The sequence below is a fragment of the Rhinoderma darwinii genome, chromosome 6, assembly GCF_050947455.1.
Source record: "Rhinoderma darwinii isolate aRhiDar2 chromosome 6, aRhiDar2.hap1, whole genome shotgun sequence".
NCBI lineage: Eukaryota > Metazoa > Chordata > Amphibia > Anura > Rhinodermatidae > Rhinoderma > Rhinoderma darwinii.
The window spans coordinates 57,158,782-57,302,960 of NC_134692.1; the positions used below are offsets into that span (position 1 = coordinate 57,158,782).

The 144,179-nt window shown below is 41.9% G+C and overlaps 2 protein-coding genes across 2 annotated transcripts in view; both read left to right on the plus strand.

The window, feature by feature from the left end:
• Window positions 1-1,964: 1,964 nt before the first annotated feature.
• CD28 (CD28 molecule) lies at window positions 1,965-63,451 on the plus strand. The gene is made up of 6 exons (XM_075831520.1): window positions 1,965-2,069; window positions 38,724-38,811; window positions 50,481-50,558; window positions 58,700-59,035; window positions 62,159-62,277; window positions 63,329-63,451. The coding sequence occupies exons 1-6, from the start codon at window positions 1,965-1,967 to the stop codon at window positions 63,449-63,451; spliced, it is 849 nt and encodes a 282-aa protein (XP_075687635.1).
• Window positions 63,452-143,762: 80,311 nt separating this feature from the next.
• CTLA4 (cytotoxic T-lymphocyte associated protein 4) overlaps window positions 143,763-144,179 on the plus strand; it is a 2,592-nt gene continuing 2,175 nt past the window's right edge. The window contains exon 1 of the mRNA XM_075831218.1: window positions 143,763-143,829. Within this exon, the coding sequence (XP_075687333.1) occupies window positions 143,775-143,829 (55 nt within the window). The 5' untranslated portion in view covers window positions 143,763-143,774. The remainder of the gene's footprint in view (window positions 143,830-144,179) is intronic.

Here is a 144,179-nt window from a genome sequence, read left to right on the forward strand (position 1 = left end):
TTTACAACAGAACTAATAATCGTGGTGTCTGACTGACACCTCTCACATTAGATGGGCCACTCCTGATAGTCGTCAGCTCTTCCCAGTACCCCTGGTGCTTTGGGTACTGGAGTAATAGATTGGAGGGGTCAGCCAAAAGTGGACATAGCACACCTCTGGCTGACGCCAAGCCCTAGCAATTGTAATGGAGAGGTGTCAGTCAGACACCTCGATTACTAGTTCTGTTATACAGTGGAAAAATGTATTAAAAATACTTTATTGAAATAAACTGCCCCCTACAGCCCGCTTTGACCATTTTATTGGTAAAAATTCGATCCTACGACGATCTGCCGTGGTCCAAGATACTGAGACTTGTAAAAAAAAACACAGACAATAAAAAATATATGACCATTATAAACATACAATGATATACTTACATACAGAAGATAATTCATTACAACCCTGGCGCTGTCTTCCTCTGTCCTCCACTGATGCGCTGTCAGTGAGGATGTTGCTTCAGCCGGAACCCCTGTCAAGAACCCAGCAGGAGAAGTGTCAGAAGAGGTGGACTCAGCGCTTACATTTCATTCAAAGTGTATGGGAATGACGGAAACACCAGAGTACATGTTTGACCGCCGCTCCGTACAAGCTCCGCCTGCATGGGAGTGCAAGTTTTATTTTACTCAAAATGGCCAAAATGTAAGGCTGGGTTCACACCTGCGTTCAGCTTTCCGTTATTCTCCTCCGTCAGAGCAGAACAACGGAAAAATAAGACGCCCCTGTTCCGTTGCACAACGGACAACACCTGACGACAAATAAAGCCATTGACTTTAATGGGTATTGTCGGATTTCCGTTGGGGTGTCCGTGGTTTTAACGAGCATGCAGCGCTTTTGTATCCGGTATTCTTGGTCAGATCTGCAACGGAGCCTCCAATGCAGATATGAACAAGGCCTAACACAAAAGTTTTGTATTTTTTGAAGCTGGTTCACAAAAAAATAAATAAATAAAATAAAATACAAATTCTACAGGACCAACTGCCTATTTAGAGACAGGCAGCAGCTTCAGGAGCACATCATAAGGGTAGGAACACACTAGTCTAATACGCTGAGTAAAGCTACACAGCTTATCCGCCCCGGTAGCCGCAGGGAATTCCGCCAGCAAAACCGCACCAAATAGTGGTGCAGGTTTCGTGAGGCATGTCCGCTGCGGAAATCCTGCAGGGAAAAAAAAAGTTTAGACTTATCCTGGGCCATGGTCTAGGTGACGCGTCTCTCTTCTGAACGTAGCCCAGCCTCCTGGGATGACGCTGTAGACCGCTGCAGCAGTCACATGGGATGAAAAGTCATGACAGGAGGCCGAGTTGCGCTAAGAATAGAGGATCGCGTCACCTAGACTACGGCCTGGGGTAAGACTAAACTATTTTATAAAATTAAAATAAAAAAATACCTTTTTTCTTTCTCCTTTGTGATTTTTGTGGCAGAACCGCAGCGTTTCCGCAACAGAGGAGCAGCGATTCCACAGCATAAATTGAATGCTGTGGCTTAAAAAAACACACTGCAGGTAAAAAAAATTTGCTGTGTGTGCATGAGATTTGTTAAAATCTCATCCACTGTGCTGCTACTGTAATACGCTGCGGATTTTCCGCAATGAAATGTGTTGCTTAAAATCTGCAGTGTTCATGCCTAGTGTGTTCCTACCCTAACAATAAGGCCCAGTTCACAGAGTTTTTTGGCCTTGATTTTGACCCGGATACTGTGTTGGAATCAGCGCCAAAAAACGTCACGGAAAAAATTAAAAGCAGCATGTCCTTTCTTGCCACGGTTCTGCCTCTGACCTCCCATCGAAATCAATGGGAGGCAGAAAAAGCATTTTTGGCTGCGTTTTTTGTCTGCAGTCCTCAATCGCCGCGGGCAAAAAACGCAGCAAAATACGCAGCAAGAAAGTGTGGGCAGGTGAAAATGTGCCTCAAAATTGGCTCCAGAAAATGTCGGGGATCGGAGAACTCCCGCCACCACGCTACAACTTGACACCTCCCCCTCTTCTTACGCAGCTACCCTCTTATGTTAAGAAGGAGGAGGAGGAGGCACAGGTGAGTAAATGGGAGGGAGCACATACTCTTCAGGCAGTCTGGTCTGCTCATGTGTGAGCGCGTGCGCACTAGCGCTCGCGGGTGCTCACAATTGCGCAGTGCGCGCGTGTGGGGGGGTGGGGGGGGCGGTGTATGACGGCCGCAGCTCACAACTTTACTTTGGTGAAAAGAACGGCCCCCATTGCAGGGGCCTTTTTTTTCTACCAAAGGCAAGTGGCGGCAGTTGCCAGGCCCCCTTTCAGTTGGGTTTGGTCTGGGCCCCTTACAGCAGTACCCCTAGTACTGCCCTGATGGCGGCCATGCACGAACGCCATGACGCAGGATACTCAGGTAACAGTAGGATGTTGAAATTTTTAAACTCTTGTTCCTACCGCTGCTTCCTGCACAATGCCGAAAGCAGCGGGAAGAACACTATATCAAACATGTCCCCCTGCTTACTCTTCCCTCCAACTCCTCCTCAGCCATACCCCTCTCTGAGCGCTCGGTGAACTTATAACTTATTTTTTTAATAAACAGATTTTTATTGATCCAGTATACATCTAATCATTACATACAGCAATGAAACATTGCAAACAAAGCATTGGGATAAGGATCACATTTTTTACAGAAAAAAAAAAAAGGAAATATACAAACAAACAAACAAAACTCCAGATCCAGACACGACAAATTGACCACATATTCGACTAAGGTAATCATAAGAGTATGTCGGAGTAAGTAGAGTCAGTCCATTGATCCCATAAGGAAGTACAAGCGTAGGACCCTTGAATAGAGGCTAAAGCGCTTTCCATAACACAATTATTGTTAACATATAAAATCACTTCACTCATACTAGGCACTTTTGTAGATTTCCAGTATTTTGCAATCAATATTTTTGCAGACAGCAATACATGAAAAAGTACGTTTCTGACACCCGGAGAGAAATCCACCAATCCCACATGCAGTAGGGCTAGAGCAGGGGCGAGCTGAATGTTAACCCCTAAAAGAGATCGTAAGAAATGTTCTACTTGCTGCCAAAAGCTGGACAATACTGTACACTCCCAGAAAATATGGAGGATGGTACCCTTAGAAGTGAGGCACCTCCAGCACCTATCTGATGATGTTGGATATATTCGCGACAAATGTCTAGGAGTGTAATACCACCTATACATTATTTTCCTAGACACTTCCAAATGTGTAGCGCACTTAGAGAGAGAGCAAGCTAGATTGAAAGTGGCTTCCCAATCTTGCGTACTTATAGGGATTCCCAGATCTCTCTCCCAATGCCCCAGACAAGGAAATTCCTCCCGAAGCAAACCCTCACACAATACCTTATAAATTTTTGATATCCTTTTGTATGTTTTATCCAGATTAGTGAATGACAATTCAAAAGGCGTTTTAGGGGAATCAATCAGAGGAGGCAATGTACTCAACAAGTGACGTATTCTAAGGAATTTATAGAAGTCCCTACGGGATATGTTGTACTTCAGACATATATCATTAAATGCCATTAGATGAGTTCGCTCCATAATGTCAGAAATATACTCAATGCCGGACAACAGCCAATTTTGGATATCAATATGAGGTATCAGAAGCGGAAGCAGTCGAAGAGGAAGATCAGAAAATCTCACCAGGATTATAGGGTGAATAACAGTACATTTTTTCCAGACCTGGAGCCCTGCATCAATCATTAAAAAAGAAGATTTAGATATTTTAGCACCAGTGGACAATAGCCACATGCGCGCTTCTACAGAAGATCCATCAAGTAATTCCTTTTCCATAGAAATCCAATGTTTCATAGGAACTTTAGTCTTCCACATTCTGGCTTGATCCAAAATTGCTGCATAATAATAATGAGCCAAGTTCGGGAGACCCAAACCCCCTTTAATAATTGGCTGGTATAATACCTCCGCAGCTACTCTAGGGCGGGAGTTTTTCCATATATATTTGAACTTATAACTTATTAACCCTACTCCCTCCTATAACTGTCATGGAGGCCTCCCGTTGTTTCTTTTTGGGCAGCAGTCTGGCCTCTTCTATATGCCCTAAAGTACTGTATGTGGACACCCCTCCTATGTTTTGTGTTTAGGTGTTTCAGCCATGTCAAAATAATAGCTATAAGTGCTATTATTGTGAAGTGGAAGCATCTAGAATTAACAACAGCTCAGCCATGAAGCAGTAGACCATTCAAACTCACAGAGCAGGGCCACAGAGTGCTGAAGTGCGTGGCAAGTAAAAATCACCTATCCTCTGTTGCATCACTCACTACAGAGTTCTAATCTGCCTCTTCTAGTGACATCAGTACAAGAACTGTGCTTTGGGAGCTTTATGAAATAGGATTCCATGGTTGTAGAGCTGCACACAAGTCTAAGATTGAAAAGCGCAATGCCAAGTATCAGGTAGAGTGGTGTAAAACATGTCACACTGTCACGTAGGGTTCATGGACGCACTGGGCCGTACCGCCTTGGCGGTATGACAGGTGGCCAACAGTGCGTAGGTCAGAGTCTATAGTTCATAGAGGGTACCTGTGGCAGCTCGGACAGTAGCAAGGTAGGCTTGGCTGGGACTAGGCAGCAGGTAGACGTCAGGCGTGGAGAAGCAGGACAGGCATGGTATACAGCACAGCATGGCTATAGCTCAGCGCGGCACTAGATCAGGTTACAGGATACAGGAACAGGGAACACTGGGAGAAGGAAACACTAGGGGACCATTTGCAAGACAAACTTGGAATACGACAACAACGCTCAGGCGTGGGAGGAAGGGGCTGAGACCTTCTTATAGCCCAGGGTTCTCAGGGAGCAATCAGCACAATCTGCCACATGCGTGCGCTCTGGCTTCTTGAGTCTGGACTGAGCTCGCGAACGCACCCTGCTGGTCACTGTGCAACAGGACGGCCGTATGTGCAAACATGTCTTGAGAGAAAGGCGTCGACTGGATGGAAGGAGTTCGCGGTTAGCGACCACGGACGTTACACACACTGAATACTAAACAGTAGAAGCAAGTTATCTGGAGTGATGAATCACATTTCACTACTTATGGCTGTATCTGGTTTTATTTCCAGTGAAGTGAAATGTTCTTGCTACAGCATACGAATACATTTTACACAATTGTATACTTCCAACTTTGTGGTAACAATTTGGGAAAGGCCCTTTCCTTTTCCAGCATGACTGTGCCCCTGTGCACAAAGCGAGGGCCATAAAGACATGGTTTGACTACTTTGGTGTGGAGGAACTCAAATGGCTTGCACAGAGCCCTGACCTCAACCCCATCAAATACCTTTGGGATGAATTGGAACGCCAATTGCGAGCCAGACCTTCTCATCCAACATCTGTGTCTGACCTCACAAATGCCCAAATGTATTTTTCCAAAGTGTTTTATACCTACTGTATACCTTATATACTTATATCCTTATATGTTTGCACAAGTTAGTTATATTAGAAGGTACATGCTCTGGGACTTTAAGGCATAGTGCCGTGTGCAAAACACTACGCAGCAATAATAATAATTAAAATGGAGAATCATAGTCCCGTGTGCAAAACGCTACGCAGCAATAATAATTAAAATGGAGAATTATAGTGCCGTGTGTAAAACACTACGCAGCAATAATAGGGAAGATGAGGGAACGGCCCCTCTAAGAGCCAATTGAGTTGTGGAACTATATCTAAACTTTCTGACTCATTTGTTATTGTCATTTTGTTATTGTCTGACTATAAATATCCGTGCTGATAAGAATAAAGTAGAAGCATTTTCATACAGTAACGTGTCTGTGTGTTTTTGCTACTCCGAGCTGCTCGTATTCATAAATTGATTTATAAAAGCTAATTTGGAGCTGGATGGAACTCAAGGCGTAGTGGGATGCTAAATTGCACTCACAGGAGGAATTTGCACAAATTCCCAAAAATATACTCCAAAATTTGTGGAAAGGCTTCCCTAAAGAATGGAGGCTGTTATAGGTGCAAAAGATGTCCAAATACATTTGGCCATATAGGGCATATTTGCCAGACTGTATAGCAGTACCCACTTGTGCATGTTGCTTTATACAGTGAGGCAGATACAGACATTCACTGGCAGAGAATTTATAAGCATTTGGATTGCATTTACACTACTAGTTCTAGATAATAGTTATAGATCTGAAGCAGACATTTAGTATTAGTACTAATGTATGACACATTTTAAATGTTTCAATGATTTGATTGGTCAGTTCTAGGTCTCAGAGAGAGCATTGATCAAGTGATGATACGTTAGGCATTCAGAGAAATGTAGTCTGCACCCTAGTCTGTAAATCACTAAGATCTTGCCCTCACAAGGCAATCAGAATGTAAACATTAGAGAAGAGGGCTCAGAAAGCAGGGAGAGACTAGGTACACAATACATATGTATATATATATATATATATATATATATATATATATATATATATACACACACACCGTGTTCCAAATTATTATGCACATTGGATTTAAGTGTCATAAACATTTAATTATTAGTTTTTCAATAAAACTCATGGATGGTATTGTGTCTTAGGGCTCTTTGGATCATTGTAATCAATCTCAGACACCTGTGATAATTAGTTTGCCAGGTGTGCCCAATCAAAGGAAAACGACTTAAGAAGGATATTCCACATTATTAAGCAGGCCACAGGTTTCAAGCAATATGGGAAAGAAAAAGGATCTCTCTGCTGCCGAAAAGCGTGAAATAGTGCAATACCTTGGACAAGGTATGAAAACATTGGATATTTCAAGAAAACGTAAGCGTGATCATCGTACTGTGAAAAGATTTGTTGCTGATTCAGAGCACAGATGGGTTCGTTCAGATAAAGGCATAATGAGGAAGGTTTCTGCCAGACAAATTAATAGGATTAGGAGAGAAGCTGCTAAAATGCCATTGCAAAGCAGCAAACAGGTATTTGAAGCCGCTGGTGCCTCTGGAGTCCCGCGAACCTCAAGGTGTAGGATCCTCCAGAGGTTTGCAAGTGTGCATAAAGCTATTATTCGGCCACCCCTAAACAATGCTCACAAGCAGAAACGGTTGCAGTGGGCTCAGAAATACATGAAGACTAATTTTCAAACCGTGTTGTTTACTGATGAGTAAAAGCAACCCTGGATGGTCCAGATGGATGGAGTAGTGGATGGTTGGTGAATGGCCACCATGTCCCAACAAGGCTGCAACGTCAGCAAGGAGGTGGCAGAGTCATGTTTTGGGGTTGGAATCATGGGGAGAGAGCTGGTAGGCCCCGTTAGGGTCCCTGACAGTGTGAAAATGACCTCTGCAAAGTACGTAGAGTTTATGACTGACCACTTTCTTCTGTGGTACAAAAAGAAGAACCGTGCCTTCCGTAGCAAAATTATCTTCATGCATGGCAATGCACCATCTCATGCTGCAAAGAATACCTCTGTGTCATTGGCTGCTATGGGCATAAAAGGAGAGAAACTCATGGTGTGGCCCCCATGTTCCCATGACCTCAACCCTATTGAGAACCTTTGGAGCATCCTCAAGCAAAATATCTATGAGGGTGGGAGGCAGTTCACATCAAAACAGAAGCTCTGGGAGGCTATTCTGACATACTGCAAAGATATTCAAGCAGAAACTGTCCAAATACTCACAAATTCAATGGATGCAAGAAATGTGAAGGTGATATCAAAGAAGGGGTCCTATGTTAACATGTAACTTGGCCTGTTACGTTTTTTTTGATTGAAAGAGCTTTTGATTTCTGTAAATATGACCTCCTGATGCTGCAAATTCAACAAATGACCATTTTAGTTCTCTTAAAAACCTTTAAAATGTTTTGATCTCTGTTGTGCATAATAATGTGAAACAGTGCATTTTGAGTTTTTTACTTCTAAAAAAAAATCTGTTATCATTAGGAGATTTGTTCAATAAAATTTGCATTATACTCCTACGGTTGATAGCTTGAAGATTATACTGACTGTCATTTGCATCGACTATTTAGGAAAATAAGTGAAAAATAACATTTGCATAATAATTTGGAACGCGGTGTGTGTATATATATATATATATATATATATATATATATATATATATATATATATATATATTTATATAGATATATATAGATATAGATATATTTTGGGATCTGGGTGGTTTGTCTTACTAACATGTCATTTTTCCAGGTCATTTGAATTTTTTTTAAATCTCAGGCAACCCCTTTAAAACATTGTAGTGTATCTTGAGTCATGTTATCAGTGGTTATCATGTTATTTCATGTACACGTGTGGTACAAGTGCTATTGTAAAGCTGTCTAATGCAGTTATCATGTTAAGTGCTATCTTTTGCGTTAATTACTATGTAAGGCAGTATGTGTTTTGTATAATATGGTAAGTGCTTACCCATGCAGAACGTTACTGTTTTACGAACATGTTCTGTAAAGGTCCCTTTACAAGCAACAATTTCCAAAACCACCAATAAATGATCTAATAATTTGTATTGTCATTGCCAATGGTCTGATGGCCATTTCCATCAGGACAATACTCACAGCCAGTGGGGAGAAGTTTTCTACCATTCGGGGTGAGGAGTGTCATTGCTGCCTAATCGTAAATGTTGCTACTAGTTGCATATACTTTTAAAGGGTAACTAAACAGTTGGTGTACGGGCTCATAGACTTTCTATTGAGTCCGTACACCAACTGCTCGGCTTTCCGAGAAAAGCCGATCTGAAACCAAGTGGCTTAGCGCTCACCCAGGCGCTTCGTTTTAGTGATCGGTGGGAGTCTCGGTACTTGGACCCCCAACGATCAAAATTCTGACATGTAACTACCACATGTCAGAAGTTTTCTGAAAGTTTAGTTACCCTTTAATAATCATGTCGCCAATAATGATGATTTGTATAGCACGATTGATGAAGATCCCTGCTGGATTATAGTTTTATACTTAAAGCTTTAGCTAAACCTTTGACAAACTTCTGACATGTCATAGAGACATGTCAGAAGTTTGGATTGGTGGGGGTCCGAGCACTGAGACCCCCACCAATCGCTAGAACGAAGCAGCTGAAGTGCTCGTGTGAGCGCTCAGCTGCTTAGTGTCTGTTCGACTATTTCCGGAAATAAATGTATCGGTGTACGGACTCAATATAAAGTCTATGAGCCCGTACTCCGATACATCGGCTTTCCGGAAAAAGCCGAACAGACACGAAGAAGTTGAGCGCTCACACGAACGCTTCAGCTGCTTCGTTCTAGCGATTGGTGGGGTTCTCTGTGCTCGGACCCCCACCAATCCAAACTTCTGACATGTCTCTATGACATGTCAGAAGTTTGTCAAACGTATAGCTACACTTTAATCTTTATCTACTGGCCAATTTTTTTTACAGTGTCTAGGAAATAGCAAATCATGACAATATTTCAGAAGTGTAAATGTGCCTTTACGTGCAATACCAGCTTTGGAAAAGCTAGGCTTCCATATATAATCTATTTGACTCTTTGACTTCTAAATCTATGTTTAACCCCTTCGCGCTCAGGTCAGTAATAGTACGTCCTGCTAAGTAGAACGTTCGCGCTCAGGTCAGTACTATTACTGACCTGAGTAAACACGGCGCCATTTAATCCCGGCGCGTGCTTGAGCTGTGATACCTGCTGTTTCCGACAGCAGGCTATCACAGCTTAGTGTGCAGGGACCGATCGCGGTGGTCCCCGCCGATTAACCCCTTAGAAGCCGCGTTCAATAGCGATCGCGGCTTCTTAGGGGTTAAGCTGCCATCGCCGGCCTGCTACACGATAGCGGGCCGTGATGGCTACTATGGCAACCAGAATCCTAACAATGGACTCTGGCTACGCCATCGACGGAAGCCTAGTGGGTCCCGACAAAGTCAGGACCCACTATGCTTGCTGTCAGCGAACAGCTGACAGCTCTAATACACTGCACTACGTATGTAGTGCAGTGTATTAGAATAGCGATCAGAGCCTCCTGCCCTCATGTCCCCTAGTGGGACAAAGTAAAAAAAGTGTAAAAAAGTAAAAAAAAGTTGTGTAAAAATAAGAAAATAAAAGATTTAAAAGTAATAAAAGTAAAAGTCCCCCTTTTTCCCTTATCAGTTCTTTATTATTAATAAAAATATATAAATAAACAAATAAACTATACATAATTGGTATCGCCACGTCCGTAACGACCTGAACTACAAAACGATGTCGTTATTTATCCCGCGCGGTGAATGCTGTAAGAGAAAATAATAATAAACCGTACCACAATCACAATTGTTTGGTCACTTCACCTCCCAAAAAATGGAATAAAAAGAGATCAAAAAGTCGCATGTCCCTAAAAATGGTACTGATGGAAACTACAGTTCGTTACGCAAAAAATAAGTCCTCGCACGACTTTCCTGATGGAAAAATAAAAAAAAACGTTATGGCTCTTAGAATAAGGTAACACAAAAAGTAAATGATATTTTACAAAATGTATTTTATTGTGCAAACGCCATAAGACATAAAAAAAAACTATAAACATCTGGTATCGCCGTAATCGTAGCGCCCCGCAGAATAAAGTGAATATGTCATTTATAGCGCACGGTGAACGCTGTAAAAAAAATTGAATAAAAAACAATAGTAAAATTGCTGTTTTTTTAGTCCCCACGCCACCTAAAATTAGAATAAAAACTGATCAAAAAGTCGCATGCAGCCCAAGAAAACTACAATGGATTCCTCAAGGGGTCTAGTTTTCAAAATGGGGTCACTTTTGGGGGTTTTCCACTGTTTTAGCACCACAAGACCTCTTCAAACCGGACATGGTGCCAAATAAATTAAATTAAATTAATTAAATGTCACCTCTACTTTGCTCTAAATTCCTTTGAAACACCTAAAGGGTTAATAAACTTTTTAAATGCTGTTGTGAATACTTTGAGGGGTCTAGTTTCTGAAATGGGGTGTTTGATAAGGGTGTCTAATATATGGGCCCCTCAAAGCAACTTCAGAACTGAGCTGGAAACGAAAAAATAAAATAAAAATGAGGCAATACTTCGCTTCTTACATTATATTGATAATGAGCTGTGCCCACCCTGAGATGACCCCAGTTTTGACCGTTTGTATAAACGGAGACCCCTATTAGACCATTTCAGTGCCCGGTTTTCCCAGCATTCACCCCCGAGAAGTGTATTTCTATAGATGAATCCCTGGTACATTTGAAAGGGAGGCTTCAATTCCGCGAGTACCTGCCGGGTAAGAGGGCAAGGTATGGCGTGAAGATGTATGAGCTGTGCGAGAGTGCATCAGGGTATACCTACAAATTTAGGATATATGAAGGGAAGGACACCAGTACTCAGCCCCCAGAATGCCCCCCCTTACTGGGAGTTAATACAAAAATTGTGTGGGATTTGGTGCACCCACTGCTGGACCAGGGTTACAACCTCTACCTGGATAATTTTTATACCAGCGTCCCACTCTTCAACTGCCTCGCTTCCAGAAGTCCTGTGGCATGCGGCACTGCTAGAAGAAACCTGAGAGGCCTCCCTAAGACTCTGCTTGGGCAAACACTCAGAAGGGGTGAGAGCAGGGCACATTCTAGCAGCAACATATTGTGTGTCAAGTACAAGGACAAGAGAGATGCCACACCAGTACCCATGTACCTGTACGAGGTACCAGTACAGAGACCCCCAAACCAGACTGCATCCTGGACTACAATAGGTACATGGGAGGGGTGGACTTGTCAGATCAAGTCCTGAAGCCTTACAGTACTTCTGGAAGCGGGGCCACAGGCATCGTACCAGGGCAACACTTTTTAGGAGAAGTTCCCCAAACTGGCAAGAAGGGAAAAAGTCAAAAGAGGTGCAGAGTCTGCTATAAGAGGGGGATAAGGAAGGACACCATATACCAATGTGACACGTGTCCCGAAAAACCAGAGCTCTGTATGAAAGAGTGTTTTAAAATTTATCATACATCCCTTTATTTTTAATTTACCCCAGTTTTACTCGCTCTGATCCACTTCGCACAGCTTACCCCTCCTCATCTTTCCCCTCTGAGCCCTGCTGTGTGCCCAGGCAGCTGATAACAGCCACATGTAGGGTATTGCCGTACCCGGGAGAGCCAACATTACAGTTTATGAGGTGTATATCTCCGGTGGCGCATGCTGGGCACAATATATCGGACACTGAATTGGCATATATGTATAGAAAATTGCAAATTTCACTCTGCACCAACTGCTGCACATTATCTTTTACACAATACCTGTGGGGTCAAAATGCTCACTACACCTCTAGATGAATGCCTTAAGGGGTGTAGATTTTAAAACAGGGTCACTTCTTGGGGGTTTCAACTGTACTGGTACCTCAGGGGCTTCTGCGTACAAGACTTAGCACCAGAAAAGCTCCAGTAGGCCAAATGGTGGTCCTTTCCTTCTGAGCCCTGCCGTGTGCCCAGGCAGCTAATAACAGCCACATGTAGGGTATTGCCGTACCCGGGAGAGCCCACATTACAGTTTATGGGGTGTATGTCTCCGGTGGCACATGCTGGGCACAATATATCGGACACTGACATGGCATATATATAGAAAATTGCAAATCTCACTCTGCACCATCTGCTGCGCATTATCTTTTAGACAATACCTGTGGGGTCAAAATGCTCACTACACCTCTAGATGAATTCCTTAAGGGGTGTCGTTTTTAAAATGGGGTCACTTCTCGGGGGTTTCAACTGTACTGATACCTCAGGGGCTTCTGCACACTCGACTTAGCACCAGAAAATTTCCAGTAGGCCACATGGTGGTCCTTTCCTTCTGAGCCCTCCCATGGGCCCAAACGGCAGTTTATCACCACAAATAGGGTATTGCCACACTCAGGAGAAATTGGGCAACAAAATGCGGTATTTTATTCCTTGTGAAAATAAGAAATTTTGAGCCAAAACTACCTCTTATTGGAAAAAATATTTTTTTTTTGAATTCACAGCCCAATTCAAATAAATTCTGTGAAAAAACTGTGGAGTCTAAATGGTCACAACACCCATAAATGAATTCCTTGAGGGGTGTAGTTTCCAAAATGGGGTCACTTCTGGTGGGTTTCCATTGCTTTGATACCTTTGGGGCTCTGCAAATGCGACATGGCACCCGAAAACCAATCCAGCAAAATCTGGGCTCCAAAGAACACATAGCGCTCCTTTCCTTCTAATACCTCCCATGGGCCCAAACGGCAGTATATGGCCACAAATAGGGTATTGCCGCACTCAGGACAAATTTGGCAACAAAATGGGGTATTTTATTCGTTGTGAAAATAAGACATTTTGAGCCAAAACTACATCTTATTGGAAAAAATTTTTTTTTTTAAATTCACAGCCCAATTCAAATAAGTTCTGTGAAAAAACTGTGGGGTCTAAATGGTCACAACACCCATAAATAAATTCCTTGAGGGGTTTTGTTTCCAAAATGGGGTCACTTTTGGTGGGTTTCCATTGCTTTGATACCTCTGAGGCTCTGCAAATGCGACATGGCACCCGAAAACCAATCCAGCAAAATCTGGACTCCTAAGAACACATAGCGCTCCTTTCCTTCTGAGGCCTCCCATGGGCCCAAACAGCAGTTTATCACCACAAATGGGGTATTGCCGCACTCAGGACAAATTGGGCAACAAAATGGGGCATTTTGTTCCCTGTGAAAATAAGAAATTCTGATCAAAAATGACATCTTATTGGAAAAATTGTCATTCTTTTAATTTCACAGCCCAATTCAAATACGCGCTGTGAAAAAACTACGGGGTCAAAATTGTAACAATAACCATAAATTAATTCCTTGAGGGGTGCAATTTCCAAAATGGGGTCAGTTTTGGGGGATTCCTACTGTTTTGGCACCTCAACACCTCTCCAAACCTGGCATGCTGCCTAAAATATATGCTAATAAAAAAGCACCACCAAAATGCACTAGGTGCTTCTTTGCTTCTGGGGCTTGTGTTTTAGTCCACGATTGCACTAGAGCCACATGTGGGACATTTCTAAAAACTGAAGAATCTGGACAATACATATTTAGTTGTGTTTCTCTGGTAAAACCTTCTTTGTTACAGAAAAAAAATAGAATAAAATTGAAATTCAGAAAGAAAAACGAAATTTGCAAATTTCACCTCCACTGTGCTTTAATTCCTGTGAAATGCCTGAAGGGTTAAAAAACTTTCTAAATGCTGTTTTGAATACTTTGAGGGGTCTAGTTTTTAAAATGGGGTGCTTTATGGGGGTTTCTAATACATAGGCCCCTCAAAGCCACTTCAGAACTGAACAGGTACCTTAAAAAAATGGCTTTTGAAATTTTCTTAAAAATATGAGAAATTGCTGTTTATGTTCTAAGCCTTGTAACGTCCAAGAAAAATAAAATAATGTTCAAAAAACGATGCCAATCTAAAGTAGACATATGGGAAATGTGAACTAGTAACTATTTTGGGTGGTATAACCGTCTGTTTTTCAAGCAGATGCATTTAAATTCTGAAAAATTCTATTTTTTCTAAATTTTCTCTAAATTTTGCAATTTTTCTCAAATAAAGACTGAATATATAGACCAAATTTTACCACGAACATGAAGCCCAAAGTGTCACGAGAAAACAATCTCGGAATCGCTTGGATAGGTTTAAGCATTCCGACGTTATTACCACATAAAGTGAAATATGTCAGATTTGAAAAATGGGCTCTGAGCCTTAAGGCCCAAACTAGGCTGCGTCCTTAAGGGGTTAAGCCTGGTTTTACATGTAGCGATTTTTTGTATGATATGACCATTTGTGATCGCATCTTCATAGTGTGAAAGGCCGTGATGCAGTAAACCAGCATGTGGTTTTGTTGCGTGGTTATCAGAACTGAGAACCACGTGACCATATTACCGCAGCAATGTGCTACTATGATAGATTTCCGCTGGTGATTAACAGACAATCATTACATGTGTAATTGTGATTGCATTATTCTTTTAAGTAGTATTAGGGTGAGTGCAAACATGAAGAGCAGACACAGCAAATCCGTGGAAAAATCTGCATATTTTACCATGCCACAGATTTTGCTGCATATTTGACCCTTTTTCATTGCAAACAGTGAAATCTGCTGTAAAAATCATTGCAAACATGATAGGAATGCTGTGGGTTTCAAAAGAGTGTCAACACTCACTAAACTATCATTTACAGTCTGCAATGTATTTTTATTGCCCTTCTCAACCAGCCTGACACATGGTGTGGCTAGATAATTTAGTAGTAGAGTAAATTTTGCTATTATGTTCTCGATATTGGCTTTCTTCTTCAAGGGTAAGCCATTTATTTACCCAGATTACTGTGCAGAAAAATTTCTAAGATTACAATGCATAGCTAAATGTTTTCATAAATGACATCTTCATAAAAGAAAAGGAGCTGCAATCCTTCACGGGAATATTATGCTTCATGCTCTATATGGGAATGGTGTTACTTTGTTTTCCTTTTTATGTAACTAGATATTTTGATTTTGATTATATTTTACGCAATATATACTGTTTCTTTTACATGTAGCTATAAGATTACTTTATTCAACTGAAAAATGGATTCATTGTTAGTTACCTGTAGAGCAGAACAGTTTGGAGAGAAATGACATAGCATCTTCCTGACTGAAAAGATGCAGGTGATGTCAGAGTTGTTATGGTGATATGTATCCCAGATTTATTTGGGTTGCAAATCTGTTATTTTTTTTTCTGCTCTTAGAACTGTATTTTATAAGTAGGGTCCAAAAATGACAATATACAGTACCACCTTGCCTAATTTTTATAATTGTGATATTATGTGTAACTCTTAGTTCACTATAATCACATAGGAGAGCTGTATTTCTTTTTTTTAGAATTGAAACTGTATCTCACAAAGGATGAACAGAAAGGTGAAACAAAGTTAACTCTTAGCTTTCTTGATATTTTTCTTTCCTATTGCTGAAAATATACCAATGTTCATGTTGCTGTTTGCAATTGGCACTTTGACTCAACTATTATGTGTATATGTATATAACTACAGTATTTTTCCAATTCTTTTTTTTCTCATCATATTAACGGTCATTGACAATCAACAATATTATACAATCCAGTAAAAAACAATGAACTAATTCCATATAAGAATACTGCAGTAAACAGAAATAATTCACCTCCCTTCCTAATCCCTTTCTGCATCATGTGCAACAAATAGAGAGTAAAGAACAGCACCATCAAGTGGTACAGGCGTTTGCCCACGGACCATTCCTGATAAATACCAGTCTGTATGTTCAAAGTTGAAAATCAGTTGCTGTTTGATATCAGATAAGAGAGTATTAATAAAGATGGACCATGTGTCAAAGAAACATTTAGAGTCTTTCTTTTTTCTGCTTGTGTATTCAACCAATCCATTTGAAACAGAAATATAATCTTAAATTGGATCAGGGAAAAGGGTGATGCTAAATTGATCCCATGCTTAAGGATGCTGTTCCTCGTGGCTGTGCCCCAAATACATAATAAAGATTTAGTCCTCCTAGGAAAATGCAAAGGATCTGACCAAATATTAAAGGTAGCCCATTCTGCAGTCAGTATAAAGACAATATCATAAGAAGAGTGCAGATGTGTAGAGAGTCTCTCCCATAATTCCCTTACCTTTGGACACTCCCATGAATGATGAAAAATGTCCGTATTTGATACCACATTTTACACAACAGCATAATGTAGTAGAAGACATATTCGACTGGATATATGGGGTGATATAAACCCTGTGAAATATCATCAAGTCCATGTCTTAGTAACTACCAACCGGGATAGATTTTTGTATTTTTAAAGTGGCTGTTAGGAAGTCCCCGACTTCAAATGCTGAGATATTTGAGGACAATTTCTGGGGACCAGTCGCAACGCCGTCCCATGAGAGGGTCTAATGTGATGGTAAATTTAACTAATTGACGTGATCTGATGTCTGTCCCGTTTAAGAAAAACATTTAAACATGTCCCTAGGGACTTTTTGTCCATACTAGATAAAAAACTATGTGCTTGTTAGAATATAAATTGGTGATCGGTAAAAACGGGAAACTAAGACTTGCTGCTTCAAAAGTGAATATAGAGTAATTATAATCCAACAGGCCAAGAAGAAAATACACCCTTGATCTGCCAGAATCTTTTAGATAATGGGCGGATGCCCGCAGTGAAATTTGGGGTTATCTAGCAAAAAATACAGATATTTTAAAATACATAAATGATGACACAAAATAAATTGGAGCAATAATATCAGGAATTCGACTACTTCGGGATCCAAGAAAGTCATCTTCAAAAAGAAGCGATACAGTAGAGGAGCATAATCTTTTTTTTTTTTTCACTGTGTGCAATGTGTGTGAGACACATTACAGCAGCTTCTCTCCTCCCCCCTCTGGAGCAGAGTTCAGGGACAAATGACAATTAGAAGTAGAGCCTACATAAGGAAAAACTGGTGATAAATGCAGAATACAAGTCATACAATGGCTAGAAATAGTCTTAATCCACATGTACACAAATATGACAGTTTACTTTGCAAAGTCACCTGAACTGAGAGGAACACCTTCAAGTTTTCGGTGTGATCTTTTATCACAAAAATAATGGGATTAGCCTAAAACATTTTGTGCCTATAGAGTCCAGAGATATAACGCTAGTATTGTTGTTATGTGTTTAGGGTATATTCACACAAGCAGATTTTGTGTATTTTTTTTTAGCACAATTATCTCAAAAGTGTGCCAAAAAACCTGCAGCTGTTGCATAAAATGTTACTTACATATGCAATAACAGAGGATCTGTGGAAGGGGCGAATACTTTTCCACAGAACTGTTTATTTAAAAATGTAAATCTAAACTACAGCAGATTCAATCTTTAAAATATTACTCTATAAAACATACAGTACCTCTGGTATTAAGAGGTTAATGTGTTTTAACATATTTGCTTGAAAGAACAGCATCAGAAGAATAGTATTCAATGATTGTCTTTGCACTTCATCTACTAAAAATGAGTATACCTAAAATCTGGCAGTATACAAATAGATAGAGACTCCATTTATTCAGATTCATGTGCCAACTGTTACGTGTTTATCAAAACCACAGTGTGGAATTTATTTCATCTTTATCATTCTTTCAATTTCATCTTTATCATCCTTTCAATCTCTATCATAATAAAAAAAAGAAGAATGAAACGAAAAGCAGTTGCAACTGTCTATTTTCCTTTGGAAGCCACCCACCTACATAACTCAGCCAGCATGCTACATTACCCACCTTTTACATGGAAGAAACCATGTCTGTGTGGGTTTTGAGTTAAATCAAATTACAAAATTGGAGCTTATTTAATATTAAAGCGGTTTTCCCATGAGAGACATTTATGACATATCCACAGGATATGTCAGAAATGTCAGATAGATGCGCGTCCCACCTCTGGTGGGACCCGCATCTATCTCCATAACCGGGCCCCCATAACCCCGTTCTGCCACTCTTTGTTGTAGCTGAACCAGGTGAATGTCGACCATGAAAAATGTTATATAACTGAGAGTTACGAAAATGTGTCTGCTCTCACTGCCTCCCGGCCACTTCCTGCTTGTATAGTCGGGAGTTACGAAAACAGCGTAGCTCACTAAGCTTGCTATTTCCGTAATTCCCATAGAACTGAATGGTAGTTACGGAAACAGCATAAATCGGATGCTATATTGCTTCCGTAACTGCCATTCACTACTATGCACTAATACAGCAAGCTACGCTGTTTTCGTAACTACCGACCATACAAACAGGAAGTGGCCGGTAGACAGTGAGATCAGACAAAGGTAGAACAGGGTTTATGGGGTCCCGTTCTACAGATAGGTGTGGGTCCCAGTAGTGGGACCCGCATCTATCTGATGTTTATGACATAACCTGTGGATATCCAAAGAAGTAGTAGGACAACAGCACACGTCTTCAAATCATCAAAGTGGTTTTATTGTCAAGACATCCACAAACGACAAGCAACGTTTCGACCCATAGTGAGTGAAGGGTCTTTGTCAAGCCTTCACTCACTATGGGTCGAAACGTTGCTTGTCGTTTGTGGATGTCTTGACAATAAAACCACTTTGATGATTTGAAGACGTGTGCTGTTGTCCTACTACTTCTTTGGATATACATCGTGCTGGAGTGGGTTTGCCTGGCTTGACAGCGTGCACCGCACCATACTCGGGACTAGTGCTGCTTCAAAAAATTTCCTCATAACCTGTGGATATGTCATAAATGTCGCCCATGGGAAAACCCCTTTCATCTGCAGTTATGCATTTTCCCTTTTTTCTCTAGTGTACGGTGTCCATGTATGTGCCCAATAAAAGATAGCCACCAGAATCTGGCTGCTAATCCTGCACTGGGCAAAAATAGTCCCTTTGGCAGATTAGTACAAAATTACCCTTTCGTCCGGCAATGTTGGTTGTCATTGGTTATTCAACGTGCAACACAAAAAGATTTCATTGTTTTCGTTCACAACCTTATTATCCAAACGAAATCTGTTGCATTTTTTATTATTTATTCTTATTATACGTTTATTATCTATTTTTTTTTTTGTTGGGAGAAATACTACAATCTTTATTGTAATTTGTATACTTTTAAATATGTTAATTATTTCAAATGTGTCTATGTCTTTTTTTTTTTTTACTTCTATTTAAATATAAGAAGTTAATTTTATTTAGAACAAAGGGAAAAGTTCTGTTCCAAAACAATGTATGAAACATATGCACACATTACATACGCTGTTTTGGAACAGAACTTTTGACTTTGTTCTAGTTTTTAGAGTTTGGATATTTGCACTGTTTGCAAAAGTTTTCCTTTGAATTAATCACACTTTTATTTAGTGTAGTCTTCTTGTAATGCGAGAGAAAGGTCAAAACTGCAGTACAAGGAATGGGTGCCTGAGACATCAATCGCATAAACATCTTGCTTGAGTCAGAATGATTTTTGAAACAACGCGTTTCAGGGCCAAACAGGTCTCTTTATCAGGTCATGAAAAACAGTCAAAGATACCATGTATAAATACAGAAAAACCCTGGAAAGATAATTGAAAAGATTATGGCGTAATATATGTCCATTGGTCTGCTCAAAAGTACCAAATATGTGTAAATAAATAAATTCAGCTTATTCAAAAAACAAGTTGTTAATATGTGTATTCAAGATGTATCTGTGTTAAAACAGTGAAAAAGGGCAGACAGAAATAAGTATTTAAATACAGATCGTAAAACGCTATGTGTACTAAGAAGGTTGCGTGGCAGATAGTAGTTTTGGAGACAAATCAGAAGCTCCGGGAAACAAGACTTTATCCTCATTTACCCGGATGACGCCGGTATGGCGAAAAATGTTGGGGAGGCTATATTGTGATTTTTAATACCATCACCTGCAGTGTTGCTATTACTGATCTACAGAGTTGCTACTTGATGATAGTGAAAATATAATTAGGACGGACTGTCTTGATTGAAAACAAGATAGTTTTAGGGGCTTTTTATATCTGGGTTGACGGCTCCATTGGGGGCCTCCGTCACAGGTTTTGCTGTTTTTGCCCGAAAAAAATTAAGTCAGGCAAAATGACAGAAACCGTGTGGGAAAACTGACGGAACCAGGGGCGTAACTAGGAAAGATTGGGCCCCATAGCAAACTTTTGACTGGGGCCCCCCCTCCCCTGGGTGTCACACAACCCCCCCTCCCTTGTAGATAGTGCCTTTTTTACAGCCCCCCCTGTAGATAACGCCATACAGCCCCCCTGTAGAGAACGCCATACAGCCCCCCTGTAGATAACGCCATACAGCCCCCCTGTAGATAACGCCATACAGCCCCCCCTGTAGAGAACGCCATACAGCCCCCCTGTAAGGAACGCCATACAGCCCCCCTGTAGGGAACGCCATACAGCCACCCCCCCTGTAGGGAACGCCATACAGCCACCCCCCCCTGTAGAGAATGCCATACAGCCCCCCCTGTAGGGAACGCCATACAGCGTTCCCCCCCCTGTAGGGAACGCCATACAGCGTTCCCCCCCCTGTAGGGAACGCCATACAGCGTTCCCCCCCCTGTAGGGAACGCCATACAGCCCCCCCCCTGTAGGGAACGCCATACAGTGTTCCCCCCCCTGTAGGGAACGCCATACAGCGTCCCCCCTCCCAAAAAAATGTGACCTACAGTGTGTCCTACAAAATACATGTATCCCCTCTCCACAGGATCTCCACAGGACAGGGGATACATGTGTGATCGCTGGCAGTGATAGGGAGAACGGGGGACTAAAAGTCCCCTGAACTTCTCCATGACTAACCTCTGACTTCCGGCGTCTGCGCAGCTCAATAAAAATGAAAGGAGCGCTGGTCACGCATGCGCACAAGCACGACCGGCGCTCCATTCATTTCTACGGAGCTGCCGACACAGACCCCGGAAGTCCGAGGTTTGTGATGGAGAACTTCAAGGGACTTTAAGTCCCCCGTTCTCCCTATCGCTGCCAGCGATCACACATGTATCCCCTGTCCTGTGGAGAGGGGATACATGTCCTGTGGAGAGGGGGGGGGGATACGTGTCCTGTGGAGAGGGGGGGGATACGTGTCCTGTGGAGAGGGGGATACGTGTCCTGTGGAGAAGGGGATACGTGTCCTGTGGAGAGGGGGATACGTGTCCTGTGGAGAGGAGGGGGATACGTGTCCTGTGGAGAGGAGGGGGATACGTGTCCTGTGGAGAGGAGGGGGATACGTGTCCTGTGGAGAGGAGGGGGATACGTGTCCTGTGGAGAGGTGGGGGATACGTGTCCTGTGGAGAGGAGGGGGATACGTGTCCTGTGGAGAGGAGGGGGGTACGTGTCCTGTGGAGAGGGGGATACGTGTCCTGTGGAGAGGGGGATACGTGTCCTGTGGAGAGGGGATACGTGTCCTGTGGAGAGGGGATACATGTCCTGTGGAGAGGGGGGGGGATACATGTCCTGTGGAGAGGGGGAGAATACATGTCCTGTGGAGAGGGGGGGGATACATGTCCTGTGGAGAGGGGATACATGTCCTGTGGAGAGGGGGGGATACATGTCCTGTGGAGAGGGGATACATGTCCTGTGGAGAGGGGATACATGTCCTGTGGAGAGGGGGGGATACATGTCCTGTGGAGAGGGGATACGTGTCCTGTGGAGAGGGGATACGTGTCCTGTGGAGAGGGGGATACGTGTCCTGTGGAGAGGGGGATACATGTCCTGTGGAGAGGGGGGGATACATGTCCTGTGGAGAGGGGGGGATACATGTCCTGTGGAGAGGGGGATACATGTCCTGTGGAGAGGGGGGGATACATGTCCTGTGGAGAGGGGATACGTGTCCTGTGGAGAGGGGATACGTGTCCTGTGGAGAGGGGATACGTGTCCTGTGGAGAGGGGATACGTGTCCTGTGGAGAGGGGATACGTGTCCTGTGGAGAGGGGATACGTGTCCTGTGGAGAGGGGATACATGTCCTGTGGAGAGGGGGATACATGTATTTTGCTCTATTTTGCGCCTTCAGGACCAGACACTGTTTAGCCATTTTTAGCACGTGTTAGTTAAATGGCTATAACTTTTTTATTTGTTGGGCGAACGACGTGATTTTTGCGACGTTTTTTCCGTGGACAATGCAGGTTTCTTTTTTTATCGTTTTTATACACACCTTTTTTGCTATTTTAGAATTTTTATTCATAAAGTTTGAAAATAATAGTAAAAAAATAAGCTTTTTTACATTTCAGCTATTTTTTTGGGGTAATAACATAGTTTTACCCTAAAATAGACCTTTTATTTGTGATCGTCATTGTCTACCGTAAATTTTTATATATTACATGTCTATATTAGGGTAATTGGGTCAGCGCTAGCGTTACAACAATGATTGGGGGGGAATGTTTTTTTTGGGGTGGGTATTTTATGTGTATTTATTATTTACATTTTTTTTGCACTTTACTTTATTATTTTTTTATTACTTTGGTCTGTCCCCCAAAGGTCAAAGAAGACCTTTGGGGAACTTTATATATATTTTTTACACCATGTTTTTCCCACTGTAACTGGAGCTGCACAGCAGGGAAATCAGCCCTCTCATAGTGACGATTGTCACTAATAGGGCTGTGCTGGGTCTAGTAAGACCCAGCAGCAGTCTGCCACTAACGGCACCCGGCGATCATGTGACCAGTCACATGATCACCGGGAGGAATAGAGACAGCGCCGCTGCTGCTGTCTCTATTCCTGTACACAGCGCGCATTCAGCGCTGTGTACAAGTCATCAGAGAAGACAGAAGCAGCGAAAGCTGCTTCTATCCTCTCCTCAGGGTCCCCGGCAGTCACTGACAGCCGGAGACCCGACATTCAGCTGCCGGATCGCGCGGGCAGCAAGTTAAAACCCGAGCCGTAGAAAGTCTATGGCTCGGGTTTTAAGGACCCGTCCCTGACCGCTGGCCGTAAAAATACAGCCAGCGGTCGGGAACCAGTTAATGGCAGAGCGGGGAGATACCTCCCTGCTCTGCCGTAGTGTTTAGTGGCGTCCCGCTGTAGCAGCCATAGCGGCTGCTAGCGGAGCCTCCGGCCATGGTGGGGGCCCGTGCCGGCGGGCGACACGGGCCCCCTCATGCCGCGGGCCCCGTAGCAGCCGCTACTGCTGCTACGGCGGTAGTTACGCCACTGGACGGAACCCATTAAAGTCAATGAGTTCAGTTGGGCACCGATAGTTTGGGACATGCAACTGATCCTGAACTTCCAGTATTTTTGTTGTTGTGCTCCCATGATGGAGCAGAGCAATGGAAACCTGAACGCAGATGTGAACCCAGCCTAATTAGTACTACACTATCTGGATACGTGTCCAGGGATTCAGTTGGAATAACCCAAATATAAACAATTGCTATACTCTAGAACACCGGGTTTCTAAAGCAAATTTATATATCAGCTCATTCGCAATATTATTATTTTTAAATTGAGTGAATAAAGATGAAGTATTATTTAATGCCTAGATAAAAAGGGATTCTATTTGCTACCTGGCAAATAATTAATAAAAATTAAATAGTATAACCCCTATTAAGCTATTGGGCAACATTTAGAGAATTTAGACTGTAATTTAGACTGTATAGGGACACATTTGAAAAAAGGAATTTAAACACCCAGATCTCAATTTATTTATATATTACAAGGAGGAATAACAGAGTAATTTCACAGTCTTCTAAGAAAAAATGCTCTGGAATTGTTATTTCATGGGGAATACAAGTATTTACTAAAACAGACATGTCAAGGGAGGTGATTGGTCCTGAAAATAATTAAAGGTACCACGTGTCCTGGGCACTTTTTCAGGTCTGGACCCCCCCCAAACTCTGAAGACGCTGTATCGTATATATTTGCAGATTTCTGTTCAGGCGGCCACAGATCTGGCACGGATTTAATTTAGCAGAAGGTTTTAATAGAAGAAAGAAAGCAGAATACTTTGAGACACTGAAGTGGTCAGGAGCTTTATAACTTTTACTTTTATTTTTACGTCAATGGAGTGGTGTGTGAAGGATTATTTTTTTTTTGCGGGAGGAGTTATCGTTTTTATTGGCACCATGTAAAGTACCATATAATGGGTGAAGTTTAGTTTTTACTGTATATATTTACCTTCTCTTAAGGTAAAAGTAGATTTAACATATTCTTTTACCTTAAGAGAAAGTAAATATATACAGACCCAGAACCAAGCTCAGCACATATATACATTACCAGAACCAAGCTCAGTACATATATACAGCACTAGAACCAAGTTCAGTACATAAATGCAGCCCCAGAACCAAGCTCAATACATAAATACAGCACTAGATCCAAGCTCCGTACATATATACAGCACTAGAACCAAGCTCAGTACATATATATATAAAGCCAGAGGCCAAGCTCAGTACATATATATATCACCAGAATCAAGCTCGGTACATATATATATATCCCCAGAACCAAGCTCAGTGCGTATGTATGTATATATATATATATACCTTTATGTGTGTGTGTGTGTATATATATGTATATATATGTGTGTATATATATATATATATATATATATATATATATATATATATATAGCGCCAGAACCAAGCTTAGTACATATATACTGCACCAGAACAAATACAGTTCAGTACAGAGTTCATTTGCAAATTCAGTTTAACCCCTGCTGTATAAATTTGTACGACATAAAACGGCAACTCCCAGTACAGCCTAAACAATGGTTAGGATATGCTGGGAGTTGCTGTTTAACAAAAATGAATGCTGCCATCCGTCATCTCACTGCAGATCATACAGTGACTACAGTACTGATCAGTCACAAGGAGAATAAACATTTACATTGAGTGACTCACAGGTGATGTCTCAGATTCTTTTTCATTCTTTTTCTCTTTTCTTCTCCATCCGGTCCAGACCTCTATGATGACTTCTCTCGGGCACGGCCCATTTATGCAGTTCACAGCTCAGATGTCTTCGGCTCCTCACTTTTCCAACATTTCCGCACCTGTAAATGAAGATAAAATTCTCATGATGCCACACTCTATGCTTCTAAATATAATAGTATCATACAATGAATATAATAGTACTATACACTGTACTCCTGAATATAATAGTATTATACACTGCGCTCCTGAATATAATAGAACTATACACTGTACTCCTGAATATAATAGTATTATACACTGCGCCCCTGAATATAATACTACTATACACTGTGCTCCTGAATATAATAGTACTATACACTGTGCTCCTGAATATAATAGTACTATACACTGTGCTCCTGAATATAATAGTACTATACACTGTGCTCCTGAATATAATAGTACTATACAATATACTCCTGAATATAATAGTACTATACACTGTGCTCCTGAATATAATAGTACTATACACTGTGCTCCTGAATATAATAGTACTATAACACTGTGCTCCTGAATATTATAGTACTATACACTGTATTCCAGAATATAATACTATACACTGTACTCCTGAATATAATAGTACTATACACTGTACTCCTGAATATAATAGTACTATGCACTGTGCTCCTGAATATAATCGTATTATACACTGTACTCCTGAATATAATAGCACTATACACTGCGCCACTGAATATATATATTCAGACACATCTTATGTAAAGACTGTTTTACAAGGCAAGATGCACGGACGTTTGTTCGTTTAGTCTCTGCATAGCGGTTCCCTAGCTACAGGATGCCGCACTTACCTAGTCTAATGATATTCAGTCCTTACCTTGAATACCGTACGTAACTTCCGGTTACTCTGTTGCATGGCGACATGTACACTTCCGGTGTGCGGTTGACTCATGCGCACTAGAGATTCACAAACGCTGGACACAGCACGAAGCACTAACCGATTAATGGGTGTTTCTGATTACGCTTAACATCAAGTGACATTAATTGGTGAGTGTTCGCACAGCTCCACCTTTGATACAGCTGTGGAATATTTGATTAAATTCTAATAATATATATATGTTGTACTTTACGTTTTCATGTCGATATTTTTAAGATTATGCACTTGTCCTTTTGCACTGTTGTATAAATTTTTCCCTTTTTTGATACCTTTACCTATGTACAAAATGTTTTTTGTACTATGTGTAGTGTTTTAATTAATGCTAATGAGATTGATGATGTCAGAGCACTTTTGTTATATATACCCTTGCTTGTATACTTGTATCACCATGCTTGAGAAAGGTCCTATTGTAGGACAGAAACGTTGCACCTTTGCTTGATGTGGACTAAATAAACGTCACAATTTTTCTCTTAATGTAGTGCTGCAAGAGTTTTTTTAATGTTTTTTAAATTCATATCTGTACTTAGTCCAAGTATCGGGACTACTTGCTGGGCACCCAGAGATATATATACAATCCCTTCCTAAAGTGAGTGCTGCTGTTTTTCTTCATTGTATATATATATATATATATATATATATATATATATATATATATATATATATATATATACACTACCGTTCAAAAGTTTAGGGTCACTTCGAAATTTCCTTATTTTTGAAAGAAAAGCACAGTTTTTTTCAATGAAGATAACATTAAATTAATCAGAAATACACTCTATACATTGTTAATGTGCTAAATGACTATTCTAGCTGCAAATGTCTGGTTTTTAATGCAATATCTACATAGGTGTATAGAGGCCCATTTCCAGCAACCATCACTCCAGTGTTCTAATGGTACATTGTGTTTGCTAACTGTGTTAGAAGTCTAATGGATGATTAGAAAACACTTGAAAACCCTTGTGCAATTATGTTAGCACCGCTGTAAACAGTTTTGCTGTTTAGAGGAGCTATAAAACTGACCTTCCTTTGAGCTAGTTGAGAATCTGGAGCATTACATTTGTGGGTTCGATTAAATTCTCAAAATGGCTAGAAAAAGAGAGCTTTCATGTGAAACTCGACAGTCTATTCTTGTTCTTAGAAATGAAGGCTATTCCATGCGAGAAATTGCCAAGAAACTGAAGATTTCCTACAACGGTGTGTACTACTCCCTTCAGAGGACAGCACACACAGGCTCTAACCAGAGTAGAAAGAGAAGTGGGAGGCCCCGGTGCACAACTGAGCAACAAGACAAGTACATTAGAGTCCTTATTTTGAGAAATAGACGCCTCACAGGTCCTCAACTGGCAGCTTCATTAAATAGTACCCGCAAAACGCCAGTGTAAACGTCTACAGTGAAGAGGCGACTCCGGGATGCTGGCCTTCAGGGCAGAGTAGCAAAGAAAAAGCCATATCTGAGACTGGCTAATAAAAGGAAAAGATTAATATGGGCAAAAGCACACAGACATTAGACAGAGGAAGATTGGAAAAAAGTGTTATGGACAGACGAATCGAAGTTTGAGGTGTTTAGATCACACAGAAGAACATCTGTGAGACGCAGAACAACTGAAAAGATGCTGGAAGAATGCCTGACGCCATCTGTCAAGCATGGTGGAGGTAATGTGATGGTCTGGGGTTGCTTTGGTGCTGGTAAAGTAGATTTGTGCAAGGTAAAAGGGATTTTGAATAAGGAAGGCTATCACTCCATTTTGCAACGCCATGCCATACCCTGTGGACAGCGCTTGATTGGAGCCAATTTCATCCTACAACAGGACAATGACCCAAAGCACACCTCCAAATTATGCAAGAACTATTTAGGGAAGAAGCAGGCAACTGGTATTCTATCTGTAATGGAGTGGTCAGCGCAGTCACCAGATCTCAACCCCATAGAGCTGTTGTGGGAGCAGCTTGACCGTATGGTACGGAAGAAGTGCCCATCAAGCCAATCCAATTTGTGGGAGGGCCTTCTGGAAGCATGGGGTGAAATTTCACCCGATTACCTCTTCAAATTAACAGCTAGAATGCCAAAGGTCTGCAATGCTGTAATTGCTGCAAATGGAGCATTCTTTGACGAAAGCAAAGTTTGAAGTAGAAAATTATTATTTCAAATAAAAATCATTATTTCTAACCTTGTCAATGTCTTGACTATATTTTCTAGTCATTTTGCAACTCATTTGACAAATATAAGTGTGAGTTTTAGTGAAAACCCAAAATTGTCTGGGTGACCCCAAACTTTTGAACGGTAGTCTATCTATCTATCTATCTATCTATCTATCTATCTATCTATCTATCTATCTATCTATCTATCTATCTATCTATCTATCTATCTATCTATCTATCTATCTATCTATCTATCTATCTATCTATCATCTATCTATGTATATATGTGTACAGGAGACAGCATATTTATAGCACTACGACCCTATAAACTATGGATAGGATTAGATACAGTGGCTCAGCACAGTATCACACATGATAGGATTAGATACAGTAGCTCAACAGACAGTATCACACATGATAGGATTAGATACAGTATCACACATGATAGGATTAGATGCAGTGGCTCAGCAGACAGTATCACACATGATAGTATTAGATATAGGGACCAGCTCGCTGCCATTGCGGTTCCAGAGCTGGACCCAGAAAAGGTAAGTATAAAATTGTTTTTTTTTATGTGTTACTAATTATTTTTGTGTGTTTGTGTTATTTTACAGGTTCGGTTGTTGGACTATGTCGGATTCGAGGACTACTTCAATCACAGCGTTTTTTTTATTCTCAATAAAATGGTTAATGAGGGTTGTGTTTGTTTTTTTATTTCAATAAAATATTTTTTCTATGTCCTTGTAGTTTTTTTAAACTTTATTATTACCGCCTTATTAATAGCTGCTGACTGATTGACAACATCCATTACTAAGGCGGGGCTTAATGTTAGCAGGTGCAGAGGCTAACACTAAACCCCATTACCCCGGTACCCACCCCCACCAGTGGTACTGGGAAGAGCCGGGTACGAACCAGTACCTGACCATCTGTAGTGATGGTCGGGTACTGGGTCAGCCACAGGTTGGTAATATCAGCCTGGGAAAGGCCAAAAACAGTGACCCTTCTCCCCCTGGTAATGCTAGGCTGCTGCTGTTGTATCTGGTTTGGTCCCCCCCCTCATTTTTCATAACCAGCCAGATACAAGAAAGCAGCAGCATATTAACATTACCAGGGGGGAAGGGCTACAGATGGTCAGGTACTGGATGGTACCCGGCTTTTCCCGACACACCTGGTGGCGGTGGGTACAGGGGTAATAATGGGGGTTAGTAATAGCCTCTGCACCGGCTAACACTAAGCCTCGCCTTAGTAATGGACACTGTCAATCAGCCGGCGGCCATTACTGAGGCGGTAGTAGTAAAGTTTAAAAAACAAACAAAGACATAGAAAAAATATTTTATTGAAATAAAAAACACTCAGACAACCCTCATTAACCATTTTATTGATAATAAAAAAGCCATAATCGAAGCAGTCCTCGAATCCGACGTAGTCCAACGACCGAACCTGTAATAAAATACAAACTGAACAAAAACGATTAGTAACACATGTGGTAGACTTAGGTACAGGGCCCATGTGTGATACTGTCTGTCAAGGCAGGCTTAGATACAGGGTCCAGCAGACTGTAATCTTATACAGTACATGTGGTAGGCTTATATACAGGGCCCATCAGACAGGATCACACATGGGCCATGTATCTAAGCCTACCATGTGCTTATGTAAGATGCTTAGATACAGGGCCCAGCAGACAGGATCACACAATTTGTGATCCTGTCTCATAGACCTCTAAGCCTGCAACATCGTAGGATTTAAGGGATTGTTCAGTCCCTAAACATTGATGGCCTATCCTCAGGATAGGCCATCAATAGCTGATGGGTCGAGGTCCGTCTCCCGGGACCTGCCAATCACCTGTTTTGAAGGGGCCGCAGCGCTGGTACGACAGCTGCTTCCCCTTCATTTCCCTTACTGGCTCACACTGTGAATCGCCGACACGGATTCACAATGTGAGCAAGTGACCAGAATGAAGGGGAAGCACCAGCTCGCATACGAGTGCTGCGGCCCCTTCAAAACAGGTGATTGGCGCCGGTCCTGGGAGTCGGACCCCGCCAATCAGCTTCAAGCAGACAGGGATATTAAACTTACCCTCCTCTTCAGCCGAAGCGGATGTCCTGACTATCCAGGATCAGGATGCTGTGCGCGGCGCATAGCGTTGTGACGTCATGCGCTGCGCACCGGAAACAGGAAGGTAAGTACTGTAGTTACTATAGTAACGGGCCCGCGGCTCCAGTTACTATAGTAACTTTTTATTGATGTAGTGTGGCCCCTATAGCTACGCCACTGGTTGGCTGAGAGGTCCCGCTTCACTCCGGGTCTCTGAACCAGCTGTAATTTTAACAGCCGATAAGGGAGAAGCGGGGCGAACTGGGCCCCCTTCCAGTCTCGGGTCCCCGGGAACTTGCCCAGATTGCCCTCATTATAAGCCGCCCCTGTACACGCAGTTGGGTCGGGCTTTATTTACAGTGCATTTGGAAAGTTTTCAGACCCTGTCACTTTTTACACATTTTGTTATGTTGAGGCCTTGTGCTAAAATAAAAAATAGTAACGTTTTTCCCCATTATTCTGCACTCAATACCCCATAATGACAATGTGAAAACAGAATGTTAGTAATCTTTGCTAATTTATTGAAAAGAAAAGACTAACATATTGCATTGACATAAGTATTCAGACTTTTTGCTCAGCACTTAGTTGAAGCACCTTTAGCAGTGATAACAGCCCCCAGTCTTCTTGGACACCTGGATTTGGGGATTTTCTTCCATTCTTCTCTGCAGGTACTCTCAAGCTCTGTCAGGTTGGATGGGGACTGTCGGTGGACAGACATTTTCAGGTCTCTCCAGACATGTTCGATTGGGTTCAAGTCAATGCTCTGGCTGAAATTCATTCAGAAAATATATTGGCTTTGAGGGTATATATAAATTTTTAGGGGTGTTTAATCCCTTTTATATTGACATTACCTCTCCCAAATTTTTATATTAAAACAAAATTTACTCAGACTGTACCTAAAATTTTTAGTGTTTGTTTTGATGAAATGTGCATATAAATATATATATATATATACAGTGAAGAAAATAAGTATTTCATCCCTTGCTGATTTTGCAAGTTTGCCCACTGTCAAAGACATGAACAGTCTAGAATTTTTGGGCTAGGTTAATTTTACTAGTGAGAGATAGATTATATATAAAAAAAAAAAAAAAAAAAAAAAAATCACATTGTCAAAATTATACATATTTATTTGCATTGTGCACAGAGAAATAAGTATTTCATCCCCTACCAACCATTAAGAGTTCAGCCTCCTCCAGACCAGTTACACGCTCCAAATCAACTTGGTGCCTGCATTAAAGACAGCTGTCTTAAATGGTCACCTGTATAAAAGACTCCTGTCCACAGAATCAATTAATCAGTCTGACTCTAACCTCTACAACATGGGCAAGACCAAAGAGCTTCCTAAGGATGTCAGGGACAAGATCATAGACCTGCACAAGGCTGGAATGGGCAGCAAAACCATAAGTAAGACGCTGGGTGAGAAGGAGACAACTGTTGGTGCAATAGTAAGAAAATGGAAGACATACAAAATGACTGTCAATCGACATCGATCTGGGGCTCCATGCAAAATCTCACCTCGTGGGGTATCCTTGATCCTGAGGAAGGTGAGAGCTCAGCCAAAAACTACACGGGGGGAACTTGTTAATGATCTCAAGGCAGCTGGGACCACAGTCACCAAGAAAACCATTGGTAACACATTATGCCGTAATGGATTAAAATCCTGCAGTGCCCGCAAGGTCCCCCTGCTCAAAAAGGCACATGTACAGGCCCGTCTGAAGTTTGCAAATGAACATCTGGATGATTCTGAGAGTGATTGGGAGAAGGTGCTGTGGTCAGATGGGACTAAAATTTAGCTCTTTGGCATTAACTTAACTCGCCGTGTTTGGAGGAAGAGAAATGCTGCCTATGACCCAAAGAACACCGTCCCCAGTGTCAAGCATGGAGGTGGAAACATTATGTTTTGGGGCTGTTTCTCTGCTAAGGGCACAGGACTACTTCACCGCATCAATGGGAGAATGGATGGAGCCATGTACCGTCAAATCCTGAGTGACAACCTCCTTCCCTTCACCAGGACATTCAAAATGGCTTGTGGCTGGGTCTTCCAGCACGACAATGACCCGAAACATACAGCCAAGGCAACAAAGGAGTGGCTCAAAAAGAAGCACATTAAGGTCATGGAGTGGCCTAGCCAGTCTCCAGACCTTAATCCCATCGAAAACTTATGGAGGGAGCTGAAGATCAGAGTTGCCAAGCGACAGCCTCGAAATCTTAATGATTTACAGATGATCTGCAAAGAGGAGTGGAGCCCCAGATCGATGTCGATTGACAGTCATTTTGTATGTCTTCCATTTTCTTACTATTGCACCAACAGTTGTCTCCTTCTCACCCAGTGTCTTACTTATGGTTTTATAGCCCATCCCAGCCTTGTGCAGGTCTATGATCTTGTCCCTGACATCCTTAGAAAGCTCTTTGGTCTTGCCCATGTTGTAGAGGTTAGAGTCAGACTGATTAATTGAGTCTGTGGACAGGAGTCTTTTATATAGGTGACCATGTAAGACAGCTGTCTTTAATGCAGGCACCAAGTTGATTTGGAGCGTGTAACTGGTCTGGAGGAGGCTGAACTCTTAATGGTTGTTAGGGGATCAAATACTTATTTCTCTGTGCACAATGCAAATAAATATATATAATTTTGACTATGTGATTTTCTGTTTTTTTTTTTTTATATAATCTATCTCTCACTGGTAAAATTAACCTAGGCTAAAAATTCTAGACTGTTCATGAATTTGACAGTGGGCAAACTTACAAAATCAGCAAGGGATCAAATACTTATTTCCTTCACTGTATATATATATATATATATATATATATATATATATATATATACATACACACACACACATATATATATATATATATATATATATATATTTAGATGTCACTGTCAGGCCTCGGGACAGGAGTGTGGACTCACTGTCTTAGGCCTCATGCACACGAACGTATTTTTTTCCTCCTGTAAATACTGGTGTAAATGTGGGTCCTTGGTCACACGTATTCGACACGTATTGCACCAGTATTTACGGACCCATGAACGTCATCCCAGGAGGCCGGACTGGAGGAAGAAGAAGGGAGTTCTGGGTAAGTATGAACGTCTTTTTTTTTTTTTACAGGTTGATCTATTTTGTGATCGGTAGTTTCTGTCCAGGGTGCTGAAAGAGTTACTGCCGATCGTTTAATTCTTTCAGCACCCTAGACAGTGGCTATCCCCTGACGTCGCCTAGCAATGCTCCCGTTGCACACACGTAGTCACCCGTAATTACGGGAGCCCCATAGACTTCTATGGGCCTGCCCGTGCCGTAATTAAGGCCTGAAATAGTACATGTTCTATATTTTTCAACGGCACGGGCACCTTCCCGTAAGAATACGGGGAGGTACCCGTGGCCAATAGAAGTCCATGGGCCTGTAAAAACGTGACGTAATTACGGCCCGTAATTACGGGCGTTTTTACGTTCGTGTGCATGGGGCCATACTATTTGTTTTTGTTATGGCTGAACTGGAGGACGGAGTTGAAGAGACTTTTTTCAATCTTCCTCTAATAACGCCCCTCAGGGGTATGGACTTTTTAAAGAAAATCCCTAGGTCGCATCCCCGAAGTAGTTTCCAAGTAGTCTGCTGAAATAATCAGAGGTGATCAACCACAGGGTGAGCATCAGCCAGTTGAAATATACCTGTCACTTTAATGTGCAGCAGAGTTTGGTGCACTGCTATGGAGCTTTCATTATAGTAGACATTTGTGGTTTGTGTGAATTTTAACCCCTTGGTGACATGTCATGTACATGTACGTGACAGCCGCCAAAGGGGAAGTATGAAGCAGGCCCACGGGTTGAGCGTGCACCAAACTGAGCGGGTGTTGGCTGTATGCTACAGTTGACACCTCACTGCCACAGGTGGAATCGGCGATCACTCCAATTCTTAGATTCCGCTGTCAGATAGTGGGGATGGTCCCCTCTAACAGCCCATCGCACCCCATGAGGTGATCGCGTGGTTCCGATGGTTGTCATGGCATCCAGGTCCACCATCTATGTGCTTCTATTAAGGGCTATGTACACCTTTGAAAACGTGTTGTATATATATATATATATATATATATATATATATATGTAAATGTCTATCAGTGTGTTTGGTGCAACTTTCTAATAACTTTTTATAAAAAAATATTTTTACTCTTTCAGACACAGCTGCTTTGTATCCTGTATAAAGGTGTCCTGCTTTGTATCCTGCCAGAGGCAGGGCTTAATAGGAGTCGGTAAAAACACGATATAATGCAATACATTAGTATTGCACTATATTGTGCAAGCGATCCAATGATTGCTGGTTAATGTCCCCTAAGGGGACTGATAAAAAAAAAAAGTAAAACACAGTTAAATAAAGTTTTTTTTATGTACAAAAAAAATATTAAAAGTAAAAAAATATATATTCCCAATTTTCTTTTAAAGTAATTAACATAATTGGTATCGCCACATCTGCAAAAGTCCTAACTATTAGTATAATATAATTAACCCGCATGGGGAACTCGGAAAAAATAAAAACACCAGAATTGCTGTTTTATGGTTACTATAAATACCTCGAAAAAAGGGAACAAAAATGTATCAAAAAGTTGCATGTACACAAAAATTGTACCAATAAAAATTAATTTTTTCTTTGTAAAAGTGTTGAAAAATATAAAAATCTAGTATCGCTGTAATTGTATCGACCTATAGAATAAAGTTAACATGTTTTTACCACCTGGTGAACACCGTAAAAACAAAACCCAAAAAACAATGGCAAAATTGCTGTTTGCCCATTTCACCCCACAAAGTATTTTCTTTCAGTTTCCAAGTACCGCTATTGATTCCGTCAAAACGATGGAACCCGACAGAACCCTTGCACAACTGAGACAAACGGAAACCATTGGCATCGGATCCATCACCTTTGAAATCAATGGTGATGGAAACGGAAACCTCTGGCTTCAGTTTGTGTCAGTCAGGGCTCCGTTTCGACGGAAAGCTCCGACAAAATGGAGCCCTGACAAAGATGTGAACGAAGACTAAGGCCTCATTTACACGAGCGTGTGCGTTTTGCGCGCGGAAAAAACGAAGCGTTTTGCGTGCGCAAAAGGCACTTGACAGCTCCGTGTGTCATCCGTGTATGATGCGCGGCTGCGTGATTTTCGCGCAGCCGCCATCATAGAGATGAGGCTAGTCGATGTCAGTCACTGTCCATGGTGCTGAAAGAGTTAACTGATCGGCAGTAACTCTTTCAGCACCCTCGACAGTGAATTCCGATCACCATATGGAGTAACCTGTTTTAAAAAAAAGAGGTTCGTACTTACCGAGAACTTCCCGGCCGTTGCCTTGGTGACGCGTCCTTGGTGACGCGCCTCTCTTGACATCTGGCCCCACCTCCCTGGATGACGCGGCAGTCCATGTGACCGCTGCTGCCTGTGATTGGCTGCAGCCTGTGCTTGGCTTGTGATTGGCTGCAGCTGTCACTTGGACTGAATTGTCATCCCGGGAGGTCAGACTGGAGGAAGAAGCCGGGAGTTATCGGTAAGTCAGAACTTCTTTTTTTTTTACACGTTCACGTATATTGTGATCGGAAGTCACTGTGCAGGGTGCTGAACCAGTTTAACTATTTCAGCACCCTGGACAGTGACTGTCTCCTGACGTCGCGTACCGCAACATTTTTTGCCGGGTTCGGTCAAAACGAGTTCGGCCGAACCCGGTGAAGTTCGGTTCGCTCATCTCTAAGACACTCCTTTTGGATGTTTTTAAACAGAAAAGCACGTGGTACTTTTCTGTTTACATTCAGAGTTTGACAGCTCTTGCGCGAATCACGCAGTTCGCACGGAAGTGCTTCCGTGCGACCTTCGTGGTTTTCACGCTCCCATTGACTTCAATGGGTGCGTGATGCGCGAAAAACACACGATTATAGAACATGTCGTGAGTTTTACGCAATGCACTCGCACTGCGCAAAATTCACGCATCGTCTGCACTGCCCCATAGAGTAATATAGGTGCGTACGACACGCGTGAAAAGCACGCGCGTCGCACACGCGTATATTATGCTAGTGTAAATGAGGCCTAAGAGATGTCGTTTTTATTGGCACCATTTAATGTACCATATAGTTTACTGGCAAACTTTAAAAGCTTAATTTTGCAGGGTGAGGTACAGTTTTTATTGGTACCATTTTGGGGTACATGCAACTTTTTTATCACTTTTTATTTCATTTATTTTGCAAACAAGGGGATTTTTTTGTTTAACGTCGTTCACTATTAAATAAAAAAAACAGTGTGATACATTATGTTATATTGCAATAGTTCAGATCGTTACGGACATGGCAATGCAAATGATGTTTCTTTTTTATTGTTTACATTACTTTAGAGGGAAAATGGTAAAAGAGTTTTTTTGCTTTATTATTTTTCTGGTTATATATTCCTAAAAAGGCTAAGAAATGTTTACATTTTTGTTAGTCCCAGTAGGGAACTAGAACTAGAACATGTGATCGTTATAATGCTTGCATTATATGCTGCAATACTGTAGTATGTGTATGGGCAGTTTATTGGGCTTTTTGCCTCCAGACTGCCATGACAAACTATCGGCACCCTGCAATGAGGGGGGCCAATGGAGTGACAAAGGGTGCTACCCCCTCCATCAGCTTAGATGCTGGAGTCGCTATTGACTGTGGCATATAAGTATAAGCAGCTAAATATCAAATGTAGGGAAGGGCTTAATTTTTGGAATGTCTTTTAGTGATAAGGGTCTGCTTGGGTCAATGTTTTGTTCAGACGCTTGAACTTTAATGCGATATTTGAAAATCAACTGTGCGGCAAAGTTGCAGGAAGGTTTCATGACTTGATACTACTAGATAGGATTCTGCCTAAATTAAATATATAGGTTATGGGTCACCAATTTGCTATTTTTTTAAGGTGTTATTTTTTTTTTTTTTTAAATTGCAGCTTAAGAGCATATTTTAAGTCTCTTTTGAGTCCTGGTAATTTTATTAAGGTGTATGCATGTAGACATATGCGTAAGTAGTATACTGCATTAAAATATTTTTTTTAAGAGGGTTTGTGTATCTGAGAGTCTGTGTGGGTCAGTCTTTCAGCCAGAAATAAGTTTTTTAAAATATTTTTTTAACAAAAAAATTATGCTATAGTGCAAAATTTTATGAAGCCGCTTATGAGTATAAAGTGCTAAATAACTTTGTAAGATTCCCAGATTCCAAACAACGGGCTGGTTCCCATGATTTCTTGCAGTTTCAGTTATATTATAATAGTAAGGAAGGAGTAATAGTAAGGCAAGAGTGCTAGTGTGCGATCCTCTAAGAAGACTCTGACTACACCCTGAGCCAAATCAAACTATAGAATAAGGGGACCATTACCCGCTGCCTATTTGACACTTATATGTTATGTATGTCAGTGTATGTTTACCAATAAATGTGTGCTGTTCCACATTTTAACAGCTTGATAAAAGCTAAGTTTTAGAATTACTCCTTCCTTACTATTATAAAATAAAGTTTTATTGATCATTCAGTTTTTATTTTTACATTTCAAAATTGTGAAAATTGCTAACAGAGGTGCGAAATGTCCAGAAATCACAGGCAGCAAAAGGTTAATGTATACTAGCATAATGCACTACTAATGCACCAAAAAATAATTGGCTTCCAATACGACCTGTATTAAGGACATGTAGACACCTCATGTGCTGTTTTCACGGTACCTCCATATGTCACCCTACTACAACCAAGTGCATGCTGTTCATTCTTTTATTGTGTGATATTTGTTCCTTTTCTTATTTTAGTCCATTAATTCTTAATGATGTACAGCTAGGTTTGCACTCTTTATAATGTAGTTTTTGTTTAATTAAAAAAGGATAAAATATTTAAGTTAGCATATCCTGTATCTGATCTACATAAATGTTTTATGCCTTTTCAGTTAAAAAAAAAAAAATGTATTGTTGTTCTTCGAAAAAAAGAAAAAGTTATTGGAAATAGTATTTTTTGAAGTGTTAGAGTAAATGCTGTTTGTGTAGAAAAGTTGAAGTCATCATAGTGGTTTCCTGCTTTGTATATTGTAGTGCTTAACAAAAGTTGATTGCGTAACAGTTTTGGTAACACAGAGGCGGAGATAGACTTAGGAAAAAATGAGAGCGACAGGTATTATAGTCACTTTAAGATAATAGTAAAACATGTTTCCTTCTCTTTCAACCTTAGCTTAGTGTTTCTCCAGTTTTAGTAATATATAAATGATAAGTTAACAGTGACTTTACACCAACTAGTTCTGGTAAATTTTTATCGTTTTTACAGGTGTATGGAGTAAAACTAACCATTAATGCAACCATGGTTCTGTGGATGATCTGGTCAGTAGGTCTGATCATGCTGGCACAAAATATTGGTAAGTCCATCTATATTTAGACTATGAAATGCATTTAGATATCTGACTGTTGCTATTTAATATCTGATGGCTACCTTTTAAAATCGAATGAAAACCTACTGTTTTACAATGTTTTAAATATTTTATCATAATCTGCACCGATGTTATTATCAGTGACTGCAATTTTGTAAGATCATTAAACATTATATAGAACAAAATACATAAATCTCAGTTAAATGAGCATTGCATATAATGATAAAATATAATTTCCCTGTTAAATCTGATTTATCATGAATGCGGCTCATGTTTGACCCATATAATTGGTATATAAAAATCTTTGTATGTTATATATATATATATATATATATATATATATATCGATATATATAGATATCTATATATCTATCTATATATATATATATATATATATATATATATATAGATGTATATATATATATATATATATATATATATATATATATATACATATATATATATATATATATATATATATATATATATATATATATATATACATATGTACATTGTCACTTTATACTCTGCATTTATTAAAATAAAGTAGATTTTTTTACTGTTTCATTACTACCCAGAGTGTAAATGTGTGGCTGTTACTTATTACTACAGTGCTGTGGTTTAATAAGTGCTTAAGGTTTATTACACATTTTGCAACAAGGTGTTGGTTTCTGTTAATTTCACTGTCTATGATCACTCTCACTGAATGTACAATCATGGCAATTTTTTTCAAGCTTTTTTTCTGCAATTTGTTCTGGAATTTTGTACATAAAAATGTTCTTGCTTTCTTTCTTAGATACTTGTGCTTCTTTCAATTTCCTTTATTGTTACATATATATTAACTTAACTACTTTAACTGCAGTTATTCAACATCCACAAAACACTCCTTCAAACTTATTAACTAGCTGCACCACGTTTAATAAAAATGAAAAGGTTCATATAATTTTAAATGTATCCGTCTGTTGGAGAATTTTGAGAGCCATCATCGTTGAAGAACCACTTTAGGTTCTTTAATAGCATATAGGGGGTTTATTTTTATGTTATTAATATTATTATTTATTTTAAAGTGTTATTAAATAAATTAAATAGGTGGGGTAGAAGCTGCTTATATGGTAGTATAGTGGCAGCTGGGTAATTGTACTGTAGGTTGTAAACTTTTATGAAGAGGTGGATTTTCAGGTTGCTCTTGAAGGTTTTGATGCTAGGAGAGAGCCTGATGTGCTCAGGCAGCGCGTTCCAGAATATGGGAAATATGATAATAAGGAGCAGACACAGGGAAAGCAAAAAAGGAGGTCTTGTGAAGACCAGAGATTACATTTGGGTAGATATATAGAAGGGACAGGTTGTGGATAGTCTCACATGTCATTGTTAATATTTTGAACTAAATTTGATTGGCAGTGGGTAGTCAGTAGAGGGATTGGCAGAGGTGTATCGAGGGGAGAGGTAGATTAACCGGGCAGCATTGTTAAGACTTTTAGGAGTTTTCCAGTTTTTATCAAATAAAGTTTAATCATTGTATAAATGAAAACTTCTGCAACCTTCTAATATACTTTGTGCTTCATTACCTTACCATTTTCAAGATATTTGTTTTCAAGTGTGTTACAATCAGATGCAACTTCGTACATACACTATATGGACAAAAGAATTGGGACAGGCCTCTTAATCATTGAATTCAGGTGTTCTATTCAGTCCCATTGCCACAATGTGTATAAATTCAAGCACTTAGCCATGCAGTCAGCCTTTACAAACATTTGTGAAAGAATGGGTCGTTCTAAGGAGCTCACTGAATTCTAGCGTGGTACTGTAATGGAATGCCACGTTGCAACTATTCAGTTCATGAACTTTCTTCCCTCCTAAATATTCCACAATAAACTGTGAGTGGTATTATTGCAAAGTGGAAGCGGTTAGAAAACCACAGCAACTAATCCACGAAGTGGCAGACCACGTAAAGTTACAGAGCGGGTTGCCGAGTGCTGAGGCGCATTGGTGCATAAAAGTCGCCAACACTCTGCTGACTCAATAACTGCAGAGTTCCAAACCTCCTCTGGCATTAACATTAGAAAAAAACTGTACCCCAGGAGCTTCATGGCATAGGTTTCCATGACCAAGCAGCTGCATGCCAGCCTTACATCACCAAGCACAATGCCAAGCGTTGGATGGAGCGGTGTTAAGCACATTGCCACTGGACTCAAGAGCAGTGGAAATGTGTTCTGTGAAGTGACGAATCACAATTCTTTATCTGGCAGTCTGATGGACGAGTCTGGGTTTGCTGAATGCCAGGAGAATGTTACCTGCCTGACTACATTGTGCCAACTGTAAAGTTTGCTGGAGGAGGGACAATGCTATGGGATTGTATTTCAAGGGTTAGCCTAGGCACCTTAGTTCCAGTGAAGGGAAATCTTAATGTTACAGTCACATTTAGGACAGTTGTATGCTTTCAACTTTGTGGGAACAATTTGGGGAAGGCTCTTTTATGTTCCAGCATGACTGTGCCCCAGTGCACAAAGCAAGGTTCATAAAGACATGGTTGGGTCTGTTTAGTGTGGAAGAACTTTACTGGCCCTCACAGAGCCCTGACCTCAACCCCAATGAACACCTCTAGTATGAACGGAGATTGTGAGTCAGGCCCTCTCATCCAACATCAGTGTCTGTCCTCACAAATACTCTTCAAATGAATGGGCAAAATTTCCAACAGACAGACTCCAAAATCTTGTAGAATGCCTTCCCAGAAGAGTGGAAGCTGTTTTAGCTGTGAAGGGTGTCCAACTCCACATTCATGCCTATAGTGTAATAAAAGCTTCTGTAGGTGTAATATGTAGTTGTTCTAATACTTTTGTCCATATAGTCTAACCCTCCTAGTCCTACTCTCAGTTGAGGTGTTTATACAATTTTTGCCAGTCTAGGCAATGGACTTTGAGCTATATAGCAGGGACTCAAGACTGATACATTGTAGCAACATATCAGTATTATTTGTACTGCTGCTGCTCATGTAATTAGTCATAGAGCATTGCCTAAACAGGATACAATTATACCCACTTTTCAGCTAAGAGTTTTCTGGTAAAATGCTGAAATGTTAGAATTTATTATCAGTGTTTTTCTTCTTGGTGCCCAATTTCTTTCTTATTGTGGACTTTTGAAACTCAGGTAAGGCTAAAGAGGCCTACAGTTCTTCTAAGACGTTTCAGGACCTTCTGAATAAGGTGTTGCAGTGCCTTTGCAGTCATTTTGGCACACTGGACACTCTTGGGAATATTCACTATTGTTTCATGACTTCTCCATTTTGAGATGTTATTTCCCTGTGGTTTTATTAAGTTCCTGATTTTTAGAAATGGCTTCAAACACTTTTCAAACTGATAAATTTGACATAAAATTCTCATCTTTTCTGGACCTGAAATGAGCAGTTCATACAAAAAACTTTAAATAATTGCAGTACTTCATAGAAAGACTGGTATCGATTGTAGAAACTGCTCCTTTATTATGTTTCTTTGCTCAGTTTTTATCTTTGAGATGATTTGAGATTTTTGGTATTATGTAATTTTAACGAACTAGATAAAATAATTAAATAAAATATTGGATAATTACTGTATAAAACAGCATACCCATTGATTTTAGTTTCCAATCTTTTTTTAAACTTTTTACAAAAGTTCTTTTTAGACATAGAAACGAACAATGTTCAGGATTTCATTCTCTAAATGCACTGTCAAATAATCAATACAAGTCTTCCAGCAATATTTAAAGGGGTTTTCCAGCCAGTAAAAATTTATGACCTATCCGATAGGCCATCAATAGCTGATGGGTCGGGGTCCGACTCCTGGGACCCCCGCCAATTAACTGTTTTGAAGGGGCCCCAGCGCTCGTTCGAGCACTTCTTCCCCTTCATTTCTACTTGCTCGCAACAAATATTTGACACACATTCATAGGTATTGCAGCCTTTTCTCCCATTGAAGTGAAATGGAGAAAAGGCTGCAATACCTGTGAATTGCCGCTAAATCTGTGTCAAAGATTCACAGTGAGCAAATAGAAATGAAGGGGAAGCAGCGCCCGTACGAGCAATGCACCCCCTTCAAACTAGCTGATTGGCGGGGGTCCCGGGAATCGGACCCCGACCCATCAGTTATTGATATCCTGAGGACAGACCATCAATTCTTAATGGCTGGGAAACGCCTTTTAAAGCAACAATTCGGTTTCATATTTTAACCCCTTAACGCACCAGGACGCACCGGTACGTCCTGCATTGAAGTGCTTTAAGGCACAGGGACGTACCGGTGCGTCCTGGCTAAAAACTGTCACCCTGTCAAAGGACAAGGTGACAGAACTGTGCCGTCAACTGTTTATGACAGTTGACCGGCACAGTAAGACGGCAGGGGACCATTCACAGCGGTCCCCTGCCGTCGATCGCTGTGATTGGTCAGTCAAAGCAGACTGACCAATCACAGCTCTATGACGTGTGTATGTGATGACGCTGGCTCAGAAGCTGAGCCAGCGTTATCACCGCCGGGAAATCACTGTCCGACGCCCCTCTGCAACGGCCAGGACCGGAGCTAGGCTCCGATCTGGCCGATTAACCCATTCGATGCATCGATCAACGTGATCGATGCATCGAAGTGGCTTGTAGCCTGTCGGCAACCACGATGGTTGCCACGGGTTCGGGTGTCAGCTGTTTGTCACAGCTGACATCGTGCCCTAACGGCCAGGACCGGAGCAAGGCTCCGATCCGGCCGATTAACCCCTTAGATGCAGCTATCGCTGCATCTGATTAGATCGTACCCTATGGTTGCTAATAACAACCATCGGCACCCGCGAGTGTTCCGATGGTTGCTATTGCAACCATAGCCTAACAATCGCTTCCTAGTACGGAAGCCTATCAGGCCCCGCCGGGAGGCGAAGCCTAATAGGCTTGCTGTCAGTGAATAGCTGACAGCTCTAATACACTGCACTATGTAGGTAGTGCAGTGTATTAGAATAGCGATCAGGGCTTCATGCCTTCAAGTTCCCTAGTGGGACAAAAAAAAAAAGTTAAAACAAGTTAATAAAAATGTTGTAAAAAAGTTAAAAAAAATAAGTTTCATGTTAAAAAACACTATAACAGCCTTTTTTCCTATAATAAGTCTTTTATTATAGGAAAAACCAAAAACATAAAAAAAAGTACACATATGTGGTATCCCCGCGTCCGTAACGACCCAAACTATAAAAATATCATGCTATTTTACCCGTAGGGTGAACACCGTAACATTTTTTAATAAAAAACTATTCCAGAATCGCTGTTTGTTAGTCGCTACCCCTCACAAAACAGAATAAAAAAAGGGATCTAAAAGTTGCATGTACCCCAAAATTATACCATTAAAAAACGCAGCCCGTCCCGCAAAAAACAAGCTCTCCCACCGCTTTTTTGATGGAAAAATAAAAAAGTTATGGCTCTCAGAATCTGGTGACACCAAAAATAAATTATTTGAAACAAAAGTGATTTTATCGTGCAAACGCTGCAAAACATAAGAAAAACGATATATATATGGTATCACCGTAATCGTACCGACCCGCAGAATAACGTAAAATTGTCATTCATAGCGCATGGGGAACGCCGTAAAAAAATAAATAATAAAAAACGTCAGAATTGCAGGTTTTTGGTCACATTGCTTGCCAAAAAAATGAAATACAAAGTGATCATAAAATCGCATGTACCCCAAAATGGTACCAATGAAATCTACAGATTGTCCCGCAACAATTAACAACCAGAATGTCTCACAGGTATGGTAATTTGGCTAGGTATCACCCACAGAGCGGTGTAAAATACCTCCAAAAACGTCACTATAAACTAGCGAAAACTCCGAAATTACATTGAAAACCATGAGAAAAAGGAGTCGTGAACTATAAGTACACAAAAAAATACTTTTATTGTTACATCCAAAATACAAATTATAAAAACACAAATACACAACGAGGTATTAAAACTGAGAGTAAATGCGTGGATCAATTGTCAAAAACCCTCCACACGGGTATGCTATAAGTACTAAACGTCAAAGGTACTGTTAGTTATGGGTACATTGGGGGAAAGGTAGCACAATGCTGTCCCATACAGACGATGCTGATTCACTGAAACCGCACTTGTGCTATCCCACCACCAACTGACACATGCATATCAAAATAGGAAGAAATGACATCTACAAGGTAATGACAGGGGAGTTACGTCTAACTCCTCTATTGCATGGTTCCAGAAATAGGGCAAGGGAAAAAGGGGGTTAACCCAAATATAGCCCGATGTAAAGAGGAACCAGAGTCCACTTAACAGAAACCAAGGGAAATTATTAAATCAGAGCTTACCCATGGAGGTATTTAGAAGTAGAATGATCCACCTGGTATTGAGGCACCCCGACGCGCGTTTCGCAAGTGTCGCTTCCTCAGGGGGTGTCCCGCAACAAATAAGCCCTCACCCAGCTCCGGTGGAGAAAAAATAAAGACGTTTTGGCTCTCAGAATATGGCGATGCAAAATGTGCAAAGTGTCCAAAAGCGGATAAGATCGGGCGCCATTTATCAGTGCGACACCGGCCACACATCTGTGGATAATTATTTATTTACCCTATTATTATACCCTCTTATTATACCCCTGATGTTCTCCGCACAGGTAACATATGCCCCCACATCATAACTGAAATACCAGCAAAACCCCAAACAAAACAACTAGCGAGCAAAATCCACGCTCCAAAAGCCAAATGGTGCGCCCTGCAGCGTGCCCAAGCAGCAATGTACGTCCACATATATGGCATCGCCATACCCGGGAGAAACCGCTTAACAGTTTGAGATATTTGTCTTCAGTGGCACGAATTGGGCACAAAATATTGTGCACTAAAATGGCACATACCTGTGGAAATTTGCAATTTTCACTTTGCACCATCCACTGAGCATTCATTTCTAATAGAAAAAAAAACCTGTGTGGTCAAAATGCCTTGAGGGGTGCAGTTTCCAAAATGGGGGTCACTACTTGGGGGTTTGTTTTACTATTTGACCTCAGAGCCCTGCCGTTGTGGGCTAATGCTGCGAAAATCACCAAAATAGGTCTCACATGCGCCTGTCACTCCTAAGCTCTGTCATATGTCCAGGCAAATGATAAATGCCTTGAGGGGTGTAGTTTACAAAATGGGGTCACTTCTCATGGTTTTACACTCTACTCTGGTACCTAAGAATGCTCTGCAAATGCGACATTGCGCCTTTACACCAGTCCAGCAAAATCTGTGCTCTAAAAGCCACATGGCACTCCTTCCATTTTGAGCTCTGCCATGTGCCCAAACAGCAGTTTAGGGCCACACATGGGGTATTGCCGTACTCGGGAGAAATTGGGTAACAAATTATGTGTTGTTTTTTCTCCTATTACCCCTTGTGGGGAAAAAAATTGGGTGCAAAACTACATATTTTTGGGAAAAAAAATAATTTTTCATTTTTACTGCCTCATTCTAATACAATCTATGAAACACCTGTGGTATCAAAATGCTCAGTACACCCCTAGATGATTACCCTGAGGGGTAAAGTTTCCAAAATGGAGTCACTTCTCATGGGTTTCTACTGTACGGGTACCTCAGGGGCTCTGCAAATGCAACATGGCGCCCAAAAAACAATCAACCAAAATCTACATGCCAAGTAGCACTCCTACCATTCTGAGCCCTGCGGTGTATCCAAGCAGCAGTTTATAACCACATATGGGGTATTGCCGTACTCGGGAGAAATTGCTTTACAATTGTTGGGGCGCTTTTTTTCCTTTATTCCTTGTGAAAATGAAAACCATTCAACATTTTAGTGGAAAGAATGTAGATTTTTCATTTTCACTGCATAATCCCAATAATTCAGCAAAAAAACTGTGGGGTCAAAATGCTCACTATACCGCTAGATAAATTCCACGAGGGGTATAGTTTCCCAAATGGGGTCACTTTTGCCGGGTTTGCACTATTTTGGCCCCTCAGTGGCTTTGCAAATGTGACATGGTGCCGCAAACCATTCCAGCAAAACTTGAGCTCCAAAAGTCAAATGGCGCTCCCTCCTTTCTAACTTCCGCCATGTGTCCAAACAGCAGTTTATTACCACATATGGGGTAATACTGTGCTCAGAAGAGTTTGCTTTACAAATATTGGGGTGTTTTTTCTCCTTTATCTGTTGTAAAAATTAAAAAATCAGAGCTAAAACTACATTTTATTAGAAAAAATTTAGATTTTCAATTTTACGGCATAATTCCCATAAATTCAGCAAAAACCATGTAGGGTCAAAATGCACACTATACCCCTAGAAAAATTCCTTGAGGGATGTAGTTTCCAAAATGGGGTCACTTTTGGGGAGTTTCCACTGTTATGGTCCCTCCACGGCTTTGCAAACACGACATGGCACCGAAAACCAATGCAGCAAAATCTGCGCTCCAAAATCCAAATGGCCCTCGTTCCCTTCTGAGCCCTGCCGTGGGTCCAAACAGCAGTTTATTACCACGTATGGGGTATTGCCGTAATTGGGAGACATTGCTTTACAAATGTTGGGGTGCTTTTTCTCCTTTATTCCTTGTAAAATCTAAAACATCGTATGTTTTTTCAGAAAAAAAGTAGATTTTCATTTTCACAGACCAGTTCCAATAAATTTAGCAAAAAACCTGTGGGCTAATAATGCTAACTATACCTCTTGAAAAATTCCTTGAGGGGTGTAGTTTCCAAAATGGGGTCACTTTTGGGGAGTTTCCACTGTTTTGGTCCCTCCAGGGCTTTACAAACACGACATGGCACCGAAAACCATTCCAGCAAAATCTGCGCTCCAAAATCCAAATGACCCTCGTTCCCTTCTTAGCCCTGCCGTGGGTCCAAACAGCAGTTTATTACCACATATGGGGTATTGCCGTAATCGGGAGACATTGCTTTACAAATGTTGGGGTGCTTTTTCTCCTTTATTCCTTGTAAAAACTAAAACATCGTATGTTTTTTCAGAAAAAAAGAAGATTTTCATTTTCACAGACCAGTTCCAATAAATTTAGCAAAAAACCTGTGGGCTAAAAATGCTAACTATACCTCTTGAAAAATTCCTTGAGGGGTGTAGTTTCCAAAATCGGGTCACTTTTGGGGGGTTTCCACTGTTTTGGCACACAAGACCTCTTCAAACCTGACATGGTGCCTAAAATATATTCTAATAAAATAGAGGCCCCAAAATCCACAAGGTGCTCCTTTGATTCTGAGGCCGGTATTTCAGTCCATTACCACACTAGGGCCACATGTGGGATATTTCTAAAAATTGCAGAATCGGGGCAATAAATATTGAGTTGCATTTCTCTGGTAAAACCTTCTGTGTTACAGAAAAAACTGTATTACAAATGAATTTCGTAAAAAAAAATTGAAATTTATAAATTTCACCTCTACTTTGCTTTATTTCCTGTGAAACGCCTAAAGGGTTAAAATAATTTCTGAATGTGGTTTTGAATACTTTGAGGGGTGCAGTTTTTAAAATGGGGTGTTTTATAGGGGGTTTCTAATATATAAGGCCCTCAAAGCCACTTCAGAACTGAACTGGTCCCTGAAAAAATAGCCTTTTGAAATTTTCTTGAAAATGCGAGAAATTGCAGCTAAAGTTCTAGGCCTTGTGAGGTCATAGAAAAATAAAAGCACGTTCAAAAAACGATGCAAACATAAAGTAGACATATGGTAAATGTTAACTAGTAAATATTTTGTGTGGTATTACTATCTGTTTTACAAGCAGATACATTACAATTTACAAAAATGCAAATTTTTGCAAATTTTCTCTAAATTTTGGTGTTTTTTACAAATAAATATTGAATTTAACGACTAAATTTTTTCAGTATCATAAAGTACAACATGTCATGAGAAAACAATCTCAGAATCGCTTGAATAGGCAAAAGCATTCTGGAGTTATTACCACATAAAGTGACACATGTCAGATTTGCAAAAATAGGCTGTGTCCTTAAGGCCAAAACAGGCTCAGTCCTTAAGGGGTTAATTAATTTTCCATATCACCTTCAATATTTGTTTTATAGTTATGTTTACATACATTTTTAAATAGGGACTTTATGGTTATATTTGGATATTGAATAGGTTCCTTTTGGGATTATGACGCCAACCACCCTTAATGGCAAACAAGGCTGAAGAAATTGAGATAGTCACAAAAATTCTTACATCTGATTTTACTGCGACTCCCATTTGACCAAATATTGCTGTGTAGCCAGTGTAGCTCAAAGTTCACCTTGCTCCCCAGCAATATCCATAATGTATTCCATAACGTGGAACACATAAATTCATGCTAATAAGTCACTATGTGGAGATATTTAGGCCATGTCTTGAAATGGGTGAATCTATTCTACACTAATCAAATTCGGTCCAAATTTTCCAAAAGTCTCAGATTCAGTAAATTCCAAACTTTTGGGGTTTGTGGCTCACAAATCGTGGCAAAATGGCGGCTGGTGGTGTGCGCCGCCCACCGTTTTACAGATTAGAAAAAGGATCACATGACCTTGGGGGGCTTCTCCATAATGCCTTGCAGGCAGCCTTCCCAAAATGCACTGCGGTTATCCCACCCGCTACCCATATCTGTTACTGTCACTTTTTATATTACTAATATTGGCTTGATGTTAAGAGCTTGGAAGAGGTTTGATACAGTCTTAGAAGATCTCAGAGAGTCAGAGACGAGTTCTCAGGGAAATCTGGGCGCTTTCAATTTATAGCAAAATTATTTAGATCGAGTCAGGGGGTCGATTCAACTGAATCGGATCCAAAACGAATTTCAGGAAATTCGCTAATCTCTAGTTGTGACACTTTGTGTGCCATATCACGAACAATGTTCTTTGAAGTATACTTAGGGAGCATTACTTTAATATAGACCTGTAAGTATTATTTAAAGTGTAGCTAAACGTTTGACAAACTTCTGACATGTCATAGAGACATGTCAGAAGTTTGGATTGGTGGGGGTCCGAGCATGGAGACCCCCACCAAACGCTAGAACGAAGCAGCTGAAGCCCTCATGTTAGCACTCAGCTGCTTCGTTTCTGTTCGGCGTACGGGCTCATAGACTTTGTATTGAGTCCGTACACCTATACATTTATTTCCGGAAATAGCCGAACAGACACGAAGCAGCTGAGCGCTCACACGAGGGCTACAGCTGCTTTGTTCTAGCGATTGGTGGGGGTCTCCGTGCTCGGACCCCCACCAATCCAAACTTCTGACATGTCACTATGACATGTCAGAAGTTTGTCGAACGTTTAGCTACACTTTAAGCTCTGATGTTGAAACCTCTTTAGAGACCCATTAGAAGGGAACTTTATATTGTACAGGCCAGATCTGTCCTTGATATGAGTGACTTAATTTCAAGTAGCTCCAATTCCTCTACTAGATCATTTTGATCATCTATTAGCTGATTATGAGATGAAGCAAAGTCTCATATTTTGTCCTTAAGGTTACACTCTAGGACAAGGGAGTTTTTTGGAGAGAGGAGATGGGAAAAGTTCTTGTGTATAGAGTGCCTTAGTGCCAGTAACATTTGTTTAAGCGTATTTTCCGATGTAGATTGATCAAAGATCTGGGCAGATGAAAAATTAACAGCCTTACTGGTTATCGGCTCAAGGTTGTTTTGATCGCTCGGACCTCTGGTCTAATAGGAGATGGTTAATGAAATATCTTCCTTTGCTTTGCAGGGCTTTTCGTGGAAGGGGAAAATGGTGCCAGAGGTGTTTATGATTCATGCAGACTCATGGAAAAGTTGGTATCGTCTGGTAAGCGTTCCGTGTGCTATCTGTTGATGTTCCGTAGATAGTCAGTAGATAGGGCAAGTCTCCTAAGAACTATAAAAAAGCAGTTTGAGGCAAGGATGGATGTAGTGAGTTCAAGTCCAGGGAGCTGGAGGCCAGACTCATTTCTTTGCCACCTCTGTCCCAATCCCGCTCAAAGTAGTAATGTAGCTTGCCCTGCCTTTTATGGCTCCTGTACTGTTGGGCCAATATCAGGAGCATGAGGGCTCTTGGTTGAGGCAACTAATGAAGGATACTAAAAGACTTTTGTACCTTTTCGAGTGTTCGGTGCCTGAGCTCAGCAGTCATGCCCTTCCAAACTTTTTTATGTCATTTTATCTTTTTGATTTTTGTGTAAATTCTGCTCCCTGATTTTGAAGAAATGTTGGGATTTATTGTATTATATAATACATGGGTTAATGTACTCCTTCTGTAAATAATAAGAATATTAGAACTCATTGAGTACCTTATGAACACATAAAGCAATAAGCCCCTCATCTGAAGCAGAAGCATTATGTTAATCATTGAATGGATAACAACCTGCTTCTTTAAAATGAGGGTCTGGAGCAGCTCAGGTGTGAATTAAAATGCCAACTAAAGTGTGCCCCCATACAGTGTCAGCCACATGAGCCCCCTGATATTTTCAGCTACAGTATTCCCCATACAGTGCCAGATACAGTGTTCTCTTCATAAAGTGCTGGCCACATTATTTCTTTCATTGTCAGCCACAGTGTGTTTCCCTGCGCCAGCTATAGTAAACCTAAGGTTAGCTAGATTGCCTCTCAAATGTAGCTACATATGCCAAGTATAATGCACCCAGCCTTTTCCCTCTGTGCTGCTGTTCTTTTCTTATTGTTAAATGTGAGCATCCTTTCTGACCACAAGAAGCTTCATTGCCCTGTGCCAGAGGTAAGCACAGGAAGAGGAACTCCTGGCAGGAGCAACCTGTAACAGCTGATGTCAGTCAGTGCCTTTCCCCTTTTCCTTAGTAGTCACAGCAGTAACTCAAACCCTCCTCCCAGGAGTCACTGTGCCTTTGCCTTTTCCTCATAGTTTCCACCAATGCTTCTACCCCTTTCTACAAGTACAGCAGTGCTCCCTTTCCACATTAATCATAGCATTTATCCCCTTCCCCAGTAATCATTGCCCCTCCCCCCAGTTATCAGAGCAGTGCTCCCCCAGTGGTCAAAGCAGTGCTTTTTCCCCCTTCCCCAACCTTTTTAGTCCCTTCCTTCTATTCCAGTAGTCCCTACAGTGCTCCTTGCCACTTATACCTACCACTAATTCTGACCCCAATGCTTTCTCTGCTAGCAAGAAGCTACATGTGAGCAACCTATTGAAGGCTGTTGCATGTATCTTCATGCTCCTGCATTGATATATACGTCAGATGGGTGGCTGTCAGATGATGACAGCTCTTTTTTTCAGGGAAGCACACAGAACTGTCATCATATGACAGCCACTCTTCACTCTTAATCTCAGGTAATAGCAGACTGTTACCGCCTTTACCAGGGTTGGGGATTTGCAGACACTTAGAGTCCTTCTAGCAGAGCCATGTGCTTCTCATGCCTATTGGAAAATATAGTCCTGTTAAAGCAGTTGAAAAAAATGTAAGATTACAAGTTTTTTATGAAGTTAAAAGACTGACCCTAAATTAAATGTCACTGTGGTGTCTTATCTTATAAATATCTATAAAGAAGACAAAAGTCTTGCTAGGGTATTTTATGTCCCCTAAAACAGGAAAAAAATAAATAAATGCTTAATAAATGCTAACTTTATATTTCAGTATGCAGTATTGGAAATTGTGAGGCATATTCCAATGAGAAGTCATGCACCACCAGCATACCTCCCAACTTTCAAGTATCGCCAAGAGGGACAACAGCTGCGGTGCACGTATTTTCTCCCTGTTAAGCCACGCCTCTAACACCGCCCAATCCCCATCCATACACACCCAGTTCAGCCCACACAGTATCATGCTCCCAGAGAAAAATTGATAGTTTTTTTTGCCGCTCAGACGGTTGTGGATGTAAAGTCTGAAGTGTTCATCAAGGGTTTTGACCTTCCCCCCAGCTAGCATGCAGAAAGAACGATCCAAATTTCCACTGGTGTGTGTATCTTGCTGGTACTTGTGGTTCCACACAGAAATGCAACTGCAGAAATGCAACTGCTTGCTGTGTATATCCTAGTACTTGCTGTTCTAAATCTCCAGCAAGGGAGAAAAAGAAGATAGTGCACTACCTTTGGGAAACTACAAATTCCACAAGTTTATTCCATACTTACAAAATCAGATATAGATAAAAGCATAAGATAAGCTCTTGTAACACGCCAAATAATGCAACCCGACCCTGGGTTTCGCCCTTCAGCCCCAGAGGAAGCCGGAAGGGGTGAAACCCAGAGTCGGGTTGCATTATTTGGCGTGTTACAAGAGCTTATCTTATGCTTTTAGCTATATCTGTTTTTGTAAGTATGGAATAAACTCGTGGAATTTGTCGTTTCCCAAAGGTAGTGCACTATCTCCTTTTTCTCCCTTGTTGGAGATTTAGAACATCAAGTACGAGGATATACACAGCAAGCAGTTGCATTTCTGCAGTTGCATTTCTGTGTGAAACCACAAGTACCAGCGAGATACACACATCGGTGGAAATTTGGATCGTTCTTTCTGCATGCTAGCTGGGGGAAGGTCAAACCCCTGATGGACACTTCAGACTTTACATCCACAACCGTCTGAACGGTAAATAACTATCAATTTGTCTCTGTTTTTTTGTGGTGTTGAGGATTTCACCTCTTTTTTACCTGCTCCGGTTGTTCATCTCCTTGTTGAGATATTTCAGTGAGTAGAGAGCTGAATTGTATATTTGAGTATCATGCTCCCATAGTGCCAAGCCACAGCTTAATGCCCCATAGAACCCCCCACACAGTATATTGACCCCATAGCTGCCCAACACAATATATTGACCCCATAGCTGCCCCCCACACAGGATAATGCACCATAGTGCCCCTCACACAGTATAATGCCCCCAAAGAACCCCCCACAGTATAATGCCCCCATAGCTGCCCTCACACAATATAATACCCTATACTGTCTCCCACACCGTATAATGCCCCCATACAGTATAATGCTCACACAGATGCCCCATACAGTATAATGCCGCCAGATCTGCCCCATACAGTATAAAGCCCCCATATTTGCCCCATGCAGTAAAATGCCCACACAGATGCCCCCATACAGTATAATTCCCCCTAAGCAGGTGCCCCCATACAGTATAATGCCCCCTTAGCAGGTGCCCCATACAGTATAATTCTCTCATAGCTGCCCCCATACATTATAATTCCCTCCTTAGAAGGTGCCCCCATACAGTATAATGCCACCTTAGCAGGTTCACCATACAGTATGATGCCCCTGTATCTGCCCACATACAGTATAATGCCCACACAGATGCCCCCATACAGTATAATTCCCCCTTACCAGGTGCCCCCATACAGTATAATGCCCCCTTAGCAGGTGCCCCATACAGTATAATGCCCTCATAGCTACCCCCATACAGTATGATTCCCCGTTAGCTGCCCGCATACATTTTAATTCCCCCCTTAGCAGGTGCCCCCCATAGAGTATAATGCCCCCTTAGCAGGTGCGTCCATACAGTATAATGCCCCTTAGCAGGAGCCCCATACGGTATAATGCCCCATAGTGCCTAATAAAAAAATTATATAATAAATACTTACCCAGCCCTGTTCCCATGAAGAGTGAAAGAGATCCCTCTTCTCCTCCACTCTGTGCTATAATTGGATCGGCGCAGACAGGTACGATGACAACTACATCAGGGACTGTCTATGCCCAGCCACTCGCAGCATTGTATTCAATTGTATCCATGTCAACTTTGTAATTACATTTTATTAAAAACTACTTTTACATTTTGAGATGCAGCTGCTTGGTATCCTGTATACAGAGCAGCTGTATCTAGCGCTGAAACCCAGAGGCGTAGCTAGGGGTTTAGCACATGGGGGGCCGAACAAATCTGAGTGGGCCCCAACACAGTGAATATGAACAGGAAAAACGCACTATTTGGTGCGGATTTCTATGACAGAATTACCAGCGTTTTTGGTGGCCGTGTCCGAAATTACGGACCGTGATTACGGGTACGGTCGTGTGCAGGGGGCCTTATATGAGGACTAGGCCCGCAAATGCGTGTGGATGTCTGCGGCCGGCCGTGCCCATAATCACGGACCGTGATTACGGGCACGGTCGTGTGCATGGGGCCTTAGAACTATGCTGTTAGATCACATGTCTGACAGCAGGGTTGAGCTAAAAGGTCATATGTACATCATAAAGGGGGAATTCCACCGCTGAAACCAAAGCAGACAGCCTCTAGAAAGCAGTAGCTCTTGCACTGGTGGACTTGACACCAGTATGAAGTCTCAGCAAAATAATATGGCAAAACAAATTTTGTTTTTCTTCATTGTGGTTTTGTTTACTGCACATGACTTCCTGTGATTGGGCTGCACCCTGCAAAAAAAAAATCTGGGTTATTTTTGTTGGGGAGGGCTCGTGAATAAGAAGAAGCAGTTTTTTCACATTCACAAAGGGGTCTTCCTTATGAAATAATGAAACTGTGGCTGGTTAGATGAATCACTATCATATGTTGTAAAAAATAAATACAATAGACCCGGATTTCACGTAGATCTATTTGTGAATGAAACAGAACAGCGAGTGGAGGAGTAGTAAGATTAAATCACCATTTGAAAGCCTTGTAAAAGTCTATATAGGTTTTTTTTCATTTGTTTTATAGGCACATAGAAAATTTGTGTTATGATTTTTTTTGTGAAAATATAGAATAAATGTATCATGCTAAAATTTGTGACTAGTCTAAAAAGTCTGAAATGTGGCAGTCTAGTATGAACCCAGCTTCAACCCAAATGCTAAAATATGCCTCCTCCAGTTTTCCCACATATACTGCTGTAAGGCTGGGCTCTCATGTCGCGGTAAAAATGCATGTTTTCGAGGCAAAACCGTGACATTTAGATGGGGATTTCGCAAAATCGTGCTTATGGGCTGAGTATTTTTTATGTTTGATACGCAAGTTTAAAGGGAACGTAAAGATTGTTATAACTATTGTAAAATGTTACTTATACATTTTCAGGAAAATTGTGCTAATAATAATTTAAAGTAGTTGTCCCATTAGGGCACATGGACATCATAGATGGAGATACTAACATCGTCGAGGAGGATCCACTCATGCATTACATAGATGGCCATTTATCTAAAAGGCTTTCACATAAAACCACATTTCCGCTGCAGCAGACGCTGCAGAGAAATAGACAGCCAGCTATTGTTCTTGGGAGCAGTACGCATTGTTGCTTCCGTCGATAACAGAAGCCACAATGTTGTACTGGATACATCGCACTGAGCCTCCAACACAAATGTGAACATAGTCTAAGTACACACTTGTATTATCCATGAAATAACAATTTTGGAGAATCTTTTCTTAGAACTCTGCATTGTTTTGTTACACTGATATTTCTCCTGGAATTGTATGAATAAATCGACAACAGGGCGTTTACTATTCCCTTTGTCAATAGGAGACAGTCTGTCTAGGTGCTCACACAGGTACAGGACCAATTACTGTTCCAGTATGTGTTTTAGAGCTCTCTAGTAACGAGCCGTTCACCTGTGTGTCTATCACATGCCCATGGACAACAAAAAGAGAGAGACGGCGCTCCTCTAAGGTGATAACGTATGGGCAGGTTGGATTATTATGCAAAAGGTGATTGTTGAAGGACTCACCTGATCAAGTTGTGCAGGATCGTCAGCACAACTTAAAGAGGCTCTGTCACCAGATTTTGCAACCCCTATCTGCTATTGCAGCAGATAGGCGCTGCAATGTAGATTACAGTAACGTTTTTATTTTTTAAAAACGAGCATTTTTGGCCAAGTTATGACCATTTTTGTATTTATGCAAATGAGGCTTGCAAAAGTCCAAGTGGGCGTGTTTAAAGTAAAAGTCCAACTGGGCGTGTATTATGTGCGTACATCGGGGCGTTTTTACTACTTTTACTAGCTGGGCGTTCTGACGAGAAGTATCATCCACTTCTCTTCAGAACGCCCAGCTTCTGGCAGTGCAGATCTGTGACGTCACTCACTTCCTGCCCCAGGTCCTGCATCGTGTCGGCCACATCGGCACCAGAGGCTACAGTTGATTCTGCAGCAGCATCAGCGTTTGCAGGTAAGTAGCTACATCGACTTACCTGCAAACGCTGATGCTGCTGCAGAATCAACTGTAGCCTCTGGTGCCGATGTGTCTTTGCTCGTCCGACACGATGCAGGACCTGTGAGTGACGTCACAGCGTGATCTCTCGAGAACACGCTGTGTGTCTGCACTGCCAGAAGCTGGGCGTTCTGAAGAGAAGTGGATGATACTTCTCGTCAGAACGCCCAGCTAGTAAAAGTAGTAAAAACGCCCCGATGTACGCACATAATACACGCCCAGTTGGACTTTTACTTTAAACACGCCCACTTGGACTTTTGCAAGCCTCATTTGCATAAATACAAAAATGGTCATAACTTGGCCAAAAATGCTAGTTTTTTAAAAATAAAAACGTTACTCTTATCTACGTTGCAGCGCCGATCTGCTGCAATAGCAGATAGGGGTTGCAAAATCTGGTGACAGAGCCTCTTTAACTCTACTGCTCATCAGGTGATTTCACCTTTGGCCTCGATCACACTGTGCTAGCCTTTGGAGCAGACCCACGATTGATGTCTCCAATTCTTTCTCGTGGTCGTAGGAAATGAAGAAACTAGGAAAAAATGCTCCTTGCAACGGGCGCTCTGGTGTGAATGGTTCACTAATTCCACGGAATCATGGTTGGGAACTAAAAGGATTTATTTGGGAACATGCTTAAAAAAACAATAAAAATTGCTGCTGCAACGCGTTTCAACCTCGTACTGAGGTCTTCATCTGTACAAATACATTCCAATCTAAATAGATACTGCTAATAAAAAATCACTATCAGTACCAATATAAGTTCAGAATTAAATAAAATAAAATGACAAAGTAGTCACAGAGTGTAATGACGGGGTAGGGAGACAGACAGGTGAACGCTAATCTACCCACCACTCAGTCCCTGCCTACTTGCACGACCCGTCCTAGGCGACGGCGTACAACTGGGCGACGGTCCCTACACTCAATACGTGCACAACAGACAAACAGACAAGGGTACACAGAAGCTAAGGGAAATGGGGCAGTTGCTCATGGCAACACCGTGAGCAACAAGAGTAGTGAACGAGCTGAGTCAAACCAGGAGTGTACGAGGTACCAAACGCAGAGCAGGAGCGTAGTCAGTAAAGCCAGGGTCAATTTGAAGCAGAGGTCAATAGTACTAGCAGGCACAGCAGAGCCAGGAAACAAGACAGAATCACAGGCAAAGGAGGAGCAGGAAATTAAGGTATAAATAGACCGAGGGTGGGAGCTAGCTCCGTCTGGCCAGGCTGTGATAGGTTCTTCCACTCCTCAGCCTACCAGCCTGAGTGGTAGCAGATTGAGTCACTCTATCAGACCTAGGATTAGATGCAGACTGATTAACCATGGGTGTCGACACAGAAGCTGTGTTTGGCAAATCCTTTACACAGAGACTTCAAAATCTAAAATGGGAGAATACGAGACATACGTACCTGCAGTGAAACTCCCACAATGAACTCCAACCCTGACTGTTTGACCCGGGTGTGAACCACATGATATGGTTATTTAAGATGATGTTTGCTTGAAATTTTATATGCCTGACGAAGACCTACGAGGTTGAAACGCGTTGCAGCAGCAATTTTTATTGTTTTTTAAGCATGTTCCCAAATAAATCCTTTTAATTCCCAACCATGATTCCGTGGAATTAGTGAACCATTCACACCAGAGCGCCCGCTGCAAGGACCATTTTTTCCTCGTTTCTTCATGACCATGGACAGATTACTACCCACTGGAAGTAAATAATAAAGGTTCCTATGGAATGACTGCAAGTAGAGATCTTGAAACCGGAGAAGTTATTACAGAAAGTATTGGAAATTGTATAACTTTTCAATATACAAAGAATAACATTTATAACTTAAATACCCTTTTAATTAATAAAATGATCTTCCCTTTCAGATGCATCACCAGTAAAAAATAGATACACTTTCTATGCTCACAACAACAACAGCTTAACATATTTCCATAATTTTAATGGCACAAGCAAAGAATTCCGGGTGTCATTGTTTAGAGGAATTAACAAAACAAGCAGCGTTTGTGAAGGATCCATCAATGCTACTCGGCTACCCTTTGACTGTGAAAACTGCAGAGTCGTTCCATCAGCAAGTAATGTTACCTTTCATCTACGGAGTCTCCATGAGAGTGATACGGATATTTACTTCTTTTGCAAAGAGGTTATGTATCCCCCTCCTTACATCTGTGAGTGTGATGAAGGCACTATCGTTCATGTCAAAGGTAAGTAAAGAGGATTGTTCCAACAAAGCTATAGCGCTAAACACAATATCCTGAAGAACATCACCACAAGAACTTTTCTAGCAATATATGAATATCTGTTTTAAAGAGGACCTGTTGCTCTCCTGACATGTACGTCTTAGTAAATACTTGCAATCTCTATCAAATAGCAATTCTGGAGCACTTTTTCTTGGTACTCTGCTTTGTATAAAGTAAAGCCCCTATTACATTATTAATTTTAGCCAATGCAGCGAGCGCTGATCAACGAGACAGCTCGTTGATCGGTGCTCGTTCGCTCTTGTCACAAGGAGCTATGTATGCGGCCGAGCGGTTGTTACTCCGATTGCTCGTCCACATACATTATTATCATGTCGGCAGCGCATCTCCCTGTTTAAACAGTGAGATGTGCTGCCGACAATGATAATATTTTACTTTTTTAAAACAATACGATCAGCAGACGAATGAGCTCGTACATATGCTGATCGCTGCCCTGTTTACTCAGGGCAATTATCGGCAACGAACGGTGTATGAACTATCGTTTGCCCAATAATTGCCCAGTGTAAAACCCCCTTTATGCAAACAGAGGTGTAACTTGTTGCTCCTGGGCTCCAGGGCAATATCTTGGCTCGCCAGCTATCGTGATTCATGAATAGTACTGGTCTCCTCATAGTCATGTCCCTGAAAACAAATAAGCTGGCACCACAAAAATCAATATATATCAAAAGGTTGAGGAGATACACTCTGTGTTGTGTCATTCTACTATCATTCCTCCTGGAAATATTTTAATAAATGAATAACTGGACTTTACAACGCCCTTATCAATAGGGTGTTTCCCTACACACGCTGACACTGTGAGCACTGATTGGACAGTGTCAGACACTCCACTTTGACCAGAGAAATAGTTAGGGCTTGTCCACACGTAATGGATTTGCTGCGGAAAATTTCTACAGCATTTACACATCAACTAGCAGACAATGGGCTGTGGAAACTCTGCACCACTTCGTGCGTTTTTTACTTTGGAAAATAGGGCCGATTTTTTGCTGCGGTTTTTTGGTGCGTTTTTTTTCAAGGGCTGTGTGATGGTGATATTTCCTCTTCCTGTGATGTAATTTCCACCTCCTGTAAGAAATTCTGCAGCGTTTCTGCAGTAAATTACACAGTACATTGTCGTTTGCTGCAAAATTATTGTTCCTCATTGATCTCTATGGGGAAAAAACGCAGGAAATCAGTCCACTTTCCACAGCAATAATTGACATACTACGGGAATAAAATTACGCACCGCAGGTGAATTTCTGGACTAAATTTTTCCACAGCCTGTCGATGATATTTGTTACATCACACTCAATTTGCTGCTACTGTATAGTGCTGCGTATACTCCGTCCGCAATTCCGGACAGAAGATATGCAGCAATTCCGTTACGTGTGGACAAGCTCTAAGACCTAGTTGTTAATTTATTCATATATTTCCAGAAGTAATAATGGAGGAATGACACAACATTGTAAAGAAGAGGTGTTCCAAAATGTTTATTTTATGAGGAATACAAGTTATAACTAAAACAGTCTTTCCAGGAGAGCTGACAATACAGTGCACACATACTTAAAACCGTGAGTTGTAAATTACAATTATCGTTATTTTCCTCTTTGTGGGAGATTCCTGAGTAGCAGATGAGTACTAGTTTTATGGGGGTGTCATTGCTATTTAATTATAGCTTGTACCTGAAAGATTAGTTGGCAGTTTTCCCTATAAATTATATTTTATAATTTTTAGCAGAAACTTCGCTATCATTAAGAATATCATCATTCTAAAGCCCTGTTCACAAAGAGTTTTTTTTCGCAGGCAGTAAAAATCTGCCTCAGAATTCCTTAAGCAATTTTGAGGCAGATTTTGACCTGCCTGCGCTTTTTTGCAGCGCTTTTCACAGAGTTTTTTTCACAGCATTTTTTGCCCGTGGCCATTTAAACTAGTGCAAGGACCACAGGCAAATGACGCTACAAAAGACGCTCGGAAAGGACATGACGCTTTTTTTCCCCACGAGCAACTAAAAGGAATACTAGGGGAGGAGATCCTATAGTGCATGCCACTATATATTTTTTCTGTTGGATTGATATGGAATGCAACAGAATAAACCTACATATGCCTCTGTGTGAAATCAGAGCATGTTTAGCCTTAGTACCTCATGTGTACCTTTAGGCCTCATGCACACTTCAGTTTTTTTCGTCAGGGTGCTATCCGTTTTTTTAACTGGTAGCACCCTGACACATTCATTTTAATGGGGCCATGCACACTTCCGTTGTTGTAATGGAACTGTGTGCCCGTTCCAACAAAAATAGGACAGGTCCTACTCCTGTCCGTTTTTGACAGAACAGTCTCGGCCTTTTCATCCATTTGGTCCGTGAAACAACGGACTGCACACGGAAGTCAACCGCGTGTGGTCCGTGTTTCACGGATCCGTCATTAGCGGTCGTACGACGGCCAATGGAAGTGTGCACGAGGCCTTAATTATATAAAGTGAAGCCTGGATGTTGTCCTATCCTTTACATATTGTTTATGTACAAACTTTGAAATAGACATTTTTATATATACAAAAAAACAGACTATCAGTGTGTTTTGTGCAACTTTTTAAATACTTGTTACTAAAAATTATTTTTACTTTTTGAGTTACAGCTGCTTTGTATCCTGTATACAGAGCAGATGTATGTTGCGCTAAAACATGCATCCGTCAGGTCAGCGGTACTCACGGGTACAGTGTCAGCGGGTCCTGCGTGTCTCTGACACACAGGATCGAGCTGTTACCAATCTAATATAAATTCATAACTTAAGAAATGTATTTAGAAAAGTTGCATTTAATAAAAATATCTATTTCAAAGGTGTACATAGTCTTTAATCCCCTTGGCATACAAGATAAACGTTTTCATTCAGCTTCTCAACCTTTATACATTACATACCTTCTAGATTTCCATATTTTATCAATTACTGTAGCACCAGTTCATGTACTGAATGCATGTCTAAATGAATTAAACTTTTCATGTCCATTATAACCCTCTTTATGCACATTGTAGCTTTATGTTTATGTTTTATGTCTTTAGAGTAACACTACCAGTTTATTTTGTTTTTCATTTTTTTCAGAACATATACTGCACAAGGAAGTCGTAGAAATTCGTAAACTGCCTTTGGGTCTTTTGATCACACTGGGATGTATGACAGCATATGGCCTTATAATCACAACAGCATTTATATATATTATGGTAAGGCAACTTTGTATCACTACATCATTCATTTTATTTCCTTTACCACTTTGTGAATAAGAAACAAAGGAAAAGGTGCTTTTGTAGGATCATGTTGCCACTTCAACAGGTGCAGCACATACACATTTGCTAGACAGTCCAATACATGCTTGTCATTCAATAATAATTATCCTATCAATAAGATATTAATATAAAACATAATAGCTTCTATTGGACATCACTAATAATATGGTGTCTGATGGAGTATTCCATCTTATTTTTTTCTATCAAATTCATACTGAATCTGTCAGAAATAGCCTTCATATGAATCAGAAGCGTACAAAAGTACTGTAGAAGTCTATAGCTACTGTATTACAACTCTGTATAATTGTGTATACATTTATCTATACATTTGAACTCCCTCAGGCAATTCAACCCCACCACTCCTAATTTATAATTTTGCTTCATCACTATCTCTTTCTCATTGCCATATACAAGGACCCTGTATGTTGGCACACTGAGTTTCCTACAGGTTCCTTTTATGCACCCATAGGTACTCCATACGCCGCTGTAGGGTGCCTCAGTGAGGCGCTGTATTCTACTCGAGAAGCTTTGCTTTGTAATATGGCATGCATTTTTCCTAATTTGAGAAATCTGTGAGGAAAAACCTCTGCATGCCATATAAAATTGGAGTTACATTAAGGTACAGTGTGTAGTACAGTCTAATGGGAATATTAGGCATTAAAGGTTCGTACATCTGTCATTCAGCTGTGTGCTTGGCCCTTATTCTACTCTACTAGACACATAAAATTGAAGATATATTAATTTCTTTTTTTACCATTGGAAGTACACCACCTAAGTTCTGTATGGTTTATGTTTTGCATGACACCATATTTTTCCCTCAATGCATCTTAATAAAAATTTGGCTGAACTTAAAAATTAGGTAACACCTCTTTGCACATTTTCCTAATAATTTTTTTGGGATACTCTTGCAGTAAAGCTACTCTATCAAAGTTTCACATTGTTTTCACTTCCTTATTATAAATATAACAAGTTTGAAACTCTTTAACAGATAAATAGAAGAAGAAAGCGAATTCAACAGAGTGAATATATTAATGTTGTCCCACGGCGGCCGAAGAACCATAAGCCTTATATTCCCTATGCTGCCAGTGCTGTTTATCCTCATACTCGCTGACTCCTGCATACGTTTAGTAGCTATTCCATCTGTCTGTGTTTATCAGGATTGTCTCGACAGCAAAACAGTAGTCTGTATGCTTAAAGGGGCTCTGTCACCACATTATAAATGCCTTATCTTGTACATAATGTGATCGGCGCTGTAATGTAGACAGAGTTATGACCTATTTTAGCTTTATGCTAATGACTTTCTTAATGGAAAACTGGGCGTGTTTTACTTTTTGACCAAGTGGGTGTTGTGGAGAGAAGTGTACGACATTGACCAATCAGCGTCATACACTTCTCCCCATTTATTTACACAGCACATAGTAATATTAACTAGATCACTATGTGCAGCCACATACACACACACATTAACGTTACTGAAGTGTCCTGACAGTGAATATACATTACCACCAGCCAGGACGTGATGTCTATTCAGAATCCTGACACTTCACTAACGTTTGTGGTTGATTTACAGCACATCGTCATTTACAGCATAATCTCGTGAGCTAATGCTTGCCTTGTTGTAAATGACACACAAATGTTAGCAAAGTGTCAGGATTCTGAATAGACATCACGTCCTGGCTGGAGGTAATGTATATTCACTGTCAGGATACTTGAGTAACATTAGTGTGTGTGTTTGTGGCTGCTATATGTTGTGTAAATGAATGGAGAGAAGTGTATGACGCTGATGGGTCAGCGTCATACACTTCTCTCCACAACGCCCAGTTGGTCATTAAAAAAGTCAATATAGGTCATAACTCTTTCTAAATAAAAAACACAGCTGTAATCTACATTACAACGCCGAATACATTATGTACAAGATAGGGCACTTATAATGTAGTGACAGAGACTCTTTAAATAACCATATTAATGTTTCCTCATTTATTTTTCATATTAGCTTCAGGAAAGTTTCTCATTTTTCATTTCTCATTTGCATTAACTATTTAAGAAAAATAGCATTTTACAATCCTCTATGACAGTTTACCTTATAAAGTAATAAATAATGAATAATATATATAATCAAAATATATATACTCAATCATTATAATGCTGCAAGTATTGAATTGCAGATAATAAGGCCTGCTTGGCACAAACAGAAAGCTAACTTAGGGTCTGTTTACATCAGCATTGGGCTTCCGTTCATCGGTTCCGTGCAACTTTCCGTTGGAGGAACCAATGAATGGAAAGCCAAACGGAAACCATAGCTTCCATTTGTATTACCATTGATTTGAATGGTGATGCTTCTGTTGCAGTTGGTTTCCATTTGTTTCCGTTCCATAAGGTTTCTGTTTTTTTAGTGGAAACAATAGCATAAAAAATGGAAACCTTATGAAAGGAAACAAACGGAAACCAACTGCAACGGAACCATTACCATTGAAATCAATGGTAATGCAAATGGAAGCTATGGCTTCTGTTTGGCTTTCCGTTCATCAGTTCCTCTGATGGAAAGGTCGAACGGAACCAATGAACGGAAGCCCGATGCTGATGTTAACATGCCCTTAACATCTACAATAAACTTTACTAGTTACATATTCCTAAAATAAGAGGTCCTGAAACTCAACAGTGCAGTATTATTATTATTATTATTATTATTATTATTATTATTATTATTATTATTATTACACCTTTCATAAGAAGCAGACCCGAGTCTTAAAATTACCAACTTTTTGAGCCATAATTTATAGTATACATTTATATTTGTAATCTGTGATAAAACAAAATAAAAAAGATGACTTGTTTTAAAAAATGTGTAATAAAGAAATCGACCATGAATATAATATTAATTTTTTGCTTATTATTTTGAAAGGAACACCAAAATTAAAATTTATATGAATTCAGTACATTATCTACAATAACTAAACACTTTATTGATGTCAATTTATTAGAAAAAAATGTGCAATAAAAATACCTAATCTTTCAGCTAGTCTACATGGATGAAGTTCTGGAGAGTCTTAACTTTCAAAATGATCATCATCTTAATACAAGATGAGGCTTATAACTTACCATCTAAGGCTTAGCTTACACCTGCATTAAGAGCCTCCTTCTGGTGCTCCATCAGTCCGATGGATACATCACAGAATCATAGTTACTGTTAGAAACTAAAGGCAAGACGCTAGTGTGAAGAAAACCGGATATGCATTATTAGAAAAATATATATTTTTAGTTGATTAAACATGACAGGAACAATGTATTGTTCATGTAAACATTGCATTAAATATAGACGTACCATTGTCGATTAGGGCTAAAATTTCAAGACAAAAATGGTCGCCTCAATTTGCGTATTCTTATAGGCATTCAATAATGCAATTTTCCACTACAAATAGCAGTCAGAAGGTGAATTAACTGATATTTGACATATATATTTACGTATACAGTATATATATATATATATATATATATATATATATATATATATATATATATATACATATAGAAAAACAACAGGTGTATGGAGCAGCACTGTAGCAAAAAACCATGCGCGTGGTGCAAGGCTTCAAAGGAGTGTCCTCTCCTTATGGATAATGCAAAGCAAGTAGCGAGGAAGCAGCACTCCAAACAAACTATTACGGCTCTGTAGGTTGTACAAAAAAATGAAAATAACAGAGAAAAATAGGCTAAGGCTCCATGCACATTGCACAACGTTTAGGATGGAATCAGATTATGTCCTGATGCATAAAGCAACCTATGATCCAATCGGACAGAATTTCATCTTGTACCTAGTGCCGGATACAGTATATGGCTCCTGCACGGATACATTGTATAGCCATGTACACAAAGCCTTGTACAGGAAATGCTTTTGTATCTCTATCTACAAGTAACTTGACCATGTCCTAAAATTTATATGCTACTTTCATATCACTTTCATATAAATATACAAAGCTATTCAATGTGAACATATTTTTTTTTTTTACCTTCACTTTTACTTTTCAATATTCTGGTGTTCTTTTTATTTCATATTCATTAGGACATCACATGTCACCACATAATATTGTCCTGTATGGGCCCCCGACCATGACTTCCAAAGTGTCCTTGGAAATTGGGGCCAATGAAGTTGAATTATGGATATGACAATTTTTTTCAAATATTAGAAGTCTTCCAAGTTTTCCAGAACTTTACTGGAGATCTCTCTTCTCATTGAATAGGGAATGTAGCTGCTGATATGCAAATTAAAATGTTCCTAATTTCTTTAAAGGCTATTTACACCTTTGTTAGGATATTTTCTTTTTATTAAATCAATGTGTAATGTGTTTTTAAGCAGCTTTCAAATTGACTTTTATTAAAAAATATGTTTTACTTTTTACAATACAGATTCTAGCTTCCATGTATCCTGTGTACATAAAAGCTGTTGTTCTCTCTCAGCCAATTCCATCAGTTTAGCTGAACTAACGGCTTGGCTGAGAGCAGGTCCTGCGTGTCTCTGAAACACAGGATCCACCTAATATCGATCACATCTAAGTTCATAATTTTAAACTTATAACTAAAAAAAAAATTCCTTACAAAGGTGTACATAGCCTTTAGGCTATGTTCACACAGAGTATTTTGGGAGAGGAATATCTGCCTCAAAATTCCGTTTGGAACTTTGAGGCAGATTTTCCTCTCCCTGCACACCGATTTTCGCGCCGTTTTTCGCCCGCGGCCATTGAGCGCCGCGGGCATAAAACAGCGCGATATACGCTTTCTCTGCCTCCCATTGAAGTCAATGGGAGGTCAGAGGCGGAAGCGCCCGAAGATAGGGCATGTCGCTTCTTTTTCCCGCGAGGCAGTTTTACTGCTCGCGGGAAAAAGACGCCGACGCCTCCCATTGAAATCAATGGGAGGCGTCCTCGGGCCGTTTTTGCCGAGTTTTGCGACGCGGTTTACCGCGTCCAAAAACTCGTCAAAATACTCCGTGTGAACATAGCCTAAAATGTATATGAAATTCCTCCAGTGGGAAGAAGATAACTCTGCAGCCAACTAAAAGAAAGCTGTCATGTAAGCCACTGTCTTACCACAGAAGAAGTTTTACATATATCATACATACAATTCATTTTATTAAATTGCTCCAGTGCATATAAAATCATAATTTTGGTCTACAGCTCCTATCCAGAACTATGGTAACACAATTCAAACAGACCATGTAGTTTGATCCTGCAATCATACTCTCCTTTCATCTGTCTCCTATTTTTTGGGGACAGATGGGAGGGAGTATTACCGTAGGATCAGACTACACCGTTTATATTTTATTACCATGGAGATGCAAATGTCTGCATAGCTGTTGCCACAAAATTAGTGTCGAGTTTTATTTTATAATTTAATTGTGAAAATGGGCATAGCCTTTAAATCTTTTTCATTTAGGTACTTCCAGTTAAGTGAATATTCTAATTTCAACAGACGTGTTATATGACTGAATAGAAGATATATTGACTAAATATCTCTATTTTTATTTCTATACATTATTACACCTGTCTACCTTCTCAGTCTGTTGATGTAATTTCTCTATAAAACTTGTGTGAAATATTCTCCGTCTGCATTTTACCAGAAACATTTATCACAGTCTATAATTGCACAAATGTCAAACATGTAAAGAAAACAAATAACGATTGTCTAGTGAAGCCTAGACTGATCAGATGAGGTGCAGAATCCTCTCTTGTAAAGTCATTCAACTGGTTTTACACCTGAGCTACAGTTTAAAAACGTATATATTTGTGTTTGAAATAAAAATATCGAGGCTGCAGTATGTTATAGTGATGAACACTATATATAATTACAGTAATTACAAATATATATACACACACCAATCAGACATAACATTAAAACCACCTGCCTAATATTGTGTAGGTTCCCCTTGTGCCACCAAAACAACTCTGACCAATTGAGGCACAAACTCCACAAGAGCTCTGAAGGTGTCCTGTGGTATCTGGCACCAAGACCATAGCAGCAGATCCTTTTAAGTCCTGTAAGTTGCAAGGTGGAGCCTCCATCGATCGGACTTGTCTTTCCAGAACATCCAACAGATGCTTGATCAGATTGAAATCTGGGGAATTTAGAGATCAAGTCAACACCTTGAACTCTTTGTCATGTTTCTGAAACCATTCTAAAAAATGTTGCCGTTTGGCAGGGCCCATTATCCTGCGTAAGGAGGCCGCTGACATTAGGGAATACCATTGCCATGAAAGAGTATACTTGATATATATAAATATGTATATAAACATAGGCCATTCAGCCAAAACAGGATGCACTATGGTAAGAAGCAAAGCCGATGGATGCATTGTGATGCTGGGAAACCTTGAGTCCTGGCATTCATGTGGATGTTACTTTAACACATACTGCCTACACATTGTTACAAAACAAGTACACCCCTAATGGCAATGTTATTCCCTAATAGCAGTAGCCTCTTTCAGCAGGATAATGTGCCCTGACAAAATTGTTCAGGAATAGTTTGATTCACAGGCCCTTTCACTTTGTGGCTGTTTTCTTTCTCTCGCGTAGGGAGGCCCCCTGTCAACTCCACCCGGCTTATGAATCTTTAATGTGGGAAGGCTCCATGGCAGCTCCACCAGCCGTCTCAAATCTCGCTGCTTGCGGGGAGGCTCCCTGACAAATTGACCCATTATAACTGGACGCATGCTATCTCCAGGATCTATCCCTCGTCACTTTTTTGCCAGCACTGCAACACCCTACTGCTCTAAGAGCCATAGCCCATGCACTGAGCCTTGATTGGTGAGAACGGCCAACTTTAGAACCACTCAATGTGAGGCATGCAGCGTCCTTTTGCTTGTTGTATCCCCACACAGTTGTTGGTGCAGCAAAATAGAATACAGAAATGGCGTACACAAAAGACATAGTGAACCACCATTGCCTGTAATTAAGAAGACATTACAAAGTAATTCAATCATCACAAGTACATACATAAATAATATATCATCAGTTATACTCCATAATCTATGTCTGTGGAGGAAAACAAGTTTAACAAACAAATATAATGCATTTAAAGCAACAGTGGAGAAGGGCTGCTCCACACCCTTAGGCTACCGTAGGACGCAATAAAGTAAGCTAAAGTTAAATAAATCCCTACAGAAAAGTTTGTGTAAATATTATTTTTCTTCAGATGTTATTGCTAGCACACATATTCTTAGCAGGTGAACACTTTCCTTGCAACGGTGTTTAAAAAAGTTTCACCGATAAAATCTACACCTTGTTTTCTCTTTTAACATATGTGTGGTTTGTGGGGGAGAAATAAAACAGGTGACACAAGCAGATATTTTATGGAAGAGGATGTGTGTAGGTGTGAAAATAAGTCATTTTACTCTTTAAAGGCTTGTTCTATATCTTTGCCCTAAACATTGGCGACTTTATAGTTTGTCTGGTGCATTACACACATATCTAAATCTCAAAACCAAAAGCTTGCATTGTGAAACATGAACGTATAATTTGCTGGTAGGTATGGTCTGTCTTTACAGAAAATAGATTATTTTATATGTTGCAAAATTCTAGGGTGGAGCTCAAAGACATTTTAACCTATGAAAGGATGCTGCCACTCTCACCCTCTTTTTGATTAATCCTTCTATACTACATTCTCTAAATAGCTTTGGCCCTAACATTGTGAATAGAGATAAGTGAATCTTTAAAAACTCTATTCTCCTGTTATTCTACAAAATGTGAATAACAGCAAATCATGAATCTGGTGAATTGATTCCATCATCTCTAAAAATAAGAAAAATGTTCCGTTGACGTACTCTCATTGACTGCAAATCATGTTTAAAGAGGCTCTGTCACCAGATTTTGCAACCCCTATCTGCTATTGCAGCAGATAGGCGCTGCAATGTAGATTACAGTAACGTTTCTATTTTAAAAAAACTAGCATTTTTGGCCAAGTTATGACCATTTTTGTAGTTATGCAAATGAGGCTTGCAAAAGTCCAAGTGGGTGTGTTTAAAAGTAAAAGTAGCAGGTAAGTAGCTACATCGACTTACCTGCTAACGCCGATGCTGCTGCAGAATCAACTGAAGCCTCTGGTGCCGATGTGTCCTCGCTCGTCTGACACGATGCAGGACCTGTGAGTGACGTCACAGATCTGCACTGCCAGAAGCTGGGCGTTCTGAAGAGAAGTGGATGATACTTCTCATCAGAGCGCCCAGCTAGTAAAAGTATTAAAAACGCCCCGATGTACGCACATAATACACGCCCACTTGGACTTTTACTTTTAAACACACCCACTTGGACTTTTGCAAGCCTCATTTGCATAACTACAAAAATGGTCATAACTTGGCCAAAAATGCTCGTTTTTTAAAAATAAAAACGTTACTGTAATCTACATTGCAGCGCCTATCTGCTGCAATAGCAGATAGGGGTTGCAAAATCTGGTGACTGAGCCTCTTTAACAAGATTAACAAAGGCTATGAACACCTTTGCAGTACATACACCTTTTTTTTATTCTTCTTAAATGCAAAATTAAGCAACTTTCTAAATAGTGTAATTAAAAATGTCCTAACATTTTGCTGCTATAGAGTCTGTACATAGCTGGAGGTTCTTTTGATTCTGACATAGATTCAACAGCACACTGCTCCTGGCTGTGTCAGCTCTCCCTGCTCTCCCTTCTATCAGAGTTAGAGATAAAAGCAGGTTGTACATGGCAGATCAGTGTCGAAAAGGAGGAAATAATCGGTCTCTAAATAGGGCAGATCCCACAGGCTGTCATGATCAGAGTGAAGAAAGAGAGGAAAGCACACACACTGCAGAATCTGCAGCGGTGAAAGATCACACAGACGAGGAAGGAGGGGTATTATGCACTCATTAGCATCAGTGGCTGTCAGTGCAGGGGGAAAAAAGATCACTCATGGACTGTAGTAGAAGAAAGCAGTACATGAATGATGCTGTGCTGATACATGATAGCTAGTGAAGGCAGCAGCTGTTAGCTTCTGTGTCTTTAAGATCGCCATGACTACTGATCTAGCTTCTGGGCGTTTCTGGTTACTTCCTGACCCTATCCCACTTCTCTGTGTTCTTCCTGTCTGGTGTAGGGTGGGGTATTTATACCTGGCCTCCTCCCTCTTTCTTTGCTTGTGAATTTTCTCCTTAGGTATTATGATCAAGCTCTCACTTACCCTGTGCCCTAGACTTCTGGAATTCTTGAAACTGACCTTGGCTTGCCTCTGGATTATCCTTTTACTCTCTGATTTGGACTTTCTGCTCCTAGCTGGTTCTGACCTCTGCTATACCTGTTATCCACTTGCTTGCTGATTTTTGACATTCTGTCTACCCTCTGGCTGTCTGGTTACCTGTTCAGGTATAGCCTGCATTGCACCCCTTATCCAACACTGAACTCTGTTAGAACAACCTGGGTTCTGTGCAGCAAAAATCATCCCGCCTTGCTGTGGGCTCTGGCGAATACCTCAGAGTAGCCTTAGATTCTGTCAATCAGAGTTTTGACAGATTTTGGGTTACGGGTTTATTTGCATGCTTACTCCCGACAGTCTCCAGCAGACTTTTGGGAATTGCGCAAGTAGTTATTCCTTAACAACAGCATCCTGGACACACAGACATCACATCCAGCGTGGATTACTGTGAGGGACACGCACACATGAGCAAAGTCTGAAACTAGGAGCAGGTTGTAAACTACATATCAAGAGCTGTGAAAATTGCAACCCGAAATTTAGTGCAATGTTTTTTTTTCTTAACTCCAGGTTTACCACTGCTATGTAAAACAAATTTTTCCCATGTCAAATATGTCCATAGTCTTTATGCTTTAACCAGAATATTGCAGATTTTAAGACCAATAAGAAGATAAATGCAATTCTGGATAGGGTAATGATTAATGTCTTAGGCTTCGTTCACATCTGCTTTGCGACTCAGTTCATGGGTTCCGTCGGACCTTTCCATCAGCGGAACCCATGAACGGAATCCAAACTGAAACAAACCGAAACCATAGGTTTCCATTTGCATCACCATTGATTTCAATGGTGACGGAATTAGATGCAAATGATTTCCGTTTGTCACCGTTGTTTAAGGGTTCTGTCATTTTCACAGAATCAATACCGTAGTCGACTGCGCTATTCATTCCGTCAAAATGACGGAAACTTTAAACAATGGTGACAAACGGAAACCATTTGCACCTGATCCGTCAAACCTACGGCTTCCGTTTGTATTCCGTTCATGGGTTCCCCTGACGGAAAGGTTCAACGGAACCCATGAACGGAGTCCCAACGCATATGTGAACGAAGCCTTATACTCACAGGTGTCAAGGTTGGTCATTTGTTCTGTGTCTAGGCCTGGACATATTGGTTACATTTTGCCACTGCTTTTTCTTTTTTTTTGTGGAGATCTGAAACATAGAAACAAATTACTACTGTAGCGTCCATGGCCGCGGGCCGTCGGGTTCACTCACCTCCCGACGCCCGCAGCCATGGATCCGTTAGCGCTGGTCCCCATCTCCCTCCTAGGAGACGCCAGCGCTCACTTCCGCTCCGTTCGCAAATAGGAAATCGTCATCATCATCAACTGCCACGATTTCCTGGTCTATAAGAAGGCTCCTGGCCTTCTAATCCTTGCCTGAGCGTTGTTAGTTTTCCCAGTCTGTCTTGCAAATGGTCCCTTAGTGTTTCCCGTTCCTGTTGTTTCCCGTGCCTTGTTCCCCGTTCCTGTTTCCCGTGCTTTGCCTTAGTATCAAGTTGTGCCACGGCCTGTGTCATCTGCCACGTCCAGAGGAATCTGCCACATCGTGTGTCATCTGCCACGTCCAAAGGAATCTGCCACGTCCTGTGTCATCTGCCACGTCCAGAGGAATCTGTCACGTCCTGTGTCATCTGCCACGTCCGGAGGAATCCGCCATGTCCTGTGTCATCTGCCACGTCCGGAGGAATCCGCCACGTCTGGCGCAACTTGGGCTCCTGTGTCATCCGCCACGTTTGGCGCTGTCTGATACAACCATCTCCATCTGTGCCAGAGCTTCTGTCACCGTCTGGACTATCCAGGTACCCTTGTGCGGGACATTGTATTTCTGGGGTTTCCTGTGGTTTGGCCAGCTGCCTTCCCTGCGGCCTGGTGGTGGTGGGTATCGGGGTAATAATGGAGGTTAGTGTTAGCCTCTGCTCCGGCTAACACTAAGCCCCACCTTAGTAATGGATGCTGTCAATCAGCCAGCAGCTATTAATAAGGAGGTAGTAATAAAGTTTAGAATATACAAAGACATAAAAAAATATTTTATTGAAATAAAAATCCCACACAACCCTCATTAACCATTTTATTGAGAATAAAAACGCCATTATCGAAGTAGTCCTTGAATCTGAAGTAGTCCAATGACCAAACTAGTTAAAAAATAAACACACAAAAATAATTAGTAACACACAGAAAAGCAAAACAATTCTTATACTTACCTTTCCTGGGTCCAGTGCTGGAGCCGCAATGTCAGCGAGCTAAGCCCTATATCTAATCCTATCATGTGTGATACTGTCTGCTGATCCACTGTATCTAATCCCATCATGTGTGATACTGTCTGCTGGGCCTTATATCTAGACCTATCATGTGTGATACTGTCTGCTGAGCCACTGTATCTATTCCTATCCATAGCTATAGGGTCGTAGTGCTATAGATATGCTGTCTCCTATATACAAATATACATAGATAGATAAACAAATATATCTAGCAGCACCGGTGTATGGTGGGTGCAAATCCTCAGGAACAGACCACGCTCCAAACTTGATAATATTCAAAAAATAGGCAGCACTCCGCAGTAAATGTGAAAATAGGGTACTTTTATTGCCCCCTGTGCAACGTTTCAGCTCTGTCCTCTAGAGCTTGAGAAAGGCTCTAGAGGACAGAGCTGAAACGTTGCACAGGGGGCAATAAAAGTACCCTATTTTCACATTTACTGCGGAGTGCTGCCTATTTTTTACAAATATACATAGACGCACACACTTATGAGACCCAGCAATGAAGCTGAAAGCTGCAGGCCGTTGCCCTGAGAAGCTTGTGGGGGGGGGGGGGGGCAAGAAGAACCTTTGCATCGGGGCCCATGAGCCTTTAGCTACGCCCAGTGGCGTAACTACCGCCGTAGCAGCCGTAGCGACTGCTACGGGGCCCGCGGCATGAGGGGGCCCGTGTCGCCCGCCGGCACGGGCCCCCCCCATGGCCGCAGGCTCCGCTAGCAGCCGCTATGGCTGCTACAGCGGGACGCCACTGAACACTACGGCAGAGCAGGGAGGTATCTCCCCGCTCTGCCATTAAACAAAAGACATGTATCCCCTATCCACAGGATAGGGGATACATGTGTGGTCGCTGGCAGCGATAGGGAGAACGGGGGACTGAAAGTCCCCTGAAGTTCTCCATCACAAACCTCGGACATCCGGGGTCTGTGTCGGCAGCTCTGTAGAAATGAATGGAGCGCCGGTCGCGCTTCTGCGCATGCGTGACCAGCGCTCCTTTCATTTTTATTGAGCTGCCGACACAGACGCCGGAAGTCAGAGGTTAGTCATGGAGAACATGGGGGACTTTCAGTCCCCCGTTCTCCCTATCAATGCCAGAGATCACACATGTATCCCCTATCCTGTGGCTAGGGGATGCATGTTATTTGTAGGACACACTATAGGTCGCATTTTTTTTTTGGGGGGGGGGGGGGCTGTATGGCGTTCCCTACAGGGGGGGGCTGTATGGTGTTCCCTGCAGGGGGGGGCTGTATGGCGTTCCCTACAGGGGGGGGGGCTGTATGGCGTTCCCTGCAGGGGGGGCTGTATGGCGTTCCCTGCAGGGGGGGGGCTGTATGGCGTTCCCTACAGGGGGGGACTGTGTGGCGTTATCTACAGGGGGGGGCTGTATGGCGTTCCCTACAGGGGGGGCTGTATGGCGTTCCCTACAGGGGGCGCTGTATGGCGTTCTCTACAGTGGGGGCTGTATGGCGTTAGCGCCATACTGCCCCCTCTGTAGATAATGCCATACAGTCCCCCTGTAGATAACGCCATACAGTCCCCCTGTAGATAACGCCATACAGCCCCTCCTGTAGATAACGCCAAACAGTCCCCCCTGTAGATAACGCCACACAGTCCCCCCTGTAGATAACGCCACACAGTCCCCCCTGTAGATAACGCCACACAGTCCCCCCTGTAGATAACGCCACACAGTCCCCCCTGTAGATAACGCCACACAGTCCCCCCTGTAGATAACGCCATACAGTCCCCCTCTGTAGATAACGCCATACAGTCCCCCTCTGTAGATAACGCCATACAGTCCCACTCTGTAGATAACGCCATACAGTCCCCCCTGTAGATAACGCAATACAGTCCCCCTCTGTAGATAACGCCATACAGTCCCCCCTGTAGATAACGCCATACAGTCTACAGGGGGTTCTGTATGGCGTTATCTACAGGGGGGGCTGTATGGCATTATCTACAGGGGGGCGCTGTATGCCGTTATCTACAGGGGGGACTGTATGGCGTTATCTACAGGGGGGGGCTGTAAAAAAGGCACTATCTACAAGGGGGGGGGGGGGTTGTGTGACACCCAGGGGAGGGGGGGGGCCCCAGTCAAAAGTTTGCTATGGGGCCCAGTCTTTCCTAGTTTCGCCCGTGGCTACGCCCCTGTATCTATGTATGCATGTTCATGCTGGGAAGGCTGTCAATCACTGAGTCGGAACACCCACTTTACTCCTAAGCCCATAATGAGCAGGAATTTAGATCTATTTATTACACGTTATATAGTTTTGTGGGGAAAGACTTCACATATCAATCAACTCAAAAAATTGGAAAAAAGATAGAACCCCTCTAAGATTTCAGATACCACATAAAAATGTACTCTTAATACAGATATAAATAGCTGCATACTGTATATTAATGAATATAAATAACTTTATGGCTTTATGTAAACAAGTACAAAACAAATTTTCACATTTCAAAACTGTCTAAATTAAATTAAACATTCAAAACAAAAAGCACAGTTTGTTTATAAATGTTATTCCTGTTTATTTTCTAGCATAATTAATAAATGTTTAAGGCAATGCTGTACAAAGTCTTTCAGTGGAGAGCCATTTGTTTCCATTTATTACGCTATATTTCCGCCATTATTTTACTGTTTAAAATTTTACGGTTTATTCAGAAAATAAATGCAGTGTTTGTCCTCCATCTACTGGTGACAACGGAAATTACATGGCAGAATTTAACAACTCTATCACTTTTGGTCAAAACATTTTAATGTTTGAGAGGGTTGAGACATCAAGTTCTATGTAGAACTAGGTGTCTGCGGTGATGTGAACAATTTTTATGTATTTTGATATCATATAATGATAAACTTTTTAATATATGTATATATATATATGTATATATATATATGTATATATATATATATATATATATATATATATATATATATATAAATACTCTCTCTCTTCTCTCTCTCTCTTCTCTCCCTCTCTCCCTCTCTCTCTCTCTATAAAAAACTGAACTATTAATTTCTATGGGGCCATGCACACATCCGTTTTTTTTCGGATCTGTGTGTCCATTCCACAAGTCATAGAAGAGGTCCTATTCTTGTCCTTATTTGCAGTCTGTTTAACCCATTCTTGCATATGGGCCCGCAAAAATAAACATACAGCACACGGAAGCCACTAGGATCCGTGATTTGCGGTCTTCTTCACAGTAACAGTCATGTGCGTGATGCCTTAGACTTATTGTGAAATAACAAAATTCAAAGCTTGTCTTGTCTTTGTCATAGATAAACAGTTGGATGTAGCTGACATGGCGCTATCTCACTGAAATCTAGGGACAAGGGAGTGTGCATTATGGAGAATAATGTGAATGATTTGCTCTTGATGTGAATCTTAATTGTGAGGTACTGTGCAAGGTCTTTTTATTTAAATTCTCAGGCTATTTGTCAACTATTTCTGGAGCATCTAGTAACAGTAATCACGTGAGGATATCTTGGCACTTATTATTTCTTAGTATTATTTCATATGCTGTTTGCCACGTGGCTTATATATGCCTGTTTTCTCGGTTGTCATGATCTGCACAAGTTTCAGCTGTGAACTAGTAGAGGACGGTGGGGGATATCTGGAATGATACCATTTGTAATGTCCGTGGCTGCGGGCTGTCAGCTCCAGCCTCCCGCTGACAGCCGCAGCCACGAGTCGGCAAGCGCTGGCCCCAGCCTCCTCCTCAGGAGACGCCAGCGCTTGTATCCACTCACCTCCGCCGGAGCCCGCAGGGTGCGCGCGCACGCTCGTCCCCGCTTTTAAAGGGGCAGCGCGCGCATCGGAAATCTTGAACGACCTTTGACCCGTGAGTACCCTGGGCTATAAGAGGGGTCCAGCTCCCTAGTTCGATGCCTGAGCGTTGTTAGTCTTTCCCAGTCTGTCTCGCAATGGTCCCTTAGTGTCTCCCGTTCCAGCCGTTACCCGTGCCCTGTTACCGTTCCTGTATTCCGTATTGTTCCAGTTCCTGTGCCTACCAGCATTGGAATAGTGTCTTCTGCCACGTCAAGTGTCGTCCGCCACGTCAAGGGTCTTCTGCCACGTCAAGTGTCTTCTGCCACGTCCAGTGTCGTCTGACACGTCAAGTGTCTTCTGCCACGTCAAGTGTCTTCTGCTTCATCGGATACTGACCGCCACGTCTGGCGCCACCTGCCGCACCAGCCTCCATCCGTGCTGGAGCCACAGCCACCGCCCGGACTATGTCAGGTACTTAAGCATTACTGTCTGCCATTGACTTCCGTATAGACTGTGACCTGGTCAGCTGCCTCCCCGCTACGGCGGAGCGGCCTAGTGGGTCCACATACCCTGTGACAGTATGCTCAGGCCATGGAACCCGCTGGCCAGCCCAAGACCCCAGTACAGAAGATTCAGACAGAGATGCATGACCTACGCACACGTCAGGATCAACTCCTTGAGGCGGTGAATTCTATCCAGGTCTGCCTGGATCTACTCGCTGTTCCACCTCCGGTTCTTCCTCCGGAAGCTGTTGCTGTGCCACTGCCTGTTGCTCCCCCTGTTTGTTCTGGATCCTCAATTCCTCTGCCCCTTCCTCCGCGCTACGACGGTGACCCCAGAGCATGTAGAGGGTTTCTCAATCAATGCACGGTGCATTTTAGGCTACGGCTTCATCTCTTCCCCTCCGAGCAGGCCAAAGTGGCATTTATTATCTCCCTCCTCGCTGGCAAGGCCCTCGCATGGGCGAACCCAATCTTGGAGCAACAAGGACCTGTATCCGCGGACCTAGCCTTGTTCCTGCAGTCCTTTCGTGCCGTGTTCGAGGAGCCGGGTCGAACATCCTCTGCCGCAGCTACTCTGTTGACCCTCAAGCAAGAGGGTTCTACAGTAGGGGAGTATGTTATCTCCTTCCGTACCCTAGCAGCCGAGCTGGCATGGAACAATGAGGCACTGGTGGCGACCTTCTGGCAGGGACTGTCCTCTCACATCAAGGAGGAACTGGCAGCCCGCAACCTTCCTTCTACCTTGGATGCCCTCATCCTGTTAGCCACCCGGGTTGATATGAGAATCCGGGAGCGCTCTCAAGAGGTTCGTCAGGAGAGGCGGGCCCACAGACCAGCACCCTCTGTCCAGAGACCACTATTGTCCACTCCTAGTGCGCTACCTGAGGAACCCATGCAGGTAGACAGAGTCCGGTTATTTTAACAGGAGAAACAGCGCAGACGCTCCTCTGGACTTTGCATGTATTGTGGCCTCAAGGGTCATTTTGTGCGCCAATGCCCACAGAAACCGGGAAACTCCAGTACCTAAAGTTGGTTGGAGAGGCAACTCTAGGTGGACCATCTCCAAACGTTAAAACCTCTTCCAGATTATCGATACCTGTGGCCATCGTCACCGGACAGACATCACATCCTTCCTCCGCCTATCTTGACTCTGGAGCGGCTGCTAATTTTATCCACCAGGATCTAGTGGATCGGTTTCGACTACCCACAGTCCGTCTGGAGAGACCCCTGGCAGTTGTCTCTGTGAATGGTCTACCATTGCCTGATCCGATCATGCTCATCACTGACACTACGGGTCGGAGCTCTTCACTCTATAGGGAAAAAGGAAACAAAGCGCACATAGTGCATGAGCCTGTATTAGGTGAGAACAAAAGGAAAAAAGTGGTCAATTATGCTGACCTGATGTTGTTATGCTCGGAGCATAACATCCCAAGGTGCGTGTCCAAGTTAGACTTAGGTAGAGACAGTTGCAGCCCAAATTCCGGTTTGAAGATTGGTAAAAATCCACTATGTAGATCCAGGAGATAGGGAGATAAAAAATGGAATATCCGAGGGCGCAGCTGTACTGGAAATTGCTTTTATTTGTACAACAACAACAATGTGTTTCAAGGCCGTACCGGCCTCTTCGTCAGGTTGTACCTAACCTGACGAAGAGGCCGGTACGGCCTTGAAACACATTGTTGTTGTTGTACAAATAAAAGCAATTTCCAGTACAGCTGCGCCCTCGGATATTCCATTTTTTATCTCCCTATCTCCTGGAGCTCTTCACTCGGAACAGATCACCTTCCTGGTACTACCCAAGGCTATCAACCCTATCCTGCTGGGTCTGCCATGGCTCCGTCTACATGCCCCGACACTTGACTGGAATTCTGGAGAGGTTCTTCAATGGGGTTCCAGATGCCATAGCCATTGCCTGTCACAAGTCCGTCCTGTTGTGCCCCCGCTGCCTCAGTGACTTTCCGGCCTACCATCTCAGTATGCCAGTTTTACGGATGTCTTTTGCAAAAGAGAGGCTGAAACGTTGCCTCCAAATCGGAATTATGACTGTCCCATTGAACTGGTTCCCAATGCTTCTCTTCCCCGTGGACGAATATATCCTCTCTCCTTGCCAGAGACTTTATCGATGTCAGCCTATATCAAGGAGAACTTGGAGAGGGGTTTTATTCAAAAATCTTCCTCCCCTGCCGGGGCAGGCTTCTTCTTCGTTAAAAAGAGAGATGGATCTCTCCGACCCTGCATTGACTACCGTGGTCTCAATCAGATCACGGTCAAGAACAAATACCCGCTGCCACTGCTTCATCGGATACTGACCGCCACGTCTGGCGCCACCTGCCGCACCAGCCTCCATCCGTGCTGGAGCCACAGCCACCGCCCGGACTATGTCAGGTACTTAAGCATTACTGTCTGCCATTGACTTCCGTATAGACTGTGACCTGGTCAGCTGCCTCCCCGCTACGGCGGAGCGGCCTAGTGGGTCCACATACCCTGTGACAGTATGCTCAGGCCATGGAACCCGCTGGCCAGCCCAAGACCCCAGTACAGAAGATTCAGACAGAGATGCATGACCTACGCACACGTCAGGATCAACTCCTTGAGGCGGTGAATTCTATCCAGGTCTGCCTGGATCTACTCGCTGTTCCACCTCCGATCATGCTCATCACTGACACTACGGGTCGGAGCTCTTCACTCTATAGGGAAAAAGGAAACAAAGCGCACATAGTGCATGAGCCTGTATTAGGTGAGAACAAAAGGAAAAAAGTGGTCAATTATGCTGACCTGATGTTGTTATGCTCGGAGCATAACATCCCAAGGTGCGTGTCCAAGTTAGACTTAGGTAGAGACAGTTGCAGCCCAAATTCCGGTTTGAAGATTGGTAAAAATCCACTATGTAGATCCAGGAGATAGGGAGATAAAAAATGGAATATCCGAGGGCGCAGCTGTACTGGAAATTGCTTTTATTTGTACAACAACAACAATGTGTTTCAAGGCCGTACCGGCCTCTTCGTCAGGTTGTACCTAACCTGACGAAGAGGCCGGTACGGCCTTGAAACACATTGTTGTTGTTGTACAAATAAAAGCAATTTCCAGTACAGCTGCGCCCTCGGATATTCCATTTTTTATCTCCCTATCTCCTGGAGCTCTTCACTCGGAACAGATCACCTTCCTGGTACTACCCAAGGCTATCAACCCTATCCTGCTGGGTCTGCCATGGCTCCGTCTACACGCCCCGACACTTGACTGGAATTCTGGAGAGGTTCTTCAATGGGGTTCCAGATGCCATAGCCATTGCCTGTCACAAGTCCGTCCTGTTGTGCCCCCGCTGCCTCAGTGACTTTCCGGCCTACCATCTCAGTATGCCAGTTTTACGGATGTCTTTTGCAAAAGAGAGGCTGAAACGTTGCCTCCAAATCGGAATTATGACTGTCCCATTGAACTGGTTCCCAATGCTTCTCTTCCCCGTGGACGAATATATCCTCTCTCCTTGCCAGAGACTTTATCGATGTCAGCCTATATCAAGGAGAACTTGGAGAGGGGTTTTATTCAAAAATCTTCCTCCCCTGCCGGGGCAGGCTTCTTCTTCGTTAAAAAGAGAGATGGATCTCTCCGACCCTGCATTGACTACCGTGGTCTCAATCAGATCACGGTCAAGAACAAATACCCGCTGCCACTTATTTCCGAGCTGTTTGATTGCATACGAGGAGCCAAAATTTTTTCCAAGCTAGATCTGCGGGGGGCCTATAATCTAATCCGGATTCGCCGGGGTGACGAATGGAAGACGGCATTTAACACCCGCGATGGGCACTACGAATACCTAGTGATGCCCTTCGGACTGTGTAACGCTCCCGCAGTATTTCAGGAGTTTGTTAATGATATCTTCCGAGATCTCCTCTATATGTGTGTTGTAGTTTATCTCGATGATATTCTAATTTTCTCCCCAGATCTGATGACCCATCGGAGGCATGTTCGTCAAGTTCTCCTGCGACTAAGAGAGAATCGCTTGTATGCCAAGTCAGAAAAATGCACCTTTGAAAAGAGGTCTTTGCCCTTCCTGGGCTATGTCATCTCGGATCAAGGCCTTAAGATGGACCCTTGAGAAACTAAAGTCTGTCCTGGAATGGCCACGTCCTCAAGGCCTAAGGGCCATACAGCGGTTCCTGGGTTTCGCCAATTTCTACCGGCAGTTTATTCCGAACTTTTCTTCTCTGACGGCTCCCATCTCTACCCTTACCAAGAAGGGTGTGAACGCCAAGGTGTGGACTCCAGAGGCAGAGTCCGCATTCATTAGCCTCCAGAAAGCCTTCACTTCAGCTTCAATCCTCCATCACCCTGACGTATCTCGGCAGTTCTCACTAGAGGTGGACGCTTCCTCTGTTGGTGCAGGCGCACTTCTGTTCCAGAGGAGCTCCAAAGGAAAGGCAGTTGTATATGGCTACTACTCAAGACTGTTTTCTTCTGCTAAACGCAATTACTCCATTGGAGATCGGGAGCTACTGGCTATCAAATTGGCCCTGGAGGAGTGGAGACATCTTTTAGAAGGCGCTGCTCACCCCATCCTGATCTTCACCGACCACAAGAACCTCACCTACCTTCAGTCCGCTCAAAGACTGAATCCTCGTCAAGCCAGGTGGTCACTATTCTTCACCCGTTTCCAATTTCTGCTCCACTACCGTCCCGCTGACAATAATGTGAGGGCCGATGCCCTGTCCAGATCATTTGAGACGGAAGACACGGTGGAGTCCCTTCAGACGATCATAGACCCATCCTGCGTTGTCACCGCCAATCCTCTGCAGCTTAGAAATATCCCTCCGGGGAGAACTTTTGTTCGGTTGGCAGACAGAAAAAGAATTCTCCACTGGGGACACAGTTCTAAACTAGCTGGGCACGATGGTGTCCGTAAAACCCAAGATCTGATGGCTCGTCACTTTTGGTGGCCCACGCTACCTAAGGATGTTCTGGGCTTTGTCTCTGCTTGCACGGTGTGTGCCTCTAATAAAGTGACTCACTCCAAGCCTGCCGGCCTGCTTCAACCTCTGCCTGTACCCAGTGCGCCCTGGCAGCACATCGCAATGGACTTCGTCACAGACCTTCCTCTCTCAGCAGGATGCAACACCATCTGGGTGGTGGTGGACCGGTTCTCTAAAATGGAACATTTTATCCCGCTGACCGGCCTACCTTCTGCTCCCCGACTGGCGAGTCTCTTCATTCAGCACATATTTTGCTTGCATGGCTTGCCTCTTCATATTGTGTCCGACCGGGGGGTTCAGTTTACCTCTAAGTTCTGGAGAGCACTCTGTAAACTCCTGGATGTGAGTTTGGACTTTTCCTCTGCCTATCACCCCCAATCCAATGGGCAAGTTGAGAGGATCAACCAGATCATGGAAAATTATCTCCGCCACTTCATCTCTTCTCAGCACGATAACTGGGTACAGCTTCTTCCTTGGGCCGAGTTTTCATATAACAACCACACAAGTGAGTCCACCACCTCCTCTCCGTTTCACATCGTGTACAGTCAACATCCCAGAGTCCCTCTTCCTGTGTCGACTTCATCTCAGGTTCCCGCTGCTGACTCTGCATATGGGGACTTCCTGCAAATCTGGCAACAGACCCGGTCCTCTATTTTGCTGGCAGTAGATCGCATGAAGCGAAAGGCAGATACTAAGAGAAGAGAGCCGCCTCAGTATCTTCCGGGGACTAAAGTCTGGCTGTCCTCTCAGAACATTCGCTTGAAGGTGCCCTCATACAAGTTCACTCCCAGGTTCCTTGGACCATTCGAGGTCCTGCAGCAGATCAACCCTGTCGCCTATAAGCTTCGGCTGCCTCCTACCCTCAGGATTCCCAACTCCTTCCACGTCTCCCTCCTGAAGCCTGTGATCCTAAGACTATTCCAAGACTCCCAGCCCTGCAGTTGCTCCCAGCGGCTCCTCGGACATCTTTGAGGTCAAGGAAATCTTGGACACCAAGAAAGTGAGAGGAAAGACCTTTTATTTGGTGGATTGGAGGGGGTTTGGTCCCGAAGAGAGGTGCTGAGAGCCAGAGGAGAACCTCAATGCCCCTACTCTTCTAAAGAAGTTTCTCTCTCGCTACGGTCCCAAGAAGAGGGGGCGTAAGAGGGTGGATACTGTAATGTCCGTGACTGCGGGCTGTCAGCTCCAGCCTCCCGCTGACAGCCGCAGCCACGAGTCGGCAAGCGCTGGCCCCAGCCTCCTCCTCAGGAGACGCCAGCGCTTGCATCCACTCACCTCCGCCGGAGCCCGCAGGTCTTGAACGACCTTTGACCCGTGAGTACCCTGGGCTATAAGAGTGGTCCAGCCCCCTAGTTCGATGCCTGAGCGTTGTTAGTCTTTCCCAGTCTGTCTCGCAATGGTCCCTTAGTGTCTCCCGTTCCAGCTGTTACCCGTGCCCTGTTACCGTTCCTGTATTCCGTATTGTTCCAGTTCCTGTGCCTACCAGCATTGGAATAGTGTATTCTGCCACGTCAAGTGTCGTCCGACACGTCAAGTGTCTTCTGCCCCATCAAGTGTCTTCTGCTTCATTGGATACTGCCCGTCACGTCTGGCGCCACCTGCCGCACCAGCCTCCATCCGTGCTGGAGCCACAGCCACCGCCCGGACTATTTCAGGTACCCAAGCATTACTGTCTGCCATTGATTTCCGTATAGACTGTGACCTGGTCAGCTGCCTGCCCGCTATGGTGGAGCGGCCTAGTGGGTCCACATACCCTGTGTCCGTGACACCATTCATGTAAGTAAAAGATTTGAGGACATTTTGAGGATCATGTGTGTGGCCTACCTGGAGTTAAAGAGGACCTTTCAACTCTTCTGAAATACAAATGTAAATAATTGCATTTCCCATAAAATAACAATTCTGGAACATCTTTTCTTAGAATGGTACATTGTGCCACTCCTCTGCTATTACTCCTAGAAATGTATATATAAATTGACAACTGGGTTTTACCAGTTGGGGGTGTGTCCCTACTTATACTGAAAATGTCCAATCAGTGCTGACAGTGACAATGGACACGCCCCTTTTACAAAGGGAATGAAAACACCCAGTTGACAATTTAGTCATAAATTTGTAGGGGTAATAACAAAGGAATGGCAGAATGCAGAGTTCTAAGAAAATATGTTCCAGAATTGCTATTTCATGGGAAATACAAGTGTTCACAAAAATCGGCATGTCAGGAGAGGTGAAAAGTCCTCTTTAATCTTTGTTCACATCTACGTTGTGGCTTCCATCCATAACAAAATAATAACAGCAATAATGCTGTGCTGGACTTGTCATAATAGGGACATTTTTAATGGGGTCTCGGGGGTTCCTTTGTGGTTTTTTGAATTTTTTCCAAATCGTACTGTCAAATGTGATGGAACAGCTGATGGAGGCTCTAAATGGTAGGAGACACTTATGCACATGTAAGGGTAGCCTTACATTTTAATGATGTTAATAATTTTTATAATATAAATGGATTGTGCAGGAATAATTTAATAATATATGTTTATTTTGTTACAGAGATCCATATCCCCTACTTTCCTTCACTAAGCTATATAGTTTAATAAAAATATTAAATATTTAATATTGCTGCTTGCAGCCACTACTTGGGGAAATTTTGTAGCTTACTGTACGTGAATTTATTATTATGTTCAATAGGAGCTATAAAAATCTGTATGCAGTGAGCTCCTCAAAGTGACGGCTTCAGGCTGCCAAAATGTTATCAATTAAAGGGGTATTCTGGTAGGATCAATTTAACACATATCCACTAAATAAACTTTGAATGGAATGGCAAGGCACATCATTGACCGCGACTCCATTAAAACTCTTCCTAGCCGCGATGATCAGCGGTTGGGCCCCACCGTTATAGCATAGCTCTGTATAAAATAAATAAGCTCTGAACTTAATCAGCAGGGAATTTAAAATTCTAAACCCTAAGGGTATGAACACACACAGAGTAAACACTGTGGATTTTCCGCAGGGTATTACAGTAGCAGCAGTGTGGGTGAGATTTCAACAAATCTCGTCCCCACACTACGGAAAATGCAGTTGAAAAAAACGCACAAAAATGTACCTGCGGTGCGGTTTCTTCAACTTCAGCATGTCAATTAATGCTGCGGAATCACAGCTCATCTGTTGCTGGTTTTCCTATCGAATTCAATGGGGTGCTGAAACCCGCAACAAAGTGGTGTATGTTGCGATATTTGCAGCGGAAACACAGTGATTCCACTGCAAAAATCGCAAGTAAGAAAAAAATAAAGATATGTTTACCCAGAGTTCCTTGCTTTTTCCCCAGTCCGGCCTCCCTGGATGACAGGCTGCAGCAGTCACATGGCCTGCAACGTCATTCAGAGTGGTCGGAGCGGACGTCAGAGGAGGCAAAGGGTAAGTATGTGCAATAATTTACGCAGAGGAATTTACGCCCGAAAAATGCACCACAGTGTGGTGCGGGTTTTCGGACGGCATTCCCTGCAGTGTTCAGGGCGGATATGCAGCACAGCCTGATGCAGCGTATCCGCCCTGAACACGCTGTGTGTGTTCCTATCCTAAAAAGTATAGGGTACACTTCAAGGAGAAAATACACCTTAAAAAAAAAGAAAAAGATGTATACATTAGCACTTAAAATCACTTTGAAATTTCCGAAGAAAATCATTATTATTTTAAATTAAAATTGATCAGAAATACAGTCTAAACATTGGTTGATGTTGCAGATGAGTATTATAGATGGAACCGGCTAATTTTTTATGGAATATGAACAGTAGTATACAAAGACCTGGGTTCCAATGGCTCATTGTGAAGCTAATCCTAAATTATTCTGTTAAAAGGCTAATTCATAAAACCCTTGTGTAAGGACGGATTTACACGAACGTGTGCGTTTTGCGCACACGCAAAAAACACGGCGTATTGCGTGCGCAAAAGGCACTTAACAGCTCCGTGTGTCATGTTCATATGGTGCGCGGCTGCGTGCTTTTCGCGCAGCCGTCATCATTATAACACTCCGTTTGGATGTTTGTAAACAGAAAAGCACGTGGTGCTTTTCTATTTACATTCATTCTTTTACTGCTGTTGCATGGAAGTGCTTCCGTGTGGTGCGCGTGATTTTCACGCACCCATTGACTTAAATGGGTGCGTGATGCGCGAAAAACACCGAAATATAGAACATGTCGCGAGTTTTACGCAGCGGACTCCCACTGAGCAAAACTCACGGACAGTGTGCACTGCCCCATAGACTTGCATAGGTCTGTGCGACCCGCGTGAAAACCACGCGGGTTGCACGGACGTATAGCACGTTCGTGTAAATCCGCCCTAATGGTGTCAGAATACCTGAAAATTACTGTGCTGTTTTAATAAGCAATAAAACTGGACTTCTTTGTGCTGCTTGAGTATCTGGAACATCATCCTATCAGTCTCAAAATGGACAGAAAAAAAAACGTATTTTTCCGAAATTCATCAGTTTATTGTTGTTAAAAAAAACAACTATTTTAAGCAACGAATTGCCATATTCTTATGGATCAATTACCCTTTGAGCTGTTGAGGGAGCAACTTAAAGGCTATGTTCACCTTTGAAAGGGATTTTTTTTTTAATAAAAAGGTCAATCAGTGTCTTTGGTGCAACTTTATAATTAGTTTTAATTAAAAATCCTTTTTACTTTTTGAGATACAGCGGCTTTGTATTCTGTATACAGAGCAGCTGTATCGTGCGCTAAGACCTGAATCCGTCAGTCCTGCGGACCTGCTAGGTTCAGTGTCAGCGATCCACCTGTAATCAATCACATCTAAGTTATGAACTTAAATGTGATGGATAACAGGCGGCTACTGCGTGTCAGAGACACACCGGACCCGCTTTCACTGAACCCGTCAGTCCCGCGGACCTGGCAGGTAAAGGATTCAGCTTAAAGAGGCTCTGTCACCACATTATAAGTGCCCTATCTCCTACATAATGTTATCGGCACTGTAATGTAGATAACAACACTGTTTTTTATTTTGAAAAACTATGATTTTTTTAGGAAGTTATGAGCAATTTTAGGTTTATGCTAATTACTTTCCTTCTGGGCGTTTTTTAACTTTTGACCAAGTGGACGTTGTAAATAGGAGTGTGTGACGCTGACCAATCAACGTCATACACTTCTCTCCATTCATGTCCATTTGTACTCAGCACAGCGTGCTCTGGCGAGATCATGCTGTGCTGTCACATACACCCACATTAACTTTACTGAAGTGTCTTGACAGGGAATAGACATCACCTCCAGCCAGGATGCGATGTCTATTCAAAATCCCGACACTTCGGTAAAGTTTGTGTAGGACTTAATCGCTGCACAGCGTGATCTCGCGAGATCACGCTACTGCTGTCATACATAGTGCGATCTCGCGATATCACGCTGTGCAGCGATTAAGTCCCACACAAACTTTCCGAAGTGTCGGGAGTGTGAATAGACATCGTGTCCTGGCTATATGTGATGTCTATTCACTGTCAAGACACTTCAGTAAAGTTAATGTGGGTCTATGTGACTGCACAGCAAGATCACGCTGTGCTGAGTACAAATGGACATGAATGGAGAGAAGTGTATGACGCTGATTGGTCAGCGTCATACACTTCTCTTCACAACACCCACTTGGTCAAAAGTAAAAAAAAAAAAAGGTGGGCATTAAGAAAGTAATTAGTATAAATCTAAAATTGCTCATAACTTCCTCAAAAATGATCGTTTTTCAAAATAAAAAACAGTGTTGTTATCTACATTACATCGCCGATCACAGTATGTAGGAGATAGGGCACTTATAATGTGGTGACAGAGCCTCTTTAAAATACAGCTGCTTTGTATGCAAATTACAGGGCGGCTGTATCACAAAAATAAATAATTATTTTTAATAAAAACTAATTATAAAGTTGCACCAAACACACTGATTGACCTTTTTATTTTTTTTATAAAAAAAAAAAATCCCTTTCAAAGCTTTACATAGCCTTTAATCTTATGGTTTGATAAATGTGACCAGCAAGCCAAACCAACATGTGGATGGTGCTTCTGGAAGCATGGGGTGACATTTCTACTTTTTAGGTCAACAGCTAGAATTCCAAAGGTATGCAAGGCTGTAATTTCTGCACATGGAGAGTTATTTGATGAAATAACACTGGTAAGTATAGTTTATTTCCTTTATTTGTGTGAAATACATTTGTAATATTTTTCCCTCTAGGTTCATGAGAAATTATTATGCTGACGGTAACATTGTGGTTATTGTAAACCATGATACAGGGTTTTGTTCCGAAAATACTAAAGAAGCTGTTTCTTAAAACCGAGAATATTCAAGCTTTAGTTTTGTTTTTCTCTATTACACTCAATTTTCCATTTCCTAGTTAGAGTTTATTAGAAAGGATTAATAAGCTGCTGTAATATAGTGTAAGGTGATATTAAAGTGTTAAACAAAGAACTACTTCATACTTTACTACAATAAATTGAGATGTATACATTTATTTAGATTTATTTTTATAGATGGTTTGTACATATTAGGTATCTGTAAATCTATCACACTGCGCTCGGACATTACGCTTGGTAAAACTGGCTGAAAATTTACGCCAAACTTATGCTGCAACTGTATGCCTAAACACTTTCATATGTCTCTAATTGCCTCCCATAATAAAAAAATATATATACTGTGCAGTAATTTTTTTTTCCCATACAGTTATATTTCAAAATTCAGTTAACGCTCTTCATGTAAAACTGAAAGAGTGCATAAGTAATATACAATTTGTACATACCAAAATATACAGATGCGTTATGGTTTTGTCCTTTTCATGTACAAGAAGTCTTTGTTAGTGTAACCAAAAAGAGAAAAACAACTTTGCTAACTAATGACAACAAAAACATAAGATAGGAACCAAAAGCAATAAAAGAAGCATTTGTGTCATAAATAAATCATAATTGCAAAAAAAATATTTTGAAAGGGAAATGTGCACTTATGTAAGTAATGGGGTTCATTACATTAGGGTTGCAACTTCACTGCTCATTTGGCTAAAATGATTGCTACTAAAAAAAGTACTTCCATTTCAGAGGTACACAAAGTGCTTTCTATGAAAATTTCAAGTAGACCTCTTGGAGGTCCAAATGGAAAACGCATCACTTTCTTTAGTACTAAGGTAAGTGGTGACAGGGACGTCTGCGCATCTAAGCGCAAAGAAACCGACAGCATTCACCAATGGTTAAAATAGGGAATTTTTCCTCAAACTAAAAATATTTGGGACTCTGAGAATACTAACCACACTCTCTGGAAAGATTCCTTCCACTTGACTTTTTTGATTCCTTAATAATCTCCTTTACTTCATGCAAAAGGACTAAAAGGACTAAAGAGGTTGTCCAAACTTTACAACCTCTGTGCATTTGCCCTAGAATACAAATATTTTTAAATATTCATCTATATCTGTAGCCATAGTCTAAAATAAACAGGCTACTATTCCAAAACAACACATGTCAAAGGTGTTGTCTGGGCATGGGGCGTTTTTTTTCCTTCTGATGAACTATCTACAGGATAGGTCATCAGTATATGATTAATGGGAGTCAGACACCCTGACCCCGCACTGATCAGCTTTTCTGGGCGGGTCCATAACTACGGTTGCTTCTGTGAATGATCTACCATTGCCCGATCCAATTGTGTTCATCATGGAACCACTTACACTACATGTCGGAGTTCTTCACTCAGAATAGATCGCCTTCTTTGTACTGCCTAAAGCTATCAACCCTATTCTGCTGGGCCTCCCATGGCTTCATCTACACACTTCAGTTCTCGACTGGAGTTCCGGAGAAGTCCTCCAATGGGGCCCCAAATGCCTTAACCACTGCCTGCTACAAGTTCGTCCAGTTTTGCCTCCACTGGCTCAGTCACTCTCTGATCTACCCTCACACTATGCCAGCTTTGCAAACGTATTCAGCAAAAAGGAGGTAGAGACTCTTCCTTCCCATCGCAGCTATGATTGCCCAGTCGCGTTACTTCCTGCCAGAGACCCTAGCCATCTCTGCCTATGTTAAGGAGAGTCTGGAGAGAGGGTTGATCCGGAAGTCTTCCTCCCCGGCCGGAGCCGGATTCTTCTTTGTGAAAAAGAAGGATGGATCTCCTCATCCATGTATCGATTACCGTGGTTTGAACCAAATCGCGGTCAAGAATAAGTACCCCTTGCCGCTCATTTCAGAACTTTTCGATAGAATTTGTGGGGCCAAGTTGTTTACGAAGCTGGATCTACGTGGGGCCTTTAACTTGATCCGTATCCGCATAGATGACGAGTGGAAAACTGCATTCAACACCCCGAGACGGTCACTACGAATATCTCGTGATTCCCTTTGGACTGTGTAAAGCTCCAGTTGTGTTCCAGGAGTTTGTGAATGACATCTTCAGGGATCTGAAATATGTCTGTGTGGTGGTCTATCTGGACGACATCCTGATCTACTCACTTGATTTTATGACACATCAGAGGCATGTTCGCCAAGTTCTGTCTCGGTTAAGTGGGAATCTCCTGTATGCTAAACTTGAGAAGTGTGTATTCGAGAGGAACTCTCTGCCCTTCCTGGGTTACATCGTGTCCGACCGTGGACTCAAGATGGATCCAGAGAAGGTGAAATCCGTCTTAGAGTGGCCACGTCCACAGAGGCTTCGGTCCATACAACTACTTCTAGGATTCGCAAACTTCTATCAGCAATTTACCCCAAACTACTCATCTCTGACTGCCCCAATCTCCGCCCTCACCAAGAAGGGGGTGAGCACCAAGGTTTGGCCTCTGGAGGCAGAGTCAACATTTATAAACCTCAAGAATGCTTTCACCTCAGCCGTTCTTTCTGGAGGTGGACCACTACTATGTCAGAAGAACTCTAAGGGCAAGTTGGTGGCCTGTGGCTTCTTTTTGAAACTATTCTTTCTGGCTGAACATAACTATTTCATCAGGGATCAGGAGTTACTGGCCGTCAAGTTGGCATTAGAGTAGTGGAGACACTTGCTGAAGGGCGCGGTTCACCCTATGGCCATTTATACGGATCACAAGAAGCTCATGTACCTACAGTCAGCACAACGACTAAATCCTTGCCAAGCCAGGTGGTCATTGTTCTTCACGCAATCTCAATTCTTGCTTCATTTTCATCCTGCCGATAAGAATTTGAAGGCTGATGCCCTGTCTCGATCATTTCAGACTAATGACTTTGAGGAGATCCCTCAATATATTATAGATCCTTCTAGGATTATTGCCGCTAACCCTTTGCAAATTAGAGACATTCCTTCCGGAAAGACTTTTGTTCGGCTTGCAGACAGGAAGAGAATTCTCCACTGGGGACACAGCTCCAAACTGGCGGGGCACTCTGGTGTCCAAAAGATTCTGGACTTCATAGCTCATCAGTACTGGTGGCCCACGCTGCCTAGAGATGTTACGGACTACGTCTCTTCATGTACAAACTGCACCTCGAGCAAGTCTACCCACTCCAAACCTGCTGGTCTGCTCCTACCCCTGCCTGTCCCTGATGCCCCTTGGTTGCATATCACTATGGACTTTATTACAGAACTCCCCCCCCCTCAGCTGGATGTACTATGGTCTGGGTAGTAGTGGATAGTTTCTCTAAAATGGCAAATTTCATTCCATTGACTGGTCTTCCGTCTGCTCCTCACCTGGCAAAACTGTTTATTCTTCACATTTTCTGTGTGCACAGACTTCCTATGCACATTGTCTCAGATCAGGGCGTACAATTCATGTCCAAGTTCTGGAGAGCCCTGTGCAACCTGCTAGATGTTAAGCTGGACTTCTCCTCCACCTACCACCTACAGTCCAATGGTCAGATGGAGAGGACCAATCAAATTTTGGAGAACTATCTTCGTCATTTTGTTTCCGCCCAACATGATAATTGGGTACAGCTTCTGCCTTGGGCGAAATTCTCGTACAACAACCACACAAGTGAGTCTACTGCTTCTTCTCACTTCTACATTGTGTACAGCCAGCATCCTCGAGTTCCTCTTCCTGTGCTAACTCTTCCTTTGGGACTTTTATTCACATCTGGCAGCAAACTAAGGCTGCCTTTCTCCTATCAGTGGCCCACATGAAAAAGCAGGCTGACAAAAAATAATAGTTCCTCCTCAGTTCTCTCCTGGAGTCAAAGTCTGGCTGAGAAACATTAGACTCAAAATGCCTTCTCAGAAATTCGCTCCTAGGTTCCTCGGTTCTTTTGAAATCCTGCACAGGATAAACCCTGTATCCTATAAACTTCGGTTGCCTCCTAAGCTCAAGATTCCCAATTCTTTCCACGTATCCCTCCTTAAACCTGTGGTCCTGAACCGCTATAGTAAAACTCCTGGTCCTTTGGTTGCTCCTAGCGGTTCATCTGATGTGTTTGAGGTGGAGATCCTGCACTTTCTATTTGGTCCACTGGAAAGGGCTTGGTCCTGAGGAGAGATCCTGGGAACCAGAGGAAAACCTCAATGCTGCTACCCTAATTAAAAAATTCCTCTCTCGCTCTGGACCCAAGAAGAGGGGGCGTAAGGGACCGCAACCTCCCCTTACCTGCCTCCCACAGGTCGTTCTCTTCCTGCCGACGTCTCCCTCCCCGGAGACGCCAGCACACGCATCCGCTCTGTTCCATAGTGTTCACTAGATGGCGCGCGTGTGCATATGTATTTAATTTATTAATTATGCTCAGATCACCTTGAACTATAAAAAGGGTCCTGCCCTTTTGATCCTTGCCTGAGCGTTGTTTGTAATTCCCATGTTAGTTTTGCAAACTGTCCCTTAGTGTTCCCCTGTTCCCAGTGTTCCCGTGCCCTGATACCTGTATCCCGTGCTGTGTTATTGTTCCTGAGCCTGTTTAGTGATTAGAGTCGTGTCCTGCTGCTCCTGCTGTTGTCCACGTCTGGTGCAACCTGCTGTCATCCGCCACGTCTGGCGCAACCTGCTGCTCCTGCTGTCATCTGCCACATCTGGCGCAACCTGCTGCACCTGCTGTCATCCGCCACGTCTGGCGCAACATGGTGCACCTGTGTCATCCGCCACATCTGGCGCAACCTGCTGCACCTGCTGTCATCCACCACGTCTGGCGCAACCTGCCACATCCACTTCCATCCGTGCTTAAGCCCCTGCCAATTGTCTGGACTAACTCAGGTACTTTTGTGCTACGTACTTCTTGTATAGACTCATGCATTAACTGTAACTTGGCCAGCTGCCTCTCCGCTACGGCGGAGCGGCCTAGTGGGTCTACATACCCCTAGATCGTGACACTGAGCTTGGTTCTGCAGCCGTATATATGTCAGAGCTTGGTTCTGGTGCTGTAATTATATAGGATATATTTATAAACACAAACTGGCAGGGCAGATGGAATTGTTGCAATTCATTGCATTGTCTATTTAATGGGAACCGGTCAGGTAGCATTAAAAGGGTTTTCCCATCGGAGACATTTATGACATATTCACAGGAACTGAATGGGAGTTACGGAAACAGCGTAGCTCGCATGCTACGCTGCTTCCCTAACTGCCATTCACTACTATTCACTACTGTTTCCGTAATTCATGGTCGGGAATCACATGTTTAAGACAAAACACAAAGCAGTAGAACTGGATTTAGGGGGCCCTGTTATAGAGATAGGTCCATGAGGCGAGATGAGCATCTCGCCTCAAGCGGCTTTTATTGATGTAAGTAGCACGATGTCATCATCGCGCCGCTTGCGTCGTTGATTGACAGAGTAAGGCAGCCTGCCAATCAGCGCCTTTCAACTATGCAACATTGAAAGGCACTGACTGGCAGGGCAGAATGATTTGCCCTGTCGCTCAGTGCCTTTTAACGACGCAAGCGGCACGATGACGTCATCGCGCGCTTGCATCGTTGAATGACAGGGCAAGGCAGTCTGCCAATCAGCGCCATTTAGCGACGCAATGTTGAAATGCGCCGATTGGCCAGGCAGAATGATTTGCCCTGCCACTGAGCGCTGCTTGCATCTATTAGACCCAGCAGGCCTTCATTGCAGGAGGATGGCACGGTAACGGTTTTAGGTGAGTATGTCAAGTTTTTTCTTTCTGTTAAAAGTGTGAGTGGCTATATGTGGAGCACTATCTACAGGGGGGCTTTCTGTGGAGCACTATCTACAGGGGGGCTGTATATGAGGGCTATATGTGGAGCACTTCCTACAGGGGGGCTGTATGTGGGGGCTATATGTGGTGCAACAGATATAGTGGACAATATATATAACCTAGAAAAGAAGGATGCTGAAAAGACACGTGATGTATAAAAAATAGAAAAATACTTTATTAGCATACATAATATGAGACAATGAACAATGCATAAAAGCGAAAGAATCCATAGACCAACAGTTAAAAAAAGGACACTGAGCTGTGTATCTGTCAAATACTAATAAACTACAGATTTGTATCTGTGATTTGACTTCCAGGAAATAATATATATAAAAAGAAAGACCATACGTAGAATAGGAAATATATTTTATAAACTTGCGGATCTAAATAAGGTCCACAGTGTAATACAAGGTTTGTCCAATGGCCGTATACAAATATAGCACTAAGTTAAATGCTGACAAACCATTAATGCAAAATACTAGTGAACTACATAAGCACAAAAGAAGGGTAGATAAACCATAAATATGGTCAAATGTAAGTAGATGCAACAATATATAGTACAAATACGGTCAACATACATGTGTTCAAATATATACTGGAAGAGAAGTCCATAAATGCACAATAAAGGTAGCGTATTTACATAGGATAAACCATACCCATAATGAAATGCCAGGAGAGACACACAGCCAGCGTCCACCACAACGCGCGTTTCGGCGCAAATGCCTTCGTCTGGGGGTGGCGTTAGAACATAATATGAAGCCATTTAAATGAGTCAGGGCCAATAAGAGAAAGCCTGCATCACCTGCAAAGTGTTCCGTAAATAGTAGCCGCGCTGCATGATTACCGGTCGCTATGTCCTGGATAGTGAAGTGGCCACGCCTCCGAATGCGCCAGCCGCCGGAACCGGAAACACGTCACCACGTCAGAAGACTCGGTCACATGAATACAGAATCCGACGCGTCACGGGTGACGGAAAACAGAGGCTGGTCAACACGCACCAATGAGAGAGCGACACAGTGAGGCAGGATACATCAGAGCGCAGGTAAATTAGAGGAAACAATGTACTGCCATAAGGGAAGATGCACTTGTGTTAGTACACTTATTTGATATATCCGATGTGGAAACAAACTCATCAAAATGATGAAAAGTATCAGTATTTAAACAGGATCATAAAACAGTCATCACTGAAATTTGTGTATAAGTTCCTTTTGCAAAATATCCAGAGAAAAGGAAAAGCATGTACAGTAATACATTTATAGATGGTGAAAACAAGTGTGTATATATATATATATATATATATATATATATATATATATAAAAAAATATGATAAAAAACACATATAAAGATATAGTGGACAACGGCCCTCAAAATTGTTAAATGAATTAATGATAACAAAAAGAGCCACACTCGGTGTACAGCACCAATATAAATGTAACAATTATTGTGGGGAAAGAAGTAGAAATTGTGTGGCTCTAATGATTGAAATGTGGTAATAAAATAAAAAAATCTTTATTGAAGTAAGCAAATTATTAAAAAATCCAATGTCAGTGATAGCAGAACTAACTCTGCACTAAGGACAATGTAGTCCAGATATTTGCTTACTTCAATAAAGATTTTTTTATTTTATTTCCACAACTCAATCATTGTAGCCACACAATTTCTACTTCTTTCCCCTTTCCCCACAATAATTGCTATATGTGGAGCATTATCTACAGGGGTGCTGTATGTGGGGGCTATATATGGAGCACTATTTACAGGGGGGCTGCATGTGGGGGCTAAATGTGGAGCACTATCTACAGGGGGCTATATGTGGAGCACTATCTACAGGGGGGGCTATATGTGGACCACTATCTACATGGGGTGGGGGCTTTATTTGGAGCACTATATACAGGGGTGGCCATATGTGGGGCACTAACTACAGGTGGGCCATATGTAGGACACTATCTACAGGGGGCTATATGTGGGGCACTATCATATTTGTGGGGCACTATCTACATGGGTCTGTATGTGGGGCACTAACTACAGGGGGATGCTATATACAAGTGGATCTATGTAGGTCACTATCTACAGGGGGCACTATCTACAGGGGCTCTATGTGGCAGTATCTACAATAGCCTCTATAGGGGGCACTATGTATGTGGGACACTGTCTACAGGGGCCTCTGCGTGGGGTACTGTCTATAAGGGGGCCTTATGTAGGGAACTGTCTACAGGGGGCTCTATGTGGGGCACTATCTACAGCGGGCTCTATGGGGAGCACTGTCTACAGGGGTCTCTATGGGGGCACTGTCTATAGGGGGCAATATCTACAGGGGGCACTGTGTGTGTGTGTGTGTGTGTGTGTGTGTGTGTGTGTGACAAAGTGTATGGTGCTATCATAATCAAGGACACAGTGTATGGTTCTATTAGAATTAGAGGTGCAGTGTATGATGCTATTATATTTAGGGGCTTTGTGTGTGGCACCATCAGAAGTTGATCTTCGTTTATAGGTGCAGAATTGTTTGAAAAGTGAGAAGCTGAAGACATCTGAGCGGAAAACTGCAGAAATGGGCCATGTCTGGGAGAAGTCATCATAGAGGTCTGGACCGGATGGAGACGTCATCTTTAGGTCACTAATTGTAAATGTTTATTCTGCCCCTAATCAGTACTGTAGTCATTGTATGATCTGCAGCGAGATAATGGGTGGTATGATTTTTTTTGTTGTGTGAGGCTACTAGTGATTTAGAACAGCCAGGGGGATGTCAATCAAGATCTGGGGGTGCCATTTCAATTTTCGCCTCAGGTAGCAGAAAAGCTAGAATCTAACCTGGGTGCGGGTTTCAGAGATGGAACCCGTATCTATCTGACATTTAGGACATATCTGACATTTATGACATAGGATAAGTCATAAATGTCTCTGATCGGAAAACCCCTTTAACCCCTTGAATTGCCACCATGCGGTAATACATGACCTGACAATATTTCCATTAATTCCCCTGTAGTTTTTTCAAATGCAACAAAATCTATAAACGCCAACTTTTAAAAACAGCGCATGGGGTGATGCCCCTATACTGAAGAGTCACATAGTCCTGACTCCAAACTCACCTTTCCATGCTTGATTGACATTTTCGTGGGTGTTCACCACTACCAGTCTCCTCCAGCTTTCTCGGATGCACCATTGCCTTGTACTCCATGCAGAGGTGTAGCTAGGGGTTTAGCACACGGGGGGGCGAAACATATCTAAGTGGGCCCTAACCCAGTAGGCCCCCCAACCCATTTTTACAACTGCAGAGGCACATCTTAATCATAGTTGTTATTATTCTGAATGAGCAAGAGTGCTGTACTGTAAACGCTGCTATATTATCCATGATGATTAAAAGTTTGAGAGCAATATAAAAGGCTGTCTTAAAGAGGCTCTGTCACCACATTATAAGTGCCCTATCTCCTACATAAGGAGATCGGCGCTATAATGTAGGTGACAGCAGTGCTTTTTATTGAAAAAAAGGATCTGTTTTCACCACTTTATTAGCGATTTAAGATTTATTTTAATGAGTTGCTTAATGCCCAAGTGGGCGTTGTACAGAGGAGTGTATGACGCTGACCAATCAGTGACCAGTCAGCGTCATGCACTCCGCTCCATTCATTTAGGCAGCGCATAGGGATTAACAATACTGAAGTGTTTAGACAGTGAATAGACATTCCACGGGATGTCTATTCACAATCCCTGCACTTCGTTACTCTGTCTGTGGTAGTTACAGCAGAGGAAGCGTGATCACGCGAGATTACACAGTAAATGACAGGTTACAACGAGATCACGCTTCATCTGCTGTAACTACCACAGAAACAGTAACGAAGTGCAGAGATTGTGAATAGACATCCCGTGGAATGTCTATTCACTGTCTAAACACTTCAGTATTGCTAATTTGTTAGTATAAGACAGCACATACTGATCTAAAAGGATCCCTATGCGCTGCCTAAATGAATGGAGAGGTGTGCATGACGCTGACTGGTCACTGATTGGTCAGCGTCATACACTCCTCTGTACAACGCCCACTTGGGCATTAAGCAACTCATTAAAATAAATCTAAAATCGCTAATAAAGTGGTGAAAACAGATCATTTTTTAAAATAAAAAGCACTGCTGTCACCTACATTATAGCGCCGATCTCCTTATGTAGGAGATAGGGCACTTATAATGTGGTGACAGAGCCTCTTTAAGTACATTACACATGTATAGCCTTGTTTAAATGCTATCTACTACATTATTGAAAACAGTAGAAAAGAAGGGGACTGTTACATTAAGAATAATTAACAGGAGAAGACACTGCAGCCATCTCAATATCAGAGACACATCCTAATCTATAGAAGTTTAATAGCCAACTATAATACCAGTTCAGTGGTATATCAAAAGGAGATACACATCCAAACCAACTTGATACTTGAAAGCAGTAAACTAGCCAAATATAAGCAAGGAGAACATCGGCACTAATCCATCACATAAACCTTATCATATACAAAGCAGAGGCTGCCAAATCCCAGAAGCAGAGCATGTGAGCGGCTAGAAGTACATTCACAATTAGGCCTACAGCATGCAACTATTATAATTCAGATAGAAAAACACTTTAATATACTCATAAAAAATACATTTAAAAAACATGTTGCTCACCAAGTCGATGTCCACGCTGGCTCAAACTCAAAAATAATCATGTGATCCATTTTTTCAAACTGATACAGGGATGTGGGAGTTATATACAGTTATATACAGTGATGATGGCTGGTATATACAGGAATGATAGGGTGTTGGGAACAGAGATGGTGGGGGTAATATACATGGATTATGTCTGTTCCAGCTATCATCCCCATATATAACCCCCATCATCCCTGTATATATCAACCATCATCCCTGTATATACCAGCCATCATTCCTGTATATAACCGGCAGGCTGGTATATACAGGTATGATGGGGTTATATACAGTGATAATGGGGGTTATAAAAAGTTATATACAGGGATGATAGGGGGTTATGTACAGTGATGATGGGGGTTATATAGATATATACATAGATGATAATGTCAGATCCGTATTTCAGGGTGGCTTCCGTCCCCTGTTATTTCACACCGAATAACCACCTCTGTAAATTGAAAGCTGAAGGCATGCCTGGAAAGAAGTACACCACACAGACATCTTTCCCTCAGTCAGCCAGGAGGAAGACTGCCCTTTATTCAGAACAAAGAAACACACAGAGAAAAGACACATGCCCCTCCCTAGAGATGTGGGACTTGCTTAAGTCCCATTGGCTCCTCAGCTGTAAGTTCTCCTGTGCATTCTTCTGCACACTCCTCTTTGCATTCCAGGGGGCGGTGTCTTCCATAGGCGTGTTATGCAGGCTCTTTGTGCCCCATGAATCTAATCTCTTTGTGTAATATACTGAATATATATATATATATATATATATATATATATATATATATATATATATAAAAGGATAATATTTTTCAAACAATATACATGGTAATGATCCCTGACAGTCCCCCCTAAAAATATTATTATTCTATCCCTGAGTCTTGCCTATCAACCTACCACTGACCACTCGAACCAGGCGGGTAGGGGTTGTTTTGGATTTCTTCACCAGCTTGAGATGAGCTACTCCTGATGAGTAACCCCCCTTTGTACCTGGACTTCCAAAGTGTCGGAGTGGTCCTAACTTTCCCTATTCTCCTCAGGATACAGGATGGTTGTCTTGATATAATCTACAAGCCGCTGCTGGTTGTAATATATATAATTAGATCAGGGAATGGAAAAGGGGAAAAGCATGTGGTCTATGAGAAAATTAATATATAACTTTTATTGTTTTACATTAAAAGAAACAATGTGATTAAAAGGTCCAGTGGTGCAATCTGGTATGTGTGAGTGACCCCTCAGTTCACATACCCTTGGCCATGAGTTATATGATAAGGTGGTGTATAATATTGCTGTCAATGTGCTCCGTTGACAGTACTTGATGAATAGACTGTCAAGATGCCACAAATTGCATTGCAAATAATTAAAGCTAGTGGGCTATAAACTATACCGATCACTCAGTCTATAATTGAAAGAAATTGCTGTATTACTAAGGTTGGGGTTGTATCTGTTACACTTTGTAACAAACAGCGCAGCTGAGCCAATAGAGGTATGCCTTGCTGCGTGTTGAGAATGAAAAATTGTTGTATTTATTGTGATAAGCGAGGTGAAGCCGCGCAAGGCTCACCCCCCTGCGTTAGTGTTGATATTATTGCAATGTGAACAGTCAGTTAACCGTACCCTCACGCTGGTGTCCCTGCAGATCAGAGCAGCAGCGTGGGGAACGGCCTTGTTTGAAAGTGAAAGCACTCTCAGCTGTCAGCCAAGAGACGGTGTGATGGAGTCATCCTCAGGAGTGACTCTGCTGTCAAAGCGATCGTAAGCAGTAGTGGCCGTACTCAGCTGTCAGTATCACGATGACCGCCTGCAAATTGCCTGTGTTCTACAGCAGAGTCTAACCCAGTGTGTGCACTGGGTAAAAGCGGAGCGGTAAGGGCTCAAACTTGAGACCAAACGTCCTTGAGGATGACTTAACATGTGCGGTGGGGCTGCTGTCAATCCAGAGGATTGTTAAAAAAATTTAAGCACCCTTTTTTAACAATCCTCTGGTGCATCACTTGGCCCTAGCTGTCAAGGCTTCAGTACAGTCTATTCACTAGCTCTACGATCTTTTCATGTGCACTTACGGCTGCTAGCTGTCTGCTGGTTGCCTATACTCGTGGCTGCAGTACGCCCTGCTGTTACTTTCAAATCAGCTGGGTGTTTAATTCCTATCTGGCCATTGTGCCACACTCCCGTGGGTGACTCACATTCACCTACGGGTACTGACAGCAGCCCCATCGCACATGTTAAGTCGTCCTCGGGGACGTTTGGTCTCAAGTTTGAGCCCTTACCGCTCCGCTTTTACCCAGTGCACACACTGGGTTAGACTCTGCTGTAGAACACAGGCAATTTGCAGGCGGTCATCGTGATACCGCCTCTCGGCTGACAGCTGAGTACGGCCACTACTGCTTACGATCGCTTTGACAGCAGAGTCACTCCTGAGGATGACTCCATCACACCATCTCTTGGCTGACAGCTGAGAGTGCTTTCACTTTCAAACAAGGCCGTTCCCCACGCTGCTGCTCTGATCTGCAGGGACACCAGCGTGAGGGTACGGTTAACTGACTGTTCACATTGCAATAATATCAACAGTAACGCAGGGGAGTGAGTCTTGCGGGTCTTCACCTCGCTTATCACAATAAATACAACAATTTTTCATTCTCAACACGCAGCAAGGCATACCTCTATTGGCTCAGCTGCGCTGTTTGTTACAAAGTGTAACAGATACAACCCCAACCTTAGTAATACAGCAATTTCTTTCAATTATAGACTGAGTGATCGGTATAGTTTATAGCCCACTAGCTTTAATTATTTGCAATGCAATTTGTGGCATCTTGACAGTCTATTCATCAAGTACTGTCAACGGAGCACATTGACAGCAATATTATACACCACCTTATCATATAACTCATGGCCAAGGGTATGTGAACTGAGGGGTCACTCACACATACCAGATTGCACCACTGGACCTTTTAATCACATTGTTTCTTTTAATGTAAAACAATAAAAGTTATATATTAATTTTCTCATAGACCACATGCTTTTCCCCTTTTCCATTCCCTGATCTAATTCAGTTCAGTTTGGTGGTGTACACCAATGTGGTCTCCTTGACACGATATAACCTTGTGTAATAGGTGATCTTCACCAATTTTTGTAATATATATATAATTAATCCAGTCTACATTTTTGTTAATGGTAATAATTGTCGCACTGTCACTTACTGTCCTAAGGGACTTTTACCCCTGCAGATATAACAGGTCATGGGCAGCACAGTGACCTTCACCTCACACCTTCACATAAACTCCTCAGATTGTAATTTGCAGCACAGTGGCATATTTATACACATTATAATTATAAACCTCAGACATTATAAACAATAGGGCCTCAACTAATAACATAATGCTATCACCAATCTCATGCTATCACCCTCAGGTTTCGGGTCCCATCAGTTCATTGCCAGTCCTGTACATCATCGTCCCCTTCTTCTCCTGTCTTCTGCTCTTCACTGACTGTCGGCCTCAGGGTAACCCACACAATTGTGGAGTCAGACTACGTTGGTGTCCAGTGGGGGAGTTATTATTACCCCTTCCTAGCCACTTACTTATCAAAACACTTGATACTGCTGACGGATTCACTCAGGTCTTTGGTCTTTACTTTGATCTTTGCTGATGTCATCAGGACTTGGTTTGGTCCTTCTCATCTGTCAGACACCGTCTCCTTCATTTCATGTCACCGTGCTGTACATAACACCTCATGCTGTGAGCCTGGGGTGAGATCCCACGTAGGCGGATTAGTGGAGTTGTATTGTGACTACCACAAACCCTCCGCATCTGTACTCTTCCTCTGGCAAGTTACTTGTCTGGGCGGCTGCTTAGAATTGTGACACTGCCGTCAGTTCATGATAAATGCGTTGTACTGGCTCAGGCTGTGCCTGCCGCATCTCAGTGATGGAGTTTATCATATTAAAAGTCTTTTAGTTCATGTTTACTGGCACTTGCTGGGGACCCCCAACTCTTGTCAATTGTTAAAATAAATACTAATCTGGTGATAACATCATCCGCATATATTATAAACGTTGTTCTAAGTACATACAATAATGTCAGGCCCTTAAACGACATCAAACACCTTTATATAAGGAAAAAAACGTCTCTGTTACAATGGACAAGGCACCTAGAAGATGTGTAATTATTGGGTACATTTCATTTGCACTTGGTGATACTTTTTCAGCAGGATTTGTACCTTGATCTCAGCTGATTGCCTAGAACATCTCCACCTCACAGAAATATACACAGATTCCACATGTTTATCTGACAAGTGTCTTAAACCAATTTTTCTTACTCTAATCTGGTTCGTTCTACCTGGGAAGGCCTCCCAAGGTCGGTTCTCTTTGTGGGAGGCGGGTATGATAAGGTTGGCACCGGGCTGCCAGGACTGTTCTGTAGGCAAATCAAACAGCTCTAACAGAATTTAGCAGCAACAGCTGTAAAGCCTGGGACATACCAATTAGATCTTACCACATGGATCCTTGCAGTCTTGGGGCGTATGTGAGGTCATACACCATCAATACAAGTGCTATCAAGAATGCATTGGGCGCTAACGGTTTACCTTCCTTTATCCGTCCACATTCTGTCAGAATCTGGTTCTCACGCCTTCCGCTCCCAGTTGGACTCTTCCTGTGGAGAACAAGCTTTTCATAGCCTAATCAGTAAATGGTCTTAATCAGATAATTAACTTGAAAAAAACATTAACAATGACAGATTTATGTTAAACGTTCACACTGGTCAGTAACTAAAACTTATACCTACAAACTTATTCTTCTTCTTTATATATATATCTATACATACACATATACACTGCACAGAATTCTCTGCTCTAAAATTTCCCTTTCACAACAACAACAAAAAGAAACAAATAAAAATGTTTTCGAATGGGAATATTCCGCTTCTCTACCTTTTATCTGACACATCCAACAGTCCAATGCTGAGGCTGGTCTAGAACTTTACATAAAACTTAACCTCAGTATTTAATATTCCCACAACACTTCTTGAATACAGTTATTAAACAAACTAACCTTGAGACAACGTCTAGAGAACTGCTGACATCTTATCATTGTACAAACATCAGTTCAATGCTTGGGATAACACTGTTCCCCTGTCACTATACACAACGTCTGCAGTGGGGAAGATACCGGCCGGGCTTCAGGCCCTCCTGAGAACAGATATACACACACAAGCACATTGTCATACACTTCTACCTCGGGTAGTTGTATGTTCTGCAGTCGCTGGGACGGGTAATCTGGCCGGGCTGCACTTCTCACAGGTACCTTTGCTGTTTTACCTATGTCATGCCGTGAGCACATCATGCAGGCTGCTACAAACCTAGTGGTGGCATTATTGTATCCAGGGACAAGCCAATTTACTGATAACTGGCTGCACATACTCTTGTTGTCAGTTCTGTCTTCTCTCGCTCTCTCAATTGGCTTACCCGATGATCCAATAAGGTTCCTACTACCAATGGGCCCATAATTGTGGGCGATGCCAAAAGCGTACCTAGAGTCAGTGTAAATGTCGGCCGTCTTACCTTCTGCCAGGTTGCAAGCCTCAGCGAGCACCTCCAGCTCTGCTCCTTGAGATGAATGAGAAGGTGAGAGTGGTTTCTTGATAATTTACCTGGTGCCTCGTATCCTGTCTTGTACATACTGTATATGATGAAGTATTTCTACATTACAAATTTACATTAAAAACCCATGTCACATATAGATAGAACATCTCAAAGGGGTGGCGTCTTGATTCTCTAAAATAAAACCAAATATTATACACTTCTCCACACTCATCTGATAATCCAGAACACTTTGAGAATCTCACTATATCAGGTTCTGCAAATACTTATATTAATACAAAAACAAATAAAAAATAAAAAATTCCTTAAAACTTTACATCAAATTAACAATGTCCAGACAATTTTTTTTTATTTTGCCTTCTCCCCCATCTAAATCTGTAAAGACTCATCTGTGAGTGACGTCACCTCCTGTGTAAATTTGCTGGAGGGGGATGGTCTTTTACATAATACCTCATATTGGGTGGAGACTACAGCACAGCATACCCAGTGCCATATTTACTGTTCTGGAAAGATCTGGAACCATCTACACAGAAAAACCTCAAAATTTAGGTTACTCTCATACACATTTAATCTGGATTACTCATTGGGGTCTCATATAAATTTTGTAGATCTCCTGAAACCAAATTAATTAATTCAAAACAAACCAAAATTGTACCTGATCAGTTCCTTCACCATTCCCCACTTTGTGGACTCTGCGAAAGTAATGTAGCAGAGTTCAAAACTACATCTCAACATAACAAAGTCGGGCACTAGTTTAACCCCCTGTAATGTACAACAGCCTGAAACAAAAATGACTTTTTCCTGACAAATACATTTTATCTTTACAATGACATAACTCATGTGTGAAATCAAAAACAAAACATTTGTAATTAGTTATTCAATAAAACAGAAATTATTATATCTGATAATATTAATTACTGCAAACCAATAAACTATACATAAAAATAGGGAACGGTGGGGGGCACATACATTTTTAAAACCCCGTGTCTTACAGTATCTATAGTTTAATACAACTGAATTAACATCAAAACACATGAAATCTGATCACATCATAACACATAAATATCGTAACTTTTATAAACAACAGCGCATGCGCAAAGAGAAGAAATTTATTTAGGTTTATAGACATCACTGATATATATATATCTAAAAGCAGTGCATATTGAAATCCTTTGTCTGCAGACTGCACCCAGTCAGCCCCCCTCCTCCTCCCAAACACAGCATACTACAGGGGGAGGGGGGTCACAAACTCACAGCTTCTAGTCTCACAATCTTAACCCTTTCAATGCCGGCAAAACAACGTACGTATCTGCAATCATTCATCACACCATTGTATAGGAATTATCTACATTCAAAACATCAAACACATAATCTGTAACGGTCCAATCTGTCGGCCACCATCCCTATATAATGATGACGTGTTGTTTCATCAGTGAACAGTGTCCCGCACACTAGAATGGAACCTAAAAATAGAAAAGACACTGCAGCATGTTTTACAAATGACAAAATTAACAAGGCGATTATTTCATACTGATTTGGTTGGGCCGGGCGTGGCCACATCAGGGGAAGGGGGGGGGGGCAGCCTCTCCCATTGGAAACACATTGCGCAGCTGTGAGGGGGGGTTTCCTGCCCACAATGAGGACACACTCAACATGAGGTACGGACGCCATTACCGGGCGTCGGCTGGTCCTGTGTTTTCTAATACATATAACATGCAATACCTTTCTTATTCCTAACTTCCTCTTCTGCAAATCCCTCTAAAGCACTTTCCATCAACTTACTACCTTCCAACTTCCCTTTGTTCTCCAGAATACCTTTTGCCCAATCTCCGGCTTGCAGCCGCCCTCCTCTATGGATTCCGCACACTTCCATCAATTTCTTCATTTTACTCACATACTGCTTCCCTTCTCTTCGCTTCACTAAATCATGTGCCTAACAGTCTATATTATACACGTAATTTATATAACAATTTTCGGTCAACGACTCCCAGGCCTCGCCGGAAATATTACAATTCCTCAGTCTACAGCCTCCGGTCCGCCGAAATCTTACAATTCCTAGTCTGCAATGTATTTATTATTACATCTCGCTAGGATATAACAATCTTTATCTAGACTCTCCGGCCTCGCTGGAAATATTAAAATTCCGCAGTCTGCAGCTCTCCGGTCTGTTATATTTTCTAGACTCTCCGGCCTCGCTGGAAATATTAAAATCCGCAGTCTACAGCTCTCTGGTCTGTTAAATTTTCTATCTAGTCCCTAATTACCCAGAGGATGGTTAGTCGGGCGCGACTACGGTCTCACAGGTTTGCGACCTCACAGTGGAAAATATCGCCTCTGTCGCCTGAGATAATCCAGGAAATCAACAAAAGGGTTCTACAGATCGCCACAAGACTGTCCACAAACACAGATAAGTCGAAGATTTATAAAATCAACTGACTTACCGTGCTTAGTATGGAGATGATCAAATTACTTATTAGTGGGCAATCTCGGGTCCTCTGTTTCACCCTGTGATTGTTGGTTATCCGGATTTTGATATTTCCTCGAGTGAAGTCCCCGTCGGGCGCCAAATGTCAGGTCCGTATTTCAGGGTGGCTTCCGTCCCCTGTTATTTCACACCGAATAACCACCTCTGTAAATTGAAAGCTGAAGGCATGCCTGGAAAGAAGTACACCACACAGACAAATGTCGGTAGACATCTTTCCCTCAGTCAGCAAGGAGGAAGACTCCCCTTTATTCAGAACAAAGAAACACACAGAGAAAAGACACATGCCCCTCCCTAGAGATGTGGGACTTGCTTAAGTCCCATTGGCACCTCAGCTGTAAGTTCTCCTTTGCATTCTTCTGCACACTCCTCTTTGCATTACAGGGGGCGGTGTCTTCCATAGGCGTGTTATGCAGGCTCTTTGTGCTCCATGAATCCAATCTCTTTGTGTAATATACTGAATATATATATATATATATATATATATATATATATGTATATACGAGCCATCATTCCTGTATATAACCTTCATTATGCCTGTATATGCTAGCCAGGCTGGTATATACATGTATGATGGGGGTTATATACCGTGATGATGGGGGTTATATACACGGATGATGGCTGGTATATACAGGGATGATAGGGGGTTGTGTAAAGAGATGATGGGGGTTATATACATAGATGATAGCTGCTCCAGCTATCATTCCCATATATAACCCCCATCATCCCTGTATATATCAACCATCATCCCTGTATATGCCAGCCATCATTCCTGTATATTACCTCCATTATCCATTATCCCTGTATATACCAGGTAGTCCATCCATCATCCCTGTATTAACCCCCATCATCCCTGTTTAAAGCAGCCATTATCTCTGTATAATTTCAGAATGGGATACATCGGGGAGCGGTGCTGGCTCACCCTCTCCTCACATGCAGGCTGGCTTCTTCTGTTCCTGGCGGGCAGAGTTAGAAGCGTGCACTAGCGCTAGCTTAAATGACTGTGTGGCCACACACAGTCATGTGAGAGCGGCGGGAGCAGCGGCAGAAGAGCGGAGCTCATTTCAGTGAGTGGGCCCCACCATCTCAGTGCCACTGCCCCCCTTGCCCCCCGCTAGCTACGCTACTGACTCCATGGGCAGGCACCATGCAGCGAGGTGTACTCTGCAACGCCGAATCCGCAAGAGTCGAAGGAGGCTGGTAGTCATGTAGAAAAGCCAGGAGGATGTCAATCGAGATCTGAGTAGCATCATTTCAACGTTCGCCACAGGCAGCAGAAAAGATAGAATCGGCCCTGACAGATGCAAAATACTACCATAAGAATGTAGCCTAACCCATCTAAAAAGTGCATTCACCATACAGAAAAATAGTGTCATACAGCATTTAGATAAATAGTGGCTAGATAAATAGTGAATTTAGCGCCCAGAAAAATAGTGCACACAGCATCAAAATATAGGGGGGAAATTTATTAAAACTGGCATCTCATATGCCAGTTTTTATTGTATGATAATTTGGAGTAACATGCAACACATTTAATAAGAGGCAAAAGCCTCTTAATAAATGTGTCGCTACTTTTGGCCAGGTCATGCACCACAGTTGTGGCGCAAGAACCGCAGCCATTCGCCATCAATTCCCCCTACATCGTAAATAAAATAAAATACAAAAACACACATACTCACCTCACCGCTCCTCTACCCTATTCTGGTTTCCTCATCACTCCTGCCCCACTTGTACAAGGTCCTGATGCTGAGCAGGTCCTTATATGCAATGCTGCACTTTAACACATTCAGTGCTGAGTCGCATACAATGTCCTGACGTTGCCTGGCGTGATTCCATTGTATAAGGCGCGCTGAAGTGATTAAGTATCCGGAGAGGAGAAGAGGAGCCGTGAGGTGACTCTTCAATGGTGGGCAAGATGTAGTCTAATGGGGGGCAATGTGGGGGGCACTATTTAGGAGCTCAAGTTCATTTCTATTATAATTTGCGCCAGCTTTTCACAAGTGGCAAGGGTGGCACAAAAAGACCAAAAGTGACTTTAGGGTCCTTTTGGAACTTTTCTATGCCAGAAATGGCTGGTAAATTAGCCCCAAAGTGTATTTTAAGGCATCTGACCAAAAAGTGCATATTACAGCCAGATCAATAGTTTCATACAGAGCCCAATAAATAATGCATACAGCCCCCCTTTATTGCATGAGATTAGACTACATCTCAATGAAGATTTTAGTCTCATAGACTGGTACACTGAGGAGCAGTGGAAGGGTCATATGCCAAAAACATTTGATACTCCATAATTTATGTTTTCTCTTTACATGTTAAATTAGCTAAACGTTCAACAAACTGCTGACATGTCATAGTGACATGTCATAAGTTTGGATTGGTGGGGGTCCGAGCATGGAGACACCCACCAATCGCTGGAACGAAGCAGCTGAAGCACTCGTGTGTGTGCTCAGCTGCTTCGTGTCTGTTCGGATTAATCCGGAAAGCCGATGTATCTGTGTACGGGCTCATAGACTTTCTATTGAGTCCGTACACCGATACATTTATTTCCGGAAATAGCTGAACACACACGAAGCAGCTGAGCGCTCATACGAGCACTTCAGCTGCTTCGTTCTAGAGACTGGCAGGGGTCTCCGTGCTCAGACCCCCACCAATCCAAACTTCTGACATGTCTCCATGACATGTCAGAAATTTGTCAAACGTTTAGCTACACTTTAAAGCCACATTTATGATCCGTTTTAAATAGTGTTGTAATCATTAATTGTAGATATGTATAAAAAATTATCTACTTCTGCATGGGCACTTTCTGAGTTGAAATATGTGGTATGATAAATACAGGAACCAAATGTAATATTTTTATCTGCAGTTTGCACTCTTTTACTCATAACTCATGGGAAACTTTTTTTTTTTAATCACATTATTTTTTGTATTTTGCCACAGTTAGAAGTTTCTGATGTTTTATCAGATTATTCTTCACTGTTCTTTCATATATTCAGCACTGTTACCTAAATAGATACCCGATATTCATGTTGGAAAAAGACAATAGAATAAGATTAATATTTCATGGTTATTTAATGGGATATGCCATAAATGTCTGATAGATGTGGGTGCTACCTCTGGTTACCTGACTCCCATTCTACCTTCTCATGCTCCCGCCACTGATTAGGTAGTCGGCAGTACGCAAACAGCTGAGCTGTTTCCATAACTCCCAAGTGAATGAAAGTTACGAAAAAGTTTCTGTAGATCCCAAATCCTGGAAACAGCGTATCTCACTGCGCTCCACTGCAGCTCCCATTCACTTCTATAGGAGTTATGGAAACAGTGTAGCTCAGCGAGCTCGGCTGTTTCTGTACTCCCAAACACCTCATTACTCAGTAGTAGGAGAGCAGCGGCAAACTGTAGGATAAGGGTCATGGGGCCCCATTTTAGAGATAGGTGCAGGTCCCCGAGGTGGGACCAGTGGCAGATTAAGTAGACGATGGGCCCTGGGCTGTTACCCAAACTTGGGCCCCCCTTGCACAACGCCGCCCTGCCGTGCCGTAACTATTCTTAACACTACCTTGTTGGGCAAGCATTAACAAATGGGTGTTATGGATTCCCCTTGTCACAGGGCTGTGTCCCTACATACTGACAGTATCACACTGTGCAGGGACACATCCACCTGACAAGAGGAATTGTCTATGAGTCCTGGACTGCAGAAAGACTTTTTGTGAAATACAAGGATTTCCTATAATAAAAATGTCAGGAGAGGTGACAGATTCTCTATAAATCTGTGACTCACATGTGACAACGTCTCAGATTCTAGTAGTTTTTTTCCTCTTTTCTTCTCCATCCGGTCCAGAGCTCATGGCGATGACTGATTTCTGCAGAATTTGCCACTCAGATGTCTTCGACTCCTCACTTTTCCAACATTTCCACACCTATAAATGAAAATAAAGTTATCATGGTGCCACATAGTGTGCCCCTAAATATAATAGCACAAAAGACTGCGCGCCTGAATATAATAATACCACACACTGTAAAACAGCACATACACACAGCCCCCTGTACATAGTTCCACACACAGCCCCCTGTACATAGTGCCACACACAGCCCCCTGTACATAGTGCCACACACAGCCCCTGTACATAGTGCCACACACAGCCCCTGTACATAGTGCCACACGCAGCCCCTGTGGATATTACACCCCCCCATAGATAGCGCCACACACAGCCCCCTGTACATAGCGCCACACACAGCCCCCTGTACATAGCGCCACACACAGCCCCCTGTACATAGCGCCACACACAGCCCCCTGTACATAGTGCCACACACAGCCCCCTGTACATAGTGCCACACACAGCCCCTGTACATAGTGCCACACACAGCCCCTGTACATAGTGCCACACACAGCCCCTGTACATAGTGCCACACACAACCCCCTGTACATAGTGCCACACACAGCCCCCTGTACATAGTGCCACACACAGCCCCCTGCACATAGTGCCACACACAGCCCCCTTTACATAGTGCCACACACAGCCCCCTGTACATAGTGCCACAAACAGCCCCCTGTACATAGTGCCACACACAGCCCCTGTAGATATTACACCCCCCCATACATAGCGCCACACACAGCCCCCTGTAGATATCACACATCCCCCCCATAGAGAGCGTTACACACAGCCCCCTATAGATACAAATGAATATCCTCCCCAAACGGAAATCTTTAGCAAAGTTTCCATCACCATTGAGATCAATGGTGATGCAAACGGTAGCTAAGGTTTCCATTTGCCTTTCCGTTGAGGGGTTAACCAGATAGAAACGCTCAACGGAAGGGCGGCGGTGATGTGAACAGGGCCTTAGATACAGGGCCTTAGATACAGGGCCTTAGATACAGGGCCCATGTGCATGTTTTATACTGTTTGTTGGACCCTGTATCTAAGCCTAATGTAGGCTTAGATACAGGGTCCAGCAGACAGTATTCTTATGCAGTATAAGCCGGGCCCTGTATCTAAGCCTAACACACTTTAGGCTTAGATACAGGCTTTAAAGGTTAAAACATTGATGGCCTACCTTCAGTATAGGCCATCAATAGCTGATGGGTTGGGGTCAGACAACCGGGACCCCCGCCAATTAGCTGTTTTGAAGGGGTTGCAGCCGCTCGTACGAGTGCTGCTTCCCCTTCATTTCCCTCACTTGCTCACACTGTGAATCGCTGACACGTCCGTGTCGGCGATTCAGTGTGAGAAAGTGACCGGAATGAAGGGGAAGTAGCGCTCGTACGAGCGGCTGCAACCCCTTCAAAACAGTTGATTTGCGGGGGTCCCGGGTGTCTGACCCCAACCCATCAGCAAAACAATAAAACTAAACTTACCTCCTCTTCGGCCGCAGGTCCTCACTGCATCAACTGTCGGGACGCTGTGCGCGGCGCATAGCATCGTGACGTTATGCGCTGGGCACAGCTCTGTGACATCACAACATCCGATCCGCTCCAGGAAGAGGAGGGGTAAGTACTGTCAGTTACTATAGTAACAGGGGCCCGTGTAGTTTATTACATAAGCCCCAGTTACTATAGTAACTTTTCATTGATGTGTGAATGTGGCTGCCGCTAGCACCAGGGCCCCCTCCGCCCCCTTCGATCATGGGTGGTTCGGACGGCCATGGGCCCCCCGGGAGCCCTGGGCCCTGGGCGGCCGCCAGAACCGCCCTAATGATAATCCGTCACTGGGTGGGACACTTATGGCATATTCTGTGGATACACTATAAATGTCCAAGATGGGACTATCCCTTTAATAGGAAAAGCCCTTTAAAATGTAAGCAACAATATTACCAAATATTAATTAAATCCTGGTTCTTTATTTTAAAATGTTTTTCTTTTTCATTCAAGAGTTAGGGCCAGTTCACACAGAGTTTGACACATTATTTGACGTGGAAACCGCGTCAGAAAACGCGCCACAAAACGTCCGAAAATGCCTCCGATTGATTTCAATGGGAGGCGGAGGCGTTTTTTTCCCGCAAGTGGAAAAACCTGCTCGCGGGTAGGGAGAAAGAGGGGACATGCCCTATCTTCGGGCGTTTACGCCTCTGACCTCCTATTGACATCAATGGGAGGCAGAGAAAGCGTATTTCGCGGCATCTTTTGCCCGCAGCGCTCAATGGCCGTGGGTGAAAAATGCAGCGAAAATCAGCGTGCAGGCAGAGCAAAATCTGCCTCAAAATTCTACATTTCTGAATTTCGAGGCAGATTTTCTGCCTGCAAAAAACTCTGTGTGAAACCAGCCTTAGGGTTCTAAAAATGTTTTGGTGGAGTTATATGTAATTCCTGCTGATAGTGGGAGCGTGCATAGAGTTTTCCCCAGCACCCAATGGGCAAGTGGCAGAATCACTACAACTTGGTGTGTAAAAGCAGCAGCTTAAGGCCGGATTTAGACGAGCGTGTGCGTTTTGCGCACGCAAAAAATGCGGCCTTTTGTGTAAGCAAAAGGCACTTAACAGCTCCGTGTGGCATCACATAGGATGTGCGGCTGCGTGATTTTCGCGCAGCCGCCATAATCATGACACTCCGTTTGGATGTTTGTAAACAGAAAAGCACGTCGTGCTTTTTTGTTTTCAATCATACTTTTGACTGCTGTTGCGCGAATAACGCGCGTCCCACGGAAGTGCTTCCGTGTGGTGCGCGTGATTTTCACGCACCCATTGACTTCAATGGGTGCGTGTAATGCGCGAGAAACGCAGAAATATAGGACATGTCGTGAGTTTTACGCAACGGACTCACGCTGCGCAAAAATCACGGACTGTCTGCACGGCCCCATAGACTAACTTAGGTCCGTACGACCCGCGTGAAAATCACGCGCGTTGCACGGACGTATATCACGTTCGTGTAAATAAGCCCTTAGTGCAATGATTTTATATATCTTGCCCCTCCACACCTACTGTCTCCCACTTGACCTCCCACAGAGCCCCTGCCCACTTTGTGAAAAGTTACACATATTTGGTATTGCCACGTCCGTAACTACTCCAACTATTAAGCTATTACATTATTTAACCTGCACGGTGAACGCCGTAAAAATTAAAATAAAAAAACAATGCCAGAATTGCTGTTTTCTGTTCATCCTGCCTTCAAAAACATGTGACAAAAAGTCGCATGTGCTCCAAAATGGTACCAATAAAAATTACAACTCATCCCATAAAAAACAAGTCCTCGTACAGCTGCATCGGCGGAAAAATAAAAAAGTTATGGCTCTTAAAATATGGAGACACAAAAAACAATAATTTCGAAAAAAATAATCTTTTTACTGTGTAAAAGTAGTAAAACATTAAACAAACTATATAAATTTGGTATCACCGGAATCATAACTCCCCGCTGAATAAAGTTATTATGTTATTTATACCACACAGTAAACAGAGTAAATTTAAGACACAAAAAAGTGGTGAAATTTAAATTTTTTCCCTTTACCCCACCAAAAAAGTTAATAAAGGTTAAGCAATAAATTATAAATACCCTAAAATTGTGCTATTAAAAAATACAACTTGGCCTGCAAAAAACAAGTCCTTATACAGCTATGTTGACGGAAAACTAAAAACGATAAAGCTCTTTGAATGAGACGATGGAAAAAAATAAAAAATTGCTTGGTCATTAAGGTTTTAAATACCTTCGATATTAAGGGGTTAAATAATCCAGAGCTACTGCACTCCCCAGTTCTTCTCACCACCCCCGACCTGGGAAGACCTGCACATCAGCTCTAACCAGACCACCAAAGCAGGTTTGCTGAACTCACTCCAAAAGGGGCTCCAGCACCATCAACCACTGAAGCCACTAATACCAGCAGTCTGAGGCCTCGTTTACACGAGCGTGTTATTTGTCCGTGCGACGCGCGTGATTTTCACGCGTGTCGTACGGACCTATAAAAATCTATGGGGCCGTGCAGACAGTCCGTGAATTTTGTGCAACGTGAGTCCGTTGCAAAAATCTCACGACCTGTTCTATATTTGTGCCTTTTTCGTGCATCACGCACCCATTGAGACAGCTCATTTCCACTGCATTTAAAACCCTATCCTACCCTTCCATAACCCTGCACTACAGCAACCCTTTATTAACCTCCTTACTGCCAACCTATAACTCTAGTCCTCAGCCCATTTCCATATCCCACAAACCTCATCCTATTGCAACTCCCTTATTGTGTACAAGAGTAACCCCTTAGTTGCAGGGACAGTTCGAGCCAGGTGGGGGAAGTTCACAGAAGTAAGTGTGAGTGAGGGTATTGTATTATATACTTATAAGTAGGTAAGTGGGTGGGTACTAGTATAGGATTGTACTGGTACTGTTAATGTGTTGTTGTTTTTTTGTGCCACATGTAGTGTCAGTGAACTTAATACATATTAATAGTTATTAAAAAATAAACCAAGATAGGAGTAGCATTGTGGCCAATATAAACGAATATGGTAGGTGCTATGCTTCAAAATAAGGAGTGATCTCTCCTTATATGATGAAAATCCAAAAATAAAGAGGAAGGAAGCAGCACTAAAAAAAAAGGAGGAATTTATTCACCAAACAAATGCAACGGAGGCATATTCAAGCTTCAAAATACCTACATTGAGGAGGTCAAACGTTGCATTTGTTTGGCGAAAAAATTCCTCCTTTTTTTTTTGAGTGCTGCTTCCTTGCTCTTTATTTTTTGATATTAATAGTTATTATGTGTTTTCAGGTATACTGATACTATAGAGTGAATATATATTTTGTGTATTTGGTGTTTAATAACTGAGTGGGATTATGGTTGGTTAAAACATCTTGCTTTTATTTACTATACAATTGTGTAGTGAATCACCACGTGTACACACACACACACACACACACACACACACACACACACACACTTAGTTACTAAAGTAAATAGCGTAATACAAAGAAAAAGGTGGGGAAGCTAGGCATAACCCTAGTGACTCTAATAAAAGGAGGTAGTAATAGTGGGTAGTAATAGCCTGTGAACCCCACTAATTACCAGCACTTTTACAAGGGCTCTGACAATCATCAATATGCTCAGGATACGCAGTTCAAATCTGTCCAATTTAACCCCTACCCGCACGAGTAAGTAACTGTACGTCATTGCGGAAGGTTACTTCCCGCACGAGGACGTACAGAAACTGAGTTTTTTCCAGTGCACACTGTCGGCGACAAAAAATTCTGCAAAAAATTCAGCAAAAAAAACTGTGGGGTCAAAATGCTAACTAGAAAAATGCTTTGAGGGGTGTAGTTTCCAAGATGGTGTCACTTTTGGGGGGTTTCCACTGTTTAGGTACCACAAGACTTCTTCAAAACTGACATGGTGCCTAAAATATATTCCTAAAAAAAGGAGGCCACAAAATCCACTATGTGCTCCTTTGCTTCTGAGGCCTGTGTTTCAGTACATTAGGACACTAGGGCCACATGTTGGATATTTGTAAAAACTGCAGAATCTGGGCAATAAATATTGAGTTGCATTTCTCTGGTAAAACCTTCTGTGTTACAGATTTTTTTTTTCTTACAAATGAATTTCGGCAAAAAAAAATGAAATTTGTAAATTTCACCTCAACATGGCCTTAATTCCTGTGAAACGCCTAAAGGGTTAAAATACTTTCTGAATGTGGTTTTGAATACCTTGAGGGGTGCAGTTTTCAAAATGGGATGATTTATAGGGACTTTCTAATACAGAAGGCCCTCAAAGCCACTTCAGAACTGAACTGGTCCCTGAAAAAATGGCCTATTGACATTTTCTTGAAAATATGAGAAATTGCTGCTAATGTTCTAAGCCTTGTAACGTCCTAGAAAAATAAAAGGACGTGAAAAAAAACAATGCAAACATAAAGTAGACATATGGGGGATGTTAACTAGTAACTATTTTGTGTGGTATTACTATCTGTTTTACAAGCAAATACATTTAAATTTAGAAAAATACAAATTTTTGCTAATTTTTGCTAAAAATTTGAAGTTTTTCACAAATAAATATTGAATTTATCGACAAAATTTTTTCACTAACATAAAGTACAATATGTCACGAGAAAAAAATCTCAGAATCGTTTGGATAGGCAAAAGCATTCCGGAGTTATTACCACATAAAGTGACACATGTCAAATTTGAAAAAATAATCTGTGTCCACAAGGCCAAAACAGGCTGTGTCCTAAAGGGGTTAAGAATGCTGATACATCCGGCACTTTACTTGTTATGCTGTCAATTGCTGAACCAAAATGTAATGTATCTGCTGGTTTAAGTAACAGAGCTTTATCATACTCTAAAATGACTCTCTTGAAAGCAGCGATTAGAGTTGTCTTAGAATGATAAGCGTTTAATTAAGTTACGAACATTTGCAGAGCACGATGGCTTACTACCATAGGAATGGCCGATTTAGCTCAAAAGGCCCATGATTTTCCTAATATGGAACCTCAAACATCTTAGGTTAGATTTTATTCAGTAGATTAAAGGCCATTATAAAACTCGCAACTCCTCCTCCGACATCCACTATCCCACAAAAAGGACTTTTAGTGCAAGGTCAGGCCCAAGAATATAATCAGGGGCAATTAAAAAAACAGGCACACAGAAGATGTTTCTTCCAGTCTACCAGAAGCTCAGGTGGTCCTTTAATAGGAAAAATAGTAGCCCTATAGCCAGGATTCGAAACTGTCGCATTGAGCTGCAGGCAGATCTGGGGAAACTCTTGAGACAGGGTCTACCGTGGAATACAGTAATTACCGGTCCTCATTCTGTGGAAATACACCAAATCTGCATACGACAACAAATACCTCCATCCCCTACCAGATCTAACCACCACGTCAGATGTTTCTCTGTCAGGAGGAGGAGCTTTTATATCCAACAAAGCGATATAAAGGAAGTGATCGGAGACCGAGTCTAGTCTACATATAAATTTCTTAGGGCTGAGAGCGGCAAATTAACTCCCCAAAATTTTGTCAACCTGTTCTTGTTCAAATGGACAAGGAATCTCTATGCAAAGGTAACAACAGGATAGACCAAAAAGCAGATTATGTCCCGGCTCAAGCAAACGAGTTAGTGGACTCTGTACAGGCCAAACATGTCTCTTTCCACCCTCGTATTAAAGCAAGCTCTTTTTTAGAGAATTTCTTCCACATTTGGCCAGATAGACATAGATCTATTCGCTTCAGTCACTTCCAAGGTTTATCATATTTTCTTTAAACATAATAAAACGTATTAAGTAAATGCTTCCTTAGTTAAATTGGACTTAGTCACAGATTAAGTAAATTCCTCTTTGTGTGTAGTACTAGCATATTTGACAGTCAAATTATTGAAGAATATTTCTAATCTTTTCATTATTTCAACAACTTCTTCTCTCGTGGCTAGATCTAACACAATTAGAGTTGCCATGATGATCATGAGAGCTGCAGGTATCGATACAACAAAATGCATAGCTCACACTTTGAGAAGTGTAGCTTTTTCTAAGGCAGCTGTGAAATATATTCTCTTACACATCATCCTTAACACCTTAACCTCTTAACGCCTGTGCAGGAGTTAGTTCCCGCAAAAGGACGGATATATCCGTCCTCTGATCGCGTGGGTACTGCCAGTGTACCCACGTGATCCTCGCAGGAGCACGGCTGTTCCGTCAGTTTAACCCATTAAATGCCACTGTCAATAACGACAGCAACATCTAATGTGTTTGACAGAGGGAGGGAGCTCCCTCTGTCACCCCATTGGCGCCCCCTCAAAGAAATCGTGGGGCGCCGTCGGGTTTCCATGGCAGCCGGGGGCCTAACAAAGGCCCCCTAGGTCTGCCTTCAGCATGGCATAATAGATTGCCTGTCAGTTTTACACTGACAGGCAATAATGCTTTGGTATACTAAGTATCAGCAGATTGCATAGAGAAGTCCCCTGGTTGGACTAAAAAAAAAAAATTTAAAGCAGTTAAATAAAGTTTGTGACAAAAAATAAAAAAACGTAGTCAAAATAAAATAAAAGCACTTATTTTGCCCAAAAAATGGTTTTATTTAGTAAAAGTGTCAAAACAAATAACACCTCCACATATATGGTATCCTCGCGATCGTAACAATTTGTACAATAAAATGAACACATTAATTAAACTGCCAGATGAACGGCGTCCAAAAAAACCTCAAAAAACAATGGCAAAATTCTCTCTTTTCTCCCTTTCCCCCTATAAAAAATTACATTAAAGTTAATCTATAAGTCCTATGTACCCCAAAATAGTACTAATGAAAACTACACCTTGCCCCGCAAAAATCAAGCCCACATACGGCCACATTGACGGAAAAATAAAAACGTTACGGCTCTTGGAATGCGGTGATGCAAAAACAAGTAATTTTTTTCTAAAAGGCTTTTAATTGTGCAAACGTAGGAAAACATATAAAACCTTTGCATATTTTGTATCCCCGTAATCGTGCCGACCTATAGAATAAAGGTAACATGTTACTTACGCTGTATAGTAAATGGCGTCAATTTATAACATGAAAATCAATGCTGGAATAGCTGCTTATTTTCAATTCTCTCCAAAAATAATGTTAATAAAAGTTAATCGATATATTATAAGCATCTAAATATGGTGCAATTACAAAATACAACTCGTCCCGCAAAAAAGAAGCCCTTATACGGCTATTTCGACGGAATAACAAAAAAGTTACGACTCTTGGAATGCGACAGTGAAAAACCAAAAAATAATCCTTGGTCATTAACGCGCAAAATGGCCTGGTCTTTAAGGGTTTAATGACCAGGCTTATTTTGGCTTTAATGAGCAAGCATTCTTTTATGATTTTTCATTGTCGCATTACAAGAGTCTAAACTTTTTTTTCATTTTTCCATCGACATAGCCCATGTCCTGAGGGCTTTTTTTTCTGAACGAGTTGAATTTTTCAATGGCACCATTTTTGGGTACATGTAATATATTGATCCAGGCCCCATGCACATGACCGTGCTCCTATACTTTATAATGGGAGCACGGCCTGTAAAAACGGCCGGCTGTCCGCGGCCGGCCGTGCCTTTAATGACGGGCATGGTCTTGTGCATGAAGCCTAACATTTAATAACTATTTCTAGGGAGGGAAATTAAAAAAAACAACCAGTTGTTCGATGATTGTTTTTGCCATTTGAAATTTACGCTAACTTTGCGGAGTAAATAACATGTTATCTTTATTCTATGGGCTAGTATGAATACAGCGATACCAAATTTGTATAGTTTTTTTTAATGTTTTACTACTTTTGCACAATAAAAACACTTTTAAACAAAAATTATTGGGTCCTGCATCGCCGCTTGCCAAGAGCTATAACTAGTATTTGTGTTGAAGTAGTCATATGTGGACTTGTTTTTTGCAGGACGAGGGGTAGTTTTCATTGGTACCATTTTGGGGTACATGGGCCTAATTGATCAACTTTTATGATATTTTTTGCCCCCTATCATAAAAGTTGATCAATTAGGCCCACAAATCATCCAGACTATTTAGGATTTATTTCACTGGGTGAAGTAAACCAATAGGCAGATGGTCCTCTACTCACCAATTTCCTGCCAAATTCGTAAAAGGAAAAAAAATTTTGGGGATGTGTTTGCCTTTGGGCAGTTAGTTAAATGTTATTTCTTTAAATTGTCACGTTAGAGATTAGATGTGAATTATACAGATATATTCTATGGTTTATTAAACTTCATTACATTTACTTGCATTGTCTTATCGTCTATTTGTTCTCGTTATAGATAATGTCAATCAACATAACTCCCAGAAAAATTCTGACTTCAGTCCTGGCTTCACAGGATTGCAGCCGCGGCCATTTCGATGCCTAACCCAGTGGCTGTTGCTAAGTGGCTGAACTTATCCCTTAAACCAATACAGTTTGCAGATCATAGATTCCTGCAAAAAGCGCTTTCTACAGCAACTTAGGGAGAACTATCATGTGCTATTTAGGTCTACTGGGGATAGCAAAGCCACAGTGAGACCAATGAGTGTCACCAAGAAGGCCTGCTCTCTTTTCCCCACAACTGTGAGTACTCTCAGACTGTGGATAAAAGGCAAAGACTGAGTAAAAAGGGAACCATTAGTCCTATAGACCGCCCCTCTCTACCTTCCTATAACTATTTTCAGCCTCTGTATGGACCGACCCTTGCATTGTACAGTCAAACACCCCATCTAAAAGGTGCCAACGATACCCACAGATGCCAACAATGTGAACTCAAAATTTATGTTTTCTCAAGTTTATCATGGTTTAAAAGAAATAATAAAGAGAATAATTAAACCCATCAAGTATCAGTAAGGAACATTGGCTTGAACAATATATCAAGCTAATATAAATGATTAATTTCGAATTATTGTTCTTTTTAAATGTCAATGAGTACAGCATATATCATGGTTTAAAATCTTTACATCTTGACAATATTTGCTAGAAAAGTCATAACTGAAAACTGTAATTTCACAGAAAGTATAGCAGAAAACATTGTTTATTTTGACAATTTTATCAAGAAAATGACAGTCACAGAGTAAAAGAGAAAGAGGAAGGGTGGAATAGGAAGTGAAATGCTTTATGGCGTCAGTACACTTTGATATTTGTACCCCAACATTTTCATGAATCCTAACCACAAAACCTCAATCATTGTTAAGCAGAAAGGGGGTGCCCCAAATCCTAATCTATGTAAATGTAAGATATTTAAAATTTTCCCATTACGTTCAATGCTCTAAAATGAAAGCAAAAATTATTTTTTGAGTTCACTGTTCACATAGTAATCTACAGACCAAGGCTTTACATGGAAGTTTGTTCTCTAAAAATGTGTGGGTTGAAGGAATGAACAAGAGTCTTGTAGAAAACTAGACCACCATCCTTAAAAAGTTGAATTACATCAATGTGAATATAAATGTTACATTTGAAATGTGAAATTGTAATGCTTTTGGATGGTTTTGACATTACCCTTGCCGCACTTCTTCCACTTAATTTTTCCCTGGCTGCAATCTTGCCTACGTATGCCAGGAAAGTGTGCAGCACCGACCTTTAGCCAATACTAACAATGGCAAAGGGAGCTTAGGTGACAGAGCATGCATAGTTACATAGACGTTAGTAGTACTATAATCCATCAATTTAAATAGTATGTTTTGAATAATATTTTTTGTCCTTTGATGGATTTGTTTTTACAAGATAAATCCAAGAAAATATGATCGACTAAGGCACATGAAGTTTATAGAGAATTGTATGAAATGTTAAATACTTTTGTGTCAAAAAAGACAAAAGTATAATAGGTATGATACCTTTATTGGCTAACCATAAAAGTTATATATGCAAGCTTTCAGAGCGCAGAGGCCCCTTCTTCAGGCTGTTTACAAATAAATGACTTAGAAAAAACTGCCTGAAGAAGGGGCCTCTGCGCTCTGAAAGCTTGCATATATAACTTTTATGGTTAGCCAATAAAGGTATCATACCTATTATACTTTTGTCTTTTTTGACACAAAAGTATTTAACATTTCATATTGTCTCTGGCTAACACGGTACTACACTATTTTTTACTGTACTTTATAGAGAATTGTACAAATTTTATTGAGCACTACCTACTGAGGGCTCAAGGAGGGGCACGAACTACAGGGGCATTGATATGTAACAGGGGGCTCTATATAAAGAACTATGTACAGTGGGCATTGTGAATGGCACTATCTACAGGGGACTCTGAGAGTTGTGCTATCTACAGGGGGCATTATGAGTTTGTTTGGTGTTTTACTTTACAATGTTTGTCACAATTTTATTCATGGGGACAGTGTATGGTGCTATGATATTCAGGAGCACAGTGTATAAGTACTATCATATTCAGGGGCACAGTGTATGATACGGTTATATTCATGGGCATAGAATGAGAGTTTTATCTTCGTTTATAGGTGCAGAAATGTTGAAAAAGTGAGGAGCCGAACACATCTGAATGGCAAACTCTTTAGAAATGGGTTGTGGCGGAAAGAAGTCATAATAGAGGTCTGGACCTGATGGAGAAGAAAAGAGAAAAAGAACGAAAAAGAATCTGAGAAGTCACCTGTGAGTTACTAAATGTAAATTTTTATTCTCCCGCTGACTAATTAGTACTATTGTCACTGTATGATCTGCAGCGAGATGACGGATGGTAGCATTCTTTTTTGTAAAACAGCTGATCATTGTTCAGGCTATACTGGGAGCTGTGGTTTTATGTTGCACAAACTTATATGGCAAGGGTTAAACTGAATTTGCAAATGATCTCTGTACTGAGCTGTGTTTGTGCTGGTGCTGGATATATTTACTAAGCTTTGTTCTGGTGCTTTATATATGTACTGAGGTTGGTTCTGGTGTTGTATTGATGTACTGAGCTTAGTTTTAGTACTGTATATATGTACTGACTGTCACAATCTGTGGGTATGTGGACCCACTGGGCCGTACCGCTGTAGCAGGAAAGCAGCTGGCCAAAAAGTGCACCAAGTCAATGTCTATATAGTCCAAGCACAAGGGTACCTGCAGCAGTTCAGACAGTTGTAACGGCTAGGCTCAGATTGGACCTTGGCAGCAGACACTAGGCGTGGTGTAACAGCAGGCATGACCGATGGCACAACATAATTCCAACTTTCTAAGGCACAGGAAGAACGGTAGCACGGGATACACAATACAGGTAGAATGAACGGGAACACTGGGAACAGGATAATACTAAGGGACCATTTGCAAGACTAACATGGGTAAACACAACAATGCTCAGGCAATGAGTGAAAGGGCAGAGCCCTTTTTATAGTCCAGGGTGATCTTGGGTAAATTGATAATTATTTTCATGTGCGCGCACTGGCCCTTTAAGGCCGGGCACGAACGTGTGGGCGCACCGTACGGGACACAGCAGAACAGAGCGGAAGTGAGCGCTGGCGTCTCCTGGGGAGGAGATGCGGGCCAGTGCTCACAGATCTATGGCTGCGTAATGGGGGTGAGTAATCCCGGAGGTCTGCGGCCGTGGACGCTACACTGAACTTGGTTCTGTTGCTTTTTATATGTAATGAGCTTGGTTCTGGTGTTGTATTTATGTACTGAGCTTGTTTCTGGTACTGCATATATGTACTGAGCTTTGTTCCAGTATTGTATTTATGTATGGAGCTTTGTTCTGGTGCTGTAAATATGTACTGAGCTTGCTTCCAGTGTTGTATTAATGTACCTAGCTTTGTTCTGGTACTGTATATATGTACTGAGCTTTGTTCTGGTGCTGTATATATGTACTGAGCTTGGTTCTGGGGCGAAGGGACTTAAAAGCTTTTGGGCTTTTAAGCCACCCTCTGCATTTTTGGGAAAAGGACTCGTGGCTTACCTAAAGGGGGCGTAGCCATAGCAACACCATCAATTTGTTAGAATTTATGCCAGAAAACTTGCGTAACTTAAAGTGTAAATCTACGCCAGCTGCTAGAAAATCTGCAGCATTTCTGTCCCATATGAATTTGGCCTAAGAGAACTAACTAACTTAAAAAAATTACATATAAAAATAAATACAAACTTAAATAAATTGTTAAATGATGTCCATTGGCATTATGGCTAATTATATACATAATTATTATTCAGCTTCAATGACATCAATATTGTACAAAGCTGAAATATTTTCATATTCTCTTTGTCTCTTGACAAATTATATCTGTTTGTATTATCTCTCATCAACAACCAGCTTCCGACCACAGGACCACCATTCACTTGATCTAATTTTAGCTGTGGCCTATAAAACCCCAGCTGCAGAGCTTAACCTCTTCATTCAAGTTAGTGTATATGTTCTATTCACAACCACACAGTGTTCAAGGGCACTGCAAGTATTTGTATTTACTAATCTCTGAACTGCATAAACACACAATACTTTAGTACATAAAATATATAATTATATACATTATTATACATACTTTGGTTGGTGTTGGGACATTGGCAGGGAGTTAATGGACTTCATAATGGGGAATTTAAAAGCGAGTACGGAAGACAGTCTCTGCAAAATTCCCAGCATGACCTGATAAATGATTAGAGCACGCTGGGACAATGGTACCCCATAGTATCAGCCACATAAGTATAAAATGCGGGATGGGGCCATGTACAATGCATTCGGAAAGTCTTCAGAGCTTTTACATTTTTTCACATTTTGTTATGTTGAGGCCCTGTGCTACAAAAAAAAAAATGTTAAGTTTTTCCCTCATCATTCGGCACTCAATACCCCATAATGACAAAGTGAAAACAGAATGTTACTATTCTTTGCTAATTTATTGAAAAGGAAAAACTAAAATATTGCATTGACATAAGTATTCAGACTTTTTACTCAGTACTTAGTTGAAGCACCTTTGGCAGCGATAACCGCCTCCAGTCTTCATGGGTATGATGCCACAAAGTCTTCACATCTGGATTTGGGGATTTTATGGCATTCTTCTCTATAGATCCTCTCAAGATCTGTCAGGTTGGATGGAGACCGTCGGGGGACAGCCATTTTTAGGTCTCTCCAGAGATGTTCAGTTGGGTTCAAGTCAGGGCTCTGGCTAGGCCACTCAAGTATATTCACAGAGTTGTCACTAAACCACTCCTATGTTATCTTGGTTGTGTGCTTAGGGTCATTGTCTTGTTGGAAGGTGAACCTTTGGCCCAGTCTGTGGTCCAAAACATTCTGGATCAGGTTTTCATTATGAATATATCTGTACTATGCTCTATTCATCTTTCCCTCAACCCTTACCTATCCCAGCCGCTGAAAAACACCCTTACAGCAGGATGCTGCCACCACCATGCTTCACTGTATGGATGGTGTTGGGCAGGTGATGAGCAGTGTCTGGTTTCCTTCAGACATGATGGTTAGAATTGAGGCCAAGCAGTTCAATCATGGTTTCATTAGACCACAGAATCTTGTTTCTCACATTTTGAGAGTCCTTTAGGTGCTTCTTTTGCAAACTCCAGGCAGAATTTCATGTGTCTTTTACTGAGCAGAGGCTTCTTTCCGGCTACTCTGCCATAAAGCCCAGAATGGTGGAGGGCTGCAGTGATGGTTGACCCTCTGGAAGTCCTGCACACAGGATCTTTGGAGCTCAGCCAGAGTGACCATTCGGTTCTTGGTCACCTCTCTTACCAAGGCCCTTCTCCCCCGATTACTGAGCTTGTTGGGGCGGCTAGCCCTAGGAAGAGTCTTGGTTGTTCCAAACATCTTCTATTTTTAGAATTAAGAGGCCACTGTGCTCTTGGGAACTTACAGTGCAGCAGAATTTTTTTTGTACCCTTCTCCAGATTTGTGCCTCCACACAATCCAGTCTCTTAGCCCTACAGGCAGTTTTTCCTCTTGGTTTTTGCTCTGATATGCATTGTCAGCTGTCAAACCTTATATAGACAGATGGGTCGTTCAAAATCATGTCCAATCAAATGAATGTTCCTCAGGTGGACTCCAATCATGGTGTAGAAACTTTTCAAAGATGATCTAAAGAAATGGGAGGCCTCCAGAGCTAAATTTCAAGTGTCATAGCAAAGGGTCTGAATACTTATGTCCATGCAGAGTGGCAATGGGGAGCAGGGTGGCACTATATACAAGGGGGAGCAGAGTGGCACTATATACAAGGGGCAGCAGGGTGGCACTATATAAAAGGGGGAGCTGTGTGGCACTATACACTAGGAGGGCTGTGTGGCACTGTATACAAGAGGGGCTGTGTGGCACTATACAGGGGGGCTGTGTGGCACTATACACAAAGGGAAGCTGTGTGGCACTATACACAAGGGGCTGTGCGGCACTACTAAGGGTGGCTGCATAGCACTAGTTACAAGGGGGAGGGCTGTGGTGCAATCTACAGGGGGCTCTTTGTGGTACAATCTACAAGGGTCTGTGAGTGGCACTATCTACAGGGGGCCGTGTGGCACTATCTACTAAGGGGGGCTGTGTGGCACTATATACATGGGGAGCTGTATGTCGCTATCTACAGAGGGGCTTTATGGTGATATCTACAGGGGGGCTGTATGGCACTAGCTACAAGGGGGAGGTGGAGGGCGCTATCTACAAGTGGGGTGTAACACTGTCTACAGGGGGGGCTGTATAGCACTGTCTACAGTGGGCACTATCTATAAGGGGCCTGCGTGTGGCACCTAGGGGGGCCCAATCAAAAGTTTGCTATGGGGCCCAGTCTTTCCCAGTTACGCCTCTGGTTGGAACCCTTTTGAAAACATCACAAATTAGACTTACATGTAATGTAAATCATCTAGAATTTTGCGCACACTGGCCCTTTAAGACCAGGCCAGAGCGCCCACACTAGGGATCCGGCAGGCACCGAGAGAGGCACGAGACCTGGCAGCGGGGACAGCTGGCAGATGCGAGGCCCGCCGCCGGCGTTACTAATAACCGCTTTATGGGATAAGCAAAAGCATTTAGCCCATTGGGCTTCTGTAAATTGCTTACCAAATTCAGATTCCCAGACCCTACAAAAGGGGAAGGTTGTTAGGAGCGTTGTGAGAGAAGAGGGCCCTAAATGGTGGAGATTAAATGTAAAAGACATGTTAACGAGAAATACATTAATCCGAAGGCTCTTAGTTTGCTGTGCAGATTCGCAAAGCGTCGGGATGCTGAACCAAAGTGTTGCCGTTGGGTAAAAATTATAGATCAAGATGAACAAAATTCATATACACCACACATGTCTACGTCTGCAAGCGCTTATGGTCATAAAAAATGATAAAAGAGTGGGCATGCAACATCTGGTGTTCACTTTCAAATTTAATAAAAATATAGATTTCAAATTCCAAATAGCTACTGTACTATTAAAATCGAATTTTATTTTAGAAAGCACAAAACATGCAGTCTATAAGAACACAACTTAAAAAATGTATACTCAAAAGCACAACTGCATTTAAAACCTTGCATCCACACAGATTTTAAGCAAAATGCTTGAATGTGAATTCAAGTTTCTAACTATGATCCCTAATTCTGGCCTACACAAAAAAAAAATAAGATCCTGGAAAGGTATACAAAATTCATACATATCACACACCTCTATGTCTTCTTCCGTATATCTCCACAAAAGTGATGAATATGCCGGCAAGCAAATAAATTTAAATAAGCATTAATTATACTGTTATTGTATTAGCAAAAACTATATATAATATTTTTAAAAAGCAGACACCATGGATATTGCAGAAAAACACAATTACAACACACTATAATTCACGCATAAGCACCTTCATGTAACTTTGCATCCATGCAAAAAATATAATTTAAATTCAAACTTTTTGTCCAAAGTTGAAGTGAAACATTTTCAAAGTCCCAGCATACCACACATAAATGGTATAATAAAGGCTATGTAAACCCTTGAAAGGGATTTCTTTTTGCATAAAAAGTTCAATCAGTGTGTTTGGTGAAACTTTATAATTAGTTTTTAATTAAAAAATAATTTTTACTTTTTGAGATACAGCTGGTTTGTATTCTGTATACAGAGCAGCTGTATAGTTCGGTAAGACCTGAATCCATCAGTCTCACGGACCTGACGGGTCCAGTGTCAGCATGTCCTGCATGTCTCTGCCACGCAGGATCCACCTGTAATCTATCACATGTAAGTTATGTCTCGTTTTCACTGAACCTGTCAGTCCCGCGGACCTGACAGGTACAGGATTCAGCAAATGAGACAGCTGCTCTGTGTACAGAAACTTATAACTAAATATAATTAAAACTTTAGCCCAATAGTATTGACATTCAATATCGTAACAAAGTCCATGAAAAGCTCCTCTGTGCCTGTCCACAGAATGAGGATGTCGTCAATGTATCTAAGCCAGAGTCCCACTGACGACGTCCACCGCTCCATCTCATCGGTGAGCACAATCACTGGCGTAGCTATAGGGGTCACAGCGGTCGCAATTGCGACCGGGCCCCGAAGCCAGGGGGGCCCACAGCCCCCCGCACCACATCAATAAAAAGTTACTATAGTAATTCGGGCCGCGGGCCCCTGTTACTATATTAACAGACTGTACTTACCTTCCTGGTTCCGGATCGCAGCGGAGGTCCTGACGTCAAGCGCTATGCGCCGCGCACAACAACGAGAGGACAGAACTTTTGCCGCGGCTGAAGAGGAAGGTAAGATTAGTAGCCCTGACTGGCGGGGTCCGACTCCCGGGACCCGCCAATCAGCTGTTTTGAAGGGGCCGCAGCACTCGTACGAGAGCTGCTTCCCTTCATTCCGGTCACACTGTGAATCGGTGTCGGCGATTCACAGTGTGAGCGAGTAGTGAAATGAAGGGGCCGCAGCTCTCGTACGATTGCTGCGGCCCCTTCAAAACAGCTATTTATGGCCTATCCTGAGAATAGGACATCAATGTTTAGGGACTGCACAACCCCTTTAAGCCTACGATGTAGCAGGCTTAGAGGGCCCATTAGACAGGATCACAGATTGTGTGATCCTGTCTGCTGGGCCCTGTATTTAAGCCAATCACATGGTAGACTTAGATACATGGCCCATGTGTGATCCTGTCTGATGGGCCCTGTATATAAGCCTACCACACTGTAGGTCTAGATACAGGGCCCCGGCACACAGTAATCTTATACTGTATAAGATTACTGTCTGCTGGACCCTGTATCTAAGTCTACCTTGTGGTAGGCTTAGATACAGGGTCCCACAGACAGTATTACACATGGGCCCTGTATCTAAGCCTAACACATGTGTTACTAATCGTTTTCTTACAGGCTCGGTCGTTGGACTACGTCGGATTCCAGGACTACTTCGATGACGGCTTTTTTTTTATTTCAATAAAATATTTTTTCTATGTCTTTGTGGTTTTTTTTAAACTATATTACTACCGCCTTAGTAACGGCCACCGGCTGATTGACAGCATCCATTGCTAAGGCGGGGCTTAGCGTTAGCCGGTGCAGAGGCTAACACTATCCCCCTTTATTACCCCGGTACCCACCGCCACCAGGGGTGCTGGCAAGAGCCGGGTACCATCCAGTACTTGAACATCTGTAGTGATGGTCGGCCACTGGGGTGGCCGCAGGCTGGTATTATCAGGAGGGGAAAGGCCAAAAATAATGTCCCTTCCCACCCTGGTAATGCTAGGCTGCTGCTGCTTTATTGTATCTGGCTGGTTATGAAAAAATGGGGGGACCCCACGTCATTTAAAAAAAATAAAATATAAAATAATTGGAAAGAACGATGTCGGGTCCCCCTCCGCAATTTTCATATCCAGCCAGATACAACACAGCAGCAGCAAGCAGCATTACCTGGGTGGTAGGTGCCACTGTTTTTGGCCTTCCCCAGCCTAATACTACCAGCCTGCGGCCACCCCGGTGCCTGCCCGTCACTACAGATGGTCGGGTACTGGTTCGTACCCGGCTCTTCCCAGCACCCCTGGTGGCGGTGGGTACCGGGGTAATAATGGGGGTTAGTGTTGGCCTCTGCACCTGCTAACATTAAGCCCCACCTTAGTAATGGAGGTTGTCAATCAGCCAGCGGCCATTACTAAGGCGGTGATAATAAAGTTTAAAAAGATACAAGCACATAGAAAAAATATTTTATTGAAATAAAAAAACACAACCCTCATTAACCATTTTATTGAGAATAAAAAAACGCCGTCATTGAAGTCCTCGTATCCAAAGTCCAACAACCGAACCTGTAAAAAAACACAAACACACAAAAATAATCAGTAACACATAAAGAAGCAAAATTATTATTCTTACCTTTCCTGGGTCCAGCGCTGGAGCCACAATGTCAGCGAGCTGAGTCCTGTATCTAATCCAATCATGTGTGATACTCTCTGCTGAGCCACTGTATCTAATCCTATCATGTGTGATACTGTCTGCTGAGCCAATGTATCTAATCCTATCATGTGTGATACTGTCTGCTGAGCCACTGTATCTAATCCTATAATGTGTGATACTGTCTGCTGAGCTGTGTATCTAATCCTATCATGTGTGATACTGTCTGCTGGGCCCTATATCTAATCCAATCATGTGTGATACTGTCTGCTGAGCTGTGTATCTAAGCCTATCATGTGTGATACTGTCTGCTGAGCCACTGTATCTAATCCTATCATGTGATACTGTCTACTGAGCCACTGTATCTAATCCTATCATGTTTGATACTGTCTACTGCGCCACTGTATCTAATCCTATCATGTGTGATACTATCTGCTGGGCCCTATATCTAATCCTATCATGTGTGATAAGGTCTGCTGAGCTGTGTATCTAATCCTATCATGTGTGATACTGTCTGCTGGGCTGAGGTATCTAATCCTATTATGTGTGATTCTGTCTGCTGAACCACTGTATCTAATCCTATCGTGTGATACTGTCTGCTGAGCCACTGTATCTAATCCTATTATGTGTGATACTATCTGCTGGGCCCTATATCTAATCCTATCATGTGTGATACTGTCTGCTGGGCCACTGAATCTAATCCTATCATGTGTGATACTGTCTGCTGAGCCGTGTATCTAATCCTATCATGTGTGATACTGTCTGCTCAGCCACTGTATCTAATCCTATCATGTGTGATACTGTCTGCTGAGCCAATGTATCTAATCCTATCCATAGTTGATCGGGTCGTAGTTCTATAGATATGCTATGCAGTCTCCTATACACACATTTTTTTTTGGGCGGACACATATATGTATTGGGGCTATTTCCCCTGACATTTTAAGTCCTTAGTGACGCCCCCGGCTGCTAGTGCTGCATTGTTGGGTCACTTAGGAGACCGAGCGATGCAGCTGAAAGCTGCGGACCGTCGGCCATGATAAGTTTGCGGGGGGGGGGGGGGGGCCCAATAAGAACTTTTTCATCAGGGCCCATGAGCCTTAAGCTACGCCCCTGAGCATAATTCTTTCCTCCCACCAGCCCAGGAGAAAGTTGGCATATGTGGGTGCTGCTGGACTCCCCATAGAAGTGCCCTGAGACGGTGGTAGAAGCGCCCCTCAAGCAGAAATAAATTTCTTGTTAGAATGAGGTTCATAAGGTTTAGAATGAACTCATTATGCCGTCATAAATGACGCCCCTAGTGCCCAGGAAATAACGTACAGCTCCACGCTCCATGTCGTGGGGCATGTAGCTGTACAACGCCTCTACATCTAGACTGGCTAGAAAAGTCCCTGAAACTAGATGCAAGTCCTCAATACGTCTGAGGACGTCCATAGTGTCCTTAACGTATGAGGGCAACGCAAGAACAAAGGGTCTCATTTGAGTGAATGATGTTTATGCACTGAACCAACACAGTGCATACTAAGTAATAAGCAGTTCCAAAAAATAGCACATCGCTGTGGTTATTAGCCTAATCACAGGCAGTAGATCAACACTATCCTTAGGCTTTACTCACATTCTACAAAGCTGTTACTTTTAGGGCTCATGCACACAAACATATTTTTTTCCTCCAGTAAGTACTGGCATAAATACGGGTACTTTGTCACACGTATTCGACCCATATTCCACCAGTGTTTACGGACACGTCTTCTCTGCAAAATTGCATTGTGGTGGATAGAGAGAAGGGGCAGCCATTTCGGGCAGAGTTTCCGCAGCGTAACGCAGCGATTGTAAATAAAAGAAGTTCATACGTACCCTGGCCGTTGTCTTGGTGACGCGTCCATCTTTTGACATCTAGTCCGATCTCCCTGGATGACGCGGCAGTCCATGTGACCGCTGCACCCTGTGATTGGCTGCAGCGGTCACATGGGATGAAAAGTCATCCCGGGAGGCCGGACTGGAGGAAGAAGCAGGTAAGTTAACTTTTAATACTATTAACTCCAGTGGTAGTTACAGTCCCGGGTCCTGAAAGAGTTACTGCCGATCAGTTAACTGTTTCAGCTCCCTGGACAGTGACTATCCCCTGACGTCGCCTAGCAAAGCTCCCATAATTACGGGTGCACACACGTAGCCACCCGTAATTACGGGAGCCCCATAGACTTCTATGGGCCTGCCCGTGCCATAATTAGGACATGTTCCATATTTTTCAACGGCCCGGGCACCTTCCCGTAAGCAAACGGGAAGGTACCCGTGGCCAATGGAAGTCTATGGGTCCGTAATTACGGCCATTTTTACATTCGTGTGCATGAGGCCTTAGTTTCTTTCCAGCACAATATCAGTACGAGAAATAGAATACATGGTTCTGCTACATTGTGTCAGACAGTCCAGATTAGCTGTCCATAAAGGTTTCAGCATTCTGATACAGTGTGTCAGTCTATTATAAACATAGGGAAGTGATCTTCCTAAGACTCGTACTATACTCTGCTGTATCCTTGTATATCTGCCCAATACTGTTTGCCTCTATCGGAAGGAATTAAGGATAGGCATTATTTCAGCTAACAGTGATTGTATATCAGTCACAATTTATATTTGAGCGCCACTATTTTTATCGCACTATTAATAAATCTTATATTTTAATTTATTCATTTTTGCTTTAGTGATACAGCTCTGTATACTTAATACGAAGCAGCTGTATCTCAAAAAGTAAAAATAATTTTTAATAAAAACGTATTATAAAGTTGCACCAAACACACTGATTGACTATATATATATATATATATATATATATATATATATATATATATATATCCCTTTAAAAGGTTTACAAAGCCTTTAAATGTCTACATGTACACATACATGCATTGCCTATACATAATCTGTAATTGTAACTTCTTATCTTCTATATGAACTATACCATAATTGCAAATCTCTAAACTTAATTTATTATCATAACCATGGTTCAGGCAACCTTGGAAGCAATCAACGATTTAATTGTTGTCAGATATTTTTAAAGGCATTTTGCGTTCATTGTGGACTTACACCCTTGGCAGGGAAAGGGTCAAAAGTGTAAACTTATTATGTTGGTTAAAATATTACCAAAGTGTTCCCCACGACCTGTACATTTGAAATCTGGTCAGATCTGTTGGTTAAAATAAAGGGGGAGATTTACTTAGACTGGCAATTCATACGCCAGTCTATGAACCAACTCCGCTGGAGTAAGATGCAATCAATTTATTAAGAGGCCCAAAACGTTTTTATTTTTCTGTCAATGGAGTGGTGTGGGGGTTTGTTTTTTGCAGACCGCTCTGTAGTCGTGGGGCGCATGAGCCTTTCTGATAATTTTTTATACATTTTTAGGGGAAGAGAGTTGACTAAAAAACAGCAATTCTGGCATTGTGAATTTTATTTTTCCTACGGCATTTTAGTTTGGCCTTTTACAGACGCAGGGTAACCAATTATGTTTACTTTTTTTTTTTACATTACTCTAGGGGAAAAATGGGAAAAAATTGGCACCCCCACTTATGTCTTACAAACGCTCAAAAAATCTGAAGGATAAATTGGTGAGAGCGGATGTTGGCTCTAAAAAGAAAATGACACAGACTTTTTTGGGTAGACAGAAGTTGGGATGTTTTCCCTGTCTCAGTTGTGTGAACTGCAGATATATGATTAAAGGAGAATCTTTAATTCATCCCATAACCGGTACTGAATATAAAATAAAGCAATTCCTTACCTTTACATCAGGATGGGTTATCTACATGCTGCAATGCCCATGTAATCTTCTATATATAGGAGAGACAACATTGGATTTTTAAAATGCGCATAAACAATCATAGGTTTACTATACGCAGTAAAAGACTGTCTATTACAGATAAATTGTGAAGACTCACCTAGTACAGATCCCCTCATTCTAATACCATGCATATACTATAGAAAAAAATTGAAAATCGACTTATTCAATGTCTAGTCTAATATTCTAAAAATGTCAAAAATAAATGGAATGTGTATGTAATGTAATCTACATGATGTGATGAAAACCCTAAGTTAAAATAAAGTTTAATTCATTATAAAATATTGCCTCTAATGTTCCTCAAAATGTGGTTATAACGGTCTGTAGGGATGACATGTGCATGATCTGTGTAAAACGGGTCTGGCATTATGACATACCCTGCCAAGGATTAAGTGTCCCCGTTTCTAGGGGACTCCCCTTTGCTTTGGGACTTATATTAATCCAGAGCATAGAGCTTATATATACTCTTTTTATTAGAAAGAGAAAAAGATTATTTACGATTCCTATCTATGTTGTTCCCGAGAGTGATATATAGGGTTGATTCCACAGTGGATTCACCCAAAACGAGATAAAGCTAATAGAGCATTCGCGAGATGCGTTCCATTGAGTCAATGCGTGTCATGACTCGTTTTCAAGTTAAAGGGCAGGAACAGCCCTGTGCGTGACATTACGTCTAACGCATGCGCACTCATTCCCGGAAGATGCCGAGAAATCAAACCCGCATGGAGGAAGTGAGGGGATCCACTGAATGGTGAGCCTAATAAAAAATTATTAAAAAGCTTTTAATATTTATAACGTCTTACACCTGCACTTTATTTATTAGCACCTAGACCATATTTACATTTTTTATACAGTATGGGCGATATGCCCTCTTAATCATTTGTATGCAATGTGTATAAAAAGATTTTGCTTAACACGTTGGTGTTTTCTCACTGCACCTTTTATGTCTGAAATCAGAGAATTATGCAATATTGAATTTTTATTGCCTTATTATGCAGAGGCGTAGCTAGGTTCTCTTGCACCCGGGGCAAAGATTCAGATTGGTGCCTCCCCAACTTATTTCTCGACTTCTCCTTCCCCCTCTCCGTGTTTTCTTTCTCTACCAATCAATGAGGTGTAATTTTTTTTCACTATTTTTTTAATGTAACTCAAGCATAAAAGCATTTATACATTTTACAAGCGATATAGTTCTATAATGTAATTAACATAAAAGTAAAGTAAAAGAAAATAAATTAAAGAGGCCACACACAGCCCCCTGTAGATAGCGCCACACAGCCCACTTGTAGATAGTGGCACACACAGCCCCTCTTGTAGATAGTGCCACACACATCCCCCCATGTAAATAGCGCCACACAGCCGCTTTCACTCATTGCCTGAGCGTTGTTGTGTTTACCTGTGTTAGTCTTGCAAATGGTCCCTTAGTGTTTTCCTTTTCCCAGTGTTCCTGTGCCCTGCTACCTCTATCCTGTATCCCGTGCTATACCTGGTTTCGTGTCCTTGAAGAGTTGGAGTCGTGTGCTGCTTGCGTCCACGCCTGCTGTGTTACACCATGCCTGGTGTCTGCTGCCAAGGTCCAATCTAAGCCTAGCTGTTACTACTGTCTGAACTACCACAGGTACCCTTGTGCTCGGACTATAGACTTTGTCGTGGTACCCTGTTTTGCCAGCTGCTCTCCCGGTACGGCCCAGTGGGTCCACAAACCCACAGATTGTGACAATAACATTCCTTGATGAGGACAGAAGCTTATTCAAGTTCCTATACAGTACACAGTATACCAGAAAATAGCATTAAGTCACCCTTACCTGATGTCCAAAGGATTAGCTTATCGTGGCAGAGGTAGAGAGCAGTATAAAATATGTAGTACAGGTAGACCGCAGTATAGTACATGTACTATAGAGAGGTGCTACTAGACAGTATGCATTTCTGTAATACAGGTGTTTTACCAGTGAAATGTCCATGCTTATTGACTCGATCTTGCAGAAAATTGCATGGGCAAAGGCCATCAATATCTGTACCATTGTATATTGAAAGTGATTTAAAGTTACAATGGCCCAGGAAAGACCATTGTATGCTGAAAATATTGTAACCTGTGGCCATTGTATCTTGAGGTACCACTGTATCAGACAATGAAGCAGCTGCTGTTCTCAGAACATTGGACTGACCACCACAGTACCCAGCATTCTAAGGGTATGTGCACACACACTAATTACGTCCGTAATTGACGGACGTATTTCGGCCGCAAGTACCGGACCGAACTCAGTGCAGGGAGCCGGGCTCCTAGCATCATAGTTATGTACGATGCTAGGAGTCCCTGCCTCGCTGCAGGACAACTGTCCCGTACTGAAAACATGATTACAGTACAGGACAGTTGTCCTGCAGAGAGGCATAAAAAGAATGAAAACTGTCCAGTCTCAGGGAGTAGTGTGCTGTGTAAGGGTGAGTATATAGAGGGGGTCTTAGGGCTAATTATTTAAGCTGGCTAGCCTTGGGTTTGAAATATATTTAGGCATCTGCTCTAGGGTTTTAAGTAATGTAGGGGTTTGAAATGAATTTAGGTGTCTGGTCTAGAGTTTGATCTTGGGTCTGAAATCTATTTAGGGGTCTGGTCTTGGGTCTGAAGTAATTTAAGGGTCTTGTTGGGGCCTGAAATATATTTAGGTGTCTGATCTGAAGTGTGAAGTAATTCAGGTGTCTGGGAGCGGGTAAGGCTGAGTACATAGAGGGGGTCTTAATGTTAATTATTTAAGCGGGCTAGCCTGGGGTTTGAAATATATTTAGTCATCTGGTTTGGGGTTTGAAGTAATGTAGGGGTCTGAAATTAATTTCGGTATTCGTCTAGGATCTGATCTTGGATCTGAAAACTATTTAAGAGTCTTATCTTGGGTCTGAAATTGATTTAGGGTGTCTGGTCTTGGGTTTCAAGTAATTTAACCCCTTAATGACAAGCCTATTTTGGACCTTAATGACCAAGCTATTTTTTACGTTTTTCAATCGTCGCATTCCAAGAGCTATAACCTTTTTATTTTTGTGTCGACATAGCTGTATAAGGTCTTGTTTTTTGTGGGACAAGTTGTATTTTTTAATAGCACCATTTTTAGGTACATATTATTTATTGATTAACTTTTATTAACTCTTTTTTGGGGGGGAATAGAAAAAAATCAGAAATTTCGCCACACTTTTTTGCGTCCTAAATCTACGCCGTTTACCGTGTGGTATAAATAACACAATAACTTTATTCAGCGGATTGTTACAATTGCAACGATACCAAATTTGTATAGTTTTTGTATGTTTTACTACTTTTACACAGTAAAAACGCTTTTTTTTCAAAATTATTTGTTTTTGTGTCTCCATATTTGAAGAGCCGTAAAGTTTTTATTTTTTCGCCGATGCGGTTGTATGAGGGCTTTTTTTTTGCGGGACGACTTGTAGTTTTTATTGATACCATTTTGGAGTAGATGCGACTTTTTGATCACTTTTTATCACATTTTTTTAAAGTCAGTATTCACAGAAAACAGCAATTTTTCCATAGTTTTTTATTACATTTTTTACTTTATTAAATATTTTTTTCACTTTTTTTACTAGTCCCATTAGGGGACTATAATATGCGATTCTGCGATCGCTATTGTAATACACTGCAATACTTTTGTATTGCAGTGTATTACTGCCTGTCCGTTTAACACGGACAGGCATCTGCTAGGTCATGCCTGCGGCATGATCTAGCAGGCATTCACGCCAGGCAGACCTGGGGGCCTTTATTAGACCCCCGGCTGCCATTAGAGACACAGACACTCGGCGATCGTATCGTCGGGTGTCGGTGGGAGAGAGAGGGAGCTCCCTCCCTCTCTTCAAAACCACTCAGATGCGGTGCTCGCTATTGAGCACCGCATCTGAGGGGTTAAACGTGTGAGATCGATACTAATATCGATCTCACACGGCAGAGCAGGGACGCTCCCAGCCCTCAGCTGCCTCTAGCAGCTGAGAGCAGGGAGATTTGACATCTCCCTGCTCTGTAAACTTATTCCGATGCCGCAACGTAAAAAGTCTATGGCATCGGAATAAGGCCCGTTAGTGACCGACGTAGAAACACGATGGGCCGGTCACTAATGGGTTAAAGGTCTCGTTGGGGTCTGACATTTATTTAGGTGTCTGATCTGGGGTGTGAAGTAATTCAGGTGTCTGGTCTGGGGGTTTACATTTATTTTGGGATCTCGGGCCTGAATTTATTTAGTGGTCTGGTCTGGGGTTTAAATTAATTAAGGGGTAGGTCTGGGATCTAAATTAATTTAAGGTTTGGTCTGGGGTCTGAATTTATTGAAGGGACTGGTCTGGGGTTTAAATTAATTAAGGAGTAGGTCTAGGGTCTAAATTAATTTCTGGTTTGGTTTAGGGTCTTAATTCATTTTGGGATATAAATTTATTTATGGGTTTGATCTTGGGTCTGAATTAATTAAGAGATTTAAACGGGGGTCTAAATTAGTAATGTAAGTAATCTAGGGGTCTGGTCTGGTGTCTGAAGTAATCGAGAGGTCTGATCTAGGGTCGGGAAAATATAGGACTCTTGTCTGGGATCTAATTTAATTTAGGGGCATGGTCTGTGGTCTGAATTTATTTAGCGATTTGATCTGGGGTATAAATTTGTGTTGCTATAGAGGGTGGGCTGTAGTTGTCAGTGAAAGCCATACTAGTGGAGAAGAAAAGGAAAGTGAATGACTCCAATAAAATAAAATATCAATTGGGAGTCACTGGATTTAATTGTTGTATATTCTGCCTGTGTCTGATCAACACTGTATTCACTATTGTAGCCTGCAGCGTGATTATACTCTGCAGACCGTCTGTGCAGAAATTTCATCTTACCAATATATTGTCACTGTTCCAATGGTTATATTGGTCTTTGTATAGTGGTAGCATACACTTGTCTCTGACTGAAGCAACGAGTGTACAAATGTCCGTACTTTGATATAGAAGGTCCACGCAGTTTTACTTCTCTCTGGGACAATTTTTCTTTACACAAATTCATTTGTTTGAACTCTTAAGGTTATTGCATAGTTAGTACGGCTGAAAAAAGACACGTGTCCATCAAGTTCAACCAAGGGACAGGAAAAGGGAAGGGAAAAAATTTCTACACATAGGAGCTAATACTTTTTCATTCTAGGAAATTATCTAAGCCTTTTTTAAAGCCATCTACTGTCATTGCTGTGACCAGCTCCTCCGATAGACTATTCCATAGATTCACAGTTCTCACAGTAAAGAAGGCTTGTCGCCTCTGCAGGTTGAACCTTTTTTTCTCCAGACGGAGGGAGTGCCCCCTTGTTTTTTGAGGGGGTTTTACATGGAATAGGATTTCACCATATTTTTTGTATGTGCCATTAATATATTTATATAAATTAATCATGTCCCCCCATAGTCGTCTTTTTTCAAGGCTAAATAGGTTTAATTATTTTAATCTTTCCTCATAACTTAAATTCTCCATGCCCCTTATTAGCTTTGTCGCTCTTCTTTGTATTTTTTCCAACTCCAGGACATCCTTTCTATGAACTGGAGCCCAGAACTGAACTGCATATTCTAGATGAGGCCCCACTAATGCTTTGTAAAGTGGCAATATTACATCCCTGTCCCACGAGTCCATGCCTCTTTTAATATACGACAATATCTTGTCTCCTGCACTTCTGGTATTTTAGTTGTTCTGCTGCTCTGACGGAGCAGAACGGAATGCCGAATGTAGATGTGAACAGGGCCTTACCTGGTTACTAGTGATTATTCACCTACTTTTGAAAGTAGGTGAATCACTGCTAGTAAATCCTAGCGCAGGGACTCCTTTGTATCTGAAGGAGTCCCCGCACTAGTTTTTTTTTAGTGAACATTACCAGGGTGGGAAGGCCCACAATTTCTGGCTTTTCCTAGCCTAATAATACCAGCCTATGGCTGCCCCAGTACCTAATCATCACTATAGATGGTCAGGTACTGGATCGTATCGGGCTCTTACCGATACCCCTGGTGGAGGTGAGTATGGGTAATAATGTGCTTGCCTCTTCACAGGAAGGATTCGGAAAAGGACTGAGTCTTTCGACGTGAAAGGTCCAAATTCAGTCCAGGTCCGCCTTTTTGGGTAAGATCCTGGTCACAAAAGCTCTTAGTGAAAAGGTTCTTGTAAAGGTCTGCTAGAATGAGACCTGCCATCCTCAGACCTGTGGCAAAATGCATTAGTCCTAAGATTTTTATGCTTATCTACCGCTAAAACTCTTGAAGAAGTCCCACATAATTACCTATACTAAAATGTTATTTCGTCCTGTTCATAATCAGGGGCAGACACGGGCGGTGGAGAGCCCCTGTGCAAGAGGAGTATATGGAACCCCATGCTCACCAATAGTTTATCATAGCACCCACGTTATGTCTTTCCAACAATACAGTAACTGTGAGCCACTGTCTAAGCCCCTCATATGCAATATACTGGGCTCCTGTGCAGTTGCACGGTTTACACGTAATATGTCCGCCCCGGCCATAACATCTGACAAGATAATAGAGGAGCTTCAAGTCTTGTCATCAGTTGATCCGTACATCAGATTCCTCTTGCTAAGGCTACTGCCAAACTTCACTCCCAAAGTTCCGCCATTTGTAACCTGTAATCAGGTCAGCTCCCTTCCAGTGTTCTGGCACGAGTCTTCCTCTCATGAAGAATATAATCCCCATTCCTAGATCTGTCCTATTGTCTTGAGATCTAGTTGGTCTCAGTAAGAGATCAGGAAGGTTGAGAATTTATTAATTGTTTCTAAAAGAAACAAATGCTTGAAATCCACCAAACCTACCCTGGGTAGATAGAGCGAAGAGGCCATTAGTTTGGCTTACATTGTTATAACTCTGATCTACCATGTTTTTCTAGAGCCCACTCTACTAGAACAGTCTCCACCTCTAGAACTGCATAAAGTCTGATCCAGCTGGATTGGATTTGCTGTGCAGCTTGGATCTCACACTTAATATATATCAACCAATATAGGCAGAATTTTTGGTTCTCCAAGCAGACGGCTCTTGAGCGATCAATTTGGAGCTCCACCAGATAAGAGGGCCCTCCTTATGGGATTACTTCTTGCTAAATCCCCATTATTGTGCTGCTGTAGAACGTAAGGGAAGTGTAGATTTCTAACGTTAATCTGTTTTCCCTTGGTCCTAACAGCAGCACAAACTTCCCGCCCTAATTAATGCAACTACTTTATAATACACACAAGGTGGGAGGGGCTAGGCATACTTTTGTAGGGAGCGGGCTCTTGTTAAATAGTATTTAATTAGATTAATTAAAAAATTCCATTTGTCCTAGAAGTACTTCATTATTGTACTGCTGTTAGGGCTAAGGGAAAACAGATTAATTTTAGAAATCTACACTTACGCACTTATTACACGGCCCATAGGGGCAGTGAAAATGAGTGTCGATCATTGAGACAGTTCGTTGATTGGCGCTTGTTTGCTCCTTTCACAAGGAGCAAACATTGCTTATGTATGGGGACAAGCGCTCGTTACTCCGATCCTTCGTCCCCATATATTTTCATCATGTCGGTGGGAGAAGTGCTGACGACAACAATGATTTTTAATTCTGCATAAAATAGCAGATCCGCCGATGATTCATCGGCTGATCGTTGCCCTGTTTACCCCGGGCAATGATCGGGAATGAGAATTCATATGAACACTCATTTGCCCGATCATTCGCCTGTGTAATAGGAACTTTACAACACTTAGATTTAACAATTAATTATAACTGCTAATAGGTAACAGTTAACATCGTTCTAATCCCTGATAAGATTTACTCGATTTATGCTATGTAATCTAAAGACACTTCCTTTTATGGGTTTTATTTAAAAGAAAAATATTGTCCGGTTACCAAACAATCATCAAAAGAAAAAATGATTAACAGAAAGTAAAGCAATTATAAATGTTATTCTTATGTACTTAACAGGTCATTTTTTTGTTGTTGCAAGTATTAGCACAAAAGGTGTTGACTTTATAGATTGTGTCCTCTTCTCTATTAAATTAGGTTCCTAGAATAAAATAAGCAAAATATAAATTGTGTGAAATTATCATTATTTTCCATTCCAATAGACATGTTTTGGTCACGCAGAATTTTGATGCTCTTAATGTGGTTCTTGTTAAACGTAACGGTTCCAACCTACTACTTCCTTTCTTGTAAACCCAAAACATTTACACAATGAGCATGTTTCTGATTTTGAGGTTATATATGCAGATGTGTGTAACCTTAAGCTTCATTTCATATTTTCTGACAGCACCTGTTCAACTTATTTAATGCAAAGTTCAGTTATTCAGGCATTCATAGAAGATTAATTAATAGATGAAATAACACAATAGGTTTTTATATGCTGATAAAAAACAAACTTTTTTCTGATTAAGTAAAAAAAAAACAACTCAGGAATCCACATTTGGACCACAATGCTTTCACAAGTATCCATTGCAATCATCTGTTTTTACACCTCGATGTCAGAAGGTAGGTGAATTTTAGAAGTTGATATGGTTGGGAAGCATTTGCTATTCTTATGTAATATTTGCTTTAATTAACTACCTGTGATGCACTGATTTTGTGAAGAAACAACATCACTTTATTCTTAAAGATATCACTGTATAAAGAAGAGTTGTAGATTTAAATGAGGAATTGTATAACAGTTTAAAATACCTGAAAATATATATTTTTTCCTACTAGCCAAAAATTGTCCATCTTTACATAATATACATTGTACAATTATAATATTTAATTTTTTCAATTCTGTGAAGCAGTAAGAACCCATTTTCAAAATCAAATAGTTTGTGTTGTCATTACTTTTGTTAAAACTGGGATGT

Bases quoted from the DNA above. Each gene is read 5' to 3' on its own strand.
- CD28 (XM_075831520.1), top strand. From the start codon at position 1,965: ATGTCGGGGATCGGAGAACTCCCGCCACCACGCTACAACTTGACACCT. The intron at 2,070-38,723 runs GTGAGTAAATGG...TCGTTTTTACAG, and splicing joins AGGAGGAGGAGGAGGCACAG to GTGTATGGAGTAAAACTAAC. The intron at 59,036-62,158 runs GTAAGTAAAGAG...CATTTTTTTCAG, and splicing joins CACTATCGTTCATGTCAAAG to AACATATACTGCACAAGGAA.